Below are 144,179 nucleotides of genomic sequence, written 5' to 3' on the forward strand. Positions count from 1 at the left end.
TCTTTTTAAAGAGAAATCTAAAAAGAAAGCCTCTATCAACATTTGCGATTATTGTCAGTATTTTCGTAATGCTTCATCCTAACATTGTCCGATAGAAACTGTCTAAATTCATGTAGTAGTACGAAGAATCTGTCATTTATCATGTTCTCATTATGTTTGTTCATTCAACTTTCTTGCTTGTAATATATAAAGTGCTCCATATAATTAGTAGTTCTAAAGAATAGCGACTTTTTTACTTTTCATCAATTTGTGTACGTACGTGCAGGTTGCAACATGAAACATATTCAATTAATCTGCTAATGGGAGATTCCAAATTGAAATTAAATAACTTCACGTTCAACGTAGATCGGACAGCTAGCTAGAATGTCGGTTACGAGGTTCCAAAAAACCAAGTAACAAAAAAAAAAGCATAACCCCTATATTTGTCTTAACAATCCATTGAATGTGTATAGATTATTAATTTAGCACTCGATAACTTAAAAATATTATAATCCAGAATCCATAAACTTGAAATCCTAGCTCTGACCAGAAAGACTTAAACAAGAGAAGAATTAAATACAAGTAAAATTATTATCTCCTTTTTAGGAAACAACTCAAATGCATGTACGTGGAATAATATTTGACACATCTTACGTTTATCATTTCACTAAGTCCTTTATTAGGAAAAGGGTAATATTTTTTTCAAAAATCTTAAAAGGTCGCAGTACGACCAACAAAGGGCTAATGGTAATTAAGTACCTTTTAAATTTGAAAGTAAAAGCCTAATAGGAATTAGATGACCAGATACAGAGATTCTTGGTTTTAGTCATCATTCATTATTAAGCTTAACTGTCTTTGTTTTGAAGTTATCGCTGGTCACCATCAACATTCTGTCTAGTATAAAGTATAATTACTGTCTAATTAATAAAATAATTAGGAAATGTACGTACGTATTACTTAAGTGAAGAAATTTTACCTTAAATTGTACAGCTTGTGACAGATTGTAGATATATGTCATGATCACATAATGGAGTAATTAGCTGATAATTAAATATGTTTGCAAGGATTTTTGGGGTGTTCGGTGTCGTTAGAATTGGGGTGTTCGGTGTCGTTAGAATTGGTATATATATATATATATATATATATATATATTCAAAAGAGTATGAACAGTGTTATTTACAATCCAACTATGGAACATCGACTCCCAAGATACTCCCTGAATCAAATTAAGAAATAGAAAATATAGCTGAGTATTATGTGCAAACCCGTATTAAACATCCTAAAATATACAAGGTTGACGCATGATATAAAATATGCCATATATCTTCGCGATTCATACAGTTATGAAAGTAATTAATTTAAAGGCACGATTCTGCTTTTTTGTTTTAGTAAGAAAAAATGTCTCCATAAACAAAACAAATACTATGTGGCTATATGCTGCAACCTCGATCCAAACAGAGTTTAGTTTAAATGGATGGATGAATTACGTAATTAGCAATGACTTTTTAACTACAATGTACAACTAAAACATAATGAAAAAGATAAAATTGCAAATCCGTGGTATCATTTTCAACCATGCTTTGTGCACTCATTTTGAGATCATCAAGAGTAATGACGTCTTAAATAATTTCTTTCCACTTTTGGAATTGACCATCGATACCATGAATTCACTGATTAATGCTTATCATACTGATAATCTTTCCATTTCAAATCAATTCAAGGATGATAACTTCTCTAAGACATATTCAAACCCATTCTAGAACATTCTAAGAAATCGGAATTTTTTTGAGTTTATAAGAAACTTCGATTTTTTTTTTTTTCATTCTGTTGTCAAGTAATAGGAGAATATTTACAATATTTATAGAGTAAATCGTTTTTTAAATTGAATCTTCGAGCGTACACAAATTAATACAGATCCGAAGACTAATATATATAGTGAAAAAAGTAGGTTTTGCGTGTTAAAGAAAATTATTATGCGAAACCTAATTTGCACGTATCATTTCTTACACAATAATTTTACCTATAGAGAAATCAAATTATTTTACCTTTTTATGTTAGCAGTTCAACAATATGTGGTACTAATCGAGTGTATTAGAAGTAAAGAAAAACTAATTCTCTTCCAAAATTACATATGTTTAATGGAAACATCAACAACCATGTGAAATTGACAAATAATAGTATTCCTAATACAAAATGACACGCAGTTAATTTCTTAATCTAAGAACTGAATTTTGTCCTTTGTTAGAAACAAAATAAAAATAAAATATGGAGGGCGGAAGAAAAGTTATCCATTCACAAGAAAATTTCGAAATGTGTTTTTAATTTTTCAGATTTTCAAGAAGTTGAAAAGTATTTTTATTATAAAAGAATTTTTTTAAGATGTAAGGAAATATTCATTTTTTTCAAAAGTTGAGTTTGCATAACTAAAAAATTGAATGCAAACTTCCAAGAAAATTACTCCTAAATCCATTCTTTTACAAAAGCACATTTTTTCTGTCCCATTTTATACGACATTTTCTTTAATTTGTCTCAAAGTGTGTCATATTTTCATACGTAGAAATAATTTAACTTTAAAGCCTTCACTTTACTATTAATGAGATTACTTATGGCTATAATTTGTCTAAGGCTTATTTTCGGTCACAAATTTTAAAAATTTTCTTTTCTTTCTTTAATATCGTGCTCAGTCAAATAGTATCACATAAATTAAAACAAAGGAAGTACTAGTTCCTCAATTCTAATTTGTATAATATTGTTTGACTTAACATGATGTGTGTGTATATAAAGAATACTCAAAATATCTAGTTTATATTTTATACACATGTTATCATATTTGTGTAACAATATGATTTCTTATTAAAAATAAAATAAACAATTCAAACAAACGGTACACTAATATTTATGTCAGTCTATGTTAATTTACTAACATACCCTCCCTCTTATACGCTGAATTTAACCCAAAACTTTGACATTACGTTTGTGGTTGGTCAGGTGACGTGTCGATTTGACGCTGACTCCTAAAGGCTGATGTAATTTTTTATGATCAGGTTTACCTCAATCCATTAATTTTGATAAGACGTAAATTTGTATGTAGAAAATCAATACAATTAACAAATATTTCGCCGATCGTAAATTATCTGTCGTGATTTCTAAAAATAAATATCTCAAATTATTTGTTATTTTAAAGTTCAAGACAAAATTATTTTTTTCTCATTTTATTTTTATCGGTAATAGCTCTTGATCAACAACTATAATCACCTCAATTATGAAGAGATGACACGTAAATATTCAATAAAGAGATATGATATTTTAAGACATAAATAAGAATAAAAGGTCAAAACCCCCTCTTAATTAATGTTTTTCTTAACTGATGTGTAAAAAAAAAAAAAAAAAGACGACAAATACTTTGAGACGGAGGAATTAACAAATATGAGCCTATAACTTAAAGATACAACGTGTTCAATTCTGAAAATCTTGAGTATTCAACGAATGAAAATTAAATTTTAGATTCGCCTCTATTGACTCCCCGTCACCCTGCCACTAGACCCCACACCCCAAAACTCTTCCCCCATATGCTCCTCACTTTTTCCATTTGTCTTCCTCATTTATACCCATTCACCCCCTGTATCCCAAACACACACAGACGCACACACCCTTTTATATATATAAAGGAATTACATTATGTAAACTACTCCATATTTTTCTCAAATGAATATTGAAGATGATGATGTGCAGAATTGGCCCATTTGATCAAGCAAAGTTGAACACTGATGACCCATTTTCTACAAACTTGATGTTGAAGAAGTTGAGCTCATCAAAGGCTATTATCTTAATAATGGTGTTTTTAACCATTTCACTTCTTGTATTGCCGTTGGTTCTGCCACCACTACCGCCACCGCCGCTAATGCTTCTGTGCATCCCAGTTTTGCTTATGGTTTTGCTTGTGGTTTTAGCTTTTACTCCTTCTAAATTACCCAATGCGCCTATCACTTCTTTGTAAAACTTTCAATTTCATTATATTATTCCTAGTGTGCATGCAAATACAGAACTGAAAGTAATTTAGGTTTTGAGATGTTCTTTTTTATTTTCAAGATTCATTGTGCTTCTCTAGTTATAATATATAGTACTGAAATAGCAAATTTCTGACGGACATTCTCATCGAAATGTTGTTAGAAATTTCCATTGTAAAATAGGGATTTTTTAGTTTGTTTTGTTTGATATGCATAGTTTATATTGAATAGTACACTGTAAGGAAGTTATAATTACTAACTTCCTTTCTTTGTATGCACCACAAATCAACAATTAAATTTCTTTTTTGACATATACATAAAGTTTGAATTATTGTTTACACTGACAACGTCTATATATATATATATATATATGTGTGTGTGTGTGTGTCTTTCGTATAGTTCGTGTATGTAAGTTCTAATAAGAAAAAAAAAAATGGGGAAATTAAATTTTAGTTGAATTAGGATTTTCATGGTGCATTGAATTGAACTAATAAGAAAACTTTGTTGCATTAGGATTCTCCTGGTGCATTGAGCGGACTATTCAAGCTTCTTTTTGTAATCGTGGTATCTGTCAGTACTTTTTATCATTGTGGTATTGGGTGAAAGAAATTACTTAATGTCTATGATTTTCGAGTAACTTAAATCGACCGATAGATCAGCTTGCCTATTCTAGTTCTTAATTATCAACTTATGTTTTCCCATGGTTTAATTAGCAAAGGTAGGGACAGGCAGATCGGAATTTGCATTCACGTTTAATGTCCTTTATATTGAATTTATTATAGCACTTTTATAATTATGAGTTTATATTTAAAGTTTATTAAAATCACAAAGAATCGTTAAAATTTTAGTTTTAAAAAAATCTGTACACATTTTAATTTATGCATTAAAATCAACGGTGAGAAAAGAAAATTATCACCGGTAATTTTTGTTATCTATAAAACTTTTGAGATTAAAATCACGCAGAAAAATAAACTATGATAAGAAGTCTTTGAATGTTAGTTTCAAAAGATAAAACTTAGTTTCAAAAGATAAAACATAGCTTTAACGTTTAATTAAAGATAAAACTAATTGATCAGACTTTAAATTTGAAGTACTAATATACTCAATTAGTGGTAAGCATTTGCCGCCACTGGTATTAATGTCGTGATTGATGCATAAATATGGTCAGTCTTATTTTATTGAGATCAACTAGCTAGCTTTCCATATGGTTTAGCAAAAGCAGGGAAAATTTACCAATGTTTAACTTGAAGCAATAGAGTAGAAATTAATTTAAAAAGAATAGACAGAAGGACGTTCCAAACCAAATAAATAATCCCAAATTGTGTTATTCATTACTCGAACAAGACTTATTGTTGAGGAATAAAAAAAAAAAAAAAAGGGATCAAAAGAATGCTCTACTCGTATTACTAAAAAGTAGGGTAAAACAAAAGGAACTAGCTATGGTTGTTGAAGGCCGATAGCGATTACTCAATTCTTAATCAGAAGATCAAGATCTTAGTTCGAGCTTTAGGATTCTTTGGGGTTGTGTGGTTTAACGACAAGTTTTGCAAGAATTAGTTATGCAGGAATTATATAACTCTAGGATTATGTGAATTGTTGAATTACAAATTAATATGCGATGTATAATTTTAATTATTAATTACTTTTTAAAAGAAATAAAACACTTCTTCCTATTATGAGCGTTAGTTTGGTCATTTTAGCATTTTAAATCCATGTGTTACTTAATAACCACATTTCATTCTACACTTTATCCTGCATACAATAATATAAAAATTCTCGCATAATTTATATATGTATTATTTATGAGGAAAACAACAAAGAACAACTAAATTGTTTAGATGTTATATTAATTAATCTTGATTTCTATATGTGGATTTAATTTCTTTAAATCTTAACAAAAAATGGCATAAATTTATGCTGATTTTTATGTAAAGATTATATCCCCTATAACTCAAACAAAATGGTCCCTTAGTAGGAAGTGCTTCCATTTGAACGGACCCTACACAGGATCACGGATTTAAAGTAAATTTCAAGTACAGCCAAAACTCTCTATAACGATGTCATTTGTTTGATTTTTTTTATTGTTTTTTGGTTCTATAATGAAATGTTGTTATAATAAATATAGTATAATATAAGATAATATGAGAAATCACTTTCAAAGAAAACTCAATTGTTATATATAGTGAGTGTTATTATAGAAAACGATCATTATAAAAATGTCTGATTGTACCGATTGTTAAAAAGATCCGGAAAACCATACAAGCTAACGGACGGAGCTAGTGCACAAATACACGTACGACTAGTTTTAAATGGAGAGTGGGGGTCAAAAATTCATCAAACATATATAGAGTATGCAACAAGTGGCTATATTAACCTTTTAATACAATGTCACTTGACCCTTAACTTCAAAACTTGTGTGTTCCCAAGAAAGGAAAATAGGGGTTATTGCTGTGGGCTGCTGTGATTCATCTGTACTTAGACAAGTTTTCCTACTTTAATTTCCATAGGGCGGTTCTCATTTTAGGCTGAGACAAAGAGTAGGGGGGACTGGGGCATAATGCCTTTGAAGGCCTAGTTGTTGACATGCAAAGTGAAAACAAAAGCTATAAATCAATGTTCGGTGTCTGAAATTACGAGTAATTTGAATTTATACTGCGTAAGACCCATTAAAGAGATGACAGCTTCCTATCAATTTTTTTTTTATATTCCTATCCTAACACCTTGATATGTTAAGTCAAGTGCTAGCGCCTAAGGTTTGAACACAGAATCTCAAATTAAGGGTGGAGGAATCATATTCAGCACATCATAACCATTGGTGTTAACCAAACTTATACTGATCTAATAAGGATTTACTAAGTTATACTCCCTCCGTCCCATAATAGGTATCACATTAGCTAAAAACACACATATTAAGAAATCAATAATGCAATATGAAGTTTACTGATTTACCCTTATATACTTTTTCCTCTTGATTAGAGCATGCACATGCAAGTAGTAGTACTTTTGACATTGGAATCCAACAATACCAAGTTACTAGTGGCTTTTTCAATCATCATTGAGATGTTACTTTAATTTGTTAGTTTTTGTCTAAGGGTAGAGTTGGAAAAAACTAGCTAATTTATGTCTTGATTTTCTAAGATGATACTTATTTTGGGACTGAGGGAGTAGTATACACTATTTGTGTTAAAAAAAAAAAAAAAAGGGTTACACAAAGTAGACAATTTTTATATGTGATAACAAGTTAGTCGTTTTCTATTAGGTCATCAATTATGACAAAAGGAAAAAATTTCTATAATTATCTTGATGGTTTGTGCTAGGCTAGAGTCTATCAATTAGCTAAAGGCATGCGTTCATAAAGTTGGATTTGACTTTGGGACAGACAAATTATAGTATTGGTTACGAGTTTAGGTGAATTTTTAAGTTTTTATTTATTAAATGTATATATTTAAGTGTGAATCAAATCAATATTATATAAGTATATAAATTTGATGTTATTATAAAAATTCATAAACTTCAAGTTCTGAATATATCTTTAGAACCGATAATCATTGAATTTGTCCATAACTCACCATCACTTGCTTGAATTATACACATAGTTTAATAATATAAAGATTTAAACTAAAATAATCACTGGTGCAAGAAAAAGTAATGAATGTAGAAACTTGTGAAAATTTCCCATTTTATACAACCAAAAGAACTTATATTATACTAGGGCTTTTGTTAGTTAGCAGGTTTAAAGTGAGTGACAATTGTTGTCGATATAAGTTGAATCACATAAAACTTTAAAATAAAAATAAAAAAATAAAAAAAAACGGAGCAATAGATTTTATATCTCAAATTGCAGCCTTTGAGGAGGATGCCCCCGTCAAACAACATTCAATTGGCTATGATTAGTTAGACAGACACGTGACTAAAATAGACAGACACCAAATCTAAAAGTAGATCTTATATTCATTAAAAGTTCTGTAAAAGATTTGATAAATTTACGGTTGAACTACGTTAGCTATATCCTTTTATTTGGAATATAAATATATCAACATTCAGGGCCTAACATTCTATGTTTCTTCTTTACTGTGCAATTCGTTTCCTTCTTTGTTTACACTCCCCCATTTGCAATATTGACTATTAGGACATACAAAATAAAGAAAGTGGCCCAATAGAGATTTTATTGGTCGAGTAAGAATGTAAAATTTAAGCAGATGGTTTTAAGATATACACACATTTACATGCCTTTTAGGTTCATCACAAGAGGTTCCACACACGTACGGATATTTAGCACCACATTAGTGGCTTGATTTTAGTATGCTATTGTACATTAGGTTCCACATACGTACGTATATTTCAAGTTTGAGTTCTGAAAATGAAAAACTTTAATTTTGATGAGAACGCTTTATGTTTTAATGGGTCTTTAACTGATACTAGTCAAACTTAATCGACCTAGTGGATCTGAATAACGAAAAAATAGAAAAAAGAATTGGGTGAAAGGAAAAGGAAAAACATGAGGGAAATGAAGGCATGGTAGATTCATCGTACTTGAGGCTTAAAAGTGTGTTATTGTGTAAAGTGAATAATACATGAATGTGCAACATGTTTTCAATTTCTTGTCTGCATAATATGTTCTTTATGAAGCAGGCCACAAGGAGAGTTTACTTGTTAGTAATATAAAATAATTCTCTAATGTTTTGTCTCCCATGCATAATCAAATACTTGACTGGACTTTCGGTAAGCTCTACAAATAAATACTTTGTTCATGAATCGTTGCTCCACGCAGAAAACTTTAAACACATTTAAATGTATTAGTTGGCATTTAAGTTTCTTGAACTAGCACTATTACATCGAAAAACTATTACTCGCTTCGTTTTAAATTGTACTATTGCACAGATTGACTCGACATAAAATATATATCAACAAAGACTAACCAATATAATTTCGCATGTGATCACATTCTACTTGAGTATTATTTTGAGTTACTGCTCGATGTTTACTAAATAGAGTTATAACTTGTAATTATCTTTTAAGTGTCCCGATTGTGTAAAATTTATCAAATTGTGTGATGAACCCACTTTTACTTCAAGCTTTCAAACTGTGTGATGAACCCAAGTGGGTTCACTTATTTATTACAACTTACAAGTAAAACGCTTCATTTCTTTTTATTTAAATGTTAATTATGGTTTTTTTGGTTCAAAATTCAAATGAGCATATATATATATATATATATATATATATATATATATATATATATATATATATATATATATATATATAGTAAAGTACGTATATATACATATTAAAAAGAAATATTTACGAAACGTGACGATAGTTTTCTATTTACAAAACATAACATTACAAATCCTATACAAAACATACTTTTTAAAAAAAACATTATTTAACAAAAAAAAAAAAAAAATTATTTTTAAAAATAATTTTTTTCGCTCAAAAATTTATGTATGAAATGTGTATATCTCGCTCAAGGCTTAAAAAGTTCGCTCAAAATTTAGCGTATGAAATGTGTATATCGCGTTCAAGGCTTAAAAAATCCGCTCAAAATTGTGTGTATGAAAATGGTAGGAAATTTTTATCTCGCTCAAGGCTTAAAATTTAGCTCACATTTTCGTGTATAAAGTTCATGTTAGATTTCTGTAAAATTAATACAACTACAACAACATTGTATACAACTTTGGTACAACATTCAAGACTTAAAATAATCGCTCAAATTTTTGTGTATGAAATGTGTATATCTTGCTCAAGGCTTAAAGTTCGCTCAAATTTTGTGTATGAAATGTGTATATCTCGATCAAGGCTTAAAAATTACGATCAAAATTTTATGTATGAGAATGGTATGAAATGTGTATATCTCGCTCAAGACTTAGAATTTCATTCACATTTTTTGTATATAAAGTTCATATTAGGTTTCTGGAAAATTAATACAACTACAACAACATTGTAACAACTTTCATACAATATTCAAAGCTTAAAGTTTTCGCTCACACATACACATTTCATACACAAAAATTTGAGGTAATTTTTTAAGCCTTTGAGCAAACACAAGTTAATTTTTTTTTTATAAACAATTTTTTTAAAAAATAAAAGATATTTTTTTTAAAAAATAATTTTAATTTTAAAAAAAAATGATTTTTTGAAAAGAAAAAAAAATGAAAAATATATGAAAATCCTTCATGTTTCGTAAAATATCGTTATGTTTTGTAAATAAAGAAAATTATCTATATATTTTGTAATAAAGAATCTTAAGTAGGTATAATATGTCATTTTCGTATATATATATATATATATGCAAAATTGCAAATTGTTGCATTTTTTGCTCCAACAAACTTCTCCGGAGATAGTTTTGGACTTGGGCTTGAAAAACTCAAGCCATAATGGGCTTAGTTTTCCATTTTTTCTTTTAGAAAACTTGCATAAATAGCTACCTTTTATTAGCTCCTAACAATATATAGTTACAAGTTTGGTAATTACAAACCGTAGCTACCTTTAATGTCCCATCGGTTGCTTGAAATACAACGAAATACAAAAATCGTGAAACCAAAGTGGAGTAAAAATAGGCTCTATATTTGAAACATTCACTATATTTACAACAAAAAAAGATGAATACATTGAAATACAGAGAAATACAAAAATCGTGAAAACAAGGTGGAGTAAAAATAGGCTCTATATTTGGAACATTCATTATATTTACACCAAAAAAAGATGAATACATTGAAATACAGCGAAATGCAAAAATCGTGAAAACAAAATGGAGTAAAAATAGGCTCAATATTTGAAACATTCACTATATTTACACAAAAAAAAAAAAAAAAGATGAATACATTGAAATACAATGGAATACAAAAATCGTGAAAATAAAGTGAAGTAAAAATAGGCTCTATATTTGGAACATTCACTATAGTTACACAAAAAATAGGCTCTATATTTGGAACATTCACTATATTTGATTATTCAAATACACAATTTATTCTTCGAAATATAGAAATACAAGCGAATACAAAACATACACTCTAAGTATACTAAAAAATAGAGAATACAGTCAAATCCGGTCGGATCTCCGATGAAAATACAAAAAAATACACTCTATGTACACTAAAAAAAATGGAGAATACAGTCAACAGAGGGTGGAGAGGAGAGTCAAACATTCACCGAGAACAGAACAAATGGCCGATGCTTCCCTAACATTGGGTCCAAGCCTTTTAAGAAAAATGAAAAATAAAAGTAAGGGAAATCTCCACAATATGCTCAACTCCTAGATGAAATGGTGTCATATCATCAACTAAAAGGACCTGGATTTTCTTTAGACTTGTTACTCAAAAACCCCGTAAAAGGAATCTGTTTTTCCATGTAATTCGATGATCCTCGCCTTGTTTTTTTGCGATAAACACAACTCTATGACCATGTTTAACTTTATCTTCTTCTAAAGCAACAACATAAAGCATATGGTGTTCAGATACAAGAACTAGAACCTTAAGCTTCTCGAGTTTGGAGATGGAGATGGAGGCATATGGTGTTCAGATTTGAAAAACTAGAACCTTAAGCTTCTCGAGTTTGGAGATGGAGATGGAGATGGAGATGGTAGTAGTGGTGGTGGTGGTGGTGCTAGCGGCATTGGTGGTGAAGGTGGAGGAGGGAGGGAGGGGTAAGTGAGGGGGAGGAGAGGAGAGGCCGAAGATAAAGAAAAAGAGGGAGAGAGGCGGCAGTGAGGGGAAGGAGAGGAGAGGATAGAGAATATTTTTAGGGTTTGGAAAAGATGAAAAATCTTAAATGTATAGTGAGGGAGAATATAGAGAGGTATATTTATTTTGAAAGTTACTGGACCAGTTATGGAATGCAATTTTGAAAAAATAAAGCTATGAAAATTAAATAAAAAATAAAGTAGTTATTATTCATAAATAAGTCTTAGAGGTAGCTATGACAAGTAAATTTTCTTTTTCTTCCTGTTCGTCTCTCGTGATGCATGGCTTTCTTTAACCGGCCCGTTATTTGCTTTCATAAACATAGACATGTTTTTTTCACGGATTGTCCTTCAAAGGCTCCGGTCATTAATTTTTGTCCCTCAAATTGCTGGTCTTTAATTTTGTCCTTCGCTAAAAAAAGTGGCCGAAAATACCTCGAGGTTCTGGGTTCGAACCCTCGCTCAGTAAAAAAAAAAAAAAAAAAAAACTCTTTGCAAGGCAAGACTTCGCGAAAATTCTGTCTTATATGGCAGAATTTGCCGTAAAAGTCTGCCTTAAGGCAGAATTTAGTTATGCCTATAAGGCAGAATTTTAAGGTTAAGGCAAAAGCTTACCTTGCGAAATTTTGCAAGGCAGAATTTTTTTTATTCGGCTGGAATCCTACAAAAATTAGGCCTAATTTTTACCCGAATAGACCTAGTTTTGCTACAAAACTCCGCCTTGCAATTTTTTTTTCGGGAATATTTTAGACGAAGGAAAAAAATTAAAGACCAAAGAATTTGAGGGCAAAAATTAAAGACCACCCCCCGAATAAGGGCAGCCGTGCAAATTGTCCAAACATAATAACATCACCGTTCATGAAAAGAAACATCGCAGATCAAGAAAATAGTCTTTTCAGTTAATATGCACACATAGGGTTAATATTACAAATAATGGTTTGGTTAAAAATCGATCCGTACCAAACCGATTAAATAAATTGACATAAACACCAATCCAAATCGAACTATGAAGTGCATGCATTTGATGTGAAGAGATGATAAATAGGTAGCCCCTTAAATTTGTCAGGATATTTCATTTAGATATTGAAACTAAGTCATGTTTCAACAACTCTATTCCTAATAAAGTGTTCCAATGAAACATTTTCAAAGACAAATTCAAAAAAAAAAAAAAATCGTGTGTTTTCAATTGTCTATTAAACTAAGTCAGCTCATTTAATTATACACATTCGCCTCAATAAGCCGTAAAACCCCGGACATTTTCTACATGAGGTTGATTTGTATATATAATTAAAGGAAGTGAGATATTTTATGTGATTAACTTAACTACCTAATAAATGAATGCAAACACATGAAAAAAAAAATTAAAAAAAAAAATTGAACGGAAAATGTCTAATTAAGACACTTTATTAGAAGTTAAGGTGTTCAGAAACAGGGCTTAATTCGAGTGTCCAAATAGAATATCCTGACACAGATTAGTTTTAACATTTTCTTGAAGTTTCAAGCCAAGGAACCATAGAGAGAGATTTCATTCTTCATATAATTAAATTGGCTGTCATATTTTCTCTTCTTCTGTTTACTTGCATATATACAACGTGAACTCTTTTATGAAATGACCTTCTTTATGAGAACTTGATGATGTTTGATTTAGACTGCAGTACTTTCTTGATTAATACCTATTGTATATGTTTTACGGTCTATCCATGGAGAGATTGACTCCATTATATTTGAGAGAAGTAATAGAGTTCGATCACATGCACTTGAACTCTTTCCTGTAATTTATTTATTCGAGAGAAGAATTAATTATAAGAATAATTTTGTGAGAAGTTCCAATATCTTCAAATCTGTCACCTTAGAAACATGCACTTTAGATTGAACTCTTAATGTGCTTCTACAATCGTTAGACTATAGCTAATCGAAAGAAGATTTGACTTAGGTCAATTGATTTTTAGGAAATAGATGATTATATCGAACGAATTAAATTAACATTTACGTTCAATAACAGGTACTAATTAAGGAGAGAAATATAAAAGAATCATCTCAAAATCAGGAAGTTTTTTGCCTTTTTCCTTTGGTAAAAAAATTAAAATTACTCGACTCTTTGCTTATAATCTTGTGGGATTACACTGAGTATATGTTGTTGTTACAAATGTCACTCTTTTCTTATAACTTTTAATACGTAGATCACCATTAATTCTTATTTTTGGGCTTAAGGAAAACACGTTGTGTACACATATTTTCACTTTAGCCAAAGAGAAAATAACTGATAATAATTCTAGTCCCAGTGGGATCGACACATAAAAAACGAGAAGCCCAGTCGTGGGAGATCTTTCTATACTATTTCTATAACGGAATACGAGCTTATTTTTATTCCTATATTTTGCTCGTCACTCATCTCTTGAACATGTATCTGATGTTCACCATATATAACAACATAAATTTTAAAAAAATGTGTTCCCATAGAAGCTTCTACGTAGTAAGAGAACCAAAAATCCAAGGTTGTAATAACTTGTCTTCCTTCTCATAATACGATAAGAGCTTGTCTCTTAGTATTTGAACGTTAACTGGTAATATTCCTTGCACCTGTTCAATGTAATAAAATAAAATTAGATCAACACACACAGTATAGTATAAGTAACATAGAGATTGATTGTGAAGTTCACAATTTGATAAGCCTGTATTTCTAGACAAACTTAATTATGAGATTATCTCGTTCGATCCTTAGTACATTTGAACCTCAAAAACCTTTGATATGCCTCCTTTTTCAGGATAATTTTACAAATAGTTACTGAACTTTTACTTTATTGCACCAAAGTTACTCAACTATATTTGTCATGAAATTTGAGAAAAAGGAATATGTTAAGTCCCACATCAGCTGTGGGAAGAAGATTGGATTCCTTATATGGTCTTGGACAATCAATTCTCACTTCTTATTATTGTATCAGAGTTATGCTCTTCAAAATTCCTTATTTACCAGCCGTTGGGCCTCATTTTATATTGTTCAGTCTATAAATCTCCTTCTGGAGTCCCACATCTGTTGTGAAAAGGAAGATTGGACTTTTTATATGATCTTGGGCAGTCCTCACTTGTTACGCTAACTTTTAAAGTTGAGTTAGGCCCAAGATTCATTTTTTTATGAGCCTCTTTGCAATTTGTGCTCAACATATGATAAGGAGTCAAAAGAAGTTACAAAAGGAGCTAAACTTATATACACTAACAATATAAATAAGTTAGGAGCTTAAATATATACATCATTGGTGTAAAAGAAAATAACACTACCAAATCACTTAAAGGATATTTACAAATTACAAGTAAGTCTCCTTAAAATATGAAATTTGTAATCTTGAAACTAAGACAGATTACTTGCTACAATAAACAAATGTGACTTGATAGTGTAAGCATCTTTCACAATATATATATATATATATATATATATATAGAACTTAAATTCAATCCAAGAAGATAGATGAAGAAGAGAAAGAGAATCAATTTTATTCATATTAATTACCTGAAAATGCAAATTGTAGAAAACTCTATCTTCCAAAGTTTCAAAAGTAGATGCATTCAGTAATACAAGTCCTTCCTCCTCTAATTCTGATATAGCTTCAGCAAATGAACCTTTATTGTTCTTCAAAATAGATATTTGAATCATAACTTCTCTATCCCCCACTTTATTTGCTGAAATAACTGATAAAGAACTCTGAATTCCTCCTCTTATTGTTTGCTTATTGGGGATACATCTTAATGTGAGATCTTCTTTCTTTTGTGTTAGTCTTTCCACTTCTTTCTTTAACTCTGGTATGTATTTTAGCACTCTTGCTATTGTGGCTGGAATGCTTAATTTTTTCTGTGAAAAGATAGAAAAAAATGGGTTAGTTTGCATGAGCATATAGATACTTGTTAAGAATATGATAAACATACAAAGAATTAAGGAAATAAAGGATGCCAAGTCAAAATGTACCAACTACCAATCGAAACATTCACTATCTTTAATACATGGGATACAAAGTGGGATAAGTAAATGGAGTTTCAGCCATTTTTTGTTTTACAAATTCGGTCTGAAATGGATGATCCGAAAAGTTAGAGCCTGTTTGGATGGGCTTATGCCTATAAGCTGTTTAGCCTTATAAGCCTAAAAAAAATAAGTTGAATTAACTTATTTTTTTTTTTTGGCTTTATAAGTTTCGTTTTAAATTTATGTCGCTTTAGATAAGCTAAGTCAAATGGGCCCAATTATTTTTTTGAGCTATTTTAAGCAAAATGACTTTAAAATGCCACCAAACACTCAAAAAAGCTGAAAACAGCTTATAAGCAACTTATAAGCCAATCCAAACGGGCACTTAATAAATTTAAAAAGTTATAAACTTATTTTATTTTTAAAAAATTCCACATGAATAAAATTTACGTGGTAGTGTGTGTCTCACTTCTGTCAGTTGAGATTGGTTAGCTAAGGATCGAAAAGGCAAGTCCAGACCTCCAGGAGGTAATTAGACTGTGCATTGAATAACATGTGTCAAGTTAAAAGCAATCTCGACAAAATCTGTCAAAAAAATGGATATTCCAATTGTTTCCCTTCCCTTTTTGACTAAAGGCAAACAAGGAGCTATATATGTAATACTACTCTTCCCCTTTTTTTTTTTTTTTTTTTTAACTGGCAGGAGTATAGTGGGATATATGAGATTCTTTGATTTTTAATCTGAGGTCTAATCTCCTAGCGGCGAGCATTGTGCCCCCCTTTAATAAATACTATGAGGCATGTTTGAATTTGGATTAATCCTCTCAGCGGGTTCCGACCATATGGTTATACTTACAAAAAAAAAAAAAAAGATTATTCTTCGGAAAATAATGTCAGTCTCATGCATTTATATCACTTTCTGGAATTTGAGACGTTCACCATTAATTTATTCAAATTTGAACACAAAAAAGAATCAGATGAACGTTAAACAAGAGGGGAAAAAAAAAAGAGAGAAAAGAATTGTACCCTATGATCAGAAGGTGGAAGCAAAGAACGAAGAGAATAATACAAGGAATTAGTTTTTTTTCTCCGATCACGTTCACTTGCATTGTGATTAAGCTTCTTCACTATTGGATTATTCATCTCATCAAAATTCTTAGTTGATTCACTGTGTACCATGCTTGGATTAGATGATGAGTAACGAAGAATAGGAATATTAGTATTTTCTGGAGTTTCTTCTATTGTGTTTGGTTCTTGGTTCATTGTGGGATCTGCCAAACACAAGCCAAAGTTAGAAAACAATGGAGAAGAAATGCCAAACATTATGCTTAAATGTTGCTTATTATTTTCGAACAATTTTGATGTATGATTGTGTTGTGACAATCATATAACGTGTATTTATACTAGGAGTCTTAAGATTTAACTAATACATTTCATACTAATTGTATAGTACTTTTATCACTATCAATATTTTTAATTACTACTTACATGTACTCGTTTCATATGCGGATCCAGGATTTTAAATTTATGAGTTTTTACTGTCAATGGCGGAAGGATTTTCGTCAAGGGTGGCTCATCAACTACTTCTACTGTATATACAAAAACAAAAACAAAAAAAAAAAAAAAAAGGATTAACCTTATATATGTAGCGTGATATTCCGGCTAAAGGGATTCACATGAAACCCCTTGTAACCCTCTACTAGCTTTGCCCTTGCATACAACGGCATCAAGTAAATAGATAGTAATAACAGGATTTACAGTAAAATGTTTACGAATGTTTACTTAATTAATACATAGACTAGGTCTGAGCAAAATTACTGGATTGTAGTTCCGCCCTGACTTATAGAAATAGCATATTAGTAGTCCCTCATTTTAAGAATGGTACGTACGTGGGAGTTGTGACTATCATATAAGTGATTTAATATTTTGAAATTTATTTATATTGTCAAAGTATTGAAGTTAAAGTCTTGATATTTGTAATCAACACAAGGACTTAATTAATATCTTAGCATTATAACAAAATAATTTTTTGTGTTAATTATTTTGAATTATTGAAAATAAATTTCTTGTGAGCTGAAAAAGACTTTTCATCTAATGAAAGGAAAATAATTTATTCTTCAACAATGGAATCAATGTCGGATATACGGATATCCAGATAGAGTCAACGTCTTGTACGCGATTATAAGTTGATAGGACTAAATTTTCTTCACTAATTTATTTTGCAAAAGAATAAATTAAGTTGGTACTAAATTTTCTTCACTAATTTGCTAAAGAATAAACTATAGCAATTTGCTTTGATTAGCTAACGCGTCAAATACTATTATGGATGAGTTGGAAAAAGAATGCCACGGATCCGGAGCTCTAGGAGAATAATATTCCCACAATCACAAAAATACAAAAAGATAACTATGGATTTTGATGCTAATATGTTGCTAAATATCTTTAGCTAACATGATTTTTCGATAATTCATTATTGATTTTCATCGTTAAATAAAATTAGCGATAATCTTTTATTGTTTAGCAATAAATAAAGTCCATTGGAAATTTTTACAATACAAGGCTTGAATTATGTATGGGAGATTGGATCAATGATCACCTAAAGGAGTGCTAATTTTACCCGGTAGCTAATTTTTACTATATTATTTAAGCACTACAACAACATACCCAATGTAATCCCACAAAGTAGGGTTTGGGGAGGTAGAGTTTATGCAGACCTTACTCCTACCGTGAGATAGAGAGGATGTTTCCGATAGACCATCGGCTCAAAGAAAGGCAAAGTACGACAGTCCGAAAAAATAATAATAATAGAAGTAACGAACCCAAGGCAAAAATGCTAAATAAAGCATGACAAAGCAGTCTAGAAAAAAAAATGTAACTAGCACAAAATTCTATGACAATCGAAGTACAAGACGCCATCCTCATGCACCGATCCACTAAACTCGCAATCCAAGTACTCTGTCTCGGTCCTGCTCAACCTGAACCCTTTAGATTCAAGGATCTGTCTCAAAACCTTCAGCTTAGCATTAACTCCGCTGCGAGTCTCTTCAATCAAAACTATGTCATCTGCAAATAACATAAACCAAGGCACCTCACCTTGAATTTAATTGCCGCGTCAAAACATCCATCACCAGAGCAAATAAAAACGGGCTAAGGACTGACCCCCGGTACAACAACATCACAACTAGGAAGTGCTCTAGTGACCTCCCATTGTCCCTACTCTGATCTTGGCTCCATCATACATGTTCTTGATCGCCCTAGTGTATGCCATAGGTACACCACTAGCCTCGAAGCACCTCCATAAAATCTCCCTTGGAACTTTGTCGCATGCCTTTTCTAGATAAGATTCAATTTTTGAAAATCTTTAACTTCTTGTTAATATTTGCAAGTTTCAAGTAAAACTCCTCTACTTCTTATTCTTCTTTTCCTTCTTCATTTGTGGAGTAAAAACAAAATTAACTTGACCACTTCCTAGCAAACGTTTGCAAATTGTTTAAATACTACAAATATTGAAACGGTCGAAGTTGGGGATACGCAAAATTTACTCTTTCCTTATTTTGTAACTTAATTCTCGTATATAAACATAATTTAATATAAATATCAGGTGTGAATAAATTTTTACCGCGGAAAAAAATACTTAATTATTTTGGGCACCTTGAGGGCGAGTGGTTTGCAGCATCCGGGCACGAGCCTTTTGGGTTTTCCACGTGGAGGCACGTTCCTTTATTTGAATATTCACAATATTAATCAACTTGCTCTAATGGGACACTCAAAATGTTTAGACTATTTTATTTTAAATAATATTCCTAGTGTATCTGTGTCATTAGTTTAATTGGTTGCATAAAGTCTATTCTATTTTAAGTTTACCTACGACCACCAATTTTACAAATTATTTATGCTTACGTGATCTCATTAGTAGTTTTGATGCAGGGAAAATGTCAAATTTGATTATGTACTATTCGAGGTTGTTTAATTTTATACTTTTGTTTCATTCGTACACTTGATGTTAGTAAATTATTTCATATTTGTTTTTATTGTTAATAGAGTTCTAGCATGAATGAGTGAACTCCGCGAGTCCTAATTCTCTAAAAGCAAAAAAAATTTAATTTACCTTTCAACTTTTGGAGCTCGGTTAGGACAAGCAAAAAACTAACCTTTTATTTTACGACGAGATGATATTAGATCAAAGTTTAACGAAGGGCCGTGTCATATTTTTACGTCGAGATAATATTAGATCAAAAATTTAAGTAACGACTATATTACTTAATTTTGAAACGTACATGAGTAAATTTGACACTTTCCTTTAATATACCGTCGCTTTTATGTTGTAAATGTGTCCCTTAGATCACTTTCGACTATTACTTATTTACTTTACTATTATATACAAATATACATTTTAATTAGTTTTATTTGATAACGAATGATAAGTCCTTATTCTTTTCAGCTGACCTACGCCCACTCATATGACTAAATGTTAGAAATAGTGTATATACTAAGTGTTAAAATAATCTTGTTTAATTTGAATATAAAATTTTAATGTTCTCAAGTGATGTCAACGGGCCCCTTAGAGTTTCAAATACTTAAAAATAAGAATTCAGTTTATTAGTTGAATTGATTGATAGCGATAAGTTCCTACTCTTTTCACATCATGATTACCTATCTCCACTCAATATATTACACTATTTATAATTGAAGTTCAGGTAATGTAAATAATCGACAAAAGTTTCTTGAGTTAGCTTAGGATAATCAATTGCAGGAAGTAAGTAAGTCATTAACTAATGATTCTTAATTATTGAGACGATATATTTATATTGAGATTAAACTATACCCCTCAACAATGAGCACTTAACAAGCAAAGACTCAATCTTCATCTCCCCACCCCACATTTAGTATCTATTCAATCATCTTAATAGTCGATAGTGATGGCAATTGCGTAGAGCAAATGGAGATTGTTTTAAGAAGTTGGAAAAAGCTAAGATAGGCATGAATTTAACATGAAAATTACAATTTCCTTATTCTAATTTCTAGCTACTTGATGAAAAGAATATGTAACTTTTCGGACAAATTTAAGGGGAAAATGTGTATTTTTCCTTCCTTGTTTTTTGATGTACTTGTCCTTGTTCATAAAATTTTTATGGAGTATCCTATTTGAACACCATTATTTAAATTTAAAGTTTTGCACGTCTAACCACTTCGAGACAATTTTTAACATGCGGTGTCCGGGCAAAAGCGCCTGAATTTAGCTACATATGACTAAAGTTCAGGTGAAATTGATTGCCTTCAGCCTTATGTGCGTGAAATTCAGAAGAAGAAAAAAATTGAATTCATATGCATGACTAAAGGTTAGGCAAATATGGCTAAAGTACAGCCATATATGTCTGATGTTCAGGCAAAAAATGAATGAACTTCAATCATATTTATCTAGACTTTAGTCATATGATGTCTGAAGTTATTCCAAAGCAGATAGACTTGCAAATTTTTATTCACTGTGAATATAACTTAAATGGTGGTGTCAAAATCAGGTATCTTTGCACTTCGGCCCCCTTCTCAGGTTTTGGGCTGGATTTTCTGGACGATGATCACATATTTGAGTCTCTTGGTTGGGCAATTCGCAGAATTGCCCTTCTTTTGGGATGGTCTTTAAATTTTGCCCCTCATATTTGTGGTCTTTAAGTTTCTTGCTTGACTTGGATACACGAGGTTACGAGTTCGAACCCCTGCTCAGGCACAAAATAAAAAAATAATTCGGCAAGGCTGGGCTAGGGGGAGTGTGTGCCGAATCCGACATACAGTCTTTAAGGAAAAACTAAAGTTATGCCGGAGGGGGCATAACTTTTCCTCAAGGCATAATTTAGTTATGCCTTATGGAGCAGAACTTTTCCTCAAGGAACTATGCCTTATGGGGTGAATTTTTTTTATTTGTTTTTTAATTCCTGAGCGGAGATTGGAACCCAGAACCTCAGGTATCCAAGCGAAGGGCAAAATTTAAAGACCACAAATATGAGGGACAAAATTTAAAGCCACCCCAAAAGAAGGGCAATCCGCGCAAATAAATGCTCTGGGTTTAACTATATAATCCAGTCCATTGGACGTCCATCCTAGTTAAGCAGTCCAAGTTGACTTGTTGAGGCCCAAGCCTTCTTCCATCAGAGTCCATTTCCTAATTTTGATGTTAAAAGCACAGTTGACAAAAATATACATTATAGCCAGAACAGGTTCTTGTATGTACTGGTTATATGTCAAGCTGCTCTTCATACTTACTTTTAGATAAAAAGCTTCTTTTTTTATCTAATATCTAGTTCGGGCCTGATTATCAGAATTTGCGCCGAAAAATTCTATTTTGAAAAATAAAACTTTCCCAGGAAAGCCGATTTCATTAAATAGTAAAGGATTCTAAGCATTTAAGTTGTGGATTCTCAGCATTTACATTTAATTAATACCCTAGTATGACAAAAAAAAGGTAGTGTATCATGATAATCATGTGACTGCTTCATATAGCTCTGAGGACTTCCTATAAATTTGGTTGACCACAATGTTTTTATATAGTACAAAAACTTATCTACTGAGAAACACACATAAAGAAATGGAAAACAAAGTGCTTTTTCTTCTTCTTCTTTTTCTCATATTTTGTTTTGTGAATCAATCATATGGGGATCAAATAGATGATATTTGCAAAAATAATCTTGATCCAAATCTATGTGAAGATTCTCTTAGAAAAGATCCAAAAGGACCTTCTGATGATTTTAAGGGGCTAGCAGGTACAATTCTCAATTTATGCTTAAACAAGGCCAAAGAAAATTTGGATCAAGTCCCAAAATTGGCTCCCCAAAAATGCCAACAAATTTGTGTTCAACAATATAATTTGGCTATCAATACTTATATTCCTAATTCAATTAAAGAATTGGGGTCTGATCAATTTGCACAAGCAACTGCCTCAATTTTGCAATCTGGAGATAGAGCTCTCACTTGTGAAGATTCATGTGGTCAGTCTCAATTGACTCAGAAAAACAATGAATTTGCTCACCTAGTACAAGTGTCTGGTGACGTTATAAAAACTAAACTGTAAAGAATTATGTCAAGTAGACAGTGACATTACTAAGTGACAGAAATTATTACGAATTCAAGATTTAAATTCTATGAATCTCATTTATTTTCAAAATTATGGGTTCAGATCTACTACTTGTTGTAATTCTTAAACATAATTAGTACTCTACGTCAAATCTAATACTTTAGACGCAGCACTGAATTCATATGAATCTAATCATAGAAATAGCAAGATTTTTAACAATAAATAGTAATCAACATGTTTAAATAGAGAAAACATTAGGAGAAAGAAGAATGACTGACAGTGTGGGAGGAGCAAAGTGGAATCATAATAAATGTTTGGTTTTACCCGTAACGCGACCCAATCCGTGATACGACCAAACCGTTTCTTGACGTGTAATTTGCACAAAATAGGATTTTTCGGTGCCATCATTTAAATTTTGACAAAAATGTGGAAAAATATGAACTTTCGGTGTAAGTGAGAGCATAATTCTGGCAAGTCCAGGAGACTTTATAGTGGTCATTAGGATTTCCGGTCAAATCTTGATAATCATCGCGACGTGATGTGTAGATAATTCACCAACACAACATGTTATGATGATCTCCTGGATTTGACCAAAAATTCTAACGGATTGCCAGGATTATTTTAGCATTTATAGCTGAATTATGGCGATTCGTAAGAATATGTGAGAAAAATCTTACAGTCAAACCTCTCTAGAACAACATCGTTGAGTCCGAAATTTTTTGGATGTTACAAAGAATGGTTGTTATACACCTATAACAATATTTGACATTTAACTAATAGTTGGTTGTTATAGGCCAAAGAAAAGCATAAATTCTAATTTTATATATTTTTTATTGTTATAGAAAATTACAAAACTATTTAAATTTTAAATCTCAAAGATATGCATACTTCACTAACTATTCATTAAAGAAAGTTCATACAATTTCAAATAATTCATAGTTGAATATATAAAGTTTTAAGCTCGCACACATTTTAATTTACTTGAAAATTAATTTTTTTTCAAGATTAATGGAAGAAATTATAATTGTAACTTGTTACGTAGATTTCAATCTCTTTGTGGTGATATAACGCTTGAATTGACGAAGTTTTGCGTTCAAACTATCAGCAAACGGGTATCTAATTGCTTTCCCTCGAAGGAAATTTAAGATTTGAACCGTTGAATCTTCTAAGATTTGAACCGTTGAATCTTCTATCCCGGTCCAAATAACAATAGGTTTAGGTTCTCGTTTAGCACTTTCATTGTATCAAATTAAATATTTGGTCAAAACCTCTATACTTATTATTGGTAATCATAGATATTCTATATATTTTTATAAGATGATTGATTATTATATTACTAAGAAAAAAAGGATAGTTGTTAAATGAAGGGTAGTTTTACAAAGAGCGTATTATTGTAAAATTGATTGTTGCTGTTATAGGTAAAATGTTGTTATGGAGAAGTAAAATATAACATAAAAAATCGGTTAAAAAAAATCTTAGCTGTTATAGAGAGGTGTTGTTATAGAGAGGTCTGAATGTATCACCATAACCTGTGGTGTAGAAATTGCAACAACATGTTTTTGTTTCACAAAATTGCTCCTTATTCCAAATCAACTCTAAATGAATCTAAATTTGATATCCAGCCTTCTAATGTATGTCCTAATAATTTTCAATTGTTCTATTCAACTCAAACCTTCAAAAATCAATAGTCCACTTTGTCTTCGTCTATAAACTAGCTCAAAAAAATCATTCATGATATCCTTCAAGTTTTCTCAACTAAAATTAACCTAAAAATAATCACAAATAACCCGTAGTCTTCAAATTTCTATTGTACATGTGAAGAAAATGGAGGAGCAGTAGAAGGAAGAGGAGGAGAAAACCTAGTGAACATCTATATTTTGTACAGTTTTTCCTAACGAGGGTTAAAAGTTAAATTGTAGGTGTCCTTCGAAAGGACACCCTGCTTTAACTCCAGTTTCTAGACCCATAAAAGAAGGCATTTTGGGCTGTGGGCCTAGATAGTGGAAGCCCATTTAATATGTCAATCTAAATTCGTTTTTTTGCGCGGATTGGCCTTCAAAGGCGCTGGTCTTTAATTTTTGTCCCTCAAATTGCTGGTTTTTAAATTTTTTCCCTTCGCTTAAAAGAGTGGCCAAAAATATCCACAGATTCTGAGTTCAAATCCTCGCTCAGTAAAAAAAAAAAAAAAATCGCAAGGCAAGGCTTCGCGAAATTTCTGCCTTAAGGCTCTTGCCTTGCTAAATTCTGAATGGGAGATTTTTTTTTTTTTACACTACTGAGATTCTACAAAAGTTAGGCCTCTTATTGCTACGATATTCTGCCTTGCGATTTTTTTTTATTGAGCCGAATTCGAACCCAGAACTTCGGGGCATTTTAGGTGAATGACAAAAATTAAAGACCAACAATTTGAGGGACAAAAAATTAATCGTGCAAATTGTCCATCTAAATTCCAATGGGCAATTTCTAGAATTGCCCTTCTTTTGGGGTGGTCTTTAAATTTGCCCCTCGTATTTGAAATCTTTAAAATTTGTCCTTCGGCTAAAATCCATGGGTTCCAAGTTCGAACCCACACACAGTCAAAATTTTAAAAAAAATTCGCAAGGCAGAGTTTAAATTTCGCTATGCCCCCACCGGCATACACTTGTGAAGGAATTACCAAAGTTATGCCGGACCCGGCATACTTATGCCTTATGGGTAGACTTGGCATAAGTATGTCGGGTCGCATAAACTTTGATAATTCTTCACAAGTTTATGTCGGGTACGCATAAAAGTTTGCACATTAAAAGCGTCCCTACTGAGGCGTAAACTTGTGAAGGAATTAAAAGTTATCTGAGGACATATGCTTAAGTTCCTTATAGTATGCGGGTCACGCCCATTTGGTAATTCCTTAACAAGTATCTTGATCCGGCCCTCCAAGATACGCGACCCAAACTTGCCTTCAATTTTTTTTTAATTTACGCTCGAACGAGGTTCGAACTCGGAACCTCATGATTTACTGCGTGAACACTCAAAGTTGCAATGCGAAGGGCAAAAATCAAAGACCAAAGAATATGAAGGGCATAATTTAAAGACTACAAATATGAGGGGCAAAATTTAAAGACTACCCCAAAAGAAGGGCAATCCGCGCAAAAAAAAGAATTCCAGTCCAACCCCATCTTGTCGTACGACCTGATAGAATTTTGAATAAAGAAGCCCACCAAAAAAAATAAAAAATAAAAATTGAATAAAGAATGGTTAAAGGAATAGTCAACCATGCCCAACTGTATTAGATACGGAGTTGTAAAAACGTTGAGCATTTGAAAGATGCAACTCCAAGTAATATAACAAATATCAATTGACAAATCAATGCAGCAAAGTTCAGCTGACAATTTTACACTACAAGTTAGAACAGGCCAATGGAGTACCAAGTACAAAATATGGCCCCCTTTATTACTCACGGTTCTAGACTTTTCTGCCCTTTAATTTAAGATTATCCGTACACTGAATTCCACCACGTGACTCAAATTAGTCCATTCTACTCTTTTTATACCTGCATTTTTAATATGGTGGGTTAAGGGCTAGTTCACTTGATGAGCTTCGTACTTTTCGGTTCATATGAACAGTTTAAGTTCATAGCCTCCTTATCAAGAAATTTATATGTAATTATCTAATAAATAACTTAATAACGTTAAAATTTAACGTATTTATACCATTTCAATAAATTCATGACACATATATTCAGAAGCATGATTGTCACTTGTCACTAAACCATAGTGTATTAATATATATTATCACCTTAAATCAGTACTTAATTATGGCAAACTAGTATAGTTTGTTATAAATACATGTTGCAATAAATTTTACCATTGTTTAATACTCATTTTTTACGCTTTTGCAGATAACTTAACAGGGGTTTGGCCATAGATTTCAAATATTTTTCACTTTTTTTGAAATTTATAGGGTTGTGTTTGATTATATTTTTTACAAAGAATTTTTAAAATAATGTTCATGCGTTAATGTACTTAAATATAATTCCAGAAGTGAAAAATGAGTTGGGAAATAAGTTATAAGTTGTTTTTCAAATTTAAGGACCCGTTCAGCCATGAGAACTTTCACCTTTTCGGGAATTTTTTCCCACTTTATTTAAAAATCAGTGTTTGGCATGAAAATTCCAAATACAATTTGAAATTATATTTGGAATTTAGAAAACACCTAAAACCTTGTTTTCACTTTTTTCACTTTTTTCACTTTCAATATATTCGAACAACCAAATATTCTTTGCAAAAACTATAACCAAACACAACTTTAACTTCAAAATTCAAAAAAAATGAAAAGTATTCGATTTTCATGGCTAAACGTCTACTAAATTACAATTATTTCAGAACAAAGTGAATAACTTTTTTTTATCCCCACGTGTTGTTTGTAATTTCTGTAGGTCCCTAGGACCCCTCCTACCACTATCAGTGCCACTCTCAAAGTCTCTCTGCTAAATTTCTTCTTTTCTCCATGTGATTATTCTCAAAAAAGTCATAAACTTTCAGCTCCTCATTCTCTTCCTTGAATCTTCAAATCTTAACATTTCTCTTCAAAAAACTCGACAATCTAAATTACCATACAAAATCTCTTTCCAATCTTGTGTAAAAAAACAGCAGTTTTTTCCATCTTTCTTGTTTCATTAGTGGCTGCACAAAAAAACTCATCTTTATGGTGATGGTGAACTTATATGGATGTGCTCTCAAATCAGGTCCTTTTTATTTTCTCTGTTTCTTTCTTCTGTTATAATTTCGCCTTGGAATGTCTTTTGGTTCTTTTTTTTTATTTTTTAAAAAAAAATGTTCATGATAGTAAATATCCATTAAAATAGTTTATGGAAAATGAAAAATTGGGGAACTTTTTTTTCTTCTTAAGTTTGAAATCATTTTTGTGCTCGTCGATCTTACATAAGATTGATTTAGAAACAGAGGAACTTTTTGAATTAGCTAAAATGAAATATAGAATATGTCCTTAGAACATGAGACATGTTACTTGAATGTCGACATTGTAACCTTAGAGCTCCATTAGTAGTACTTTCTTTATAAGTTTATATGTGATGAATTCTCAATATCTATTGTGAGAAAACTATCAAATTTATTTTCTACTTATATTATTTGAGTATCTATTTTGACAAAACCATCAAACTTGACTTAAACGTTAGATTCGTATGTGCTTTTACAACATGTGTCTCACTTATGTCTGACGTCAGCTACAGTAGATTGTGAACAACTTATTCTCCGATAAAAAACCTACATGAAACTATGGTATCCCCTTGTACCTAATGAAAAGATAGAAGTCTTATGTCTGAACTTCATCAATTTGATTGTTGAAAATCTCCTTTAATTTTTTTTTTTCACCCAATATAGGGAGCTGTTGGAGTGGATGCACAAGAGGAAAATTTTGGGTAAAATTCAAGCTCGTGATAAAAGAGTATGTCTTTGTTGTTGTTTCAAGTTATATTAATTTTGGGGTATATGTTTGAAACATTTTTCTCATTTATTCAAAATCCTCTTTAGTGAATGCCAAGAAATGGTGTTAGTCTTGCACCTCCATCACATTCTTCTTCCTCACGAAAAGAATTATAAATGCATAGAATGGAAACAAGCTTAAAATTTGACGATTATTGGACACAAATTTGTAAAAAATTGTGTAGTGGACTTAGTATTTTTATTGGTGGTGTGTAATTGAAAATATTGGACAATTTATAGTAGCACGAGAATAATACCTCTCCCCAAATTTACCATGGAACTCCTTTTGGTTTGTGCATATCAGGGTGATCTTTTTAATGAGAATGACACCTAAGCTATCATTTGGTCATTGATTTTGAAAGTTGAAACTCGAAAATCGAAAATTTGAATTTTTGAAGTTGTGATTTTGGAACTTGAAGTTGTGTTTGGACATGCATTTTACTTGGAAAAATTTGAAGTTTTGTGAGTGGAAGTCCCAAAAATCCAAATACTAGTCTGGACCAGTTTTTGGAACTTGAAATTTTTTTGAAAACAGATTTTCAAAATCCAATCCAAAATCTATAGGCCAAACAGATATTTGAAGATATATTTTTAAAATCTGATCCAAAATCTATGACAAACGCTAGCTAAATTTTTTGGCTAATGTAGTATGAAATGAGATGCATTTACCATTTATAGATGATGGATGCCACCTAAACTTTTTGGCTAATATATATATATATGAAGTGATATGCATTTACCATTATAGAGAATTGGGCTATGCATATGTGAACACCATTTATAGTACTTGGAGAACTGGACTTTTAACTCTTACCAAAACTCTCCTTCACAATTTATGACGAGCGATTATGAATTGGTCATGAGTTCTGTCAGATGAGCAAAACTTTGCCTTGTTCACAAGTTATGGACAAACGAGTATAACTTTAGTATAAACTATAAAATTTTTACAAGTTTTGACAGATTGACAAAACTCGCATGTGTTATTCAAATGTTCACAAGTTTTGCCAATTGACTCACTATGGAAAGCCTATGGAGCCTGGAGATGCTTTAATTTTTTATGTATCCCCACCCCTTGTCTGTAATGAACAGCAAATTTGTAGAAACTTTAGGATTTGGGAAGCCTAGATTTTCATATCAAACCAAGTTAGCAATATTGTTAACAATAGATACAAGTCCTCCCAAATTCGGCATGTAAACTTGGATAATTTGCACTTTTGTCCCTATTTCGTGTTGGTTTTTAATTTTTACCCCTCAACTCAAACAAGTTTTTCACGGGATATAAGTTTCGCATCATAATATACCACAAGTTATACCCCGTTAGGCGTTAGGCATAAGTTCCAATCTGAAGGACAAAATTGAAGACCAGCCCATTTGAAGGGAAAACCGTGCAATTTCGTTTGGATTTGCATGAATTTCAAACTCTGCCTTAAGCCAAAAAAAAAAAATTACTTGGCTGGAATTTTGCAAACCTCTGCCTTAAGGCCTAACTTTTGCCCAATAGACTTAATTTTGGACAAAAGTTAGGCTTTAAGGCAGAGGCTTGCCAAGCCTCTGCCTTAAGGCTTAACTTTTGCCCGAATAGGCCTAATTTTGCTACAGCCTCTGCCTTGTTTTTTTTTTTTACTGAGCCTGGGTTCGAACCCAAGACCTCGGGGTATTAAGCAAAGGCCAAAAATTAAAGACCACCAATTTGAGGGCCAAAAATTAAAGACCAATGCCTTTAAAGGACAACCGTGCAAATGACCCAGACAATATAATGAAGTTCTGAGGCCCAATAGATTGCAAAAGCCCATTATTATTATGACCAATAACCCTGAGTCAATTCTTTGGTGATCTTAACTGATGAAGACAATAGAATAAAGCATTAGCTCCAAATACAACATTGCCAAATACTTAGAGTTAACGTGCCTAATTTGTGTGAATCGAGATATTTTCCCACTTCTTTTCTTGAAAAAAAGGTGCTATATAAGTGGAAGGAGGATAGTGAGAATCAAACTCACACTTATTCAACGAAACATTAATTCTAACCAGTATTACACAAATAAACAGATTCATGTCTACACATTTAACATTAGAGGAAAGTATTTGCAGCTGATTTATAGTTAATGAGCTACCATCATATCTGATTCTGCTAATATTTTGTTTTCATTTGCTTGAAGAAAAATGGTAGATATAATGATAAATAACCCTTCCCTTTCTCTTTAATTTCAGAGCATCTTTTGTATGTTGGTTTATGAGTAAATTTTGTTAGTTTATTTTTTCAAGTATCTCGTTAAAATTATTAATTAGAATATTATCTCTATTTTTGAACTTTCTTTTGTCATTTGAATTATAATCTTTAAGGGATTGTTTTATCATTTCGTATATGTCCAGGGACTTTGATCTACAAAATGGACAAAACCAGTCAACTCAATCTCTATTTTTGGGTGGATTGCATTTTCTACTCTCATATTTTAGAGTGAGAGACAGCATATCCTCTTTAACTTCTTTGCATAGAGGGAAAGCTCCCTTGGAAAACATATCGACCCCTTTTTTTTTATAAATAGCTATGGTGACCGGGCAGCTTAAACGCATGTCGACTAATTCCACGGCATACTTGCTATCTCCCATCAACACATATACCTAGTAATTTTATCCAGACTTTAAGAATTAAGGGGTTCACTGTTTTGTTGGCAGCGACGACATCGTCTTTCCTCAACGCTCAAAACCTTTTAACGACAATGTCTCTATCAATCCAAGCTCAAATTAAACACCATGTGAAACTGAAATATTGACCGATGAAACAAGAGGGGGTTACTCGAATGATAAGCACCCTCTACCTCCAATCTTAAGTTTGTGGGTTCAAGTCAAAAAGAGAAAAAAAAAAAGAGGAAACTCCTAGGGAGGGGTTATTAAAAAAAAAAAAAAAAAAAAAAAAAGATACTGACCGATTGCGCCAAGTTAAAGTTTCATATCTAGGGAACTCCACACTCCATCACCAATCTGTTTCAGATTATCATAGTGATATCAAAGCTACACATACCTCCTAATGCAAAAACAAACCTAGGTAAACAATATTTAGCTTTTAAATCATTTGGAGCAATATTATGACAGTTAAGGTGGGATGAAAGCGGATGAGGGGCAGCGGTCTTACGAAAATGGTAAATAAGAGCATGTTTGGAAAGCCACCTGGTAATTGGAATTCGTGTAATTACTACCCTAGTAATTACACAGCGTAGTAATTACACAGTATTGTAATTACAACGACTTATTTGTTTGTCATAATGTAATTACAGTGTAATTACAAGCGTGTTGTTTGGTTGCACAAGTGTAATTTCACAGTTAGTTTAATTTAAAAATAAAATTTAATTATACAAAATTTAAAATTAATATTTAAAAAATATGTGCCTTTATAAATGATATTAAATTAGTTATTTAATAATACATTGTTTCTTGAAAATATGTTAATTAATAATCATATATTTGTAACTAATATTGAAAAAAAAAATTGATATATAATTTCAAATTAATAATATTTTAATTTTAATTGATTATAAAAATTAAAAGCATACCTTTTTTGTGAGAACATCATAGGATTGGATGTTTAATATTTATAAATATAATGCCATAACACTATTCAAATGTTTGACAATAATTCTATCAACTGTAAGTGAAAAATAAACAACATGCAATGTAAAATAACAAGTCAATAGTACTAAAGCAAATATTTTTAAAATCGAAAATATAACCTAAAATCAAAATCCGAAAGAATATTTTTAACATCATACTCTTATGTCAAATTCTAACGTTACATAAGTAAGTTTCAATATAACATAAGTAAATACTCCTATAATTCAAAAGAAATGAAAAATATAAGTCAATAACCTCACAACGAAATTCTACTTTAATAACTTCACTTTTTATATGCCAAGTTTGCTAATGACTCATTCTTTCTAATATTAAGATATGTAGTTTCAAAAATTAGAATATTAATACGGTTATGCTAAATGAATAATAAAAAAAAAAACGAGCAATTACATGAAACCACAAGAAGTAAAGGTTGGGAATGAGAAGAAAGGAAATGAAATATAAATTCTATAAAAAGAAAAATATATTTTAAAAAATACAAATAAAGAAAAAAAACGTAAAAATAAAAAAGAAATTCAATAATAGAAATAAAAAAAATAAATTATAAAAGAAAATAAATTAAAATAAAATAAAAAAGAAATTAAATAATAGAAATAAAAATAAATTAAAATAAAATTAAAAAGAAATAAACTAAAAAGTAACCTTGTAATTACAGGGTGTAATTACACCCAATTCTCAGCCCCCCCTTGAGAATTTGAGAGTGTAATTACACCCTCTCAATTACACCCAATTCTCACCTAACTGTGTAATTACCTGGTCAAACAAACAAGCCAAACTATGTAATTATATCCAATTACACCCAATTCCAATTACCTGGGTGGCTTTCCAAACAGGCCCTAAAGGTGAGAGAGATCATTTGAATGAGGTGATTTTTTGTGCATTCCTTATTTGAATATTATCGGGGTAAAGCGGTGGTGGAGTAACTGTAATCTTCAAGTGGTGCTTTTGAGAGTAGAAGGATCAACTGTTACGATGATGATTGATTTAGAGTGATGATGGGTGTTAACTGGAAAAAATAGTATTTGCACAATTATATTTGAAAATGTTCCAGAAAAAATCTGGACCATTTCACATGATTTAAGGGCAAGTTTCACCATTTTTCCTGGTAAAAGAGATCCGTTCGTGAATAAAGATATATTTGGACCAATTTTCTTATGAGCCTGTATATTTAACCCCAACTATATTAGCGGAAGGCAATTTTAGAACATTTTACAAAGTTGAAGGGCAAATTTGAATGTTTCTCCCTTATATATATTTTAATCGTAGTTTGTAGCTCACCTTTGCTAACTAGTTAATTGAGTCCGGAGCCAAAATGGCGTATTTTTGCAGCCATTAGCCCAAAATAGTATGCTTTTTTTTTTTTTTAGACCAAAATGGGTATTTCGTTGGTACACTGTTCCGGTGCCGAATAAATTGTTGCATTTCGCTACACATGTAGCGAAATGCAACAATTTTTTTTTTTTTTGCATTTCGTTGTGCAATTCACGAAATAGGTTTTTTTTTTTTTTTTTTTTTTTGGGCAATTCGTGAAAGAAACTGTGTGCGCATGCAATTTTTTAGTGAATTGCATTTCGTTGTGCAATTCACGAAATATGCTCTTTTTTTTTTTTTGCAATTCATGAAACTAATGAAAAAAATTGTTTTTTTTTTTTTGCATTTCGTGAATTGGTCAACGAAATAGACTTTTTTTTTTTTTTTTTTTTGCATTTCGTGAATTGATAAACGAAATAGGCTTTTTTTTTTTTTTTGCATTTTGTGAATCAGTGAAAGAAATAGTTTTTTTTAATTTTATTTCGTTCATCTAAAAACGAAATTGGAATATATATATATATATATTTGTATTTCGTTGATATACCAACGAAATAGGAAATTATAATTTTTTTTTTTGCATTTCGTGTATTAAAAAATGAAATAGGATAAAAAAATTATTTCGTTCATATAAAAACGAAATATATATATATATATATATATATATTTGCATTTCGGTTATATTCCAACGAAATAGGAAATTATATTTTTTTTTTTTTTTGCATTTCGTTTATATTCCAATGAAATAGGATAAACATTTTATTTTATTTTTGTATTTCGTTTATATAAAAACGAAATAGGAAAATAATTGGAATATTTTTTTTTTTATATATTTCATTCATATATCAATGAAATAGGATAATTTCCTATTTCGTTGGAATATAACCGAAATATATATATATATATATATATATATATATATATATATATATATATATATATATATATATTTTGTATTTATTTATATAAATAACATACCTATTTGCATGTACAAGAAAAAATATCAACTCCTAATTACACCAATTAAAATCACAAAATTAAAAAATAATATATTTTTTTCCTTTTTTTTTTTAAATCCACTTTTTCGTGTTTTTTTTTTTTAAGTTTCCTAAAATAAAATTATGAAAATATAATTTTTTTAACTTTATAAAAAGTTATGATAATTTATAAAGTGGATTTTTTAAAACAAGCTTGTTTAAATTTTTTTTTTCTAAAATAAAGTTATGTTTTGATTAAAAAATAACACGTTTGTTTTGTTTGGAAACTTTAGATTTAAGTGTTTTATTTTTTAATCAAAACATAACTTTATTTTGAATATAAATCTAATTCAATTAGATAAAAACATAGTTAAAAAATATAGGAGAAAGAGTAGTTGTAAAATGGTGAAAGAGTAGTTGTAAATTGGTGAAACTTTAAACAGTCATAACTTTGCGCTCGGATATCCGATTTATGCAAAAAAAATAATTTGATTTTGCATATTTTTCCGAGATCTAGCAGCGCAAACCGCCGTAAGGCCAGGCCGATTTTCTAGAAAACCTCTTTTTTCCCTTCCAATTTTAATTTTCCCCCAAATTGGCGGGAAATTTTCAGTTTTCTTTACTTATAATATGATGATGCGCAATAGACTTCAACATAAAAAATTTGGAGTAACGTAGTTGTGAATGTCAATTTCACTTATGTGGTTTCAATTTTTGAAAATAAAGCTGACTAATTTTCTCGACATATAGGATAAAACTAATTTTTTTTATCCTATTTCGTTTTTTAATACACGAAATGCTATTTATTTATTTATTTATTTTATCCTATTTCATTGATCTACCAATGAAATGCAAAATATATATATATATATTTTCCAATTTCGTTTTTAGATGAACGAAATAATAATAAAAAAAAAAAAACTACTTCGAAAACACTATTTCATTCATTGATTCACAAAAAAAAAAAAACAGTTTCTTTCATTAATTTCACGAAATGCAAAAAAAAAAAAAGAGAGCCTATTTTGTTTATCAATTCACGAAATGCAAAAAAAAAAAAAAAAAAAAAATTCATTAGTTTCACGAATTGCAAAAAAAAAAAAGAAAAAAAGAGCATATTTCGTGAATTGCACAACGAAATGCAATTCACTAAAAAATGAGGTCAATTGCATGCACACACAGTTTCTTTCACGAATTGCAAAAAAAAAAATCTATTTCGTGAATTGCACAACGAAATGCAAAAAATAAAAATAAAAAAATAATTTGTTGCATTTCGCTACATGTGTAGCGAAATGCAACAATTTATTCGGCACCGGAACAGTGTGTGTGTGGGTATTTCGTTGGTTATCCAACGAAATACCCATTTTGGTCTAAAAAAAAAAAAGCATACTATTTTGGGCTAATGGCTGCAAAAATACGCCATTTTGGCTCCGAACTTCTAGTTAATTAGCCCACACGATTTGTCCATTATGTAGAGGAATCTAATAATCTATGTCCTAACAACTGGATTTAGTTGGTTAACGCCTCAAGAAAATAAAATAATGTGGCATTTTGCTTGATTTGATATTGGATAATCTCAAAAGAGATCCCCTCAAGCAAGTTGTACTAGTTTATTATCACTTGTGCTTCGTGCAATGTATCTTAACAATGAATAGTTTATCATATTTTTAACTACATTACTTGTTGCTACTTCCCATCAAGCAATAAGTTAAATATTCTGCCAAAAGAAATAATTATAATCCGTAACCTGTTTCGGCCGAACACACACTAATGTGACTTCGATTAGGTTTTGTTGCTAATATATCAAGCCTTTATTACTAGACCAAAACATAATTAACGTCGGACAAATTTCATTGCTAAACAAAAAATAGCAATGAATTAGCACAGATATGATAGCAATATATAAAAACACTTAAATTTACTAAATATTACCAATATTTCTCTTGTGAAAAAAATGCTAATATAACAAAATCTCATGAAATTCTTGTCTTCTCTCGTTTACCATAATTAACTGGAAAATCGAGAAAATAATATATATTACTTAATGTCTTAATTATATACCGTAAATTTGATAAGTATTTTAACCTTGTATATCGAATACATGCATGTTGTACACTAATTGATTTAGTGCATCAATCGTTCAAATAAGTATTTTTCCCTTCTCCTAGAATTGCATGCCCGTGATTCATGATTTTCATTGAAACCTACTTTTAGCTAGTACACACACATGCACACTGTATATACACATATATACAAATAATTCTCCAAGTATTTTAATGGTACATGATCTGCAAATAAGATCTCAAAGTACAGTTCTATCACTTTAAAATTAAAAGTAATAGTTTGTAGTGGAGGGTTCAGTGTACCAAATTAGTTTAATCATATAGTAATTAATTCCACCAGCTCATTACTACTATTAAATTCTAGCTTTTGTTTTTATTTTCTTCTGTGAAATGGAGAATTTTTATTTATTTTGTCAAGCATGGCTTCGGGTTGACAAGTTTTCTATGTATGTATTGTTTTTTCAATTGGCAGAAAATTGCATAGTTGGATTTGTCTACTCTTGAACTACTTAATTAAAGAGATAGGACATGTTAATTAATTAATCAGAAATAATTTGTTTAGTTAAGCTAGCACTTCTTGCCACTACAAAATGAGTGAGTTTATCACGTCCTTCTATATATATACTGACCAACCTTATATTACGACATGTTATTAATTAATTAAAAGAAGAAGAGATTAGGCGTATCAATAATGTCAATTAGTTGACATTGAACACCCTATATCATCCATAAGTCAAATATTATAAAATCATTATTTAATTAGCTATGCTTATATGGTAGGCGAATAAAATCTAATTTTGCTTAACGCTTTCGATTAGTTCACCAAAGAAAAATGCTTAATGGCTTGGCACCGTGGAGATTTTCAGATTAAAATAAGAGCTGACTTTATTCGAAGGGGAACTTATTATTGACTTTGATTTTTTTTTTTTTTTTTAAAACTTCTAATAGGTTTTCAATTCAAAGCCCAAATTGATGACTAGTTCGTTAAATTGATTGAAATTTGAAGCCAAGTAAATAAATCCAAACTGTAAATATCTTAAACAGTGTATATATAAAGAATACAAGTAGGACTAAATTTTGTTATAATATAGTCTGTTCATTGCTTTTTGGTACATATAATATAGTCTGTTCATGCTCACAAGTAAATGTATGTCATAGTCTTAGCGCTTTACTCTTCATTTAGCGCTTAACCTGTCTTAATTTCTTGAAAATGAATATAAAGTAGAAACTCAGCTGTTAAAGGAAAAGAAATAGCAATAATTAACAAAACGCAATTTTTTTTTATTTTTTTTTAAAATTGAAACTCCATCTATTTTACGCCAAATCAATAAAATCCGTTTGAGGGAGAGACTCACGTTAGAGCAATAGCTTACCAAGACGATGATCAGCAGTATTGGTTTGGAAGAATGACCAGCCATATTTGGACTGGGACACGATTGGGATCCTGCCGGCGGCAAAACTGAGGATCTTTCGCAATATAGGCAAAAATCTGACAAAGCAATGCCACATGGAGGTAGAGAGCCCACAAGTCGTGGATTTCTTTTCCCAAAAAAGAAGCAACAACAGTATCTGGGAAATAAGCATCGGTTAATTCTGTGTCAACAGTCGGTGTAATATATAGGATAGCGTTGTATGGAATGATTGGGTGTAAATAATATGTAGTGGCTTTTTTAAGTCCCCCATCCAATCCATGCAAGACATGTACACGTGAATACGTATGTGACTTATATGTAAACATTTTTACCACTCAATTATAATATTATGAATTACTTACTATGATTACTGTATAATTTTTTAAGATTAAATTGCTTAATCTAATTCTAGTGTAAACAATGCAAGGAAATACACTTTTCCTGAGTAATAATTAATGCTGTACAAAGTATTTACTCTGCAATAAACCAAGTTAGGGAAGTAAAAGGTAAACAACTCCTATAGTGCATGCATAGTTGGATAGTACTAATAGCGAGATATTGGTAATAATTAGCACTATAGAAAATAGAATTTCAACTCCTAATAGGCAAAGTGAAGAAGGAGGTCCACGCATTTGACTTTAGGGACCCAAGATATTCGAATTCCAAAATGGGACCAATGAAAAGAAAACTGAAAATTGAAGGAACACATTCTGTATCAATCCAGAAGGGGACCAAATTAAAAAGCCAACAAATAAATTCAGCAGTGACAAATCTATGTGATGATTAGATATGCAGCACTTAATTATATTTTTACAAGAAGATATAAACATATTAATAAAGAAAAATGAGTAACAAGATACAAAATAATTGTATTATTAACAAATATGCTGAGTCAGAGTATCGTATATATATGATATTATCGTCCTGTTGACACTTGGATTACTCACAAGATCAATATCACGCTTCAATTATAATTAAAATATTAGTTTTAAAGTGTCGACTTAACGTTAAAAATATTTCATGCAAATGTGATTACTGATTAGCAGTCCTTATATTTCATTTTACGTGGTACTTTTTCCTTATTGATTAGTTCGTTTAAGAAATGTCCCTTTTCTAACTTTAACTTATAATTTATCCTTTAAGTCTATGAGTTCTAAATTCTAGGATAGCCACTTCTAGTGTTATAATGAGTTCTAAATATAATTTTTGTACATATTTAATAATTTTTTAAATATAACTACGAGATTTGGACAAAAGTTACTGAATTCAACTAAACTCATTCGAAGGTTGGCTTTCAGCTCCGCCCCGATTGATCATATTTTTATGATCGCAAAAATATCATAACAAACTTAAGATCATAAGTTCTATTTTTTTTTCTTTTAAACTTTATTTCGAGCCAAATATTGCTACAAGAATGGAAATGAATGGAGTAATATATAGAATGGACAAAAAGACAGTAAATCGGATATTGTGGATCCATAAAAGATGAGAATATCCTTAAAACATAGGTGGGGTCAAAGTGATGATGAAAAATAAGATGAGAATACATGCATGGTTCCTCAAAAAGTAGACACAATCTGCCCGAATCGAAACTATTGTAAAACTGATTATACTCTTCCTTGTCCTGTAAAGATAGAGGATTACTGACCTAGACAGGTTCATCCCTTCTATTTTTCTTTAATCATACTGCTCCTATATGATATTCGAAAGTTATTTGTCTGATTAATTCGAATCGCATTGAGTAGATAATGTAATACGTTCTCTAACAAGGAGCTGTTTTTCATTTTTAGAATTTAAATTCGAGATATTTGATTAAGAATGAAGAGTTTCTAATCATCACATACGATACTCGTTGGAGACGATAGACAGGGTGGATCTGTAATGTAATATGTGTATATATTCATGTGAATTCAGTAACTTTTACTCAATTATATATATATATATATATATATATATATATATATATATATATATATATATATATATATATGTGTGTGTGTGTGTGTGTGAGAGAGAGAGAGAGAGAGAGAGAGAGAGAGAGCATAAATCTAATTATTATTGTATATTAAATTGAGGTCATTATAGAAATTTATAAATTTTAAATCTTGAATTCCCCTTTGATCATAGGTATCTACCCTTCCCCACTCTCGCTCCATCTACACTCCTTGATGACGACAAACAAGGATGGATCTATAATGTAATATGCGGTTTTATGTGAATCCGATAGCTTTTACACAAATCCTATATATATGTATTAAGAAATTCACTAAGTATCTATAAAAACAGTGCACCTAGTTAATTATTATTATCTATTAAGTTGAAATATCTATAAAAATTTATAAACTTCAAATTTGGAATTAAATTCGCCTTTCACATCCCTTCCCCATTCTCCATCCAGCCATGCACCAATCTAAAGGAAAGAACTTACCTATAATATTAGCAATTAATTTCATATCTTTATACTGCATGTATGTTTCTTCTTTTATGTTTTGGAAAAGGACTTGTTATTCTCCATGTACCCTAGCTGTTGTTTTGCTTGTCTATTTATGGTCTTCTTTTTCTTTTCTTTTCTTTTCTTTTTTCCCCTTTGGCTTTGTGAAAGAAGAATATTTTTTATCATAATGCAAAGTAGTTCTATGAGTCTTGGGTGTGGTCCTTAATTTGATCACAATCTTCTTGAAACTTAACTATCCTTCTTGTCTGAATCTTTGATGTTGCTGTCATGCTCATGCATATACCTTTGCGACGAAGGTAAATGAGAGCTTATTACAATTGCTCAATTGCATAATTTACTACTCTTTATGCGATGTATTAAGAATGAAAGTAAAGATTTTTTAAAGTTGTGGTCTTAAATCTGTCATAATATTTATCGAGTCATTATAAAACTTTTAAAACATGACATAACATGTGATGGTTAACTAAAAAGCTTCTCATTATAGATAAGTTAATTGTTTCAAAAAATTAAGTGTGTCATTCTTTTTGGAATGTAAGATGATGCTTGTCTAAGTCTTGCATATATAATCTTATTATTCCTTCCGTTCACTTTTATCATTAATTTTGACTTTTCATTGCCATTAAAAACAATGATTAAGATAAGTATTTTACCACAATACCCCTATTAAATGGTGTATAATTGTATTGGAGTTGGAAAAATGATTTGAAATGAGTAATAAATCCTAAGGGTAAAACAAGAATTTTTTTTGTCTTACCTTGATATGTGAAAATTGACAACTAAAAATGAAAATCTATAAAGGGAATAGTGGACAAGTAAAAGTCAATGGAGTGAGTACTCCATAATCATGATTAAATGCTAAATATTCTCACTTTAATTTATGATTCTCATAATTAAATTGTCTGGTTAGATATGTAACCTTAGGGTGCAAATAAATATTTTGCTACCAGCCCCACATGAAACAATTTTTTGGGTAATCTTAGCAGTGTGGATTTAAGTGTAACAGGTTTGTAGCAGTTTTTTTTTTTTTTTTTCATTCTGTTATAATTGTTATACTAACTCCTAATTTTTTTGATAGCGGAGCTCTTTCAATTGCTATATCAAAATGTTATTATATATAATATGGAGAACATATAATATAACATTAACACTATAGCAAGTTCTAAACGTGATTGGGATAGTGAAATATTATTTTAGAGATAAATGTTATATAAAGGTCTGACTGCAAATGTTATATAAGGTGTTTAGCTCTAATCACAAGAGAAGTACGAGGAGAAGTACCGATTAATTGTTTCATGCATGGCTCTCGTTGAAATATTTGATTTTTAGTCCTTTTTTTTATTTTTTTTTATTTACAGTTTTCTTAATAATATGGTTCTCCTTATTTAACAGAATCTTTTGTGGGGTCCTATTTATGTTTTTTGTTTCTTGTTCTTTCCTTTCTTGAAAATCCTCTTGCACGAGCATATTCTTTTCTCTGTAAAGGTCAACAAAATTGTCCTCATTTTCTCTATCCAATTACTACAAGTTGAACAAACAAAGTGAAAATGGAGCTATGGATTCACACACGTCTCCATAACCTATTGGCTTTGCTTTATTATCTCATTTTTAGAAAGTCAAATTATTTTGGATTGAAAAAGAAAACATTTTATTAAAAACATTTGAAAAAGAAAACATTTTATTAAAAACATAATAACTACTTATGTCTCAATTCTGAACAAGTCGAAATTAATTAGATTAATTTTCGTCGTGTATATCTATTAAACTAAACTCGTCTAAATTCAATATTTTTAACAGATAGTTTCTCTAGCAATGCATGTCTCTAACAAGCTAAGCCAGAAAGACTTTTAGCAAACATTTGAACTAAAGTAAACATACTAATATGACTAAAATCAATCCAAATATGAACTACTTTCTTTCGTTACATGTTATTTTCGCTGAGTATATGATTTAGTTAAAATCTAATTATGTGGTTTAGAAAAAATTAATGTTTGTTCTGTTTATATACTCCATAGTTTTAGCTTAATATTGAAATTGTAATTAACTGCACTTCACTCGATGGATATCAAGAGTAAAAATTTGCAAAATTGGGAAAAAAAATAGATATATACAGTAATCCAAGGGGTTACTTATCTCTTTTTTCCTCCATCCGGTGGCTATTATATTGTCAAACGTAAAATAAAGAAGCAAATTATATAGTAAAGATTTTTTATGTGTATGGGGAGAAACTTCCGAACGAATTCAAAGATGAAGATGGGCATGATAACGTGAAGAATAATAAAATAACGTATAGTAATTTTATTCTGTTTAAGTCAAATTGTTGGAAGATTCCATGATCATGTGCCTGCAGTCATTCCATCTCATTACAACAAATACCGACTTCTTTCATAATGGTTCTCAATGATACTATTTATGTATTTTTAATCTGTTTAAAAAAAAGAAAGAAAGAATTTTAAATATGTTTTTGAACTTTGTAAAATGGCTAAAATATGTTAACCATTAATAGTTGCGGTTGAATATACTTTTAATGTTACAAGATTTATCCACATATGCTATTAACTAATGGCGGAAGTTTTCAGACATTTTTTACAAGGAAAGATGATCATTTTTTTTTAACTATGTGAAATTATCCAAATTTGCTATTAAACTTTGTGAAATTTGAACTCGCGAATTGTGTGGGCAACCTGAATTTGAAATTTATTTTGAATTTTGACCCTGTGAATCTCAAGATAAATAATGATGCTATATCTTAATAACTTTGATTAAAGCTCTATATTCACGTTACAAAAATCACTTAATATATAAGAAACCTGAAAGAGAAAATTACAAATCCACTCAAAATAAAAGCTAGAATTTATTTTTTCTAAAATATTCATAAATTCAAAATTCTAAACACAATTTTATGGTTAAGTAGATGCATGAATAGAGATGGAGGAGCACACACATGGGAAGCAAATCTCGAAAGAAATTGCCATGTCTCAAAGATATGGTAAGTCCACATAATTAATTTCACACCAGGAAAAGGGCACCATTGCTTACATCACCTGTATCTCTTTGTGGATTTTGTTGGGAAATTCAACCCCCACTTATCTTTTTAATTTCCAATCCCCAATTTTTTTGATTTAGTTCGGTAAGTCGGACGGTATAAATTTAGCATTTTTCCAATTAATGTGCAACTTCACAATTATATCCTTTATGGAAATGGCAAACCGATTCGGGAATTTCGACACATTCAATTAGTTCGGACTTGTTTAGTATTGAATTGGAATCAAGACAAAAAAAGTTCTCTCTTCCCCCCTGTATCTCTTCCCACGAGTGAATCGAAAGTTGGATCTACATTGATTTCTATCCTCCCGTGGGCCCCCACAACCCTTGGATGATCCACATCTCGGGGGTCGAGGCGCGGACATTGAACTATCCACCCACCCCCAAAACACACGACGCAATTAACGCCCCACTTGTCTTTTTAATTTCCAATCCCCAATTTTTTTTTTTGATTTACAAAAAAAGGGGTCCTATCAAATACATGCTTCCATCTTCAAGTTTAACTACGTAGGGATATATTTGATTAATCAAACCAAAATACCCAACAAGCATTTAAGATACTACTTTGACTTATATATTACATTAGTAATAGTAAGAGGAAATATATATATATATATTTTTTTTTTTCAAATACTTCGAAAAAATTATTGCTTTTAAATCATTATTAACGATGACTTTTTTATGACATAAGTATCGTAAGTAAATTGCTCCCGGTTGTTCAATCATTGATAACGAGTCATTCTTCGATAAATGATCACTATGAGTCGGAGTTTTCTTAAGGTGAGACAAAAAATTCTCTTTCTTCAATTAATCATTAGATCTCTTTACTTGTATGTTAGATGTCTCATATTTATGTTTGGTTATAAAATCATATTGATTTGACCCCTAAAGATGTGACCCAATATTTAAGATACTACTTTGACTTATATATTACATTAGTAATAGTAAGAGGAAATATATATATTTACATTAGAATATATACATTAATATATATATCAAATCATTTCATGTTAATGTATTTGAGCGGCCGTGGAGTTTAAGTGAGACAAAAAATTAAAATTAATATTCATAAGTATGTTACTCATATTTATGTGGTTATAAAATCATGTCACTAAAGACGTGACCCAATATTAATGAAATGGATGAAAAATCATGAAGTTTTAAGTTCAAATCCTTATAAGCGAAAATACTAGTAGATTATTTGTTCCAATTCATCAAAGCTTTGATAGATAGAATTATCTGATACTGTGCTGGTAGGAAATAGCAAGTATCGGTAGATTTAGTAGAGGTGCATGAAGCTGGCCTGACCACCACGCTTATAAAATAATCATGTCGCTTAGGATAAAATTAAAAAATTAAAATCAATTTATTTCTGAATATAGAAAGATATCATTTTTTTTTTAAAACAAACTAAAAAGAAGAGTGTCATGCCAATTGGAACAAGAAATAGTCAAAGATTTAGTTTGTTAAAGAAATATCACATCAAAATTTTAAAGTAGATCTAACATATTCTTGAAAATATGAAAGTTATATTAAAAACTGAAATGGTGCCAAAATTTGGAATATCTAAAATACATAGGAGTATAGCATAAATTGAGACTATATATATCTCTCTAATTTTTCTTTTGGTCTTCTTATATACATGCAAAAACCCCGACCTCCAAGAATCATCATCATCATTATCAAGCAATATAATAAAAGCCAGCCAACCCCATGTTCTAGATTTGTAATCTTTTTGGTAATCCAAATTCCCTTTTTATATATTTCCACTTTCTATTATTTCATTGGCCTTTCCTATTGCTTGCCTTGTAACTCCAAAAACCAGCTTGGAAAATATTTGGAGAGATATTCTGGTCAGATCTTCCTTTGTTGGAATTTATTTCTTGCAAACTCAACAAGAACCCCCCCAAAAAAAAACAACAACTACATTTTCCATCTTTTTTTCCCCATTGTTCTCTCTTTTTTTGTTGTGAAAATAAGTTTGAGAAAATGGGAATGGCAGCTGCAGATCTACAGTTTCATGTTCTAGCTGTTGATGATAGTTTAATAGATAGAAAACTCATTGAAAGACTCTTTAAAATCTCTTCTTGCCAAGGTAACTTCTTGATTCAACTCATTCAATAACTTTTGTTTAAATCCTGTATTTATATTAAAAAGTTAATTAGTAATAGATATGTATAAATATTTAAGAGTGAACCCAATAACTAAGACGAGCTATGAATTCGGTGGCAAGTTCTAAACCTGTAAATTTCAAATTTTGGCTCCGCTTCTGGCTATTTATTTTATGTTGGTATTGACTTATTTTCTTTGTGGGCATTTTGCATTTGTTATAATGACAGTTACAACTGTGGATTCTGGAAGTAAAGCTTTGGAGTTTCTTGGTTTACAAGAAGAACATGATGACCAAAATAACCCAAATCAGCCTTGTGTTTCTCCTAGCAACCAACAGGTAATTTACTAAATTTTAATGATTTTTCTTGGACTTTACCACTGACTTCCAAGAAAATTTGAACACAAAAATTAATTCTTGTTTACTGGGAATTAATTGCAGGAAGTGGAAGTTAATCTTATTATTACAGATTATTGTATGCCTGGGATGACAGGCTATGATTTGCTAAAGAAAATTAAGGTGTGTTTCTTTTTTGCCGTTTTGTTTTGGTTCTACTTTTCTCTATTTTCTGTTTGCTGCCATATTCCCCTTTTACTTTCATTTCCAAATTCTGTCATTTTCCTTTCTTGGAAAATACTCTGAGAACAAAATTTTCCTCATCAAGTTGCTTGTGTCATTTTAAAAGATTTCATTTTTTTTTTATTTTTTTTTTGGCTTTTTTCTTACAGGGTTTCTCCCACTTGGGCTTGGGGTCCTTTTCTCACCTTTCAATTTTTAGATCATTTGAGAATCTAATTAATAGAAATATTGCATACCTAAATACTACACAAATAGATATTGAAAGGGACATGTGCCCTATGTTTTTTAGCTATGTTGCTCAAATTCTCCAAAAATGTTGTCACACTCCTATCTGATTTTCTCAATATGCACCATTTTTGGAGGATCTGTCACAGTCGATATTTTTATAGAGTCTGAGTTTCAGTTTTTTGGGAACCTATTGGAACTTCATTTAGTTCTTCAATTTTTGCATTCAATTTACTTACTTTTTATCTTACTTTTGAACAGGAATCTTCATCGCTAAGAAATATACCTGTAGTCATTATGTCATCTGAAAATGTTCCTTCAAGAATCAGTAGGTAAGAACAAACAGTTAATCTCTTTGTGAATTTATACAAATGAATCAATTTTATTTTCTTCCTCTATGGGATGTGAACTAATTCAATTGTGTGTATTGATTTTACAGATGCTTAGAAGAAGGGGCAGAAGAATTTTTCTTGAAGCCAGTGAGATTATCAGATGTTAATAAACTTAAACCCCATATGATGAAAACCAAATGTAAAAGTCAGTTACAAGAACCTGAGAAATTGGTCACAGAAGAAAAACAAGAATCAATAGAAATTGCACATGTTGTTCCATCACAACCACAAAAAGAATCAGACACAACACAACAACAACAACAGCAGCAATTACAAGCCAATAGTAATAATAACAAGAGAAAGGCCATGGAAGAAAATCTATCACCAGACAGAACAAGATCAAGATTCAGTAGCCTCACAACAGTCTAATCTCTGTTGCAAATATGTAAACTTTTTCTTTTTTCCCCTGATTTGGAAGTTACTTCAGATAACCCCCTTTTATTTCCCTTTTTCAACTTTTGTTTAGTTAACAGAGTTAGGATAATGTAGAGAAGAGAGAGAGAGAGAGAGAGAGAAAAATCATCCATCCTTATAAGATGATGTGATGTCCATGACGGAGGACAAGTCAATGAGTGCGGAAGGCTGACATGCTTCTAGATTTGAAAGCTTCTGAAGAAGGGGTGTACGTGATATTTTAGGTGAATCTCACAAAGGAACGAGGGAGTAAATTCTAGAAGACATAACAAAAGTTTATATGGCACGCGCGTTTTTGATCGATGATACCGTAGCTCAAGGGGCAAATATGTGAGGTTTATTGAGCCAAAGCGGATAATATGTGCCATAAACTTAGGCTGTGACAACTTCTGTGAACATTTTACATGGGATAAAACTTTCATCCAGTTTTGGTTTGCTAATCTAATAGGGGAAGAGTTTGCCAATGTAGTTAGAAATGTGCTGAAATTTACTTCATGTAAATAGACAAGCATTTAACATAGAAGTAGCCTGATGTTCTCTTTCTGCTTTCTCAATTTTTTTGAGCCTGTTGCTAATTTTTATTGGGTCTACTTAGGTTATTGGTTTGTTAGATCCTGTGTTACAAACTCAAAGGATAATGGTTTGCTCCTTTTTTTGTTTTTTTCCCACTTTATATGCATGGTTCAAATTCGTAACATGCGACAAATCCATACATCACAAGTTAGTGCTCTTATCCACCACTAAATCAAACCACTGGGTGCTAAATATTGTGGTCTTTTAGTTTCCTTTTTTTTATGCTGCATTGAGAATCTTCAAACAAATTAGAAGTGCCTATAATAGTGTACGATTATTCCTATTTGTGACTGACAACTGCTTGCAAGAGGTGACAATTGGCAGTGTTCCAAACTCTTTAATGCTATCAAATATGCCTTCTTATCCAAATACATGTATAAATATGCTTTTTGGATGCTGAAGTACGTTTTTTAGGAATTGCCATTTAAAAACTAAAAAATTACTCATCGTTATAGTTGAATATGAAAGACATCTATTGTTCGAAAGGAAAATATTTATTTTCTTACCCTTTTCCTTTTAAGTGCTTAAATTAGGATAAGACAAAAATGAAGCTACATAGTTCCTTAGTTTTCAAGAATTCATGATAATTTTGATGAAAACAAGATTGACTTTTATTATTTGACGCCTTTGTTTACTTTTGTCAAAAGTTATTTTTGCGAATCTTCTCTTGAATGGAAGATTTGGGTAAGATTTTCAACACCCAACTGGTGAGTTGAATGTCTTTGCTTTTGGATAGGGGAAAATAATGTATGTTCTCCTGTTATTTATGACTTATTGTCCAATTCACCTTGCAGTAGAAACGATCAATCTGTTTTCTTTGGATGTGAAAGAAACTTGGTATCAGATTATAATCTTTAATGATGGCCATTGATACTCAAACCCCACATTAAGGTTCCATTTAATGTAGTATGACTTCTTATTGCCTAACTTAAGCCTAAAGGATTTGTTGGGCAAAAACAGCAGGCTCTTGATATTATGTGATGTTTCTTTTAAGTCACGTTGGTACGGTTTTTGTCAAAAGGCTTCATATTATTAAGAGTATTACTACATTTTATTCACGCGACAATTAAGTTGGATCCTACACCACCACTCCGCCGCCTCTATACTCGTCTCGCCAAACTATTATCTTTGAATATGGTGGTGTGATATTGTCTACTTTAAGACAAGCCTATAAGGCCTTTCTTTATATATAGCTTCTTTTTGCTTCAACTATCGATGTGGTATTGTGCTCGCACACTCGACGTAATCTTTTAGACAGAGATGAACGGTGAGAAAGATGGAGAAACATTATCTTTTTGGGTGCACTTATGTCTTCTTTCCCCTGTTTTTCTTGATCATTTTTGACAAAATAAACGTACTTTACAGCATATGAATAAAAGTCATTACTATATGCTTGCTGATGTTATAAGCCTTTAAAGTTGAAAAAAAGCAAGATATTATCAATAGATTTTACGGCATGCAGAATCTGAGTATGTCAAGTTGTCAACTATCTAGTAGCTACAATCAAATCCTCCTAATGTTTAAGATCTTCATTCTAGTTTTCACACACATTATTTATCGGTGACAGAGAATTGAACAATCCTATTTGGAACAATTTAGATATTTACGTGTTAAATTAGGTACTTCCTATTACTCCATGTGTGACACAATTTTACTTTGGCACTAAAAGTAAGATAAAGATAATTAGTACTCCCTCTGTTTCAATTTGTTTGAACCTATTTCCTTTTTAGTCCGTGCCAAAATGAATGACCTCTTTCCTAATTTGAAAACAAATTCACTTTATGAATGATTTACAGCCACACAAATTTTCAAGGCTTATTTTGGACCACAAGTTTCAAAAGTCTTCCCTCTTTCTTAAATGTCGTGCCCAGTCAAATGGGTTCATATAAATTGAAACGGAGGGAGTATGTTGTAATTTAAAAGTAACCTATTTAAGTTTAAAAAGTAACCTATTTAAGGAAACTTACGAAAATGTATCCTTTTACCATTTAATTATCAAACATGGCCGAAGTATACACCGCCGATACACTTCGTTTGTATAGATAGTGTATAAATATGTATATTTATTACAAACTATACACTATCTATACACTGTGTACATATTTTGTAAACTAGATGCTTGAATGATATTTGACTGTAACATTATTCAACTATTTAAGCACTTAGTGGAGGGAATGTATAGTGAGCTAGATTGATACTAAAAGATCTCAATATTATTTAAGTACCGTTCGATAGCATTTGTATACCTATGTCAGATTCTAAGTTTGACATATTTTTAATGGTAAGTAAGTGAATCTTGAAAATACTAGTGAAATGACAAGTCCAACTAAAATTTAATGGTGTATATCTTTATCTACTTTTTTCATATTGTTGATTACAACTTGAATACAGGAGAATAGATAAGATAGACTGATAATGCGTACCATAAGCTGATAACACATAAAGCTAGCCCATTTCTTTGATGAATCCACCCTCTTTTTTTTTTTTTTTTTTTTTTTTTTTTTTTCTTTTACCATTATTAATCGAGTCAATCTATATGACTTTGACTAATTTAAATTGATTGAGCAAAAACTTCAAAAGACACTTAAATGGAACAGAGGGAGTGTAAAATTAATTGAAACAAAAAAACAACACAGTAAAAGCTTATTTGATTAATAAATTAATTTAGAAACTCATGAGCTTCGCATATAATTATATTATTACTGATAAAACACATAAAATATTTTGAGACATCTCAAAATCGAAAGAATTACCGCCATATTTATGAATTTAAATGGAGAGGGTATTAATTTGGTACTATAAAAGAACTAGTAGTTCATAAGCTCGATTCAAATAGATGGGTAGAATCTGATAACTGAAAACTACTACCCCTCGTTTCAATTTGTTTGCGTGGGTTTGACTTGACATGAAATTTAAGAAAATAAAGTATACTTTTAAGCTTGTGGTCTTAAATTAAAGATACGTAGAATGTACTATTTAATCTTGTGATCATAAACATGTCATGTGAAAAGTTAAAATTAAAGAGTTTCCAAAAAAAAAGAAAAAATCATTCTTTTTTTAACGGACTAAAAAAGAAAGTGAGACAAATAAATTAAAACGGAGGTTGTATTTGAAAAGAAGAAGAAGAGGGAACTGTTTATATTTTGGAATATTGAGGGTCAATTGACAATAAAAAAACTCAACAAGTTGGTACTGAAAAGAGAAAATATAAAACAAGTGGGCATTTAAAACGTATATTCTACAATAATGGGGGGTTAAAAAGACAAGAATAATAGAAGATTCTAGTCTTCCATATGATCTGTTCATTCAAACAACTTTGCAAAAAAGCGAGGGAGAGAAGAACTAAATCGGAGTTACCGGCAACCGGCGATTACAACGGTTTTTTTCCGGTCAACTGATTATATTTTAGGTAAAATTACCTAAAACTCCTTTTTATTTATTTTCCTTGAAAAAAATAGGTCTATGTATTATAATTTTCTGCTCAGTTAACATGATTTTGGTTCAGTTATATATTGTTATTATATCGCAATTAATGTTATTAGAAATTGTTTTTGTACGTAAAATTGTAAAATTGAGCTATTTTTGTTTAATATTATATCGCAGTTAGGTTTTTGTGTTTTGTTTCTTCGTAATTAACATGGTTTTGCTTCATTTATATTGATTTAGTTAAGTTAAGAGCTTAGGATTGTTCATAGAGCTATATTTTTTTTTTCCTTGAAGAAATAGGTATTTGTATTATTATTTTTCTGTGCAATTAACATGATTTTGATTCAGTTATATTGATGTATTTAAGTTAAAAGCTTAGGATTGTTCATAGAGATATTTTTATTTAATATTATATCGCAGTTAGGTTTTTGTGTTTTGTTTCTTCGTAATTAACATGGTTTTGCTTCATTTATATTGATTTAGTTAAGTTAAGAGCTTAGGATTGTTCATAGAGCTATATTTTTTTTTTCCTTGAAGAAATAGGTATTTGTATTATTATTTTTTTGTGCAGTTAACATGATTTTGATTCAGTTATATTGATGTATTTAAGTTAAAAGCTTAGGATTGTTCATAGAGATATATTTAATATTATATCGCAATTAGGTTTTTGTGTTTTTTGTTTCTGCTCAATTAACATGATTTTGGTTCAGTTATATTGATGTATTTAAGTTTAAGGCTTACCTTTATTTATTTTGCTTGAAGAAATAGGTTTTGTGTTTTGTTTCTTTGTAATTAACGTGATTTTGGTTCAGGTATATTCATGTAGTTAAGTTAAAGGCTTACCTTTATTTTATTTTGCTAGAAGAAATAGGTTTTTGTGTTTTTGTTCGGTGTAATTAACTTGATTTTGGTTCAGTTATATTGATGTAGTTAAGTTAAAGGCTTAGAATTGTTCATAGAGCTATTTTGCTTAGTATTATATCACAATTAATGTTATTAGAAGTCGTTTTTGAACGTAAAATTGACCTAAAACACCTTTTTTTGTTTTCCTTGAAGAAATAGGTTGTCGTATTTTTTTCTGCGTAACTAACTCGATTTTGATTCAGTTATATTGATATAATTAAGTGAAAGGCTTAGGATTGTTCATAGAGTTATTTTTTTTTAATATTATAAATGTTATTAGAAGTCGTTTTTGGACGTAAAATTGGCCTGAAACGCCTTTTTTGGTTTTCCATGAAAAAAATACTTTTTTTTTTTTTTGTGTTTTGTTTCTTCGTAATTAACATGATTTGATTCAATTATATTGATGTAATTAAGTGAAAGGCTTAGGATTGTTCATAGAGCTGTTTTGCTTAATATTACGTCATTAGAGTTCGTTTTCCTTGAAGAAATAGGTTTTTGTGTTTTTTTTTTTTCTGTGTAATTAACATGATTTTGGTTCAGTTTATATTGATGTAGTTAAGTGAAAGGCTTAGCATTGTTCTTAGAGCTATTTTGTTTAATATTATATTGACCTAGAACTCTGTTAATTATTTTGCTTGAAGAAATAGGTTTTTGTGTTATACTTTCGTCTCAATTAACATTATTTTGGTTCAGATATATTGATGTGGTTAAGTGAAAGGCTTAGGATTGTTTAGAGCTATTTTCCTTAATATTATATTGCAATTAATGTTTTTGTACATAAAATTGACTTAAAGCTCCTTTTTTTGGTTTCCTTGAAGAAATAGGTTTTTGTGTTTTGTTTCTTCGTAATTAACTTGATTTTGATTCAATTACACTGATGTAATTAAGTTAAAGGCTTACCTTTATTTATTTTGCTTGAAGAAATAGGTTTTTGTGTTCTGTTTCTTTGTAATTAACATGATTTTGATTCAGTTGTATTGATGTAGTTTAGTGAAAGGCTTAGGATTGTTCATAGACCTATTTTGTTTAATATTATATCGCAATTAATGTTATTAACATGATTTTGGTTCAGTGACATTGATGTAGTTAAGTTAAAGGCTTAGGATTGTTCATAGAGCTATTTTGCTTAATATTATGTCATTAAAGTTCATTTTCCTTGAACAAATAGGTTTCTATGTTTTTTTTCTGCGTAATTAACATGATTTTGGTTCAGTTACATTGATGTAGTTAAGTTAAAGCTTAGGATTGTTCATAGAGCTATTTTGCTTAATAATACGTCATTAGAGTTCATTTTCCTCGAAGTAATAGGTTTCTGTGTTTTTTTTTTCTGCGTAATTAGCATGATTTTGGTTCAGTGACATTGATGTAGTTAAGTTAAAGGCTTAGGATTGTTCATAGAGCTATTTTGCTTAATATTATGTCATTAAAGTTCATTTTCCTTGAACAAATAGGTTTCTATGTTTTTTTCTGCGTAATTAACATGATTTTGGTTCAGTTACATTGATGTAGTTAAGTTAAAGCTTAGGATTGTTCATAGAGCTATTTTGCTTAATAATACGTCATTAGAGTTCATTTTCCTCGAAGTAATAGGTTTCTGTGTTTTTTTTTTTTCTGCGTAATTAACACGATTTTGGTTCAGTTATATTGATGTATTTAAGTTAAAGGCTTAGGATTGTTCGTAGAGCTATTTTGCTTAATATTACGTCATTAGAGTTCATTTTCCTTGAAGAAATAGGTTTCTGTGTTTTTTTTTTTCCTGCGTAATTAACATGATTTTGGTTTAGTTATATTGATGTATTTAAGTTAAAGGCTTAGGATTGTTCGTAGAATTTTGCTTAATATCACGTCATTAGAGTTCATTTTCCTCGAAGAAATAGGTGTCTGTTTTTTTTTTTGTGCGTAATTAACATGATTTTGGTTCAGTTATATTGATGTAGTTAAGTTAAAGGCTTAGGATTGTTCGTTGAGCTATTTTGCTTAATATCACGTCATTAGAGTTCATTTTCCTTGAAGAAATAGGTTTCTGTGTTTTTTTTTTCTGCGTAATTAACATGATTTTGGTTCAGTTATATTGATGTATTTAAGTTAAAGGATTAGGATTGTTCGTAGAGCTATTTTGCTTAATATCACGTCACTAGAGTTCATTTTCCTGGAAGAAATAGGTTTCTGTGTTTTTTTTCTGAGTAATTAACATGATTTTGGTTCAGTTATATTGATGTAGTTAAGTTAAAGGCTTAGGATTGTTCATAGAGCTATTTTGCTTAATATCACGTCATTAGAGTTCATTTTCCTTGAAGAAATAGGTTTCTGTGTTTTTTTGTGCGTAATTAACATGATTTTGGTCCAGTTATATTGATGTATTTAAATTAAAGGCTTAGGATTGTTCGTAGAGCTATTTTGCTTAATATTACGTCATTAGAGTTCATTTTCCTTGAAGAAATAGGTTTCTGTGTTTTTTTCTGCGTAATTAACATGATTTTGGTTCAATTATATTGATGTATTTAAGTTAAAGGCTTAGGATTGTTCGTAGAGCTATTTTGCTTAATATTACGTCATTAGAGTTCATTTTCCTTGAAGAAATAGGTTTCTGTGTTTTTTCCTGCGTAATTAACATGATTTTGGTTCAGTTATATTGACATAGTTAAGTTAAAGGCTTAGGACTGTTCGTAGAGCTATTTTGCTTAATATTACGTCATTAGAGTTCATTTTCCTTGAAGAAATAGGTTTCTGTGTTTTTTTTTTTCTGCGTAATTAACATGATTTTGGTTCAGTTATATTGATGTAGTTAAGTTAAAGGCTTAGGATTGTTCGTAGAGCTATTTTGCTTAATATCACGTCATTAGAGTTCATTTTCCTCGAAGAAATAGGTGTCTGTTTTTTTTTTTTCTGCGTAATTAACATGATTTTGGTTCAGTTATATTGATGTAGTTAAGTTAAAGGCTTAGGATTGTTCGTAGAGCTATTTTGCTTAATATCACGTCATTAGAGTTCATTTTCCTTGAAGAAATAGGTTTCTGTGTTTTTTTTTTTTTTCTGCGTAATTAACATGATTTTGGTTCAGTTATATTGATGTATTTAAGTTAAAGGATTAGGATTGTTCGTCGAGCTATTTTGCTTAATATCACGTCACTAGAGTTCATTTTCCTTGAAGAAATAGGTTTCTGTGTTTTTTTTTTTCTGCGTAATTAACATGATTTTGGTTCAGTTATATTGATGTAGTTAAGTTAAAGGCTTAGGATTGTTCGTAGAGCTACTTTGCTTAATATCACGTCATTAGAGTTCATTTTCCTTGAAGAAATAGGTTTCTGTGTTTTTTTCTACGTAATTAACATGATTTTGGTCCAGTTATATTGATGTATTTAAATTAAAGGCTTAGGATTGTGCGTAGAGCTATTTTGCTTAATATTACGTCATTAGAGTTCATTTTCCTTGAAGAAATAGGTTTCTGTGTTTTTTTTTTTTCTGCGTAATTAACATGATTTTGGTTCAATTATATTGATGTATTTAAGTTAAAGGCTTAGGATTGTTCGTAGAGCTATTTTGCTTAATATTACGTCATTAGAGTTCATTTTCCTTGAAGAAATAGGTTTCTGTGTTTTTTTTGTTTGTGCGTAATTAACATGATTTTGGTTCAGTTATATTGATGTAGTTAAGTTAAAGGCTTAGGATTGTTCATAGAGCTATTTTGCTTAATATTACGTCATTAGAGTTCATTTTCCTTGAAGAAATTGGTTTCTGTGTTTTTTTGCTGCGTAATTAACGTGATTTTGGTTCAGTTATATTGATGTATTTAAGTTAAAGGCTTAGGATTGTTCGGAGAGCTATTTTGCTTAATATTACGTCATTAGAGTTCATTTTCCTTGAAGAAATAGGTTTCTGTGTTTTTTTTCTGCGTAATTAACATGATTTTGGTTCAGTTATATTGATGTATTTAAGTTAAAGGCTTAGGATTGTTCGTCGACCTATTTTGCTTAATATTACATCATTAGAGTTCATTTTTCTTGAATAAATAGGTTTCTATGTCTTTTTTCCTGAGTAATTAACATGATTTTGGTTCAGTTATATTGATGTCGTTAAGTTAAAGGATTTTGCTTAATATTACGTTAATAGAGTTCGTTTTCCTTGAAGAAATAGGTTTTTGAGTTTTTTTCTTTCTGCGTAATTAACATGATTTTGATTGCAATTTCAAAAAAAATTAACATGATTTTGATTCAATTATACTGATGTAGTTAAGTTAAAGGCTTAGGATTGTTCTTAGAGCTATTTTGCTTAATATTACATCATTAGAGTTTATTTTCGTACGGTATTGGAAAAAAAAATGAGCTGCTTGAAATTATTTGTGTTGTAAATTTTTCTGGAGCCATCTTGGTTCAATATTAGGGGAATTGTTTTTGAATTATTGAAATAGAAACAAATAAATATTAAAAAATAAGAAATTAGTTGTAGTGGATAAATTTTGTTAGTTTCTTCTGGACTCTTAAAAGCTGTATTTTACTGTTACTTGATTGATGCTATAGCGTCATGTACCTCATGGACGAGTTAGGGTAGCTGCTTTTGCTTTTGTTTGTCTTTTCTTTTAGAGATATTTGGTAATTTTAAGTGTCTAATACTGAATTTACTTTATGTTATCAGGAGGAATCAGTTGTTTTGCATATTTGTTAGCAAGAGGTGGATTACATTCCTTTGCAAGACCTTGTTAACACGAATTATTTTACTGAGTTTTTCAGTATTGAAAGATTGAAAATGTCTGAGGGGGAGGTTAAGAAGATCTCACGCCAAGATATACAACTGGTAAGCCAATAGCTTAAATCATTGTTTTTACGGAAAAGGGCCAAAATTACCCTGAACTTTGAAAAATAGTTCATCCATACCCTTCATATTTAGGGCCAATTATACCCTTACGGTACTATGGGGTCAATTATACCCTTCGTGCTATTGCCACGTGGCATCATCCTAGCCCTTCAAAATTATTTTACCCTCAAATAATTTTTTACCCACTAATACATCTGCCCAAACTAATACGAAATTATTATTTATTTTTTTGCTGGAAAAATTATCCATATTATTTTTGCTGAAATTTTTTTTTTTTGGGTCGGATTGAGTTATTTTAGTGGGTAAAAAAATTATTTGAGGGTAAAATAATTTTGAAGGGCTGGGATGATGCCACGTGGCAATAGTTACACAGAAGGGTATAATTGATCCCATAGTATAACTGTAAGGGTATAATTGGCCCTAAAGTATAACGAAGGGTATGAATGAACTATTTTTCAAAGTTCAAGGGTAATTTTGGCCCTTTTCCGTTGTTTTTATGCATTGCTTGTACAAATCATCTAATAGAGAAACATGGACAGCGAGGATCATATAGACGACCGCGACTTGTCCGGGACTGAGATAAAGTATTAATAGTAGGAATGCAATGGAAGAAGATAGAGCATGCATTTTTATCTTTAAGCTTATAAATTTTGATTGCACTTTAGTGCTTAGATAGAAACACTCTTTGCAGTTGTAATTATTTCAGTTAATTCGTATTAAGGTATTTCATTCCTCTAGAATTTTGCCTAACCATGCATATCCATGAATTTGCGTCTTTTTAATCGAAGAGACTGCCAGATTATGTAAGCAGGGCTATTATTTAGAACTTTCTTCTTTGGTTTAATGCAGATAACTAGGTTGTGTTAGTTGATCTTGTAGTCGTTGTTTATAACCCACTGACCATCACCCTTTGGGTCAGTTGTGATAAACCTACCATCTAAATCAGTTAATGGTCTCCATAATAAGCTGAATCATCTGAATGGGAGGAAGTATCTGAAGACCCATTTTCTGGTTGTTGATAAGCACCGTGGTTAATGATGTGAGGAGCACCAAGGATTTCATGTTGTATGTGCTGGGTTTTTGGTGTGAATGGGGTTTGATCCCATGACCTTTGGATTAGCTAATGAATGGGAAATGAAGGGACTTTGTTCTACATAGGAAGGACAAAAAAAAATTGTTGGGTATAAATCCAAAAGCACTTCCGCTCTAGCTTAAAGAGTTGGGAAGATGGTATGCCCTCGCTCAGCCGTTGCCTCTCGCTTGGCGACACACCTAAATTCCGAACAGACACCTATTGCTGGCTATAAATACAGCGGGTTCACCTCAGATTTGATATACTGAAAACACTAAAATCTGAAAATCTTCTTGCCCTCTTTTTCTGCATTGTTTTTGAAGACAAAAGTAAGTGTCAAGTGTGATTTGCATCGTTCTTTGAGTTAACCCGAAGTTCTGTATTTGATGTGCCACTATCACAGAATAGTTTATTACATTCTAAGCTGGGAGGAACTAATCCAATACCTTGGGCAACAGTGAGGGGATTAAATTACTTGAGATTGTAATCTCTAATAAAATAGTGAAGTTTTTATATCTTCAAACTGAGTAACAAATCGGAGTAGAAATCACAAGGATTTTAGTCTACAAAAAGGGAGTAGAAAACCACGAGGATTTTGGTCTCCCAAAAACAGAGAACAAGATGAATACAGAAAATATTAACAATCGTAAGGAATTCTGTTTACGTTGACATTTTTTATATTCATCTTACTTTATGTCTTCAGGAGACTAAACTCTTTGTGGTTTTCTACTTCCATTTTGGAGATTAAAATCCCTGTGATTCTCTACTCCCAATTAGTTACTTGGCTTGAAGATATAAACACTTCGCTGTTTTATCAAATCTTTTAAGAATACAGGAGATAACAGTACAGAGTCCCAACAATCCCGTAGAAACACATAAATGTTCTACCGATTTCGGACTTCCTATCATAAAATTTGTGATCCTGTAAATTCATGCCTTCTTGATGAATAATTCTGGATAATTGTTTGGATAGAGAAGATGCCGCTCTTTTTCTTTTCTTTTTCTCCCTTAGAACATAGATTTTAGATTAACAACACACGGTAGTCACAGTGCCCAAGTTGTTACCTGTCAATTGTTGATTCTGTGGAATATGGAAGATGTTCAAGTAACTTATCCAATTAAAAGGAAAGATTTCAAGTAATATCTCAGTCAAAGCAACAATCAGAAGAGATGATTTGTTAAAAGGGTAGAAAAAAAGAAATATGAATTTTTGCTTCCCTAGTTCCCTTTTGAAGATGTAAGCTAAATTATCATAGAGAACAGTAATCTCCTTATGGACCCACCAAGTGCTAGTTAACTTTTTTTAATTTTTTCAATTTCCAATGGAAATTTATGATAGAGAACAGTATTGCATTGTCTTGATGGACCTAGCTAATCGCTTGTAACTTTTTGTCTAATTCTTATCGGAAATGGGATTCTGGGGCCTAGCTTCGAAGTTCTATGTTTTAGGTGCTGATGCAGTTGATACTTCCAAATCTGTACAAATCTGTAATAGGCTTCCAATTCTGTATTTGCAGGTTCACTGTTCATGACTTGCAATTACGGTTGCTTTTTAGCTGTTCTTCTGCAATGGGGTTGTCTTGTTATAGTTAGAAATTTGGAACCTGGGTTGTCTTGTTATAGTTAGAAATTTGGAACCTCTTTAACTGTTGTTGGTTTAACACAAATTTTACATCATTAAGTTCATTCTTACACGTAAAGAGAGGCCTTACACAATAATCAAGTTCTTTCTGGCTGTATAATTGTTTGCGTTCCACATGCCTTTTTAACATGAGTTATCTTTGATGTCAGGTGCAAAATCTGATAGAAAGATGTCTACAGCTTTACATGAACCAGGAGGAAGTTGTCAGAACCCTCTTAGATCAAGCAAAAATTGAGCCTGGTTTCACTGAACTTGGTTCGTCCTTTCTCTTCCCAATATTTTGTTCATATTTTTTGCCGTTATGAAGCTAGCAGAGTACCATATCTACTCAGATATAATTTTGGTATTTAATGACTTGGGAGGAAGAAAAAACATACAGACTGTGACCTTTTAATTATGTAAACTAGGATTAAATGACCAGGAAAAGAAAAATCACTACGTAAATCGTCCTGTTATCAGAATTGATCCAATGAAGAGGACACAGTTGTGATCATTTGTTTTTCTTTCAATGACAAGCACTCGTTCACCTACTTATATTTCAAGGAAAGAATTAGTAACTAGAGGAACTAACTTTTAAGCTGAAGTGTGATGGAAATGAGATATCTGAAATTTTATTTTCTTGATTCACTTGGTCAATCTCCCATTTCTCAAGTTCTGTAAGCGAGGTGTTTTATCTATATGCTCCATGTGTATCTTGCGGAAGAGATAAGTCTGACATCTAGATATGTTTCCAGTGTGGCAGAAGCTTGAAGAAGAAAACCACGAGTTTTTCAGGGCATATCATTTAAGGTTGATGCTGAAGAATCAAATAGAGAGATTCAATGATTTGCTTGAGAGACAGGTTGAGAGAATGCAGATGTTTCCAACTGGATCAATCCCCATGTCTAATGGATCTCAGATACGGCAAAGTAGGCATAATATCTTAGATTGCCATGTTGATTGTTGATCTTCCTGGAGATAATTGTTCTGCTGTTTTTTTTTTTTTTTTTTTTTTTTTTTTTTCCCGTTTCAATTGTGTCTTTGAATTGTTAGAAAAATAATTGGCTTATCAGCTTGAGAATGGATTACTAGGGGAAAGGCTTAAGCCATGAAAATGGCTGAGCATGTGAATTTTGCAAATTGTTATACTCTACCTATCAAAAAAAAAAAAAACTAATGTATGTTATAATCTGGACTGCCGGTGCAACACTGAAATTGAAGTCTCATGCTTGATTATGCAATCATTGTGATCAGTGACTTGTTGAATAAGGATGAAGGTTTAATTTATGACTGTTACACTTTTACAGTCCCACCAAACTCAACATGTCAAGCAAGAGATCATGCTGGACCTAATGTGAAGCCTGAGAATGTGCACCAGACTGTTAATGCCAATTTATCTCACGTATACACTAATGGTGCGTCCTCGCTCCAACCATGTATGCAAACTGCTATTGATGTCTCTGCTCATGCAAGAAGAAATGATGCATCCTCGAACATGCTATTGGCTCAGAGCTCAAATATGGGAATGCAGCAAGGTGTGAGAGGGGGGATGATCAAGTCAGAATCTGGTTATTCAGGCAATTTACCCTTCCTGTATGGTACTGAGACAAATATCCTCGAAGCTCATCCTGGAATTACAGATCCATCTGTATCATCTTTCAGCAGTGTAGAATCAGATTCACAACCAGTAAATGAGACTGTATTGGATGCTGATACATCTTCATTTGGTTTCTTGGGGCAGATTCCTCGAAACTTTAGTTTGTCAGACTTAACAGCGGACTTTTCTAACGGTTCTGGTTTGTGCCTGCCCTCTCTTTTTGGTTGATATTTATCTCAAGTGGGCATTCTTATCTTTAAATTTCTGTCATTTGTAGATATTTTGGATAGCTATTCTGGATCAGCCTTCCTGGCAACAGATGTTAACAATTTCTTGGATCCACAAGGTAGGAGAGAACATCAAGGTTAGTCGCGTGACATGTTAATTGGTTTCTTAACCTGGTAGACAAGTAGTTATATATCGACACCTCACATTTTAGCAGACACTAAAAGGTTGGATGCTATATCTGAAGGCTTGAGCTTTGAAGATTTTGCCAGTGATTGAGTGAACAATCAGATGGTACCATCTTCTCTTGAATTCAAAATTTTCTGGTTAGGGAGTATAGTTTAGTAGTACTCCAGGCTAACATCGGTAGCTGAGAAATTTGTGATTTGTTCTGTATTTTGTTACTAACATTGATAGTTTCCAATCAATACACATTCTTTCTTATATTGGTGTTACACATTTGACATTTTTTTCGTTTTTTGCAATTGTTGCAGGTCTAATGGCCCCTGGACTAAGAAGGTTTTGTAAATAGGATTGCGAAAGGAAGTGCTTTGACCCCCTTTTGAACGGCATTAGTTGGACACTTTCAAGCTAATCATTATGGCTGACATGTCTCTGGTTCTGGGATAAACATGAAATAATATAAACAAAAGCTCTTGGAAATTGGTTCTTCTGCTTTATCCTAGAAATAAAGCATTATTTTGTTGTGAGTTCTGTTAACAGGATTGTGATGAACAAGATCTGATGTTTGTATTTTATTTTATTTTTGGTTTTTGAAAGGTCTGTGTAATATTTTTCTTAAAATGACCTGAAGTTGTGTTTCTTTTTCCCTTAAAAACTGAGGGAAAAGATGGGATGCTTCGCGACTTGCATCAATTGTAAATTATTTATACATAAATTTACTGGTCATTTGTGATATCTTTACATCTGTCCAAACTCTTTCTTTTGCTTGCAATGCTATGCCTATCAAAGTAGGCGAAGGCTTCTGTAACCTTAGACTTGTTACGCAGCCCTGATGGATAAAATTATTCGGTACCTATGTGCTGCTAGAAGGTAGCAGGTACCTGTGGCAGGTTGGCTTAGACATGAAAGGTTATATATATATATATATAAAATAAAAACAATTGACAGACAATCTAGTCGAAATCAACCAAAAGGTGTAGAAACAACAAAATGGATAGCAACATGCCGTGAATTGATCGCCTTTTCAACTCCTTAATTTTGCCCAAATACCAAACTGAGAACTCCAAAGAGAGCAAACTTGATTACATGGAATGAATTGGAGGACCTCTCAATATCAGGACATTTTGATGGAATATCAAATAAATCACTGAGATGGAATGATGCGACAAAGCTTACAATTGAAAGTGTACTTAAGCTTGGCATCCGTCCCACAAACTTTGCTTAATCTTCTAGGCAGGCCCACTCTTGAGTGCATAGTCTAAATCATCTATCAAGTCATTAGCATCTTCGATCCCAACAGAAATTCGAACCAGGTCCTCAGTAAGACCTCTAGCCTCTCGTACTTCAGCAGGTATGCTTGCATGGGACATGAAGCAAGGCAAGCTTATGAGTGACTTGACACTTCCTGCAAATTTGAGGACCAAACAACACATTTGATAACGACAAAAGGAAAATGCAAATGCAAGGACGGGAATATAATGAATGGCGTTACAAAAGGGAAAAGAGAGAAAAAGGCAAACATCATTAGGTATTGTACATTTCTATAGGAAAAGTGATCTCACTACCGGAAAAAGTAATTCAGCATAAGATGAAACTAACCAAAACTGACAGTAATGCTGAAGTATTTGGTAGCCTCAGCAACATGCTTAGAGAGTGCCAAAGAACCGGTCAGAAAACTCAGCACTGATCCTGCACCCGTGGCCTGTAAATTGATCAACATTTCAGACACATATCTATCAAGGGAAAACTCCAAAGCGTCTTAGTTCAAATTCCCAAAAAATCAAGTGTTTGAAATACCTGAGAAAAGTGCAAAGATCTCCCTGGATGGTCAGGAAGACCTGCATAGTTGACCTTCTTCACTCGTGGATGGGAAGCTAAAAATTCAGCAATTTTTTGTGCATTTTCCTGCAATATATTGAAATTATTTAATTAGAAACCACATCACTATCAAACATGCACCTCCAAATGTAAATACATATTATCAACGGAATCTTTACGCAAATGCTGACTGCCCAGCAACCACTTGCCAATAAAAGCAAAATAAGGGAAACAACACCCAAGAATCCTATTATTTCAGGTTCTCAACCAAGTAACTGCCGGCAAAAGATGAAAGAGACATTCTTAGTAACAGAAATATTCATCAGAAAATTGAGGACTTGTCCATTTTCATATCAGCCCCTTGTTATGTCTTCTTTTCAAGAATTTGACAGATTTATGCCCCAAATTCTCTTATTGGAACTTCGAAATTTTGCTTTTGATAATTTTCCCTAGGATAATGTTGAATAGTATATAATTATGTCTTAAAACACACCCCTGGTGCGGGTCAGATTCTTTTCCATTGGCCAAACACATGGAAACCCCTGGTGCGGGTCAGATTCTTTAATACCATGCAGACTGTTAATCACCTCATCTAAAGTTTAAGCCCCACTTCTTTGGGCCAAGCACGTGAAAATTCTTTTGCGGTGGATAACAACCAGACTCAAACTCAGGACCTTAGTCTACACTGATACTAGTATAACTTTTGTAAACCACCACATCCAAAGCTTAATGTATCAGGTTTGGGATACTTTTATTCATTTAATTATGTCCTAAACAAATGCCATCAATATTCCCTTACTTCTCAAGTTTTGAATTTTATGAGCTCTTCATCGTATCATCTCCTCGATGATTCGATTTGAATGTATAATTTAGAATAATAGATTAAGGAAGATGCAGGAAGGCATATGTGTTTCTAGAAAGAGTGGTGGGACAACTAATTTAACCACAAAAGAAAAGAAAAAGAAAAGCAAATACAATTAAACCTGTTGTTTTTGAACACGAAGAGCCATTGTTTTGATTCCTCTTAAACAAAGCCAACAATCGAATGGCGCTAACCCTGCCCCTTCAGAATTTTGTAGGAAGTACACCTCCTTCGCCAATCTGATTAATAGGAAAATTTGTAAGCAAATTATCAAAAGGGCACTTGAGATTCAATACTTTCTACATATCTAACTAAAAATTTTCAGATATAGACTTGCCAATGAACTGATTTATTCAATTTAACTTTATCAACAGGAAAAGAACTAATTTCTTTTGTGAAGAAAAAAAAGAAAAACTAATTTCTTAAACTTCATCCTTAACCAAAAAATACTCAAGAAAACTAAGGATAAACAACCATAAGATAACAATAAATCAAAATATGAAACATATACGAAATAGAGGAAAAACCTTTCTCCTCTGACAGCAAGTACCCCAGCCATGAGATCACTATGACCGGATATGAACTTAGTAGCTGAATGCATCACAATGTCTGCAAAAGCATGGACAAGTACACCAACATCCCATGCATGTTATTGGAGAGTGTTCCAGTTAGCACATCGGGAAAAAAAGGGTATTTGCACAAACCTGCTCCGAGCTCCAAAGGATGGGACAATACTGGGGACATAATGCTGTTATCCACCAGCACAAGAGCCCCATGTGCATGAGCCATCTCGGCTATTTTCTAGAATAAATCAGAAGAGACAAAAACAGTCATTATCTTTTGAAGTTCATTATATTACTATCTATCAGCTATGGAAAGCTGAAAACACTACGGGCATAATCTACATATGCCACTGTCAATTTACCCACACGAATATCACAGATTTGTTGACGAGGGTTGGTTGGACTCTCCAGCCAAACAAGCTTTGTCGATGGTTTAATGACAGAAGCAACCTCATCTAAGTTAGTGGTATCCACTCGCCTGTACAAATAAGGTGACAATCAAGATTCTTACAACCTAATTGAATACAAAGTTACATCGATAAACGAGGTACCAACTTGACCACAATCCCGGCTTTTGGAACAACTTGTGACAGCAGCCGGTCAGAACCGCCATATATGTCATCCCCGGCAACAATCTCCTCACCTATAAAAGCAACAAACTGAAGCTAATCTTTTGCTAGCTATCATTTGCTTGCCTAGATGTCAAGAAAGAAAATACTAGCATGACACAAACAAAGATTCAATGTCTCATCCAGCTAGAAAGCATAACCATCTTAAATGAGCACAACACACTTCCAAGAAGGTGTTGGTCAAGGTTTTTTTTTAAAAAAAAAAAAAAAATATTATTGTTTATTTTTCTGGTGTTAATCAAGTTTGTTGCATAATTTATCTGATATGCACAAGTCCTATCTTTTTTATGCAAATGAACTACGTGTATGATTTTTAGATATACCAGCTTGAACGAGACGAGTTACAGCTGCCAAGGCGGCCATTCCACTGGTAAAGCAAAATGCTCGATCTGATTTCTCAAGCTCTGCAAGAAGCCTGAAATTTTTCAAAATTCGGTAATGGTATTGATAACAATAATGTTAACAGATGAACTTTCAACTATTAGCAGTCTGCACACGGTTTAACGTACTTTTCCAATACATCCCTTGTTGGATTTCCACTCCGTGTATAATCATATTGCCCATTTTCGGTCGCTGAAGGCTGCAGAAGGATATAGAGACAATTAAGGTTAAGACATGCTGACATAATTATCAAAAATATTCTACACAATATTCTTAATAGTTCTCAATCCCAACCATTAACATAACATTCTCTATCAATGGTCACATCCTACTGGAGCTTGAGGCTATCTTGGATCAGATTTTTTTTGCCATGCTCAAAGGTTGAAGCACAGGTGCTACTTAAATGGTTCAGTTGTCCTTCTAAAGATAATCCTCGAGGACAAGAATTGTTTTAGGATGGTTGCAGCCGGTCATGTGCCAAAATTACCATTGCAGACAGAATAACTCAGTCAAAGGAGTTAGTTTATTGGAAGGTAGTATGACCATTTACTCTAGTTAATTAAGTCATCCCAAGGTCTGTTGGAGGTCCTGGAATTAGTTAACCATCCACAATTGCATTCGTTTGGTTAGCTTTAAAATGTGTGTCCATAATAAGTGACCTTCTGGGTAAGCAAATGCAAATCCCCTCTTTTTTCTTTTTGCAGCAACTCGTCCAGGAAAATTTTCTTCCTCGAGTTAGTTAGAGTTCTGTGACATGCTCTCTCAATTTGATTGAGCTCATTCCCACTAATTAGTTTTAAGGACTTCTCCCACCTCACAGAGTTTAACCACTTAACTTTGTAGAGGCCGCCTCGTCCTATCTTTTCTGATTTGGTCCTTTTTCTTCATGAAAAATGAAGACCATAACTCTTTCTTCTTAAATGCCCAAGGAAAAGTGCACTCTCTCCTTGATTTATTCACCTTTTCCTACAACACATTTCTATTTATGAGGGTCGTTTACATATACACAGTGCAATACATTTTCTTTAAAAAACATAATACTCCCTCCATTTCAATTTGTTTGTCTTACTTCCTTTTTACTTTGTATCAAAAAGAATGCTACTTTCTATATTTAGTAACTCTTTACCCCCATCATCTTACATGGCACATTTAAGACCACAAGATTCAAACAACATTCTGGTACATTACACACATCTTTAGTTTAAGACCAAAAGATTCAAAAAATTTCTTATACCGAGTCAAACTAAGACAAACAAAATGGAAACGAAGGGAGTAATAGAGTTGCATTCCACTTCCAGTCTTTTACATATTATTGTGAATCGACGATAGTGGTGATGTGGACGTTACGGGGAGAGCAGTAGAAGGCATGCTCAAGACACAATACCATCCTAAAAGTAGAGAGAGAGAGAGATGCAATAAAAAGAAAAGGAGTGAAGGGAGATTAAAACTTGTGTCCTAGTTGCTTTCTTTTGGTCTTTACTCTTTTGCATGTGATACTAACTTTCCTTTCTTATCCTTGTTGCGCATATTAATATTTGCAAATTGCTGCATGTCTTTATCCAATATATCGTACAAAACCTCCAAATATTTTGACGGTTTACATCTCATAGTAGAAACAAGTAACTAAGCAGCATTGATTGCAAAAATTGCACCCATTAAATTCTTTAAGAAAAAAATTGCTGTTCAAAAACAATGCAGCTTTGCAAGTATCTTTGAAACTTACTTGCTTAAAAGTAGATGTTTGATACAAGGGGGTACTTAAGGCACCATAAGGATCAAACTCATTAGTGAAGTTCATCAACATTGTTGAAACACTTGGCTCTTTTGCTTTCCTAACCTCAACTTGAGGAGGTAGTTCCATAGTCCCCGTATCTGCCATCAATCAATACATACATCAATCAATACATACTTATTAGCATCAGATTAACCGGAAGAATAAAACTCGCTTATCCTCGTCTACAAATGGATTTGGTACATACCATCCATGCATTCGGCATCAAACAATCAAAGCTGCTGCACTGAGATCCATCTCTTTGTCTCTCGAGCAATTCAGTTGGAATTTCTTTTCCATTAGAGTTCCCTTCCCATTCATGCACCCAACTCTCACTTGAAAGTTCCCAGATAATTTACCCTACACATTAGTACAACATTCCATCAGAAGTAGGAGTGGCAAACGGATGGGTCAAATCGGATATGGGCGGTCGAAAACTGATTAAACAAAAACGGATAAAATATCTGACACGTCCATATTTAACACAGATTAAAAAAAGGGTTAACTGACGGATATCCATATTATCCATGGTTTCAGGAATAGTCAGGTGAGAACACAAGTTAAAAGCCAAAATAAGCTTAGACTCCCAAAAAACAAGAACTCGTGAAAAAAACAAGCCGACAAATGGGTATGCTAATACGGATATCCATTTTTAGTGGATAGTATGGATAATATCCATATTTAATCCATTTTTAAATGGACAGTTACCCAACCATATTTAACGAGTCTGAATGGATGCTTACTTGTCCTTTTAACTATTTTACCAGCCCAAATCAGAAGCAACACTTTTGCCACTTGTTTGGCTTCTCACGAGTACAAGTAAAAGAAATCTATCATATTTTTTTCATCTAAGTTTAGGAAAAATGCACAAAACATCAAGAAGATATTGCCTTAGCTTAAACAAGAGCTTTAGTTTGTGTGAAATAACAATCAAAATTGCTATACATTACACATTCTTTAAGTTCCCCAGAAAAAAAAAATACAACCGCCCAAAAAGCAAAACAATTGTGTGAAGCTCATAGAACCACAAAGATGATGACTTTTCATTTTTTTTTTCCAGCTTAAATTGCTTTACTTTATACATTATTCTGTTCCACAAAATAAAATTAGAGAGACCCAATATGCAAAACAATTGTGTGACCCTCGAGAAGCATAAGAACAATTAAAAATCCTATCTTTTTTCAAATTCTCAGGCCTAAATTGAATAAAGATTACAACCCAGTTCTACATTTCTCTAAATTATCTTTCTGTTAATAATTATTACACAAAAAATAATAATAATAACACATTCTTTATATTTCCCAGAACAAAAAAAGAATCAGAAAGGCCCAAAAAAAAAAAAAGCAAAACAATTGCTTTACTTTATACATTCTTATGTTTGAAAAAAAAAAATTAGAGACACCCAATAAGCACAACAACTATGTGAAGCATAATAACAATTAAAAATCCAATCTTTTTTCAATTTCTGGTACTAAAATTGAATAAAGATTACAACCCAGTTCTAGATTTCCCTAATATTTCTTTCTGCGAATAATTACTACACAAAAAAAAAAAAAAAAAAAAAACACACACACACACACACACACATTGAAAAACAAGAATTGGAAAGGCCCAAAAAAGCAAGAAAACTGTGTGAAGCACAAAGATGATAACTTTTCAAGCTAAAATTGCTTTACTTTATACATTCTTATGTTCCATTAGAAAATTAAAGCGCCCCAATAAGCAAAACAACTATGTGAAGCATTAAAAATCCAATCTTTTTTCAATTTATCTGGCCTAAATTGAATAAAGATTACAACCCAGTTTTAGATTTCTCTAAGCCAATGAATTTTTAGACAAAAATAGTCACCTGGGTGTTTGGGTAGGTAGGCAGAGAGGTGAATGGCTGCTTGAGAGACATAGAAGAACATGCCATTTTCAATAAAATTGTCCTCTTGTTCATAAAGGTGCTTGTTATACATACGTATACTCTAGTTAATTAAGTTTTTTTGAGATTTATATTTAATAATCAAAATGTTTTTTAAAAAAAAATGCCTTAGGTCCAACAATGTTCATGTTTTTACTTAATTAGATCAAAAATGTCATTTTTTTAATGAATATATTGTTTCTTTTCATTTTAAATATAATTATTTTCTTAATAAAAATATTATTTTTTAAGAATACTTTTCTTGTAAAAGCTCTTTAAATAGTAAAAAAATCTTAATGTCGTTTTATCATTAAAATAGAATAACATCATTTACTTTTTAACCTGATATTCTAGACTTAGTAATCCCGCCATTAAACTATATTTAGATAACAATAAAATTCTTTTTCCTAATAAAATAGGAAATACTTTTATTTCTTAATCTTTTCTGAATTGAAATAGAATAAGCATTTACAAGTATAATCTTTGATTTTAAAGTTAAAATGAAAAAAAAGGGTCAACAATAACTTCGTCAACGATATTTTGTGATTTGAGGCAATGTCATAAATTTTGTGTTTTATAGCATTATGATTGTTGAGTCTTAACTTTAATGAGATGTCAAGCTAATACACACGCTCATCACTTTTTTTTTTTAATAATGATGGTGTCCAGACCAATTTGCACACACTTGAACTATTTTATCAAATACCTACTACCTCTCACCAATACATGTACTAGGTAACTGGTAACTCAGCTCGGCAAAACTTAGGCATAGAATGCACCCCATCTTCGCCAATGGGAGGTGAGAAAAGGCCTTGTAATCAGCTTGAGCACATAAACTAGGCTTCCAGTACAATATTCATCTTAAAATGAACTTGAATAACACCTGGGCTTGGCATAAAGCGCACACAACACTTGGTTAAGCACTTGAGCCCACTTCAGTTCAGCACCTCTATTGAAAATCAATTGAACAACATGTAGCCCATTGCTAGGCTTGCAATTTCTTTTAAAGTGACTAGGATAGAGAGGCCAAAGAAAACTACTACTACGCCTCAATACCAAACAAGTTGGATTCGGCTTTACTAAGCAAAGCTAATTATAACTTTGTAGAAACACCAACAATAAGTTCTCAACACATGGAGAATTGAGTCCCTATATATATGATCCAAAGAATTGCATCAGTATCCAAGAACCCAAGCCACAAACCAAATATTGCCTTTTTATCAGGAAAATGATCCAAACTGTTCTTAGGCTAGGAGAGAAGGGCAAAGAGGAATATTGACCATCAACAAGTTAGCATACAAACAGTTGTCAGTCAAGTTAACTGCCCTGACTAAATTGAAAATGCAAGGAAATGTTTAATACTAAGCGGGTGTTTAGGACTTTCGCCTGGACCTCGTTATTCTTCTAGTTGAATTGGAAGTATCAACACTTTGAGTACTTCTACTGCTGTTCTTAGCTCTGGATCTAGTGGCACCTGCAAATGTAAAAGCATTAGTGCTTGTTCACCCCGTTAGAGAAACAAGTTGCGAAGGACATAGGGCATTGCAAGGAACCTCTGGTGCGACTTATAGGGGATTGAACTTCAGTTTCATCAATTGCTGAATCGGTCACTTCACTGGAAGCATGAGAATTTCCTTCCGACTCAGCACATCCTGCTTCTGAAGGTGAACATTCTGTTTGCGCTTCCATTGATGGATCAGTGACTTCAGAATCTGTTACATGATTAAGAAAATGAAGTTACAGAAAACTCAAGAGAACCAAACACGACTAAAAAAGCAGGAATTAGTGACGGACATTCTATAGCTAAATAACACAATCCGTCACTAATCCTATTTAGCGACGGATAATCATAAATTTTTGTTAGCTACGAGCAATTTAACAATGAATTAGCGACGAAGTTCGTAGCTAATTCGTTTTGTGGTGAAATAAGGCAGTGTTGCCCTTTCCAATCAGAGATCATCAGAAATATAACAGACACAATAATCCTCCACCATGTTGGCTTCATTCATTTTGCCTATACAGTTTGCACACTGACTTTGTAAGTTTTGTCAATCCATTTCGTCGCTACCCTCTACATATCTCCAGCTCTCTCGCCAAAAGACTTTAGAGCTTTTTTAGCAGCATCTACATCATCAATGCACCAAATTCTGAAAATCCCCATTGTATAAATTTATATGGATTTTAAAAAAAGCTATTAGGGAAGGATCTACTATTTGTATAAAGTACTACCACGTAATGTATTGTTAACAGCTTCTATCTCCTTTACATTGCTTTTAAATGCTTTCAAGGAATAAAAACAAAGATGACACATATAATTAAAGAGACAAGCATGCAGTTCTGGTGTCCTCAGCCAGAAAACATTTCAATTGAAAATGAGAACCTTGTAAATAAAGCATGAAATAGTAATAACTGAATGAACAGGCAATAGGCTTGAAGAAAACTACCGTCAGCAATTTCAGATTCATCAATTTCCTCTTCTTCTTTTTTAGTCACTGTGATGCTCTCCAAGCTGTCCACTTTCTGTTGATGGCTTTGAGCATTTTTGGCAGTAAGTTCTTGTTCCTTCCTGTCTATGTGGAACTTATTCAATTTTTCCTCAAACTCCTCAATGCATGATTTGAGTTCAGGTTTAGCAAACTTCTTCCCCTAATTGAAGACATTCAGACAGGCAGATAAAGCTTTAACACAGTGAAATGAATTCCCAATAACTGCCGAAAACTAGTCTAAGCCCCTTGTGAAAGCTACAGCAAATCTTACCTTGTTGATAATAGTTCGGAAGTTATCCATCACAGAGTCTTCAGATAAGGCATGTTCATACGTCTTAAACAACTCTATCAGCTTTCTCATGCTCTTATCAGTGTAAGATAGCTGAGAAAGGCAATAGGAGATGTATTCGCATAGCCTGACATCTGCATAAAAAAGGATGTTAACATGCAGAAGTTTCTCCGGTGATAATTCAAATAGCAATCAGAAGCTAATCTATCCACTAAAATCTCTTCATACAAAGGTCTCCTAATTATAAGTTTCTTTTAAATTTTTGCAAAGGTACTCCTAAAAGTATGGTAAACACGCCTGCCATAACAGCACAGAAAGCTGAGTACTACACGCCTGCCATAACAGCACAGAAAGCTGAGTACAAAAGCAAATATCAGACGAAGCATGCACAACACCTCTTTGAAGCATGCACAACACCTCTTACGGACTTTGTACCAAATACAGAAAGACCGGCAACTCCTCAATCAATCTTAAATAAGTATATCAGCCTCTTTGAAGCTCGCAGAAACACAACTCAACGTAGACAACTGCCGTATCTTTGTAACGTAGAGCAAACATGGATTATCGAGAATAAAGACTGTAAAATCAAACACTAAACGGGACTTGCCGAGCGATAGCAAGTGGAGCAAACTGGCATCATGATTTATCCACAAAAGTGTGAAACCTCAGAGAAAGTTATGAAAAAACACAATGCCAAGTTTAGGCTGAAAAAAATAAAAAATAAAAATAAAAAGAAGAAGAAGGAGACGTCCATGTTTTCACATATAGCTCAAGCAAGTATATGCAAACAGACCAAAACCAGGGCAGAAATAGACTAATTCAGACTAACTTCTTAAGTTTAGCACAGTGCAAACTTAGAGAACAGATATCCTTGCAAACTACATACTTTTCTCTCTTCTTCTAAATCATTGATCTATAGTCTACAATTTAAAGTTAGATCCGAGTTCACAAATTCTTCAAGAGGAGACAAATCAAAACAATTTTCAAACTCCATACCAGTAACTCCACAAAATCTGTTGCAAAGCTTCTCGACAAGAGCTTCCATTTGCTTGTCCTAAAATACAAATAAGCATTTCAATCAATCCTCTAGAAACGAGCCCAAAGAATCAAGTCAAATTCATGGTACCTTCTTAATTGAAGCAATTAAAAATTGCATGATGTTGCAGAATGATTCTTCCTTCAAGTTCTGGCTAGACAACTTGCCAAGGATATCTGGAAGTAGGTTATAAATTGGATTGCTCCCTGTAAACATTAAGTTTAGAGGGAAAAAAAGAGCATTATTTGATGTGTGTACACACAGAAACACGCAACAGCAGACGAAAGAAGCTGAACAGTAGAAAGACTTGAAATAGATTAGATAGATTAACTTCTTTAGTAGCAACTAATGAAAGAAAAGTTGGGTAGATATACTACCTTTCTTTGACAACTCATGAAAGAAAAGTTTGGCTAGATTTGAAATTCTTTCATCTTCATCTTCCAAACAGATGGCCATTTCATTTATATAACCTTTCACCTAGAAATGATACACACAAATCAAGATGCTAAAGATCTACCACAGGAAAACTAAATATAAATGTATGATAATCCAGCCAAACCTTCATCATGTCATTAAGTATCAGATGAGAAAGAACCAATACAGCATTCTTCCGCACAGAAACTGATGGATCTCTTAATCGTGCATACATGTGCTCTGTCCATGGCTCTAACAGATTAGGAAAACGAACTGCCAGATCACCAAGAGCAACAGTACAATTTGATCGAACAGTTTCAGAAGGTGCATTCTCCACAACAGTGAAAAGAAGCTGGAGATTTGCATCACTAAAAAGTTACATAGACACATGTTTAGAAACTTTTCCACAAATATAAGTATAAAACAAGAAAAGAGGAATTGAGGAAAAGGCTAACCAGAAGTCAGCATCAATTATCATAAATCGGCATAATGCAAGCATTGCAGATGCTTGCAGTTCAGGGTACTGGAAGAGATACAAAAGATATGTCAGTATCCGTTAAATGATGTTAGATTGAGACTACTGATCGAGATTGAGACTACTGATCGAACAATGAAGTAAATTGCCCTTGGGTAAACTACTAGAGTTTGGAAGGTTCTATTTTCTTCGCTGATAAAAGTCTGAAGCCACAACACCAAGTAACAGATCAATAGAACACGAAACAAACATTTCACATTTGCACTCTAACGTGATTAAATATTATTAACTTAATCTGAACAAAAGGCACAGACTTCACATTCAGTCGAACTACCTTACAAATTCATACTGGTGCATCTGATTATGGAGATTCATGTGAGTTAAACAAGGAGCAAAAATCAAAAAGGGGTTGGTTTAGTTCCAGTGTTTGAAAGTACAAAAAATAGACAGTGTAGGCGTAACAATCACCTTCTGCATCAAAGTGTAATTCCTACAGAGTTTAGAAAGAAAAGGTGCGCAATGGCCAATCAAGTTTCTTTCACAGGAACTGCCAGATACAATTTCTTTCTCTGCTCTTTCGGATAACGTATCGAGGAATGCATCTTCAGAGGCTGCTAAACCTAGCTCCGCGTTGATACCATTATCCTGCAAACAAGCAGCACCAATTTTATAAAGAATTTAAAGTATAAAATGGCTGCAGACTTCATCAAAAAGATCAATGTGCCTTAATATCCTTTTCACCTTCTGTGCACCGGTATTATCTGTGCAATCACTCTTATCCTCAGTAACCATTTTCTCTTTTTTTGCTTTATCTTTCCGAATTTTGCGGACCCAAGACTCAATGTAAACCAATTGGTTCAAAGCTACATGGCTTACAACAAAAAGAATCCTACTGAGTTTTGTCACTTGAACTGTGGTTAGCAAATTTTGTAGCTCATCCCCTCCGCTGCCATCAAATACAGAACTAAGAGATTTCTTCACCAGATCAGCAGCCATTTTGTCAGGATAAGGATGGATAGTATATATAGTAGCTATTGCTCTATCTGCAGCAGCATACCATATATGTTCAGGAAGCCAAAATCCGGTAACTAAGCTTTCTAAGATACTAAATACCCGACTTCCATTAGTGGATAATAATTTTTTCTTGTCCTCTTCAGACAGCCTCTGAAGAGCAACACATGCTGTCCTAGCAAGTAAGGGTTCGACTTTTGCCCAACGCCCAAAGCCTATGTCAATGATGTCTTGTAAGTGAGAGCTGAGAATAGAATTTGATGTTTTTGCTGCCATGCATAAAATAGATAAAGCACCACGACTTTGCTCTGCAGTTGTTCCAGGGATATTGAAACAGAAGAAATCCCATAATGCTGACAACTGCAATATTGAATGAATCACTATTAAAGTTTTTCCTTAAAGCTTTAGGCAAAAAGATAGATGAGTAAAGCTTATCAAATTTCTATGAGGATGGGTAATTCATATTAAGTCAAAGTGGGTTGAGCAAAGGCAATATAGCTTATTGAAGTCAAAAGAGTTGACACTTTCAATTCATGACAGAGATATTAATCTTTTAGCACCATGTTGATAAATGAAGGAGCTTCAAAGACATTAACAACTCCTCTTATGAATGGAAAAGGATGACTCACTTGCCATTTTTGTCAGGTTGCAAATTTCTCTGACACAATAGTTTATACAGCCTTTAATCCTCATCAAGTCTTTGATAAATTTTTAGGTAACCCGAGCTCTTTATTAATATTAAGTTAATTATATGAAAGATGATTTGTTCTTCTCAAATCCTGAATTTGTTAGAGAAAAATGATCCCACATTACAACCAAAGACATAACCATTACAGCAATTCAGGAATGATGTTGGTTTAAATGGTTAAATTAACCACTTATAGGTCCAATAACAGAGCATTGTTTAGGTGATTAAATCTGGATTGAAGGATAAATTACACTTTTTATCTAATATAATTATTAATCCACATTGTAACACTTAACCCCTGTCTCTCTAGCTTATGCTTAACAACAATCTCTAAGGCTACTGAATCCGCACACATCACCCAGTACCAAAATAAACATCTGGCATTCATTTCCAAAATATAATTAAGTTATTAAATTATGGCATGTTCTCTCCACGTGAGATCCTCAATGAAATAAATGCAACCATTCTACCATGCTTCAAAAACAAAATTTAAAACTTCTCGAGTCACGCCTCACTAGATTTCTTATTTAGCAATACAGAAGCAAAAAAAGATTGGAATGATTTTACAGATTACATACTGTGCTACTCGTTAAGTCGCCCTTGGACATTAAGGCTCCAATTAGGAACTCCAATGAAGCAAGATCTCCAATATTTGAATCTATAGCAAGATTCAAGAGATTCTTAGCAGTTTCCTCTGGGTTCTTCCTTACATATATTGTAATGAAAGCATTCTCAACAGCTTCATAAATTGCTTTGTCTTGTGAAAATACCTGCAGGTGCGCTTTATTAGGTCAAAATGTTTAATAAAGCCTCAGTAATAAATCATACAAGATAAAAAACCTGAAAAAGCAACATCTTAAGATGCACAATAAAGCATATCGAAATCGGCTCACTATTACCAGTGGCAACATTTTTCGGAGGCAGGCTTCTGAGCCATCTATTTGGAACTGTCTGCATCTCATCAGTAGAAGGATTGTGTTCTCCACATCTGTGGCAGAAGATGAGGCCATTAATTGGACAAGGGTCGGCATTGTGGCAGACACACAATTGGAAAATCTCAAGCCTGCCTCTAATGATGCAACCAAGGTCCTTGTTTGCTCCAAATTCCCGAAATCTGGCACAGAATCATCCGTCTGACCTGTCAGATCTTCCTCGTGAGGCAAGAAGCTGTCTGTCAAACTGTCATCCTGTTCCTTGTTTATCTCTTCACCCGCATTGTGGACTTCGCCATCTCCATCACTAATTTCATCACAGGAAGGCAATCCATCCAAAACACTTGTTGGCTGAGTCTTTGGTCCTAGGTCATCTAACTTTTTCTTGTATTGTTCCAAGGTTGCTTCAAAAGATGCTGCTCGAAGCTGGGGTCCAAAGGGATTGTGCTGCAACATCATAATAAGTAAATTGAGTGCAGATTTTCTGACAATTGCACTCTTATCCTCTAACCTCCCAGCCGCTACTTCTGCAACCTCAATCCACATGCCAATTGAAACTGAATGCTCTTCACATAATTCAGCCCAGACCTGAAGCACTCGACTCCTTGTATAGGCTGACACATCCCTACAACGTTCCAACAAGATTTCCAACATAGCTTGCTTGGTTCGGAGACGAATGGATTTAGAACTCACTTCAACTTCGGTGTCATCGAAAGCCTTCATGACCAACTTACCCAACACCCCAACAAGAGCATTTCTCATCTTATAAGATTCACCTCCAAAATGTGGGATTAATAAGCCAATATTAGTTGAGACCAACTTAGGCATTCTATCAGCAAGCTCTACAAGAAAGCGCCCAACATTTTCAGCCCCTACTGTATCCTTCACATAATCTTTCGGGGCTGTCCTTCCTATCTCTCTGATAAGAGAAGAAGCCATGCTACCATCAGCATACTTCTTCTCAGCCCAAGCAACTGTATCAGCCAAATGGGAAACTGCAAAATCATATTTGTGAACCAGGTGCAAAATTGAAGCACATGATGGGGCAGCATAGTGATACTTGGTAGCACATGTCCCGATTATGCGACTCAAGGCATCTTTTGTTTCTGAATCTTTTAAGACTGCCGCATTCTCAAACATAGAAAAAGCGTTTCTACAGGAAACCACATCATCAGATTGGGTTAGTATTTGATCCACTAAAAGATAATCAGCTCAACAAAACAAAAAACTTACTTCACAATGAAGGACAAGTAATTTTCATCAGGGTTTGATGATCCAAAGAGCAACGAGAGGTTAATCTCTAATGAATTTGCAACTGAATTCAGTATCCTTGCCCTTTGTGGCTCCCAATTCCATGCGCTAACAAGTTGCTTCTTTCGACTACTAGCGACCACCTAAAGCCAACCAACCATAGTCTCAGTTGCCCTCCAAATTTCAGGATGATACAAATAGGAACATATACTTTTAAAGAAGAGCTATAAAGGAAATAAATACACACAGGTCATCACAAAATCAACTAAACTCACTTCTCCAGAATCTCTTGAAACCCCACCTAAGTTACAACCATCAATGTACTCCCTTTGTTTCAATTTGGTCGTCTTATTTTCCTTTTTAGTTTGTTTCAAAACAAATGCATCTTTCCTAATTTGGCAACTCTTTAATTTCAGCACCCCACATGGCATGTTTAAGACCACAAGATTAAAAAGCATTTTGGTACGTTATGCATATTTTTAAACCACACAAGATTCAAAAGTCGTCTTTATTTTCTTAAACTCCGAGCCACGTCAAACTAAGACATACATATTGAAACGAAGGGAGTGTCAACTATGCATGCAGGATTCTAATATTCCATTACCAGTAAGAAGACACATTCGTGCATGCAGTTGCCTTAACTAAAAACAGTAAGTTCATCACAAGCAATTCATAAAATCGTACACATTGGGAACATACTACATGCATCACACACATACACACACACACACTATATCAGATGAAGAAAGGAGCTTACTTTTGTATTGTTGTTAGAGCTAGAATTGGACTCCTCAATGAGCACAATGTGAATGAGGAAGAAAGTGTAAATCTTGAAAGCATTTCGATATGATGCAACTCGATCAGCAAGCGAACACTCATCCTCCTCGCTGTCATTCTTCTCGTCGTCAGCATTTCCATTATCCTTATGCTGAGATACCCTCAAGAGGGAATCGACAGTGGGGAGTAAAACACTTAGATTAGACCTAAGAGACTCAACCAAATTGAGCTTACAGCTAGGAGTAAGGCAAGCAAACTCCTTCACTAGTGAATATACACGATCAAACACATCCTGCTCCTCCACACAGAATAGCTCTTTGTCCGATAAGTCGAAGGAGACACCTATTTAAATTGAAAAAATTGAAAATTTAGGACCCGTTTGTCCATAAAAAAAGAAAAGGGAAAATTACGCTCTATGTCTACTGGGAGAAAATATTTACACCACACAGCCCATATTTTAAGTTTGTTAGCTGGTTTAGCCCGTATTTGTGTATAAAAATCTTTTATACACGTTTATACAACGTTGATACATTATGTATAATGCTTCCCCAGGTATAATGTTGTATAATATTGAATAAACTGAAAATATGGCTCCATGGCGTAATATTCTATGTTGGGCTGCAATTTCTGAAAATTTACCTAAAAAATTTCACTTTTTTCCGCAATAATTTTTTCACTTTATTTGAAAATCAGAGTTTGGCCATGAAAATTCCAAATCTAACTTGAAGTCGTATAAATTTGGAAAGCAGCTTATAACCTGTTATCGGACTAACTTTTCACTTATGAAGTTATATTTAAGTACATTCAAGCATGAATATTCTTTTGCAAAAATATAACCAAACACAACTCTGTCATTCACTCCAACTCCATAAATTCCTAATAAAGTGGGAAAATAAAAACATTTGGAATCTATTGCCAAACACCTACTTAAAGTACCAAATAGAAAACCCAGTTGCCTAAATCGAAAAAACTGAGAACCCCTTGAAAAAAAATAGAAACAAGAATGAGAACCCAGTTGGAAAAATAGTGAAAATGGGTCTTTAATTGAAAATTTAGAGAACAAAGTAGGAAAATAACGAGAACCCAGTTGGCTCAAAAAAAAAATTAAAAAAATGAGAACCCATTTGACTCAAAAAAGAAAAAAAGAACCCAGAAGCATAAATTGAAAAAGATTGGAAAAATTAAGATAAAAAAATAATGGAAATAGGGTTTTTTATGTGGGAAAAAACTAACCTTTGGCAAATTCTTCTAATTGAGAAGGACGTAGATTGTTGAGTGAAGTGTGATTTTGGACTATGAATTTATCTGAGTCTTGTTCTTCCAGTTGTAGAGAGTGTAAATTTTGAGGAAAGATGAAGGGTGGAGCCATTTTTGTAGATCAGAAAGAAGAGGTTCTCTGGTTATGACAATTTGAAATACTGTGTGAGAGCGGGAATATGATATGAAATCCTTCATTCACCCTTAGGGCTCGTTTGGTAGCTGGTTACATAAGTTATTCATGTGTTAAAATTCTGCATAACTAATACTCCGTGTTGTGTTTGGTAGTTAGTTATGAGTTGAGTGAGAAAAGGCCATCAATAGTCTCTTATCTACGGTAGTAGGTCTAAAATGATCCCTTAAATATACACTTACCAACTTTAGTCCTTTAACTATTCAAAAACTTATCAAATTTGATCTCCGTCTATTTTTTATACAAACAGCGTACAAACCCATAAACCTCCGTGAGATTAATGTTAAACCATTCCTCAAACCTGTCTCTCTCTCTCTCTCTCTCTCTCCCCGCTTCTTTTCCATCAAGTTCTTCTTTAACCTCAACTTTTTTCCTCAAGTTCTCTCTCGCTTTTCGTAACCGACGGACTGCATCGGTTAAAACCAACGGAGTCCATCGGTTTTGTAAAAAAAAAAAAAAAAAAAAAAAAAAGACGGACGGACTGCTTTTTTTTTTTTTTTTTTGAAAATTAAAGAATGAAATGTAGGAACTTGGAATAGAACCCGGGTATGTTCCTTGGCATTAAAGGGCTTTACCACTAGACCACGATATTCTTTGTTCATATACTTACATTGATTTAATTTATACTATTTTCTCGCTCTAAAAACTGCGGAGCCGGTCGGTTTTTTTATAAAAAAAAAAAAATTAAAAAAAACCCAACGGACTCCATCGGTTTATTTTAGAAAATAAGATAAAAAATAATTATATTTTTTTGAGCATTTTTAACCGACGCAGTCAGTCGGTTTTTGCCGGTTTTTTAGTAGTGTTTGAGAAGAATGGTTACAGAAATTGTGTGCCTGAGTTTGTCTTTTCTAATTTTAGAGACTTGAGAGCGACACCGGTGCTTAATCTTTCTTTTTTTTTCTTTTCTTTTTTTTTTAACAAGAGGAACTCGAGGAAAAAGAAGCGGGGAGAGAGAGAGAGAGAGACAGGTTTGAAGAATGGTTTAACATTAATCTCACGGAGGTTTATGGGTTTGTACGCTGTTTGTATAAAAAATAAACGGAGATCAAATTTGATAAGTTTTTGAATAGTTAAAGGACTAAAACCGGTAAGTGTATAGTTAAGGGACCATTTTAGATCTACTCCCATAGATAAGGGACTATTTATGGCCTTTTCTCGAGTTGAGTTATTCATGTATAGAATTAGTACAGTGTTTGGTTTTGAAATTTAGAAACCTGCATAATTAATACATGTATAAGTTATGAGGGAATCTATGTATTGTTTTATGGACGACAAAGGTGGAATTGCTAAGACATGAATAATTAATACACTCATAACTAATATTTGTATAAAATAATACATAAATTCCTTCATAATTAATCTATGTATTATTAATACCTGTATAATCCTAACCAGATACCAAACGACCCCTTAATATTTCACTGGACATTGAGATTTGCCCCTCAATTATGAGAAATAACAATTTTGCCCTTAGTTTGACTTGAGTCCCAAATAGTATTCCCTCTCTCCCAATTTATGTGGCATCATTTTCCTTTAGTCTGTATATAAAAAAATGTCATCTTTTTATAATTAAAAATAATTTAATTTTAAAATGCTCATTTTACCCTTAATAAAATGATTTATAGCCACACAATTGTCTAAGGTTTGGTTTAAACCACACATTTCAAAAATCAATCTTTCTTTTTTAAATTTTGTGTCAAGTCAAATGATGTCACATAAATTGGGACGGAGGGCGTATGTATTTATTGTTGAAAAACTTGTTCAAATTTGCCTCTTAAAATTAACGGATCTTACTATTTTATTTTACATAGTTGAAAGACAAATTTGAATAAGTCCACTAATTATAAGGGCTTTTTTAGGACCAAATTCAAACGGAAGGCAAGGTTGTTCTATTTCCTAGAATTCAGGTGCATTTTTGGCCCTTTTTTTCTTGAAACAAACTAATGCTCCGTCTATGAACGAGTGATGTACAGGAATAGTTTCTGATGTGAATGATCTTGAACTTTTAACCCTTTTTAATCCATAGGCAAAACTTTAAGTCTAACAAGCTTTGACTTTTGTCCTTGAGGATGAGCTAGCGGCCAAAAGTTCAAAACCATCTATTTTCTTGAAGGTTATTAGGTGTAATTTCCTTTTTCTGTGAATAAGAGCATATGTGACTTCGTTTGCTAAGGTAAGGGCTCTTTTTACCATAACTATTAGCAAAGAGTTAAATTAAACGGTTTTACATAAATGATTTTTTTCTACAAAAAAGAAACTTCTGTACGCGAAGTAATTTTCCGTCCCAATCAAACAACTTTTCTCTTGATTGTGATTTTTCAAACTCTTTTTCAATATATCTACTTATTAAGGCCCCGTTTGGACATGGTTTGAAACTGGTTTGAAACCATGTTTGGACATGTAATTTGGATATTTTAAGGAGTATTTTCTCTTATAGACATAAAACCCCCACAAGTTGTGAAAACTATCAAAACATTCTCAATTCTTATATAATCTTACCAAGTGAGCAAGTCATAGTTCATAATAAAATTAATACACTAATTCATAACAACTGGCTCAAAATTAATACTAGAAGACCTTTCTAAAAATACAACATCAATTAATCAAATTTTTAGTTCAATAAATAAAATTAAACTATGGGTCTTTTTTTACAAAATTAAAAGGTTGGTAGACATAAATAAAATTTGGTGGAAGTTAATGAGATTGGTAAATGATTGATGGGGGCAATTGTAAAAAATATTTGCCAACTTATGAGTCTTTTTTTACAAAATATAAAGTTATGGATTAAATTTTATATTTAAGAAAATTGAAACCATGGTTTCAAACCATGCGTAAAAACGCATGTCCAAACGCTGGTTTGAAACCATAGTTTCCAAACGCCTAGTAACTATGCTTACATATATTAATGCTCTTCATGTAGGTGTAAAATTTACTTTATAATTATTTGTAGGCTGAAGTCATCGACAGACCCTCGAACTTGTCTAGAAATTCCACTTAGACCCTCCAACTGAGACTCGTACCATCGGAACCCTTCAAAATCTATAAATGTGCACCAATTTAACACAAAATAATAACCCATTCAAAAAATAAAGAGAGTGTAACTCACACGCGGATGATAATGCATGAGGATGAATGGAACAATGACATGTGTCATGTGGGCCCGAAATAATTAATAAATTTTGAATTAAGAAAAAAAACTAATATGAAACTTATTTAACTAATAAAATAATTATTTTAGAAAAAAAAAATCTATTTTCTTACACCCCCACCATTTCTTCTTCCCCATCCCACTGCCAACCCCACCCTTTCTTCTTCCTCATCCTACTGTCAACACCGCCCTTCTCTCCCTCTTTTCTCCACCCCTACGACGCCGTCCCTGCCGCCACCTCTCTCCCCCTTCTTCGTCTCAGCAAGCTCCGGCGAGGAGCTTGTAACTCCTATGAACCGGAGCTTCACACCATTTTTCCTTTCTCCTCCGACGAAGCCCGACGCACCACCACGTCATTCGCCTCCCCCACCCTCTGTTTTCTTGTTGCTTTTTTTTTTTGGTTCCAGATCTGGCTAACCTTTTGTTACCCAAATAAAACGGAAAGAAAAAAGCGGCGACCGGCGCCGGAGTGGAATTCGATCAGATCGGGGAGGGTGGGGTGGGTTTTTTTTTTTTTTTTTTTTTGGTTTGAATTGTTTTTTTTTAATTAGTTAAATAGTTTTAAAATAGGTTTTTTCTTAAAATTATTTTTTTATTGATTAAAAATTTTAAAAAAGGAAAAATTTGGCATTTCTCGCCCTTTAGAAGAGTGTAATTCACGCACTGTGCATTGTGTCCAAGTGGCACAGTAAAAGTGATTTTGAAGGGTTCAGATGGTACAAGCTCACTTGGAGGGTCTAAGTGGAATTTTTGAACAAGTTCGAGGGTCTATCGATGACTTCAACCTAATTTTTAAATATATCTACTTATTCATTATGCTAACTTAAATTTACTTTATAAAGGAAAAAACGCATAAGTTATCCTTTAAATTTATTCAGAAGAATCAATTACAAAATCTAACTTGGGAAAAGGACACAAATGGCCGGTGGGGTGAAACTAATCTCACCCTCTAACCCAATTTTTCCCAAACCCAAATTGTACCTACTAAACTAATCCCATCCATTAGCCAAAATTTAAATAAGACAATTTTCAAATAAAAACCCAAACACAAAAATGTTTGAGATGATTTTTATATATAATATGTGTCATTTGTGTATAAAATATGTATCAGTACCTATCTGTGATGTATAGAAACTGTAAAAAATATGAATCACTAAGTTATGTATCATTTTTGTATATAATATGTATCATTTGTATATATAATGTGTATCAGCACAATGCAACTGCCCTGTATAGAATAGAAAATTGTATCATTTTTGTATATAATATGTATCATTTTTTGTATATAAAGTGTATATATAATTCCAGCATGTGTATATAAACTGTATCAGTCTTGTATAGAAAGTGTACCATACGTATAAAAAATGTATAATAGAAACCGTATCATTATGGTATATAATATGTATCACTATTGTATATGTAAAAAAAAAATATATATATATCATATCATTATTGTATAATATGTGTATAATAAATGTATAATTAACATATAACTTATGTAAAATAAATGTATGATTAATTCCAGCATATGTATATATTTTGTATAATTCACCGTATATAAAGTGTATATATAATTCCAACATATGTATATATCTTTAGTGTGACCCTTTAGTGGTGACTTTTTGTGTGTGGCATCTTTGTTGAATAGTCGCCACGAAAAGTCTTTTTTTTTTTTTAACTTTGCACGGGGTTTTAGGCCGTCAAAAAAAAGCATTATTTTGGGCCGACCGACCATTTTTTGGCATTATTTTGAGCCAAACGGACACCTAGTGAAATTAAGCCCAAATAATGATTAAATGTGAGATTAATTTAGCTGAGTGGACACACAGTATCCTTTTTCCATCTAACTTTATAGCTATTTGTTGCCCTATATTCTCGTCTAAAGTGGAATTACTGCCATCTTGAGTGAAGATGTGGCAGAAGAAATGTATTTACTTTCTTTCAAGCCCATCCACATATCACCTTTTTATTAGGCATATACGCTAATTACATTTAATGCAAAATAATTCCTCTGTACTTCTTTTTTCACTTTCTTTTCTAATGAACAGATCCACGTGAGTAATTTTGCTTTTTTGCCTTTTTCTTTTGTTTTCCTCTTTTTCTTTATAATTTTCTTTAACTTTTCTTTTTTCTGTGCTCTCTCTTTTCCTTTCTAGTTTCAAGCCACATCTCTCTACATTATTTGTTGGCTTAAGTGGCTAAAACGCCCCCAAACTTGACACGAATTGCAATTTTAATCCCCAAACTATTGCTGCACTTCAAGACACTCCTAAACTTGGCAAAATGGGTTTTAATTCATCCCCGAGCTACCACATGGCACAGCAAGTGTAGTCACACGCCAACAGGCGCGTGAGAGGTGCCACGTCAGTTTTTTTTTTTTTTTTAAAAGAAAAATCAATTTTCGAAAATTCATTAAAAAGTGAGTATATTTTTTTAAAATCAGAAAAAACTAATTTCTTTTTTAAAAATGTGGAAAACCCATTTTTTAAAAATAAATAAGGACTAGATTTTTTATTCTGGAACTTTTTAAATCTTGAAAAGGCGAGAAACCTTTTTTTAAAAAAAAAATCTGGAAAAATAATTTTTTTTAATTAAAAAACCTGGACTTTTTAAAAATCTGGAATATAAATAAACCCATTTTTCTAAAAAAGAATATGAAAAATTGAATTTTTGATTAAAAACCTGGAATTTTTTAAAATCTGGGATACTGATTTTTTTAAGAATAAAGTGGAAAACTGATAATTTTTTTCTAGATTTAAAAACTAATCTAATTTTCCGGGATTTTTTTTTTTAAATGGGTTTTCTACATTTAAAAAAAAAAAATCAGTTTTTCCAATTTTTTTTAAAGAAGTGTCTTAAAAGAATCATGAAAATCTGAATTTTTTAGGACACTTTTGAAAAAATATCAAGTTTTCATTTTTTTTTTTTAGGCTAAAGTCATAAATTGACCCTTAAACTATACCCGAAAAGTCATTTTCACACTTGAACTTCAGTGGTGACCTATTACACACCTAACATATAAAAAAGTGATATTATTTACCCCCTACGCACATTTAACCAGTCTCATGTGTGTAGGTGTTCCACACGCGCACGACACTTCAGCGACACGTTATTTGTTCTTTCATAATTTTTCTTTTTTATTTATTCTTTCACAATTTTGCTTTTTTCCCTTTCTTATTTATTTGTGGGCCCCACTTTTTAAAAAACTTTTTCCCTTTTCATTGTGTCTTCTTCAACAGCAGTTGCCTGCTGTGCCTTCCCCATGTTTCTTCACTTCATCTCCCATGGATGCATCTCTAGACCTCTCCCTTGAAACTTTGAGAGAGGAATTTTATGGAAGAAAATTGAAATGAGTGGAAAAGATGACGCCTTTCATAGAAAAGTTCACCCCAAAACCCTTCTTCTCCATTAGCACATTTGCCCACGCCCTTCTTCTTCATCTTCATTTCCTCCCACCCCATTCCACCACCACCACACCCTCTTCTCCTCCAACGCCACCCCCAAAATCCTTCGTCTTCTTTTTCTTCATTTCACCGAATTGAACAAACCGAAGTATTTTTGTCTATTCTCTTCCTTTCTTGAGAAAAAAAAATCAAAATACTACAAGAAAAGGTTCAGATTTTGGAGCCATTAAAACTTGAAATTTTGTAGCCATGAAACCTAGGTTACTACTAAATCTCTGCAAATTCCATTAGATTGTGGTTTTTTTGTTTTTTTTGTTTTGTTTTGTTTTTGATAATGAAACTAGAAAGTAACAATTAATTGCCCTTATGATAGACTAATAGCAGTAATAAAACTGTTATACCCCGTACTTTGTACGTTGGAATATTCTAAGTCGGTTGCGACAAGTTAAGGACAAGGTTGTAAATTTTTCCGATTTTGTTAAAAGTACATAAGTTGCATATTCATCTTTTTATTGGTATGGAATGTTAGGGGTAAAATTGGAATAAGGAAAATGTGGGGTCAAAAGTGAATTATGGAAAGTTAAGCATTTCATGAGAATTTGGGGCTAGAAGTGAAATTTTGGAAAAAGAATATTTCATGAAAATGGCCACATGTGGCCATGTGTGAGATGTGGGCCATAGGGCCACTTGTGCAAATTATATATGATGAAAAAGATGACAAGGTAAGACAAATTATTCATCTTTTATTACTTAAGAAAAGTCTAGAAAATTGGAGAAAAAAAGAAGGGGCAACCGGCCACACCCCTATATATATATATATATGGACATGTGATGGAAAAAGCAAGACAATTTATCATTTTCCACTCAAGAAAGTTCAAGAAACACGGAGGAAAAAAATGAAAGGCCATTCGGCCATGGAGGAGAAAAAGAGAAGACCAAAAATCTTCTCCAAAAAAAAATATTTCTTCTAGGTTTCCTACTAATTGGAAGGTCCTAATCAACATGGAGTGGTTGTTGGAGCAAACAAATCCTTGGTTCTTGCAAATCTCAACCCTAACCAAGTTGAAGAACAAAATGGAAAAAGGTGAGGTTTAATCTTCTTTACATGACTTGTGGATGATTTGTGTATGTTGTGAAGTGTGGAAATGAATGAAAATCATGAAAATAGGGATGTTGAAGTGTGTGTGTGTGTGTGTGTGTGTTTGGCCGTGTGTATGTAGAGTGGTGATGGAGTGATGGATTAATTGTATTCAACATGTTTGTGTGTTGTTGTAATGTGTAGAAAATGGATGAAATTCATGGAAATATGGAAGTTGGTATGTGGCCGTGCATATGTGTTGTTTGTAGAATATGATGAACTAATTTTATTTACCATGATTTGGTTGTTGTTGCATGGATTCCATAATGAGAATGATGGTTTAAAGATTTAAATGAAAGTTGGAATCGTTTGTAGGTTGTTGGAGAAGATAATGTAATTTTAATATAGTTCTTGTATTATTGTGGTTAATGATGTTAATGTATGGAATGTTGGTACAGTTTGTGAATTTGGCGGAAAGAAATGTATTGTTGTTGTTCTTATGGAAATTTGAGGTTTCGAGTTTCATTATATAGTGGATGGGCTGATTTGAATGTATTGTGAATTGTCCGAAGCGTTCTTGAATTGTGTTAAGTGATCTTGGGTTAGTTTTGAATATGCGATCGTTGATATTAGTTTGAATATATGAGGTTAAATTGAATATGCATCGATGTTGTCGAATTATGTAGAAAGGAGCTATTAATGTTAGAATGTGTTTGGAATTGCTATGGATATTGTTGATGTGGTTGTTGGTATTGTTGTTGGATATTTGGCCTAGTTGAATTCTCGGGGTGTTGCATTTATAGGGGAAATGCTGCCGAAATTTTTATGGACAGAGTGTTAATTTGGATTCTTAAGTGTTATGGCTAATGGTTGATACCTAATGACATTATTGTAGATCGTGAGAAGTCGAGACGTAAGTTCGGATGAGCTTAGGAAGCGGCTAAGGTATGTAAAGCTTACCTTTCCTTCTTTTGGCATGTCTTGGAGATGGCTAAGCTATGATACGTTATGAGCCTTGGGGGTAATTCTATTCGTAAAATCCGAACATGTTTATGATTCATATTTGCTTTGTGATGTTGGCATCCTTAATATGGTCAAGCTATGATCCGTTTGTCCTTGTTATGATTGGATTTGAAACACTATGTATATGGTTTGTTCTGAAGGGATCTTATGTCTTTGTATGACTAAATTTCAAAAGTTGCATAAAAGTTTTGCTTTCAAAAAAAAAAAAAAAAAAAAAAAAATTCGTTACGTGCTTATGTTATGTTCTGCGGGCCCAGTATGAGTGTGAGTATTACGAAAGTCTGCGGGTTCGCTCGGCCCTAGGTAAGGGTCGGGTGCCCATCACACCCTATCGGATTAAGGGTGTGACAAAAACGGTGCACAGCAGATATGGCATATGAGAGATGTTCCTTCGGTTCAGCCATGGGAAGTAATTTTCCAAGTTGGGTTTATCAAGAACTAGTTGAAAAGTTACAGTGAAGAAATTAAACAATGTGATGAAAAAATGGAGGAAAGGGGCAGGGGGCGTGAAGATAGGGGAGGAGGAGGAGAAGGGGCGGGGGGAATTGCCGGAGACGAGAAGCAGTGGCGGAAAATTGAAGAAGAAATGGGATCTGTGTGGGGGCGGGGGTGGGCATGGGATGGAGGGTGGGATTAAAAAATATGAATTTGGTATTAAAAAAAAAAGGAAAAATGAATTAATTTTAATAAAACGTGCCCATTTTAAAATTATTTTATATTTTATGCCACATCAGCTCTCAGGGGCTAAATAAATTCACTTTTTAAATGTTTAGGTGTGTAATAGGTCACCACTGAAGTTTAAGTGTGAAAATGACTTTTCGGGTATAGTTTAAGGGTCAATTTATGACTTTAGCTTTTTTTTTTTTTAATAAATCCATTTTTCACAGATATTTTAATTAAAACTGTAGTTTTTCAGTTTTTTTTTTAAATCAAATTTTCCAGATTTAAAATAAATATTTCATTGTTCCAGATTTTATATATATATATATATATATATATATATATATATATATATATATATATATATATATATATAAAAACATTTTTTTTTTTCAAAACAATTTATCTATGTGGAGGACACATAGGATGAAAATGCCATTTGACATTAATATTTTACATGTGGAGGGCCACATAAGCCTTAATTTATAGCTGGACCCGCGAGTGACTACACTCACTCTGGGTCATGAGCTCAGGGGTGTAATAAAACCCATTTAGCCGAGTTTAGGGGTGTCTTGAAGTCCATCAATAATTTGGGGACTGAAGTTGCAAAACGCGCCAAGTTCAGGAGTGTTTTAGTCACTTAAGCCTTGTTTGTTTCCAAAAGTCTGTTAAAAAAATCCCTCTTCATCGCTCATTACTGCCATTCAAGCCAATTAAAATTGTTTGAAAATCTTTTGAGTTTCAATTTCATGGAACAATTTACAGGTCATTATCAATGTAATACCGAAAGAAAACAAGTTAAAACAAATAAAAGAGATTGAAGCTTGACCAAAAAAATGAAAGCTTGTCGGAATAACAATTTGAAGGATAAACCTACAAGAAAAGTAGAGTACGGTGTAGAGCTATCATAAAAAGGTAAGATAATGGATAAAATATGATTATCAGATAATAAATAAAGACAAATTTAGAAAAAATAAATAAGGTAATGACGCGATAACACTAAATTGGTCATTACATGAAATGGAACTTTTCTTCATTACGTAAGGATGCATTTAATAATATGATAAAATAAAATTTAAGTAACAATCAAAACAAACATTGTAGTTAAACTAACAACATAATACAATACAATAGATAACAAGCATCCAAACAAGCTGTAAGATGGAGCGAGCGTAATCCACAACCCACCTTATGACTGGTTAGTAAAGGTGAACGCTTGGTTTTTTGATGGTATATATCAAATACTGAACCGTAGTTTGTTAGATTCGGTTCGACACGGTTCTTCGGTATGCACTAATATGCTTGCTCTGCTTAAAAAGGTCTATTTTTGGAATTACAAAATAGTATTATTGCTCCCAAACGCACACACAAGTATACATAGTCGTACAAGTAATAAAGTGATAAAATTATCAAGTGTCGAATCCACAAGGACTTGTGATTAACTATTTACCAAATAAATGATCCTAATTATCTAAATAAGGACTAAATCTGAAAGTCATGTTTCTAATGTTATATCCCGTGTTTTTGCATATTCGGAAAATTTGGACATAATTGTGATTTGTAAGAATAAGGCCATGCTTTGATTTTATGTGGTGTGTATGTTGTTACTTATGGAAAATATTGACACGAGAACATTGGAGAAGGCCTATGGGCAAAGTTGGAATTTTAAAAATTTATTTCGGGAATTTGCGAAAGATGATCCATAAGTAATTGGGCTAAAAAAAAATAAGAGAATTTAGGCCCAAAGGTTTGAGGGTGGCCGGCCAACATGGCCTTGGCCCAACCCAATTTAAATGGTCATGTGCTAAGCATGTGGCTTGTGAGTATAAGTGGATGATTCCATGCATACTCATCCATTAGAAAGTTCAAGAAAAAAAAAACAAAGAGAGGGTGAGAGTGCAAAGGCCATTCGGCTGAACTTCCTTGGAAAAAAAAAAATTCTAGTTCTTCAACTTTGATCCTAAAATCTTGTTCTTCTTGAATTCCTAATAAGTTCAAGACGCTCTTCGACGTGGCATAATTAGTTGAGCGAAAGGACGACGTTTGTGGCAAGAGGAAATTGAGAAAAAGGTAAGAATCTTATTCTTTTATGTTATGGGAGATGTGTGTATGTTATAATGATTAGAATTGGATGGGAAGTATGGAATTGTGATGTGTGTGTGCATAGCCGTGTGTGTGTGTGAAGTAGTGCATGGCCGTGAGCCATGGTGTGGTGAAGGGAAGCGAATTAAATTTCATTTAGTTGTTAGTTGTGTTGTTGCGATGTTTGTGATGTAAAGAAAGGTTTAATGAATCAAGTTGGTGTTGAGAATGGTTGTGAGTTATTATGGGGAATTACATGATTTTTATATAGTTTTTATATAATTATGAAAGTAAGGTTTTAGAATGTGAATTAGTGTTATGGTTAATGAACTTGGAAGGAGGCAATACAATTTTGTAGTTTTGTTGCATTTGTAGAAGTTTGGGATGAATTATGGTTTGATGGAAGTTTTGTATATTTTGTAGAATAATGAGAAACGTGTCCGAATTGTATTTGAATGGCCGTGAATTAGTAGACAAATATGAAAACGTCGATATTGGATTGAAAGTGTGAAGTTAGAATGGAAGTTATTGCATTATGAAGAAAGTAATACTATTCATGCTAGAATGCGTTTTAATTCGATTGTTGATATGGTTGATGTTGTTGTTGGGTTGGTTGTTGTTATTTTGGCCGAGTTTAATTCTCGGGATGTTGGATTTATAGGGGAGATGCTGCCCAAATTTTTGTAGATAAATAAGGGCTAAGAATGAACTTTCAAAGGCATATGACTTATGTTTGGTAACTTTGACCAATTGTAGATTCTGAAGCAAACGGGATTTGAGTTTAAGCGAGTATAAGGTGTGTGCAAGGTATGTAAAGCCTATCTTTTCTTCTTTTGGCATGTCTTAGTCTTACTAGGTCCAGATCGGAACCTCGGGGATAATTCTGCTCTTGGAAATCCGAGTTTGATTTGGCATACTATTCATTCAGCGCAATTGAACTACAATCCTTATATTTGGTTAAAAGAATGCTTAAACCTTTGTAACTTTCGCAAATGTATTTGAGTCGCTCCGAAACTCTTATGGATGACCTTAGGGAGCCTAATGTTTGTAATTTATATCCGCCGCCTCGACGTGACCCGAGGTGGGCCCGCAAGTCCCGAGACTTCCCTTATTTGATTTGTTTGGCTCAGTTTCGTATAATATGAAAAGGAAACGTTTGCCTATGACTCTAAAGTCCGTTTGAAATGCCCTATAGTATTATTTGACCGTTCTTCACTATGAATGATACTAAATTTTTCGAGAATGACCTACGACGTATTTTTCGAAAAAATTGATAACTTAACGATGCCACTTCTGTATATTAATTCCGATTGACCCGATACTCATTTTGAGCCCTCTGATACTAATGTGTAAGTATATAAAATTATGTGTCGAGTCCTGGAATTTACTTTTAATATGCATATGGTTTCTGCACTATTCTGCTCGTGCCAATGATTATGATTTCGTTCGCCGGTACCCGGGCCGGTTTTGTGGTCGTGCGCATTATGACATATTCGGCAGTATGATGTGTTACGATTTCCGAGACCTCGCCATAGGTCCGGTTACCGTTTTGGTGTTATGATGTGATATGGCATCTGATATGTTCTGATGATTTGATGTGTGTGACGTTGTGATGTGTTCGGAGTTTGTACGGAGATCTGAAATCTTCTGGAGTATGATGTGTTGTGGCACCAGCGTCAGGGGGTGACCACGTTCCTGAGCCTTATGCATGACTTTTATTTGCATTACGTACATTTGCATTCCGCACGGGTTTGATCGTTATTACATGTATTTGTTTCTGTATCTTCGACTCCGGTCATGATTTGGATTCTTGTACCTTCGCTTTACATGCTCGATCTTCTTTCGTACCGACCCCTTTCTTCGGAAGCGTTTCGTGCGCCCAGTACGGACGCTCGATTGGGTGATCCTCCGGTTTAGGCTACCCATTCTGCTACTTTGGAGTGCTCCCCTCGGTCCGGAGCCCACATTTGGTATATATGTTTTGCTATGCATATTACGTACATTTGTGATCGTTCGGGTACGGCGGGGCCACGTCCCGTCATATGTTCGTATGTTGTTTTGTTGTAGAGGCCGTAGTCATATTTGTGGGTCGTGGGTCCTGGTACGTTCGTATATGATTCGATTTGCGTCCTTAAGCGGCCCCGTTGTTGCTATGGCCGATATGGCCCACATGTTTGTATGTATGTGTATGTGTATGTACGGGCGATGTGCATTCCGCCGCTTTTGATTTTGATATGATGATTCTGCGCGGCGACCGCTTAGGGTAGCATTCGTTTCGGTATTTGTGTGATGTCGCCTATCGATTCTGGTACGAATAATATATACGTTAAGTACGGATAAGCCCTAATATGACAATGTGGTTCGTAAGTCTGTTTGGGTGCCTAAGTAGGGCACCAGTCACGGCCCACGGGGCTGGGTCGTGACATCTAATTTGACGGAAAAAAAAAACTTTAACCAAAAGAAGAGCAGATTTTTAGGTTATCAATGAGATGAATGTTTTAGGGTTCTGGTCAATCCTTTTGAGTTCTCAAACTACTTATCTTTAAAATCGAATTATCTGTGACTGCTAATTAACCGGATTATTATTACTAGTAGTATTCTCCCGACTTACTACTCGCCTATTCAGAATAGATTGTCGCCTATATTCATACGAAATTAATTGATTAAGATTAGTTTACGGTATTTAATTGGACATAACAACTACGTATGTCCCTATCCTAGCCGCAAACCCCTGTCCTAGTTCTAGGGTATTAGATCACGCCCTCTTTAATTCTTCTCCAGTCTTTATTATTATTATTATTATTATTAATAATAATAATAATAATAATAATAATAATAATAATAATAATAATAATAATATTAGTAGTAGTAGTAGTAGTAGTAGTAGTAGTAATAATAATAATAATAATAATAATAACGATAGTAACTAGTAAAAATGGTAAAAGCTAAGGTATTTGATTTATTATTAATTTAGAAGCTCGAAGAAATAAATCGGAAGAAAGGCAGGTCAAAATTGGGTGTCAACATAGGCTATAGCAAAGAGGATAATAAGTTTACTCAATTAAATAATTCAGTTTTGAAGCTATTAAGATGCTGACAGTGATGTACATAAAATCATAAAAAGACATTTTACGATAAGTAACAATAGTTATGTCTCTTGCATAATATTACCTATCCTTAATCTACTCTTTGAACAAGTACAAATTTAAATAATTAGTTCTGGTAATCCATTTTTGAAAGGAAATGAAAAGACTGCTATTATAATAGGCAAGTGAAAATTATAATATTTATGTATTATATTATTCTAATCTAAGTGGAAAGCTTCAAATCTAAATATATTGGAAGATTAAAATAACCCTATAAAATTGAGAGACTATAGTAACTCTTAAGTAAATAAATTAATTAATCTTCTTAAATCACTACATTAACCAACCTCTTGGTTGCTGTAACATAATGGTAGAGTTCAAAAGGTTGTAATAAGTAATTAATGTAAATTAATTCAATTGATAAATACTTGAATAAAAGGTTCAAGGAATGCCCCAAGAAACAACTATTTAAAGGCAAGAAAGAGTTTATTTCCCTCTCCATCTTCAAGCTTACCAGAATTTCATTAATTTTTCCTTTTTGTTTTTGCAGGGGGGGAAATTGGTAGAAGGAGAAGTACATAGCTGTTGGAGATTGAAATGGAGGTAGCCGTGAGAATCAACCTCTGACGCCATTATTCTTGCAAGAGCGTAAGAAAATCAACACAATATTTATATTTTATATATAGAGATGAAATTTTAAATGTGTTTTAGTTTTATCATTCAAATGTTTATCCTCTACTTTTGGCAAGTTGTTCCTACTTTTTATATAGAGAAAGTTCATATATTTTTAATTTTCTTTATAATCAGAAGGTATTCGTAATTTTTTGTAAGTTTATTTTTGAAATTGAAATTATCAGTACTTTCTATCACAGTAAAGACAATTTTTTTAGCAAAATGAAAAAAAGGTGGGATTCTATCAGCACAATTTAGATATAAGAAGAAAAATAATCTTCACAACTGAATTAGAAAATAAAAGTAAAAGACAAGTTAAAGCAGTGATATTCCCTCTACATAGTTAAATCTAAAAAATACAAGATTAGAACTGATAATCTAATTAATAGTGCAATTTACACTTCTCTAAGATCTACGTTTCATTAGAAATGACAAGTTAAAGGAAAAAAAATTCAAAATATATCAATAAAAACTTTTTCGACAAGTTTATTTGATAATTTTAGAGTTGCATCTCTATTAAACACTTAGAAAGTTAAAAAAATAAAAAATAAAAAACTATATACTATATATTATGAGATTCATATGTTATTTAAATTCACTTGAGTCGTGTGAATCTGAAGTTCTAACATACATGCCTGATGTTTGGCTTGCCAAAGTTTCGCTTCAAATAATTTTGAAACAAGCAATTTAAGACGTTTTGCATGACACAATTAACATGGGATAACACGTCCAACGCACGTGTCCAAGAACTAGTATTACCAAAAGTGGGAAGCTTCAAATGTCAAAGTTGGAAAATGCCCATCAAGTATTCAATGATCATTTTAGCCTTCATCCAAGAGTATAAAATGACTATTTTGCCCTCGCTTAAACACTACTCTAATAATTTTTTTTGTACTAAACAGTAAAAGCATCTCATAATAAAATCCTTCATAATAAATTCTCCTAATAATCACAAAAATAATAATTTTGATGAAACTCTTACACTTCTTGCCATTAGTATCTCCGTAAGAAAATCTGAATAGCCACACATAATATACTACTGAATAATTAAAGTTTTAACCAAAAAAATATATTATCTAAAGCACTTAAATGGTAGAGACATTCACTTTGGTGCAAAAAACCAAAAACTTAAACTTTTCAAAAAAAAATTTTAAAATCAAAATTAATTTTTTTTTTTGGAGGGTGGAGGTGGTGTGGCGTTGAGTCACAGGGGGTGAGGGGTGGGGTTGGCAAAAAAAATAAAATTGGTGGGGGCGGAGGGGTGCAGGGAGAGGGGGTGAGGGGTGGGAGGAGGAAGGGGGTCTTTGGCGAAAAAACAAAAAAAAAAAAAAATGGGGGTGGGAGAGGGTTTTGGGGTGAGGGGTGGGGTGAGGAGGTGGGGTTGGTGAAAAAACAAAAAAATATATCAAAACTTAAAAAAAAAAAAAATGTGGGGGGGGGGGGGGATGGGTGGAGGGAGAGGTGGGAGGAGGAGGAAGGGGGGTGGTGGATTTTTTGGGATGTTTTTGTATTTTGCAAAAGTTTAACAAGTTTTAACAATTACATTTCGGACTCTCATTAACCTAATCAGATTTTTAATTAGGCTTTGACTTGGACTGGTCAAATGTGTCACCTATAGTAATTACAAGATTTGTTAGTCAACTATAGTTAAATTTTCGTAATAACTAAACTATTCACATGGCAAGAAACAATTACCCGTATGTCCCCTTCTAAGATTTTGCAGATTGATGCCTTTCGTTGATGCTCTCGTACTAGAGCCCGTTTGGATTGGTTTATAAGTTGGTCAAACCAGCTTATAAGCCATTTTTAACTTATTTAAGTGTTTGGCAAAATAGAAAACAGCTTAAATTAAGTTGTAAAGTGCTTAAAATAAGCCAAAACTAAGAAGTTGCTCAACCCCAACTTTTTTTTTTTTTTTTGGCTTAAAAGCCATTTTGGTTTGACCAACAACTTTACCCTTTTATCCCTTATATTTTCTGTTAATTCAAATACTAGCCTTACTTCTAAAAACCCTTTAAGTACTTTTATCTAAACATATAACTGCTTATTCATAAAATAACTTTCAGCACTTAAAAGTACTTTAAGCACTTATGCTTAAAAGCCACTTTTTTTCAATTAATCCAAATGAGCTCTAGTACTTGTCTTTTGTCTCTTGTCTTTATTTTATTGTTTCTCTTTCTTTTTTTCTAATCTTTTTATTTTTCTTTTTAAAAATTATTAAAAAAAAAAGGCACAAGGACCAATATTTTAGCTAACCGTTTTTAGATTAATGCGAATATAAGAAAATTAAATAATTATACTACAACAAGAAATAATTTAAATAATACTAAAGTCACTGCTAATAAAATATAAATTACTAGGAAACATATCCTTTTTTTCATTTGCAAATAAAACAAAACTTATTTCGAAAATATGAATCTATATTTTTATAATTTGTTTCACAAAAATTAACTTGCTAAAAATGATTTAAAATCAAAATATTAAAATTAAGCTTAAATTCTTTTTCTTGAATTTTTTTTTAGAATTTGTTTCTGGAGTAAACTTGTCATTTATTATACCTTGTTAGTATATAATATATACCATGATTTAAAATCAAAATATTTTTTTTGAAAATTAAGCTTAAATTCTTATTTAATATGCAATTTTTTTTTTAGGAATGAACCGGTCTCTATGATACCTTGTCAGTATAGTATATATACTATGCTGGTATCATATATGATTGAACTCTTTTTGAAGGAATGAATCAACACTCTATGATATCTTGTCAGCATATGATATATGATTCATGACACCTTGTTAGTATATGATATATATCATGTGGGTGTGTCATAGAGGATTGAGTTGTTCTTGATAAGAATGAGCCAGCCTTAAGTTGTGTTTTTTTAAAAGGAATAAATCAACCCTTTATAATACCTTGTCAATAAATGATAGCATGTGGGCATTGTAGAGGACTGAGTAAGAAATGAATGTGTCATCTATGGTACCCATGTCAGTAGATATATATATATATACAAAAGACCGTTTTAGGAACAAATGAACTGTAAGTCCTCTATGATACCTATCAGTATATGTTATATATATATACCCAAACCAAACCAATTGCGTCGGGTTTTAAATTTATACATCAAACCAAACCAATAAAATTTGAGTTTTCCAACCTCGGGTTTTCTCGAGTTATTCGGTTTTCTCGGATTTTTCGGATTTTTTTCCGAAATAGTCCTGATACGAAACATATAACTTTTACTTCAAATATGTCTTTAATCCTAGTAAGACACAACTATATAATTCATGAAAATAACACAAAATGTGAGAAGAGTGATGACATTGTATTAAAATATTCAACAAAAGTTAATAAAATCGGTTATATATATTGCTAATTAATAAGCCATAAAGAAAATGGCCATAATCTAAAAATACTAAATCATGCTAAAATAAGTACGGCTAATAAGTATTAATTACATGACAAGAAAAAAAACTTAAGTTATGTATTTTTACTCTCTAAACCAATTATGTAAAATAAAGAATAGATATCCAACATTATTGTCATTCCTAGTGGTAAATTGAATTTCTTTTGTTAGTATTGGTGTTGAGTTGGTTTTGGTTTGGACTTTATATGAGTTACTAATATATCCATAGGATATAAAAATGACATGTTCTAAGTTCAATCTTAAATAATACGATAATAGATAAAAAAAAAACTACGATATATATATATATACAAATAAATATTTTTATGTATAAAATATTTTAAAAATTGAATACATGTAATGTCTTGGTTTGGTTCTTTGACTTTTTTTTACAAAACCAAACAAAACTAATTATGGTCGGGTTTTTTTTTTTCGACATCAAATCAAGTCAAACCAAACTACTAGCCGGGTTTTTTTTCCGGTTTGACTCGATTTAACGGTTTGGTGCGGTTTATCGGTTTACTTTGTACACGCCTACATGTGGGTATCATAGAGGGATGAGGAGTGTTTCTTGAAAGAATAAATCTGTCACCTATGATACCCTGTCATTATAGATATACCATGTGGGTATCATAATATACTGCAACAATATACTTCAACTATTACTGATTTGGTATAGCATATGCTAGAATAAATTGTTTTTGAGATATAGAAAAAATAAAATAAAAATAAAAATATATACTGTAGTAGTTATCTCTTTACACTCTATGTCAATTAGGGCAAAATAATTACCAGCCCTTGTTTGTTTTTTACTCGAGCTAGCACCCCCTCCACCCCCCCCATCACACCTGTTTTTTTTTATCCTAGCTCTCATTTCGTGTTTCACGACGCCGGTGGGGTGTCGAGGGAGGTAAGGGCGGTGTTGGGGCCTTGGATATGTGCTAGTAGGGTCTCGCTTCAGGAACTAAAACTATATAGAAGTTTGCCTAATATTATATCTTAGTGTAAAAGTGTGCGTAAACACCTCTTATACATTATTATACACTTCTATACAAGGTTGATACATTAGCTACGGTAGGTGTATATTGTTGTATAATGTTGTATACCCTGAAAAATGGCTATGGGGGTATAAATTAAAAATATGGCTTATGCTGGATTGAACATTATTGAAATTTCTCCTTTAGATTATAGAAGAAGAAGAAGAAAAAAAAAAAAGGAAATAAAGAAAAAAAATTGAATAAAAATAAAATAGATAAAACAATGCACCAATATTCTCACTTTCTGCCTTTGCTCTCAGTTTTCAAACTGTAGCTTTCATTGGTGAGTCTCCTGCCCTCCAGTGAATCGCTCATCACAAGTATCTTTCTCTACAATTGAGCCCCCTAGGTTTCTAATCTTCTTCACTTCTCTTCCTTCATTTTATTAATTAATTAATTCATCTTCTTTTCTTTTTATCATCATCATCATCATCATCATCATCATTATTATTATTATTATTAATGCTGTCTTGAAGAAATTGGTTGAGAAAAATCACGTTGGGCACTGTAAGAGGGGTAAGTTGCACCGGAAAAAAAATGGGTTTAGTGATTTTGAGTTATAATAATTTTAAATTAATTAGTTTAATTACTCCCTTAAATTTAATAATCCTGCTCAGAGTGGCCCTTTGAGTTAATGTTGGTAGTGTTAGAGACGGAACGGAAACATTCAGGATCTTAATTTCTGCATATGGGTTTTGGGTCGGGTCGGGTCAGTTCTTTTAATTGGGTTTGTATTTATTAGATTAAAAATAAAAAAATATTACTCACGGAAGTTGGATTTTCCGGTAGGTGTGAGTTTTGTGTTTGTGTTAGAAAATATAGTTAAGTGATTTTGGTGAAAAAACGTGATAGTTATGTGACCATCTATGAAATTTACACCTCGTTTGTGTCATTTACATATCAAAGTTATTCCGGTAGATGTGGTTTTTGTGTTAATAAAGTCAAAGTTTTGTGAATTTTGTATTAGAAAATATAGTTTAAGTGATTTTGGTGGGGAAAAAAGTAACAGTTATGTGGCCATCTATGAAATTTACCCCTTGTTTGTGTCATTTACATATCAAAGTTATTCAACACTAATAAGTAATATTTATGTCGAATTGAATGTGCTGAGTTTTCCCGAATCCATTAGCTTTGGTCCGAATCTTGTATTTGTCTTAAAAAATTCATTCAATGTACACTAATCATTAATTTAGAACCCATTAAGTTAAAAGGGCTAGAATTCAGAACCCATAAAATTCACATCCTGGATCCGACTTTGCTTGTTAGAGATCTTGATATTTAATTTTACGAAATGAAGCGATTTCGTCTTGCTTGCTGGGAGAGATGAAGCTTCCGGACCATCTTTTCCTGCCAGATAGTGAGCGATCACTCAGTAATGAACTAATTCAACAACGTAGAATAACTGAAAGTGGTGGGCAAGTAGTGTAGATATCACTTACGGGAATAATATCTCTATTTTTCTTATAAAGCAGTTAATGGAGTAACTCTTAAAGTCTCACTCGCTCGCTTGCTGTAAAGACTGGGACTAGATTGATAGATCACAAGGCATCTGCTCGTTAGCAGTCTGGTTCAGAAGGATCTTTTTTGGTATTAAAGTCTGAAATCTGTGAGAAAGTAGCCCATTCTTCAGCTACGCAAAGATGAATTACTGCTTATTCGACCGGTCCTACCCCGGCAAAAGCCTGAATATCATTAAGAATATCTTAACATTGTGGATTTTTTTTTTTTTTTGTGTGTGTGTGTGTTTTAATAATGAAAGGTAATATATGAATAAGAAATAACCTAGAGTTATTGCATCTACAAAGATTTAATTATTAGAAGGTTGGTTATGGATTCCACTCTATTTTTCTTTTCAGTGATCTTTCGCCTTCCTTGTGTAATTTGTTTGTCTACTGATTTTGGCTGAAGCGTCTGAAAATTCAAAAGGAAGGTACGAGAAAAGGGAAAAAAGAGATGAGTGATATAGTGGGGGGACCCGATTCTTCTGCAACTACTTCAGTAACAGCAGAATCATCAAAAACTACTGGTTTTGATGCAAATCAAATTGCTGAAGTGAAAGCTTGGCTCACTTTACAATTTGACGCTGTGGGTAAAGATGTCCCTGATTTTGAGTATACTCCTCGAAGCATTGGTGAATTACACAAACTTGCCACTCTATCGCAAGCCAAAACCCAAGCTGCTGTAATTGTTGCCAATGATCACCGTCAAAAAGCAGCCGAGTACAGGTCCCAAGGTTATAATTTTCTGTGTAAATTACTCGAGCTGACATTTGGTTAATTCAGGTTCTTGTCTCGGTGAGCTGATTGTGTGTTTGTGATTGCAGCTGCCCGGATAAGAGAGATACTGGAGAGTGTGGGATTGGCCCAAGAGAGTTTACCATCTAATGTAGTTTCATCTGCACATGTTCTTGCAAAGGTTTCAAATTTGTTGGATATTAGAGATACTGAATTAAGTAGGTAGGTCACCTTTTTCCACTAATTTTTTTTTTTGTTCTCTCTCTTTTTAATTTGTTTATTCTTAATAGGAAAAATCGTTGTAGTTTTCTTGTTGCAGTGGCAGATCTTTCTCTACGGAAAACAGCAGTAGAAGAGAAGAGAGCTAAAGTGCAGCAAGAATCAAAAGTTCTTCTTGAGTACATTCGAAAGGCAATAGCAAGATTGACTTATTTGAAAAGGTACATTTTCTTTTACATTTGATCTCACTCACTCATGAAATAACTCCTTTGGAATGGGGTAGTAGATAGCACAACTTGGAGTCAATGTTCTTATATCGTTGAGTTTGACTTCCTGGCACTCTCTTTCTGTAGTATGTTGGTTCAAGAAATGAGCACTTCTCTTACCAAAGAGAAATTCTGAGCCTTGCAGTTAATCAATACCATCTTTCTTCTCTCAACTATTTTCTGTGTTCTGGCAGAACACTTTCACAGCTTGAAGATGATGTTGCTCCATGTGAAGCACAAATGGAGAACTGGAAAACAAACTTAGCAATTATGGAGTCAAAAGAGCGGCAGTATTTGAAAGAGTACGGTTATTATAAGGTAAGTTTACTTTTGTCTTGAATAATTTACTGCGAATTTATGGATATCATCTTCTTCTGCCAGTTAAAAGACAAGATGCTGTTGCAATATTTTAGTATCATATGAATGGTTATGAGGACATCTTTTGATGTAGTATACCCTGCAATTTTGTGGTTCTAGAGCTTCAACTTTATTAGTTTTCGCGATACGTCCTCTTAAACTTTTTGCTAGTTTCCATGGAATATGTATATATATACGTGCCCGTCTGCATATGTGTATGAGTGTATATGTGTATGAATTTCATATCTTTCGGTAGCATTTACTCTTGTGAAGGAGAAAGCTTGATGGAAAAGTCTTTCTAGTATTGAGAAGATTCAATATCCTCAAGATGATAGTCTGCAGCTTTGTGAGTGAGGCTGTTTATTTTATTTTTCTCTTCCTCTGTGCCAATAGAGATGGGAAATTTGTGGTACCATTTTTTTTAATGATGAAAAAGTCGTCCGACAGTGTCTCTCTTCACGTTTAATGCTAAATCGACGATCTTGGCAAAGTAAAGCCATGAGTTGGCTGGATGTGAGGATCGGTGAAGGCCTCTGGAGGGCTCTGCTATCTGTAAAATTTTAATCCTCCCTTTCTCCCTACTGGTGGACAAATGTAAGTGAAATAGTGGTTTAGTCATTGTGACTTGTTGCGAACCTTGATTCAGAAGGCAGCACTTCTAGGACCAGTTGTGCGATGGCTGGCAAGGGCTTATGTCAGTAAGGTCGCCACTGGAGGACTGGTTAAAGAATGCTCATGCGTGATGACTGGATGAGTCAGAAGGCAGCACTTCTAGGACCAGATAAATTGCTTAATGGGCCCACATTATCGTTCTATGGAGCAGCAACTCATCTTTCATCATTTGTCATAAAAGCTACTTCTGCTGTGAAACATAGTTTATTTGATGAGCTGCCCTTCAGCAGGCAATTTCTTCTGTTAAAAAAACCTATTTTAATCTGAAAATCGGATCCTTTTTGCCTCAACATGCTAGAAACTTTGAGATCTGAATGTATACCTGGCACCTGATCATAATTTTGGATACCCGAAACTGTGAAGTGGATGTTAAAAGGTCTTTGGATGCAGGCTATGCTTAACCGTGTTGGTTACACCCCAGAGGTTAGTCACGGGGTATTGGTCGAGATGGCAGAGCATAAGAAGGACTTGGAGAAGAAAACAAAGCCAATTCTTGATACTCTGAGAAGCTACCAAGACTTGCCTCCTGTAAGTATTTCTAAACGTTACACAAGTTCGATTATTCTCCTCCTTAAATTATGCTGTTGACTTTTGAGACTTCCATCTGCAGGATAAAGCCTTGGCGGCATTGGCAATTGAGGACAAGAAAAGGCAGTATGCTGCTGCTGAGAAGTATCTTGAAGATGTGTTGCAGTCAGCTCTTGCCTCCTCAGAGTGACGTAGAATTGCTTTTCTTTGGACATTCATTTTGCCTTCACTTCAGCTTGTAATGCCTCACCTATCAAACATTTGGGGAATTGAGATTGTGATTGATTTTCCTCTGACGCATGTGCTATCTTATCTTTCACTTTTTGTATGTGCCATGATGTTGTATTCTCAACACTGTAAAAAACTCTTAAAATTGACTCATAATGATTTGTGTATTTTGAGTAGATAAGTGGTGGTAAAGAAATCCGTTTGTTCTTATTTTCTATTTCATTTTCATTTGTTCTTTGAGCTGAGGATCTATCAGATACCTCTCTGCCTCCATGGCAGGGGTAAGGTCTGCGTACGCTCTACCCTCCCCAGACTCCAGTTCGTGGGATTACACTGGTTTGTTGTTGTTGTTGTTGTATTTTCATTTGTGTTCTTTTTTTCATTGGGCATATTCACCAAAGAAAGGGTTTCTTTTGTCATACTACTTTCATTTCTAGAAGCATTTGAAGCGTGCGAAAAAGGAATAGCCAACAAAATATAAGCTCCGCAGGAAACAGTTCAGAACTGATTTAGGTAATAATGTCCTATTATCAGTAGAACACTAGTTATTGGCCTAAGCATTTCTTCTTTTATATTTGGGGCCATTTACTAGTACTAAATTTTTGGCTGAAGCCTTCAAATATGTGTCAGATAGGTGTTAAATGCCTTGTTTCATGTAATATCTATAACTTTCAACTCATTGAATAGACAATCACAACAAACCAATGAAAAGTTAGACAAACATCTATTTGTGGGAGACAGGCCAAAATGTAAATTAAGTCTAAAATTAGTTAAAAAGTAATAGCTTTTTATTCATACTGAAAAAGATAAATTGAAATGACGTTCAAAATTTTACATTTGGCCTGGTTTCCCATATCTTCAAATAGTTATAAATTTCCTTCACTGGAAACACAAAAAAGTTCAGCAACACGAATTAAAAAGTTCCATTGACAAAGTCATCCACTACTTTGAATTTGCCCCAAGAGCCAATTATAGTATAAGGCCAAAGGTTCAACTAGAATAAAATACTCAATTTTCTAAAGGTTCAAATTAGTAGGACTTTTTTAAGACTCCAGTACAGAGAATAAGGTCCATTCCTCGTTAGCCACTGTCACTATAAAGCTGAAGTTTTTCGAAGAACATTACCATGCCTATTGTCTAATGGCTGAGCAATTACAAATTCAAGAATTTGTAGTAGAAGAAGAAGAAAAAGAATGTACAACAATTATGGATGTACAAATAGAATCGCCGGTAAATCTCTATAATCTGGATTATTGCTATTTAAACCTCCCTCCTATCAGCCCATTAGCTGATATTGTGCTATCCCCCTTGTGGAATTCTTCTGATTGCAATGATACTGGCTGTTCTGATGGAAGCAGCATCAGTGCTATTAGGAGGATTAGCAGTGATAAACACTTTTCCAGTAAGTTTATTCTAAAGATTCAAAAGGCTGACTTTTGTTTAGTTTATATTGTATTATGTGAATCAAATTGATCACTGGATGTTGCCTCAGTACTTTCTGCATAATTGAAGCAATAGCCTGAATAGTCTTTAATTTTGTGAAAACATAAGGGAAGGCGATTATTAAGGTGAGAATCGAACTATCACCAACAAGGTGAAAATTCATGTATCCAACCTCTCTTTCCTTTTTTCGTCCCCATGCCTACCTTAATCCCCCTAGGGGATAAACTTAGATATTGAATTTTCGAGATACAACAACAACAACATACCCAGTGAAACTTAGATATTGAATTTTCGAGATGTTTTCTACATATATGGGTAAAGACCATTTATTTAAGGAAAAGTGCAATGGAAATTATGTGAAGAGATTACAGCAGCAAAGTGAACTTTTTACATCTTTATTTTCTAAGTTTCGAAGGAAAATTCAGGCTTAACCCTGCATCTGTCCTGCCTGTGCCCTCTTTAAATCTGCCGTTCACATCCTCGAGTCCAAACTAGCTGAATCAGTTCATGCTCAGGAGAGGGTGCTATAACATGACCTCAGTCAGGATAACGTCACGCATGAAAAAAGAAATTTTGCATTAAGATGGGAAAAAATGAACCTAATATCTGTGAAGAATGGTACTTGATGTATAAATAAGGTCAGGCAATATACTATGGATTGTGGTTTTTTCCCCATACTAATGAGAAGGCTATGGAACTTGACCCCAAACATAGCATTTTGGCCTGTTTGTAGTTAAATTGATAGCTCTCATCAACTTCTTTTTGTCTTAGTTCCTGTAGCTTTTTCTTTGCCTATAAAATGATATCTACATAATTGGTCTATTTTATTATCATTCTAGTTTTCAGCTAGAAGACATCTTATGGATGTGAACTAATGCAAAGGATTAATTACCATAGCAAATACGCTAATGCATCTTATGGATTAATGTATTTACAGGCCATTCTGCATCCTATCCTGATGGTTCACCTGGAGATGTTGATAGAAGCCTCAGAAAGAGCCCTGCATATGAGAAAGCCAGTAGTCTAGATTTTTGTAATATTGAGAAAAGGATGTCTCAGGCAGTTGGATACATTTTATCAATGGGAGAGGACATCCTAGTTCAATTTTGGGCACCTGTGAAGAACAGTAGTCAGTGTATGCTTGCAACTTGTGGGCAACCGTTTGCTATTGATTCCACAAATTCGAGACTTCATCATTATAGGATGATTTCTCTGATGTATCATTGCTCTGTTGATGGTACGAATGATGGATGCCTTGGGCTTCCTGGACGTGTCTTTAAGATGAAATTCCCAGAGTGGACTCCAAATGTCAAATATTACTCGAGCAAAGAATTTCCACAGTTAGATTGATATTTGGCACAAATATCATGTTTTGTGTCATTTTACATCCTATTCTTATGACTTTTATCCCTTAATTCATAATGCAATCGTCGTATTTGAACTTATGTCGTTATATTTCATGTGTATAGGTACGATGAAGACAAACGATGGAAAAATGTGCTTAAAGTGAGTGATTTTGGAGCATATGATGACTACACGAGGTGACAAGTCGAAGACCACAAGTGATGAACTAAAAGGAAAAAAACTGAACTGAAGGTCTCGCTTTTCATCTGCATCGCGTGAAGAAAGCGGACAAGACCAGCCCAGGCATTACCATCCTTCCGCATCGCGAAAGGAAAGCGGGAAGCCTCAGAACATCCTGTTTGACACAGTAGTTCAGGCATGTCTGGAAGAGTATCCTGTTTGACACAGTAGTTCAGGCATAATGGCAGTCTTTTGGTCATATTTTGCTTTATGCGCCTTTGAACCTTTTATTCTGTGTGTCAATTTTCATGTTTCCTGTACTGCCTTAAATTTGTCCAACTACGAATTTGAACTAAACGAAAGAGCGTGTTTCCTCCATGTGGTCTTGATTTCCCTGTTTCTATTTTGTTTATTTCGGATGTAACTCAGGTACATGCTCTAATCACTCTCTCTCCTACTGTCATGGTGACTTAAAGTTATGAACAACTATAATGGTACTTAAATTCTTGATTCCTTTAGTATCTAATGCAGTCCTCCAAATGATATTAGTCAGAGTGAATGAGAAGGTATACACGAGTTCACAGCCGTATGTACATATACATCCACGGATCTCTCTGGACAAGCTTATTATCATAAATTAGCCCCTAGAACTTTTATCAAGCTATAAAAAAGGCAGCCTCTGAAAAGTCACTCTACTGCTATTTCACAAATCAATTTATGAATGTTTACTTGTTATTGGATTAATAGGAACTGATAATGCCTTTCATCTTCTGGGATTACACGTAATTTTTCATGGCTGGATGATAGATATGTTCGGGAACTCTACAAGTACAGTTCTTTCGGAATTACAGGTTATGTGAAGAAAATGAAGCTACGCAAGGAAGTTGATATGATTTAATAATCTTTGTAGCAAGATTTTCATATTGACTTCGTTTGAATCTTGCACCGCCAAAGTTCTTTTTTTTTTTTTTGCTTTATTTAGCATGTATAAATGGAAAAAGAAAGGCGTTTGTTCTCAGAGAATTGCTGAGTTTTTCATCCAAGAATATCTTGACAAGACCTCTCTCTCATTTTTGTAGAGCTACACAAATTCTAAGAACACACAACTCTACTGCTCAGCTCGATTGACCTCTTCTGGAAGTCCCTCATGTGACGGGTGGCCAGTCTTCTTAGTTACCGCATGTATCTCTATGTTGATTTTTATTTAGTAGATATTGTTTCAAGGAAAATTGCAATAGACATTTTTTAAAGAGATTAATATTAAGTTGAAGGAAATGGTATAGTAACGGCTTTCGTTGTTATGCATCAAATATGCTTGATGCAAGTTCCATTCTTTTGTTTTGAAGATCAACTTACGAAAGTTATTGGATTTAACTATCTTCAAGTTGTTATATGTGAAAATGAGAAAGAAAAGTGTTCTTGCAGTGAGGATGATGCAGCCTCTACTAGTTCAAGAGAGGAGTGTTATCTTGATCAACTTTTCAGAGAGGATTCTGATGTATTCTTGCTTTCAGATTGCTATTCGTTTTCTTAAATTACTTTAGTTTTGTTAATGGACCTCCATTTCATGTTCATTTGCAGCCAACTTGTTAACAGAACTCTTCTGAGTTGTGCCTGTAAGCTTTGGTTGTTAAACTTAGAATTTGAAAAGGGAAACTCTGTTGTTTTGTTGAAATGAGACAAGTAGATCCATACTGGCTTCAATATGCCTAACTTGATCTAGGCAGATCAAATCAAGACTACTGAGTTGAAGAACAACATTTAAATCTCTCTAGAACGGTTTCATTTGTACGGATATTTTTTGGTTGCTATAGTGAAATGCTATTATAGAGAACATGCTTCATAACATAACATTGACATGAAAAATAGGTTCCAAAGAAAACTTGGCCATTATTGTCAAATATTGTTATAGAGAGGTTTGGCATAAGATAACCATATTCTTCATTGAACAACAAAAAATATTATATCATCATACAAAGTCTCAGATGTTAAGAACATATTTGGTTACATGATAAAGTGAAGGATCACATAGGAGTACATATTGCATCACTAGTTGAATAGACAAACACCAGTTTATGCCTTTCGATGAGTCATATCCCAAATATTTAGTCAAAGCAAGCTTCACATAGCCAGCAGCAGCATAGTGCAAAGAGGCTGCATAAAACAAAGACAAGTATACTCAGAATTCATGATAGAATTTATTAGAAAAGCCTTTAATATACTTGATTTATTTAGCAGAGAACTATATCTCTATCTGTTAGACCTATGTTGCTCGAACACTTCAAAAATGTCACCGCTCTCGAGTCTGATCCTCTAAAATATATATTACTTTTGAAGGATATGACGCACACCCAGGCATTTTTGGATGTCCGAGCAACATAGGCTGAGACCATATTTGCAAAAACTTTTGATGACTTAACAAACTTACCATCCTTCAAGGAAACCCCTTTCTCCTCTTGGCTTACTCCTTGGCCAGCCCTTCATCTTCTTCTTGGCCTCATTTGGAGTAACTTCAGTAGGATAGCCTTTAATCATCAAAAAACCAAAAAAAGTTGAGAAAATAAACAAAAAAAGGAAGTGAGTTTAGCGCCACGAGTATAGGCGAATTCGGGATCTAAAATCATTTCAGAATGAGTGTGATATTATTGTGTATACATTTGTAGGGGGAAAAAGCACATACCTAGAGGAGGTTGGTTATCTTGCTTTTGCATCTTGAAAGATGAAAAACAAAGGCCAATATAAGATAAAGGATATATGTCCAAGTTACAAACAATTGATTGGATGTAATGTGCAAGGACTTGATTTCTACTTTGCAAATGCTACCCCCTATTTATACAATTTCAGTTGGATGGACAAGAGGCAAATGGAAAGCAGGATGCAGCATCCAATTTTTTAATTGGATGTGCACCTCCTCAAGACTTGTCTAGAAATTCTGACTTCTTGAAAATCTATAGTGTAAATAGAAAGTTACTTTTCTCACATACTTTACTTGTGTTAGAGATGAAAGTTTAACAAAAATATAAGAAGGGGAGAAAGAGGTGAATTTTTCGCCGGTTGTGATCTCTAGGATAGCTATAATTGGCAAATGATCATTTTTTTTAATTTTTCTTGCACCAAATGGACCTTTTAGGCTACGATTTAGAATTCCTTTTGAACTAATTGAAAATCTATGTAAACACGTTAGCTCCCCGCCTAAATTTTTTTAAGTTATTGCAAACGATAGACGACAATCTAAATATATGAGCAAATATTAAAATCTAAGCTAATGTTGTTCGGAAGGTAATTTAATAAGGGTTACTTTCGCCAAGAAGGGATATTTGCGTAAATCAGCCGAAAAAAGAGAAAGCTATAGAAAGTGAAGTTGATGAGGAAAGTGATTCTTGCGAATAGCATAAGTTGCTTAATCGTGTCGGATTGGTGTCATTTTTTGGAGAATATTACTCGAAAAGAAGCCCAAAATGTCTAAAAGGAAAAAAAAAAAAAAAAAAAAAAAAAAAAAGGAACAAAGAAGATGCAAATAAACTACCAAAAAAAAAAAAAGGGGGAAAAAAAGGTATGAAGTCGGTGTTGTGTAGTGATATGCTGATTCATTGAAACTTGCATTTACTCCTTTCCTCTTAAGTATAAACTGAAAAAAGTTTTGAAGAAAGAATATATTCTCTACTTTATATCTTTGTTTATTGTTGAAATGGCCAAAAATTTGAAATCTACTAGTAATAAGAAAGACATCTCTAATTCTCTATGTTCTGTTCAGACTATAAGTGATAAATATTTGTCACTAAGTTTTATAGCTAAAGACCACCGTACCAAAGAATGTGGTACAACGGATGGGGTTGTTTCTTACTTAACCAAAGGTTTCGGATTCGACCCCTAGGTATGAAAACATCCTTGGTAGCCCCAAATGGACCCTACATGGCTCGAACCCGAGTTATCAAACTCCAATGTGGATACCGAACACCAGATATAAAAAAAAAAAATTATAGCTTAAAGTGGTTTTAAAGGACTAAGTAGTAGTGAAGGATGTACTAGACTACACATAAGTAAACTCGCATGGCTTCTTAATGTTCTTGAACTGGATTAGGTGTGACAAATGGGCTATTTGAGCTGAAGTTGTGCGGGTCAAGATGGGCCGAACAAACAGATGGGCTAACTTAGGCAGACTGCATGGGTTAAATGAGTTTGTGCTAATTTTGCTATCCTTGAACAGAATATAAGGAATTAGTTGTTGAGAGAATGAACATTGCATACGAGATTCTCTTGCTTCGTTGATATACCCTTAATATTTTGTTTGTGAAAGCAAACTTCATATATAAGTCTCAAAGTTCAGACATTTAATTTGCAATCTCAAATTTCAAACTAGTATATCTGAAGTTTGACAATTTATTTTGTTTCAGTCCTAGTGGTACCTCAACTCAATTTATTCTATTTCACCCTTAAATAGATTTATTCGTTTCATTTTATTCATGGTACCTCATCCATTGATTTATTCATCCATTTCATTTTAATCATGGTACCTCATCCATTGATTTATTCATCCAATATAATAATGAAACGCTGAGAGTGAAAAGAGAATTACATATGTTGGTACCTCCCATAGCAATGGGTGTCATTAAATCTCTGTTAACCAATATCGAGTAAAGCTTTTGAAGGGGGAGGAGCAAGCTTTTGTCTAAAATTTGTCAAATCGACTACAAGTAAACTAATTTAAAAAATTTAAATATGACTTAAGAATAAAAAGTGGCTACCGAATGCAATTGCTACGATCCTATTTGTGTTTACTTAGAACTGATGAACAAATAACTCGAGTTGGTTTCTTTAGAATGGTTGAGCCTAAATGTGTTATAACTACTAAGAATAGTTAAAAGCAAATTATACTAAAAAAACATATCAGGGGAATCATGTTTACGTCAAACGTAAGAAGAGGATTGTCTTCTTCACTTATTTAGGGCCTGTTTGGAAAGCCACCCAGATAACTGGAATTAGGTATAATTGAGTGTAATTAGACAGTTTGACTTATTTGTTTGATCAATAAAAAATCATAGAAAATTTAAGTATAATATAATACTCCAAATTATGATATGTATTCTTGGATTTGGTTGAAAAGTGTCTTTTCGTGAACTCTTGCAGCCATCTAAATAGTAAGGTTTACATTATTAATTAGTGGTCCTTTATTAGTCATGTGCATTCGATCTTTTGATTAATTAACCTTATGCACTCTCTGTTCCTTCTCTGTCACACACCCTCCAACAAAAGGGTGACAAATGGACGTGCTGGATTAAATTTAAATGAGTTAAATTAAACTGAAACAATAAATGAGTTGAGAGCCCGTTTGGATTGGCTTATAAGTTGCTTATAAGCTGTTTTCAGTTTTTTTGAGTGTTTGGCTGGCTAGCTTAAAGTCATTTTGTGCTTAAAATAAGTTCAAAAAAATAATTGGGTCAATTTGATTTAGCTTATCTAAAACAACTTATAAGCTGAAAACAGCTTATAAGCCACAAAAATTAGTTGGGCTACCCCAACTTATTTTTTTTTAACTTAATTATAAGCTGTTTGTAGCTTATAAGCTGCTTAAAATAAGCTCATCCAAACAAGCTCTCATTGTTCAACTCTGTCCAAAGTTTATATGAACAAAGGATGATTGCGTTAAGATGAATACACAATAGGGTCAATGCCCAACGCTTGCCCAACTTGATCCATCATTTTTAATATTTCAAACTTACATTTCATGACTCCAGGTAATATGAAAGATACTTATAACATGAATAAATAAAATAGTGATTCGCAATGCATTATTTGTTAGACATCAAGATCGAATGAGCATTAATAGGAAAACACATTTTCATGGTTTACGATTCAGCATTTTCATTAATCTAAGATTGGGTATCACCATAGGTCTACTTGGGCTGCTAATATTATATGGGTTAACTTGGGCATACCCTAAATCAGTCCATCATCAAAATCATGATAGCCTAAATCATTGAAACTTGAGTGGATTAGGTGAGTTACTTGAGTTTGGGTCAATTTTTCCAAGAATAGATAGGGGCAGAGCTAGAGTCTAGGAAGTGGGTTCGATATAAGCCAATAATTGATTCAAACTCTATATTTCTCAAAAAAATTATTTATCTTGTTTAAATTATTAAATTATAGCCCAGTAATTCAAACGGACTAAATCTCTTATGCAGATCTGGTGTTATTTGCTTTCGGTCAAGCACTCATGATTTTTCCAAAAAGTCTTACATTATTAAAAGTACCTTAAACGTAATTTTCTTTTCTTTTAATTAGCTATTAATGTGAAAGTTTGTTCGTACCTCCAACAATAGCTCTTCATTAGTTAGATAATAACGTTTGAGTTCGTAATTCCTTGTTGAGACTTATATATACTAAGATTTTTCAAAGAGAAACTCTGATATAATTAATCTTAATTAATGACTCACAATCTCACATAGCAGTGAACCAAATCTTGTGCACCGTTTTGCAGTTTGCAACAAGTCCTTTTGTTATTTATAAAGATTTTGATTAATTATAGTTTATATTAGCATTAAGAATCCATGAAAACTTACATGCAAAGTAATTCACCAATGCTTCTTTTCCACGTTTTCTTTTTGTCGGTTGGACAGTAACTTTGAAAAGGCCAAGAAGAGACAAAGAAGAAGATACATTTGCATAAATGAATCCATAATCAATTATATCAAATTATCAATAATAACCATTATTCGTGCAGTCACACTCAATGTTGCATTCATGCAAGACAGCCAATCAATTTTTTCATAGCCAAATCATGTAGTGATTAAAAATATCTTCTTTAGAAAAGGGGGAGGAGCCAGATCACCCCTTTCATTATAATAAAAAGGACTATATAATCCCTACCATCACAAGAAACCAAAAAGGGAAACTTACGTAGGAATATTCTTTGTCCAACTAGTTTACCAAACCTGATCGACAGTATAGACTATTTATACGCTTTGGCAGTATATGTTGTGTATAGATATGTATGTATATTATATGTATAGTATATATATGTTTAGTATAAACTATACACAACCTACATTGTGCGTATATATTTTATAAATTAGATGACCGAATGCTATTTGGCTCTAATTTTCCCAGCCAATAAACATCCATTCTTGAAAATGTTTTTGTACCATATTATGTAGTGTGTGTATTCATTTGTTCGTTTTTATTGAGTAGAGAGAGCCTCTTTTCTCATAGATCAGTTAATTTGCTGGAATTTCCACCTATCACAATCTTCTATAACTGATTGATCGATCGATAAAAATTATTGTTGGATCTTGAAAGATGAAAGATGATGATAAGGATTTGATGATATCATGGAGGACTGCTTCAGTCCTTCTCTTAGTCTTCCATGATACCATCATGATATATAAATATACTGCGATGATATCATGGAGGAAGGGGTTTCGGTGAGGGGGCACGTCTTGTAATTAGTTTGGGCTGGGCTAGGCAGAAGCAAAAATAGTTTGGAATGGGACATGAGCGGGTAATTAGTTTGGGTTGGACGGGCAATTAGTGATATTTTCTTTTAAAAAATAGTCCATTCCTTAAGCCCAAAACGAAATATATTTCGTTACTGAATTGTTGTAATTCGACATTTTAATAGATTTCATTGAAGATCCCAACTCGATGTTGAGGAGAAAGTTCCATAAATTGAGGGGGTAAAAGTTTATTCGCTTCCGTTGTTTACACTAAATCAATAATAACACAACATGTTTTTTCTGCATATACTCTTTTGGCACCTAACTATGCCTAATTAATGTACATTTTCACCTAAATTTTAACTTAACGATGATAAAAATATTAATTTGATGTAATCATCGAGTACATATAGGTTTTTATAATTCGAAGGTGATGCTACTCTCCTAATCTTCTTCCAACAGTCATCAGTTCGGGATTGCTTTCAAGGTGTTATAAAACTCCGGTCTTCGACGGATCCATATTGGTTAATTAGTTAGTATTTCCCATTTATTTTATTTTTAAAACTTTTTAAATTATTTTTAAAAGATATAAGCCGCGCGCACACACAAATAAAGACATGTTGTATTTTTCTTTCAACATTTTGCACCTATTAAATGCTATGAATTTAAGTAGGCGTTTGGCCATGAAAACCAAATATTTTTTATTTTATTTGGTATTTTGGAGTTGAAGTTGGAATTGAAGATGGAGTTGTGTTTGGTTATAGTTTTTTGCAAAGAATATTTGGTTGTTTGAATGTATAGAAAGTGAAAAGAGTGAGGGAAAAAAAAGTGAAAAAATTGAAAAACAAGTTTTGGTTGAAATTGTATTTGAAATTTTTATGGCCAAAACAAGTGAATAATTCTCGTGGACAAACGGGACCTAATACTAATATTTACTTTGCGACAAGAACTGTAAGAAGGAAATCAGGCGGTGGGATGAGGAGACGAGAATATTATTGGTTGCAGAATACAGTCCATGAAATACATAGTTAAATATTTGCATTAATATGAAAATAAAATAATAAAATAAAACTAAACGAGTTGACAGGCCAGTGCTGAAATATAGGGTGTCCCTTGATCTTCATCAAACGCAAAGCAAAAAACTTAGATTCTCTTTGTCTCTTAATTAAAATAATAATACTAATAAATTTCAATTCCACCGCAAAATGCCTATTGTATTAGCATCTCAATGCCCAAAAAACAAAACAAAAAGAACAACCAAAATCCAGCAGGTACAGAGATTGGGAAAGACAAAGAAGAAGAAGCTTGAAAAGAATAATACTATTCTCGTTTTATTTTATTTGTCTTAATTTAACTGAACACAAAATATAAAAAAATAAGAATTTTGAATTTTGAATTGAAGAAGTGCGTAATGTAAAAAATGTCAATTGAATTTTGTGTTCTAAACATGTCATTTGAGCATCGGAGAACCAAAATTTTCTCTAAGAGAGCATTCAAAATATAACTAGGCAAGCACAAAAGAAGTGGGGAAAATTCAACATATATGATATATACAACAACAACAACAACCTAGTCAAATCCCACGCCTGTAGAGAGGGAGAGTGTATACGCATCTTACTACTACCAAAATAGAGACGGCTGCTTTCCGAAAGACCCCCTACCAATAAAGATATACGATATATACATAAACTATAATCTTAACCTTATATATAAAGAAAATTTTTCGGTTAAGGGGATCCGGATTAACCCCTTGCGCCACCTTAGCTCCACCATGCATTTGCTATGTTGGAATAAAAGAGTTAGTATTAAATAGTACAAAAAATGACATTTTTCTTTGAACATACTAAATAGCGAAGACACGTAAATTCACATAGAAAGAGTACTATGCAAGAAGAAGAAGAAGAAGAAGAGGAGAAATGGAATAGTGGCAAAAGATCACGTATTTAATGGTGGAGAGAAAATTACGGAAATACTCATGAGAATGGACGGTACATTGATGATGGGTCAAAACCACTGTGCCTATTCTGTTTATTGTGGCTGCTATCATGATCCCCCTCGTTCATTTTGTTGCTCCCTATTTGTTGAGCTGCACCGAGATTTAAATACACCATTCTCGAGTCTAAGTTGAGGTTACTTCCTAAATTGCTCGTGCTGGAAGAATGATCTTCGTTGTTTGGTTGGAATATCGCGGTGGATGTTGGAATATTGTTATTTGCGTTTTCTTCCTCGCGAGAAATTACCAGGGCTGCTGATTGAACGAGCTCGAGGCAAAGTCTTAACTTATTGGGTTCAATGTGGTTGAGTCCAGGGACAGCACCCTTGAATAGAAAATCCGAAGTTAGGGTTCGGAGAATATCGAGTGGAGTGATCCCATCCACCATTCTGACATTTGGATCGGCATGGTGGTCTAATAGGACTGCCACCATGTCGGGTGACACCATTTCGGCTGCAATGTGAAGTGGGGTTTTGCCCGCTGGACCGGCCCGGTAGTTCACATTGGCTGCACCGAGCTCGAGTAAGGCTTTCACGACTTCCCTGCTACAATTCTCCACAGCGTAATGCAAGGCGATTGATTCGTCGAGATTTAGGCCTTCTCCCATTACCATAAGCTTGACTAGCTCAACATCAGACGAGTCGAGTGCTCGTCTCATTCGTCGGATTTTTTGGTCCTCGAGCTCTGAAGCAGCGCTAAGGTCGTGCTGATGGTGGTGGTGGTGAGGGATTAGGGATCGTCGTGCTATGGAGGATTTGAGGCGGAGCTCTTCGATTTTCGTTACAACATCAATTGGGAGGTGTTTGGCTAAGATTTCTGGTGGGAGACCTGATTTTGCAACCAAATGGGAACATGTACTCCAAAGTTGGGGCATGTCTTGTTTTCTTGAAGCTATTAAAACTTTCATCACATCCTCAATTGAAGCCTTTTCTACAATGCTTGTCAATTGCTTCTGTTTAAAAATAAAATAAGTACATCTCAATCTCACTATCAAACAAGTTGAACAGAATCAAACAAATGAATAAAGAAAACAATAGACACAAATGGAAATGTGACTTAACTTTCATACATTAACAGATTTAGAAAGTATCTTTCTTATTAAAACCATCAAACAATAGATATGTTTGTGCAAAATTGTGATTATATGTAGGGTTGCATCAATAATTCCATTTTTTGCTGTTGGGTCTTGAAACCAAATTAGGAAAGTAGATTTGATTGGGGGGTATGATTCACTGTTGAAAGACATGACTACTCCAAACTGCAAAACTCAAGAACCAAAATTGGAAACTTGTTAAGTGTGGAAACATATTAGAAACTAAAAGAATACCATTTCAAGAAACTCAAATCTTTTACATGAAATCAACATACAACTAGTGAAATGACACATCTAGCATCAAGATTCCACCATATTCAACCAAAAAAAAGTAGAAATAGGAAAAATGGTTGTATGTAGTATATTTAATTAGTTTAGATGTATGTCTCAGCTGGAAATATATGTAACCAAATCTTTTTAAGAAATACTTGGATCATATGATTCTGTACAAGAAATCTAGTGACAGACATGAGAAAAAGAAAAAAAGAAAAAAAACAAAAAACTTCCGCTAAAGAAGCAAAAACAAAAACTAACAGCCAAACCAAACAGACAATACTAAAATCTAGTTTCCCATTAAAAGAAATTGTGATCCTACTGTCCAAAAATCAAATCCGGGAAATTTTAGGAAAGACAAATTTAAATTACCTGAGTGAGCAAAGCGAGCTGTTCAACACCAAAAGATCTAGCGGCTGCAAGTGTATCTAGTGCAAGATCAACGGCTGAGGTGCAATGTGTATGCCAACAGCTTCTCTCTCCACAATTAGGCCTAGGTTCATGTTTCTGTGGCACAACTGAAACTTGTCCACTGTACAAAAACTGCAACATCAACAAGAAAACCTCGTACCCTACCGAGTTTACAGGTATAACCTGTGAACCACCAGTACCCCGCGGGCTGCCAAAGCCCGAGGGGTGAAACGGGTCCTGGCCGCCACTAGGCGACTCGGGTCCGCAGAAAAATTTCCTGAAGACAAGACTCCTAGCAGCTAAGATACACCTATGAGCATGTACTAAACGACCTTCAACACTGAAAGTAACATCACTAAAAGCTTGACCGTTGATGAGGAGATTGAGATAATCTAAAGAGAGAGATTTTAAAGGATCTTCAAGAGTCATATTCTATATACTATAGCTGAAAAATAGTAAAGAGAAAAGGAGAGGAAAATTTTGTGGCTTTAATTCACATAGTGGATGATTTTCTCTTTGTTGTATGTTAATGTTTCTACTATCGGATGATGAAAGAAGTAGACTATTAATATTTCTTGTGAGATTCTCTATTAGTGATGGAGTTTCTGTTTTGCTAGGTGGATAGATTTTTTTGAGAGAGGGGGGCAAATATGGCGTGGGTGGGTGGCTATTATGGACGGCTGAGGTATTTAAAAAGGAATACGGATAAAAAGAAATATATATACTTTAATAAAGAGTAAGGGAGTAAATTAATAGGATGGGAATACATTAATCTTCATTCTTACACCCTCAACGTGTGTGTTGATGTATAGTATTTTAATGTAAATATTAGTTTAGCAAATTTATGGATTTTTCTTTGCAAAAGCAACTTTTTTAATCACGACTTAAATTATTGATCGGTAGGAATTATTAAGAAGCAGAATAGTCTCTTCATTTTTACAGCCTAGATATAAACTCTATAAGATGTAGAGAATTCTTGATATAGTTAACCCTAGTCCTTGTTTGTTTCACATGAGAAATGTTAGGAAAACCTTATTTTCCTATATACCTATAAGGGTGATTTTGTTTTTTATTATTATTATTATTATTGACAATTAGTAAGGTTTGAACGGAAAGTTAGCTAATGAGCTAACAATAAGTGTGATAAATGAATTTCTTCACTCTAATAAAAAGTATCGGAAATTACCCTTGAGAATGAAAAAGTTTATGATAGAGACTGTCTTTCATTGAATGAATTGTACTTCCTCCGTCTCATAATAAGTGTCATTTTAGTTAAAAACACGCATATTAAGAAATTAATAATGCAACGTGAAGTTTACCAAATTACCCCTATATAATAAAAATAAATTACTTTTACCTTTTGATTAGAGCATGGACAAGTAAATCTTTTGACATTGGGAATCAGTGGCGGATCCAGAATTTTCACTCAGGGTGTTCGAAAAAATAACTAGACCTAAATATACACTGTAATATATGTTCAGGGAGTTTAAAAATTAATATATGTACATGAACACAGAAAATTTACCCTAAATATACACTATAATATTTTGTCCAGGATGTTCGGGTGAACACCCTGGCCTCTTACTGCATCCGCTCCTGTTGGGAATCCAACAATATCAAGTTATTATGTAGCTTTTCCAATCATCATTTAGATGTTACTTTATTATCCAAGGGTAGAATTGAAAAAAAACTAGTCAATTTATGTTTTAGTTTCCTAGGTGACACTTATTATGGGACAAAAAAAATTAACTAAATTGACACTTATTATAGGACAGAGGAAGTATGTAATACGAATTTAAATTAATCGGATCCATAAATTTGCGAATATATTAGATGGTTTAACAGTGGAAATCTTAATTTTCTTGCTTTTGTTATTTTGTTTTTTATTTATGGTTTTCGTAGGGGCCGGGGTAGCTAGGGAGATGTTCTACGTATCGTTGGCTTATTAAACATGCAGATCTTTCTTGGGGAAGGTGTTTAGGAAAAGATTAGACAAACAGAAAAGATCAGCTCTTACATGTAGTTAGGCATAGAGATATTTAGTGATCTTGTGAGTTAAAGGTCCTTGGAAAATGTAGTCCAATTAATTAAATTTACTCAATGCTATGCTAGCTAGCTACTAGGTTGTTCATGCATCAGCAGGTGCTCTGCTATATTGTGTGTAGAAGGTGATCTATATGTAGTATATTTTTATGTCTGCCATATTGTGGGCAGATTCATGATTTTCACTAAAGATGTCTGAGAAGTAAAAATATAATGATTGAGAATTGAATTATCTCAAGGTGAATTTCGGAACACACCCCCCCTGCCCCCAAATCACTAAATCAATCTTTTTTTTTTTTATTTAGGATATTCAAAATTTATATATGTACATAAAAAAAAAAACCTTATACTTATGGTATAATTTTTACCGGAAGTGTTCGTGTGAACACCTTCGCCGGGCCCTAGATCCACTCCTGTTCATACATTTGATCCATCTTAAGTTGTTCTTTTATTAGTTCCATGTACAATGAAAATATTGGTTTAGCCGAGTCATGCCCTTTTCTTTCGTATAGCAGATTGGACAAAATTACTAAAGAAAAAAAAATCTATTCAATTAGCAAAAAAGGAGAGAGAGGGATATTAACTAATTCAGAGTTGCTTGTAAATTTAAATTGTTTTTGCGTTTATTCTATTTTATTTTATGTGAGACTAGTATAGTTTCTCTTTGGTCCATTAAAAAATGACATTTTTAATATGGAAATAATTTAACTTTTTAAACATCTTATTTTATAACGATGATATAATTATATAGCCGCTGAAATATCATGATATGTTTAAGATTATTAATTTTAAAAATATTTATTTTTTCTTAGTTTGGTGTCAAATCAAACATCACCGTGTATATAAATAAATGAAGAAGAGGAAATAATTATTTTTGCATGTATTCTTATCAAATTAATAGAAAGTTACTGTAAAATTTTCAGCTAGCATTGCTCTGCAGTAACGATTTTAACTACTTTTATAAGGGCAGTTTGGTGTATAAAATATCCAGCTTTAACAGAATTGGGAGAAGGACCACGTCCGAAGAAGTGTGACGTAAATTGTTTATCCTAATGCAAGATATATAATAATTGATTTAAATAATAGGATAGATGGAAAAGTTACGTTGAATTTTAAGAAAAAGGAATAAATAAAAGGAATAGGCAAAGGCTAAAATCGTGTCGGCCGAGTCTTTGGGGGCCTTCCTAGGAGTAGTACACATTGAGATGGAAGAACATTTTTGTTGGAATAGTATATTTTGATTTACCACCTGTTTTTGTATCACTTAGTCTAATTCAAAATGAACTTGCTTCCTGTATTTTGCAAGTTTTTAGTTTTTTTTTTTTTTTTTTTAATTTTATCCTTAGTAACACTCCCATATATAGCCAATAGGATAACATAATTACATATTTAAAACCGCAAAATTTAATAATTTTGATACGTTAAACATACCAAATATTCAAAAGTTCTATTTATGTTCTTAAACTCTACGTTCGAAAACTAATACTTAAGACACATGTAATGAAATGAAATGGATTATAATATTCATGTGTTTGTTTGATTGGTCGCAATGTTTTAGATAGAAAGAATTTTTTTTTTAACAACTTGTAGTCTAATACAAATCAGAAATATTTGTTTATGTATAAATCATCTTCTTTATTTTTTTTACAAAAACTATGAATATGATATAAATTATCTTATTAAGCGTCAAATTCAATTATTTTTAAATATAAAAAAGAGTGTTCCTTTTAAGACCGACTAAAAAGAAAAAATATGTCACAATGAATTGGGACAGAACTAGTAAGATGATATGGACTATTCACCCCAGAAAGGTAAAGCTAAGCAATGTTGCTTGCTTTTAAAGATCTACTATTAAGTACTTATATTTTATCTTTGTTCACCCAAAAAAAAGGAATAGTAATTTTAAAATGATGAAAATTATTTGAAACCGATCATATTACGTTAGTGCTAAATATTGTTTACTGCTACACATATACTCATTTTATTGGATAGCCCTAGTAGTTTAAGAGAAGAAGTTGGCATTTCCTCCAAACTCCACCTCCATAAAAGACCAGCCATGCTGAACTTATTTGTTCGAGCAATGAAGGGCAGGTCTCTCTCAAAGAAAATAAGAGAAATATATATATATATATTCATCCGTCTCAATTAACGTGACACATTTGACTTGCCATAAATTTAAAAAAAAAAATTAAAATCTATGATTTAAAATAAATTTTAGACATTGATGTGATTATAAATTACCTCATACAGAAATTAAGTTAAGTTATTTTTAATTAGTGAAATCAAATTATTTTTTTAAACAGATTAAAAAGTAACTAATGTCAGGGAAATTGGGACGGATGGAGTACTAAAAACAAAAGGGAAGAAATAGGCAGTGATTGACAACATATCACACACTGTCTAATGATTTGACATCCTGATTTGACGTCTGAATTGTCATTTCATCACCCATCCCCCACATCCTCGAGTACTTTTTGTAGATGTATTCAATTTCTGTATAGAAAAAAAATCATTAAAAATAGCATAAGTTAGCTACAGAAATTCATCGTTTAATCAATTACTCTATTAAATAGACTATACAGTTAACAAGATTTCTTAATAAGTTATTATTAATTTATCGTTAAATTAAGATTAACGATGATTTTTTTTTTTTGTCTAGTAGTGAAGCTTAAGCTTCATTCTTAACAAAAATCTCTCGGCTCGAGTCTCTTAATATAAATCATCTTTAATGGGAAGTCTTTTTGGCCTAAAATGAGACACCCAAAAGCGAATTTAAATAAATCAAATCTCTATATCAATACCAATCATCAAGTGAGAAATATAAATATAAGAACATATAGGCATGAAGTCTCTTTCGTCATGTCTATTTCTCTGCCCATTCTTTTCCCCGAACACGGGCTTTTTTTCTTCTTTTTTCGTTTTCATGATCTGCTTTACAGATAATCTCTTTGTCTCAATTTATGTGATACTTTTTATTTTTTGAGATTCAAACTGTACGAACTTTGATCAACATTTTAAGATGTATTCTTTTACCAAATTGATATGAGAAAAGTTATAAATTATAGGAGTAGTACTTTATATAGTTTTCAAATATATAAATTTTAATCGTGAGGGTAAATATCGCATTATATTTCTTTTAAAAATACATAACTGAATTGTACATTTTCACTTGTCATTGGTCTTTTGTCCATGTATTAAAATTATCATATTTTATTATTTCGCTATTTGAAAGTAATTTTATTTTTATTCATGAAGGAGTTATGTTTTAATTATAATAGAGATAAATGAATAGTATGATAGCAATATTGTTTTAAGAAATTGAGAATTTTTTATTATTTGAAAGTTAAGATGTTATAGTTGATTTGCATTTCATAATAGCTTTTATTTCATTGTATTGTTTATACTTGTAAAATTATATTATATATAATTACAAGTAGTAAGTAACTTATAATGGATTGCTTTGATTAGTTTTTTCTGAGGATCAAGCATATATATATATATATATATATATATATATATATATATATATATATATATATATATATATATAATTTCATTTATTTATAGTTTTCTTTTATTTTTTATGTAATTTTACCTATTTTAAAGTATTTACTGTAGTTATATTATTTTATGAAATATTAAAAATTAAATACTCATGGGGCTTACGCCCCATGCCTCGGGGCTTACGCCTCACCGAGGCATATGTAAAACGCCCTGCCTTACGCCCCCGCCTTTTAAAACACCAGTCTTTTTTCAAGTTATTATTATCTTCAACTATACAGAAAAATTTCATATCATTTTGGATATATTCATCTTTGACTCGATTAGAAGTTCCTTATAGGGAAAGAACTGGTAAAAAATATTACTGTTATTTTCCTGATCTTTTACAACGTGACATTAGAAGAATGTAATGATTACGACTCCAAAATAATGATTCCAAAGCTTCCTAAAATTAATTTTAATTCGAGAGAGTTATATTTCCAAATAGGGAAAGGCAGGAGTTAACTAGCGAGTAAATTTGTTTTACTAGATTCGTACAATTTATTTTGGCTTTATGAGTAATTAATGATTAAACATACTCCGTACTACTTTAGAATGAGAACGGAGTCTTGAAAGGAGGGACAAACTGCAAGTTTTACAAAGACGAGAGTACAAAAAGTAGTGAATAACGGGGGCAATAGTGACATTTAAAGTGATTCACTGGTTAAGGCATATATTTGACAAATTTAATTTCTTGATTATTGTAAATAGGATTTAATTAAGGGGTAAGATCTTTATATTATCAGAGCTTAACTTGTCATCATAGTAATTAGTTGGTCTTAAATAGGGTCTTATATTATTAGTTCAAAAGATTCGGAAGCAAGTATAGGAATCCACTAAATAAAGCGAGGTCTTTTGAAAAAAAAAAAATTAATGTGGTTTAACCATAAGCGATAATATCATATCATGTTAAGAATCTTTTAACTTAATCCAAACTAATATCAAAATTAATGGTTCGACGAGATGAGTATAAAAATGTCAAAGTAATGGTATGGGATTCGATTTACTACCTTTACTATGCCAAAGATAGCTTGAAGATCGACGCACTAAAGAAGAAGCTATCTCTAGGCTTATGCGGTCATAAATGCTTGGTCATTTGGGTAGAACACGCAGTGAATCTCGAAAATTAATCGTGTGGATAACGCTGATAAGTTCGTGGAACTTAGCTTGAGGGGAAGACCCATGGAGCATGGTGATTATTAAAGCGTGCTAATAAAATTCATATTGATAACTAAAAAGATTTGAAAGCTATATATACAGGGTTGAGATCGATACACTTAATGAAGAGAGGCTTTTCGAAAAAGCTTGTACGGACAATATGATACTATATTACGTGTAATTTTGAACCATCTTAACCTAACAACTACTCCATTTTTGCTAGATTATTAACTAATGTCTATCATAACATTATTTTATTTGCATATATTTTCACAAATAACCTCATTGTATAAGTTGACGAAGCCGTGAACTTGAACTCCCTTTAGATATAGAATAGCTAGTAAAATCAAGTGGATATTGATGATTACAAAGGGTTTAGTGTATACATCAAGTGCATGCTTTAGTGCCGTTGTTGATCATACTTACTTTTGGGGGAACATAACCAGAGCCATAGGAGTATATATGTTAAAGCAAAGGCCACCCAATTGCAAAATCCACTTTCTTAACCCTTTGACTTCTTCCTTTTTTAGACAACCCTTTAATCATAACCAGTCCACAATACCTCTACTTCAATTTCTTTTAAGTGGCATTAAGATATATGGCCTCCAAATTCCTCTCTAGATCTCTCTCTTGGAGTGGAACTGAGATGATGATCCAAACTCAAAAATAAATGTAAAAGAGCTTGGCAAATGAAAAGGATAAAATAATTTTGAAACAGCAAATTAGGTCATTGTTTTTTTTTTTCTTCTTTCAAATGGAATTAAGGAGAAGAAACAACATGATGCTTGAAGATTAGGGACGAACGTAGCTTATAAGTTAAGGGTTTAAATGAAATTCATAGTTTTTGCTCAAATTCTCTATTTGAGAGTGAACCAAATTATTATTATATACTATATATTATTTGAGGTTGTTATAGACATATTATAAAGTTCAATCCGAATTCCGTTACGTTACCGAAGAAGATGTAGCATGAGACAATGCAAAGGGCAATTAGGTCCTAGCAAGAGCCCACCTACAAGATAAGCATGCAACTCACTGCTAGCTAGTTCCATTTGTTTAACAAATAGACTCCTTAAAGGGAAACTAATATCAAAACCACTGCACACAATACATGCATGTAGTGTTTGTTAATGATGACAGGAAAAAGTATGAGTAACTGTACGCTTAATCGGATAGCATGAACAAGCAATTTTTTTCCTTAAGGCATCGAGAAATATTGGCCGACTAATATTAATTTTGATTCACATTGGATAGGCTTAATTAGACGAATTTATCTAGGATTTCAAATTTATGAGTCGAGCTTGAGACTTTACCGCCGTCCATTTGAATTATTGTATTCAAAATTTATTATTTATACATATTATGTAAAAATATATAACACATACGTATGATCTGAGCTAAAGCTACGGAACGTTACTGAAGATGTTAGGAACATGGTGCGTCTATATGATGTGGTTTGTGACAAACATCACATGGAACCAAATGATGAAACGTATCATAGTATTTACATTTTTGCTTAGACAAGAATATTTGGACTTCAAAAATGGAGAATAGTTGAGCGACAAATAGGAAAAGTCTCCTACTACTTTTATGACTGGTCTGTTTTGTCTTTCTGCACACTCACTTGAAGTATCAGCAAAAAATGCATTAAGAAGGGGACCAGAAAATAATATCTTGGTGTAAACTATTATGGTCATTACTCATTACCCAATAAAATAAGGCATTTGTGCTGTTGAAGACACAAGTCATCAAGTGGTGTTTACAGTGAAAACCCATAAATAGACTAGTTGTCTACGCGAATATTTTGTATTACTAGACAAGTGATTGTTTTTCTTCAATTCATTTAGGATTAACGGTGTTCTTCTTTACTTGGTCAATAGTAATAGTGTTTTACCATTAGAACAAACGTCAAATTCTTGTATGACAACCGACAAAGCAGGGATAAGTTTCAGCTAAAGCATACAACTCACATGCACTCCATCGATGGTGTAGTCACATACGTTAACTGTGAAGGGTAGTTAGATAAACACCTTTAATCAATAATTTATATTATATTTATGTTGAGTCCCATATCGGGTAGGATAAGGAAATTTTCTGAAAATCTTTACCTCTTAAACTAGTTTTTGAGATTGAGTTAAGAAACTAGTTCATTTCTTTAATTATTTATAAAAAATTATACTAAGTATGCAAAAAAAGTTTTCTTTATATACATGTATAGGGATATTGGCACTTTTAGTCCCTTAAATATCGACAAATTCTTATTTTGATCCTTGTGATTTCTAGTTAAAAATGTTTAACCTTTAATTAATTGATATATATGTGTGCACTTTTCATCCTTGAAACTGGTGAAACTTCACTAACTTGATGAATTATTAAGTGATAAACTATTCAATTATCAATTTATTGTGTTAAATTTGTATTGTTACTTTATACGAATGCGAAATACTGACCAAAAACACGTGTTTAGTTAATAAAAAATTAAATGTGCGCTTAATGAAATATTACAATGACCAAACCGGAATTTATCAATAACTAATTATATATTGGTATCACACAACTGGTACCAATTGATCAGTGAGTCTTCTTTTTTGTCTTATAAAAACGGGGACCCAAATCTTATTTTTTCACGTTCACTTATTAGTGAGATCATAAAAAGAGTCCTGTGAATCACAAAATAAAAGTTTTAAACATTAACGGATGTGGTGGTCATGATACCAACTTTGATGAGACAAGACAATGCAGGTGGAGGTAGATATGACAATTGCTAATGACATAATTTTGAGTGACCTTTCTCTCTTCTTCTTTGACAACGGCTATCAGATACGTACAATGAACGCTCCATCTTTCCATCAGTCTCCTCTTTTCCCTTCTATTGTACGTCCCTAACTGAGTTTTCAGATCACTGCATGCAGTTTTTTTCTTTTTCTTTATTTATCTCTCTTTTTTATTTTTTATTTTTTATTTAGATGGAACACTAATTTATTTGGAAGATTTACCTGCAGCTATGGCTTAACGTAAAGGGTGCAATGTGGCACTGACTTCGATGTTCCACTTACAAACACTTCACCTTACTTCAATGCCTACCTTTGTTTCCGGTCTTTGAAATATGATGATCCGACTAATTAAAATTCAAATTAATACGTGCTTATTATGCAGTGGCGGGTTACGGAAATTCAATAACTTCTGCACAGATCATGTATATTAAGAAACTTTTTAAATATTTAATTGTGAACTATTGTATATTAAGGAAATCGTTTTAGGAATTCATTAAATTTAAAATTTGAATCCGCTTCTATTATTACAGAATATTTTAGTTTTAGCACCCTAATAATAGAGACAGTGATTCTGACGAGGAGATATTTTAAAAAGTTACAATATCTCGCCTAAGATTTGAATTTTTTCTATCTTTTTATGTCATATGTCTTATATATGCATAATTTTTTTCCCCCGGTAACTTTTTGATGTCGAATTCCTTTTATTGCAAATGGCTCTAAACTGTCGCTTTCTACCAAAGAGGACTCTACTCCAATTCCCATAATCCAAGGCTCTCACAAAAGACGTCTGGTTAAGGATGGATATATGAAACCATTTCACTACACTCTTTGATGAAAGATGTTGGTTCAAAGACAAGAGGATTAATTTGTAGGAGAGTTTTCACGAGGGATACAACACAAGAACTTTTGGATGGGGTCACCATTTTAGTACGAGCTAGTCTCGTTTCAACACGCTTAATTTCAGATTAATGATGAAACCCGATGCACTATTGCTGGTATGACTCATAGTTCTTTTCCTTTGCTTTTTATGCTGTTTAGTTATACTGAATTGTCTTTTTCTTCTTTTATTTTCACTTATGGGCACACATGCACAACGACCTTTTAGGCTTTTGATCAGACTTTTTTGGCTTATGATTTCTCGTTCTCTTTGCCTCTCCTTTTTTCTTACTATAGTCTTACTTTAATTCCCTTCTGTAGTCTGTAAGGAACTGCACTTGCAAATTCAGTACAATTTACTTTCCTTTCTCTTTTCTTCTTTGACCACGGTCCATTTACTAGGATGTATATATGCTGTGTGCTAGTTAATTAAGTGAACAAGTATTTTCGAGGAAAGAAAATTAACATGGAACAATGGAATAGTTCCGGAATTATTCCATGATATGATTGATATCATAATTTTTTTGTCGGACCAACCAAAACGACTCCTAAGTCCATGCACATCAGTTCTTAACATTAGATAAATTAATCAAAGTGTAGTACCACTATTTTACGTGTCGCCCATGCATGGAGACGAGCACATTTTCCCTCATAACCTGAATAACCAACTCAACAAGCTATCAGACAATTAATTACTCACTCCGTCTCAAAAAAATTATCTTCCTTTCCTTTTTAATCTGTTTTAAAAAAAAATTAACATCTTTTTATATTTAGAAATAATTTAACTTTATGAGATGATTTTATAGCCATATAAATATCTACGGCTTATTTTGAATCACATATTTTAAAATTCTTTCTCTGTTTCTTAAATTTTATGCCAAATCAAATTAAAATAATTTTTTGATACAGAGGGAGTAATTAATTAAGATCTTAAAGGAAAACCAACAACAACAACAACATAATACCTAGTAAAATTCCACAATATAGGTCTGAGAAGAATAAAATGTACGGAGATCTTATTCCTATATTAATGGAAAATCAGAAAGAAAAAAAGACATGATCTGTGAACCAATTAGGTAAGCGAGAGAGTCAAAAAGGGCGTAGCTGCAGTACTGGCAAAGACATAATGGCAGGTAGGAAGAGGACTTATTATCAATAAATGAACAAGCATGGAGTTGAATAGTCATGTCAATAAATTAAACTTCATTTACTCTTCTCTTTTTCGCTTGAGCCCCTGTTGTTAATAAAATTGGTGAATTAAGCGAAAGTATCAAAATAGAGGGATTCTCACTTTTACTTATCACGTTTCGTTTCTTTCAATTTAATTAATTTTTAGAGCTAAATTTAATTAAATTAATTTAATATTTTAAAATTAAAACTTAGACATTCAAAAATTATACGGAAAAAACTATTAGTTGCAATTCTTCTCATATTAATATGATGAAAAAATACATATTAAAAAATTAATCAAAATTTGTATAGTTTGACTCTCGAAAAGTAAAAACGTGACAAGTAAAGGTGCACGGAGGGAGCAGATATTGTCATGATGCTGGTTGCTACCGTTACTATTCCCTCAGTGGTCGTTTGGTTCAAGGTATAAGGTGGGTTATCCCAGCGCTAATTTTTATACCACGTTTGGTATATGGTATAAAATAATCCCGGAATAAATTTATACCTTGTACCAAACGTGGTATAAAAATTAATACTTTAATAAATTTCACCTTATACCTTCTTAACCCACTTATACCGGATTATTTTATACCATCTTTTAGATGGTATAAAATAATCCCACTATATGCGATAAATTAGTCCCGGGATTATAATCCCGGGACTATTTCGACTAGCAACCAAACGACCCCTCACTGTCCAAATAAAATATACTGACTATGTATTATGCCTTCAATTTACATCACACAATGGACATGATTTTTTTAAAAATAACCGAAAAAGACTTTTAGAAATTATAATGTCAACAACAACATACCCAGTATAATCTCATCAGGTGGATTAGAAATTATATTGTATTAAAGATAAAATAAAAGATTTAAAATTAATTCACTACTAAATACATTAATGTGTCTTTCTTTTTTTATTTGACTAATGCAAAAATAGTGACACATAAATGAAATGAAAAAAAAAAGTACTTATGTCAATCTTCCTGTTTTATGAGGAGTGTTTGACTAGCTATAGAGTTTCAGAAAAAGAAAAAAGAAAAAAAAGACTTTTCAACATGTTTGTATTGTTATAGATCATCTCCTTAGAGATAAATAAGAAATATAAAATTAAATTAACTTTGGCAAATGTTTGAGTGGATTTAAGTTCCATAACATTTTAAGGTTGTTGAATAATTACATGAATAATACATTCTTTTACCTTTTGAATGGATATAATTGGGGGTTAACCTTCTGCCTTTTGAAAATTCTGACTATGACTACTTTATATGCAAAGAATATCGTTTCACTTTGGAGTACAGTAATTATTCTTTTTTTTCTTTTTCTTTTTCTTTTTTTATTACCTTTAGTAGTAGTATGTTTACTCCTAAAAAAAAAATCTATTTTCCCACTAAAAAATGTTCAGTGATTATTTCTAACTGAATGTCGGTTGAAAAAAATTAAAAACAGTGTTTTCACATGAAAAAATTAAAAAGTTTACAGCGTTTCAATGGGAACCAATTGTTTCCCACCATGAATTTTCCCAATGAGCTGGTTCGATGGAAATGAGGTGGGGAAATCGTGCTTTATAGTGCAAATTTTCCACTGAATGTCGGTGGAAAAACCTCTGTTTCTAGTAGTGGTTGCTACATCTGTTTTGTCTCTTGCTATTTTACAATCTATTTTCTTTTGAGCCGAGGTTCTATCGAAAATAACCTCTCTACCCCACAAAGGTAGGAGTAAAGTATGCATATATTTTACCTTCTCCAGACCCCACATTGTAGGACTACACTGAGAATGTTGTGGTGGTTGTTGTTGTTTTTATTGTTAATTTAACAATCAAACGGTTACTTGGAACTAATTTCCTTGAAATGGATTTGATTTTCCAAAGTTGAAAACGAGTTGTTCTTGCACACAATAACGAGATAGAACTCTCATTCTGATGAAGAAAAAAGCCCACTAGTTGAATGTGTGTGTTTTATTTGGGCCTTTAAATAACTGGACTACTTCAAAAAGATAATTTAAGGCCTTCCACTGATGGGCTTCAGCTTTTGTTCATAATGAGGTTCTCCGTAGTCCCTTCACTGGAAAATACATTATATATTAGTCTCAATTTTTCTTTTATTCTTAAATATATACAGTCAAACCTCTCTATAACATCATTGTTGGATCCAAAATATTTTGGTTATTATAGAGAATGGTTACTATGGGTATTATAGAGAATGGTTATTATACCTATAATAGCATTGACATTAAATAATATTTCGCTGTTATAGACAAAAAAAATGCATAAAATCTAAAAAAAATTATTTTTAATTGTCAAATTTTAAGCTTAATAACACTTTGTATAGCAAACAAAATTTTTTTAATGATAAAAATATACATTTTCATGTAATATGCTTTGTTATAAATAGTGTATTAAAGGATCAAATATTTGATCAAAATCTCTATACTTATTGTTGGTAATCATATATATTCTATTTTTATAAAGATGGTTAATTATTATATCACCCAAAAAAGAAGATAGTTGTTATATTTGGGGGGGGGGGGGGGGGTTGTTTTACAAAGAGCGTACTATTATAAAGTTGGTTGTGTAACACCTCGTAGCTTAAGGTGAAGGTTTGACTCATAAGATGATAACATAATGAAACCAATATGAGGGTTATAGGAAGTGTTTTGAAAACTAATCAAGTCATAAGAAATGTCTTTGGGCAAAGCAAAGTTGGAAGCCACTCTACGGGGCATGTTTGCAAGTGAGTTTATAGAAGGTCTTACTTCCAATGACCATAACCCCTTTATTTATTAGGAATTTGGGAAAACTTCCTGAATAAAAGTTGTAGCCCTTTGAAATACCTTTCCAACGGTATATTATGGGGGTCAAACGGACATCTTTGCAAAGAGTTATGGCCATTTTACTGAAGAGACGCAGTGCAGTCCGTTCACCGATCATGTTATACGAACTGGTTATACGGCCCATATAATTTTATACGGACCGTATAACTCGTCCGTACTTCGCACACTCCAAACCGACGTTCTGTTCCACCATGATAAAATATGGTCATATTATACGGACCGTATAACTTTATACGGACCGTATAATATGTCCATATAACCTCCGCCTCATTTTTGTATAAATCCAAGTCTTGAGTTCTTCTATTTCATTATTCACAATTCCAAGCCCTAGCAACAATCCAAAACATCAAGGTAAGTCAATCAAAACCCTTCCAACTCAATTCTAACATATATATATCTAATAATCTAAGCAAGAAATCATTGTTCATAAACTAGGGTTTTCAAGAAAACCCATCTCAAGGTTGAAATCAAGATTTAGGAAATCTTCTCCAAAATTCAAGTCTTTAATTCAAGATTTTGGAGCATTACGGGTATGTAGAGTTACTATCTACGTGTGGGAACATTATTGTTTTTCCCCACGCCTCATAATCCATAAACTATGATTCTTTACGAAAACTAGGGTTTCTATACCATGTTCATGATAACCCTAGGTCCATGTCCATGATTATATTATGTATGAATTGTTATAATTCCATCATTGAGTTCTTAATATTTCTTTATGATTATTAAGAATCATCCGTAATCCATGAAAATTCATATATCTCATTCCATGGGTTCATGCGTACTAGTTTATGATATATTATGCTATTTTCAAGAAAATACTATACATGTTTTACAAGTTCATGCAAGCAAGCTATAATTCATGATATCCATGTACAAAGCAAGTTATATTCATGAAAACCATGGGCGACGAAGTGCCACTTATTTTACATGTTCATGATTTTGGGAGTTGCTTTAATTACCGAGGAAGGCTTCAAATAGCCCGAAACTACGTAGCCACCGTAGGATGAGGATCGCTCCACCCATGTCCCGACGATCTCTCATAATGACCGGATCCTTTCATATTTTATTAAATCTCATGTTCCACGGCAAGATCGAGTGTTCTGTTGGCGGGACGCAAGCACCGGACCACGGATCGGTTATAAGTTATTGCTCTCCCTCCTTATGATATTTTTACTCATGCTTTATAATATATATGTATTCGTATTCATGCTCATAACGGGTTTCGGTTTCACGTTCGGTTCTTATCTTTATTACTTTATGTCCCATGTTATTTCATTCGGTTGCTTTACATACCAAGTACATTCATGTGCGCGTCCCCTTCCTATCCGGGGGCCTGCGTTTCACGATGCGAGTAATCGGTTACGGGACGACACGTCCGCTTCCGTAGGACGGCATTCGTATCGGCTTATTGGTGAGCCCCATCTCATTCGGGGTTTGGTCAACTTTTTGTTTTATGGTTAGGTTATGCATCTAAGGTATGATGGGGGCACTTGTCCATTAAGTATGTTTTCCGGTCGGACTCGTGATAGAGGTTTCATAGACTAGACAAGTCAGTTATGTTATGTCAGACATTCAGAGTCGTATAGCCATTTTCGGCTCATTCATGTTATTTTCGCACTCATGTTTAAACAAGTATTTTTATTAAGCATTATGACTTACTACGTTTTATAAAGGCACATCATGCATTCACGCTATATTCCGCTCATGTTATGCCTCATGCGATGATTCGGCTAAGCCGTGGTTCGCTCGGTCACACGTACGATGAGCACCGAGTGCCGTGTTTCGCCCAGGCCATGGTTCGGGGCGTGACAGGTTGTTGCTGTTATAGGTAAAATGTTGTTATAGAGAGCTCAAATGTAACATAAAAATCAGTTTCGAAATACTTGGCTATTATAGAGAGGTGTTGTTATATGCGATTGATGTTACAGAGAGGTGTAACTATATATAGTAAATGTTGGACATCCCGAGCGAAAATTTATGGTACTTTCCAATTTAAAAGTGAACCACCCTAACACATCTTTCTAAGTGCATCAAGGAGCAATATCTGCTATTATATCTGATTCCCATCTTCTTCTGATATTATATTTTACTTAAAGTTTTTGATAAATTCCTGCCTGTGATATATTTTCTACAATGAGCTTTTCTACCCTAAAACCTGATCATTTTTTTGTGTGTATTACCCTTCAAAGGCACTGGTCTTTAATTTTTGTCGTTCTCCTAATACCATGAGGCAGAGTTTCATAGTTAGGCCTATTGGGGCAAAAGTTAGACCTTAAGTCAGAGTTTTGCAAAATTTCAACTGAGTAAAAAGAAAAAAAAAACTGCCTTAATGCACCTTGCACAAGTAAAACTCTGCCTTAAGGTAGATTTTGCCTTATGTCTGAAGGCAAATTTTTCCTTAAGTAGAGTTTGCAGTCAAACTCTGTCTGATCAGAGAGAGAATGTAGAGTTTTACAGGCAAAACTGTGTCTTGCGAATTCAAACTCTACCTTGCGAATTTATTTTAAATTTTTGACTGATCGGGATTTCGAACCCAAAATCAAAGGGTTTTATCGAAGGACAAAAATTAAAGAACACCAATTTATGGGACAAAAATTAAAGACCACCACCGAATAAGGACAATCGTGCAAATTGCCCAAAGCTGATTCATGTTTCATAATGGAATGAATGTTTTGGGCCCAAGTTGATTAATGGGCCTCCGTGAGAATGCTTATTGATCAAAGGTGTCTTTTTTTGCGTAATTTGGACAGATAGGCTATGCTCGCACCGATTTTATAGGACAATTTGCACGATTGCTCTTATTCGGGGGTGGTCTTTAATTTTTGCCTCTCAAATCTTGTCTTTAATTTTTGTCCTTCGCGTAAAATATTCTGAGGTTCTAGATTCGAACTCAGGCTCAGTAAACAAAAATTCACAAGGCTGAGTTTCGTAGCAAAATAAGGCCTATTCGGGCAAAAGTTAAGCCTATAGAATTCCAGTAGAGTAAAAAAAAAAAAAAAGGGCAATTTGCAGGATTGCAACTTCGCTGGGGGTGGTCTTTAATTTTTGGCCTTCGTTAAAAGCCCCTTGATTACTGGTTTGAAACCCCGCTCAGTCAAAAATTTTAAAAAAGATCACAAGGCATAAGTTGGGATTTGCAGGGCATAAGTTAGGTTTCAAACTCTGCCTTAAGGTAAAAAAAAAAAAAAATTAAAAAAAAAAATATTTTACCTGAATATTGCAAACCTTTGCCTTAAGGCCTAATTTTTGGTAAAAGTTTGCCTTAAGGCCTAATTTTGCCTTCATGCCTTGTGAATCCCAACTTATGCCTTGCGTTTTTTTTTTTTTTTTTTTTTTTTTTTTACTGAGCCTGGGTTCGAACCCAAGACCTCTGGGTGTTAAGGGAGGGCAAATATTAAAGACCACCAATTCGAGGGGCAAAAATTAAAGACCAGCCCAAAAGAAGGACAATCAACGAAAATAAATAATAATAAAAAAAAACTGTCTTGTAATTCGCAAGGCAAACTTTTCGCGAAGTCTTGCCTTGAGATTTTTTTTTTTTTTTTACTTAGCAGAGTTCGAATCCAGAACCTCGGGATATTTTTCAGCCACTTTTTTAAGCGAAGGGAAAAAAAATTAAAAACCAACAATTTGAGGGCCAAAAATTAAAGGCCAGTGTCTTTGAAGGGAAATCCGTGCAAAAAAAATGATATTTAAAGATAATTCCCGATTTTGAGAACTGTTCAGAAATTTCCTTATTAAATTTAATAAAAGAAATTGATTAAAACACCCTTGAGTTGAGTGATAGAGATGGTAAGGTAAAGTGACAATAGTGGCATGTAAATCCAAAGGCGGATCTAAGATTTAAACTCTAGGGGTTCAATTTTTAAATTTTTTTTAGCATTAAACCATATTTTTAAAGTTATGGGTTCATATCTACTATTTATTGTAATTTTAGTAAATTTTTACACATAAATTTATGCTCCGCATCGAAAGTTTGGGGTTCAATTGAACCCCAATTTATTGTGCTCCATCCACCTCTGTGTAAGTCATGACAAATCTATAAGATTGTATGCCATATTCAACCTAGCTATCTTGTTGGATAACTTACAAATCCTACCGAGTTGTCAATATATCTAGCTTTCACTCATAGTACTTATGTAAACTTATTTCATTTACTCTACCAGTTTGTCATGATATTAATTTTTGCCCATATGATACGTACCTCATGAGAGTTGATGCTACTTAATTAATTCTACTTAACGCTATTTAATCTTACTTAATACTATTTAACGCTACTTAATACTCCCTCCGTACATTTTTTACTTGTCTTGTGTTGACTAGACACACGTCTTAAGGAGCCATATATAAATATAATGACAATTTTACTGTATATATCACCCTTATTTGTTACTAAGTCACTTAGTGTCAAAGTACTTTAAAAGTTATGTAGCCATAATTTATTGAAGTTGTCAACCCAATAATTATTATAGTAAGGATAAAATAGGCATGGAATAGTAAATCTTTTCTTGATTTTTCAAACTGATCAAGTAAAAATAGATATCAATTTTTAGTATAGAGGAGGAAGGAGTATTACTTATGCAGCTCGGTCATGCTTGTCTTAAACAATTGTAATTTTAAGTTGTTTTAGAATTGTCTGTTGGTGCACGTTAATTACTTATGTATAAATGCATTTGTGACAATATTTAATATTTACTTATAAAACATCGGGAAATAAATAAGAAAATTGCTTATTTTCTACAAAAATATTTTTCGTGGAATTTTTTTTTGCTTCGTAACAAACACGCCCTCGAATAATTATTTTTTAACATGAGACATAGCAGTCTTTCAGCTACTTCAGAATTTCTGTCATCATGTTAACCTAGTTGCCAAATTGAAGCATCTAGCTAGTCCACACAAAGTGGTAGGGACCTTGGATTTTAGTTCACATCTTTTACAATTTGTGTTGTCAACTTGTCAATTTTGGCCAAAACTACTTTTGTTTTCTTCAATTTTGTCCCATCTATTGCTTGCGATATTTTCTAGTGCGTGCATGAACGAGCACAAACAACATTTTATATTTATGTACAGTTTGACCCAGATACACTTTAGATGCAAAAGTTGTACGTGCATGTATATTGTATACCAACAAACAAGAGTCTTCTCTTGGTTTTTAGCTGAGAATTAGAAATTAGAATATCTCTAAGTACCCTAGAATGAAAAATCGCTTTAGAGGGAAACATCTCAATATTAATCGGAAGACAATGTACTTCCAAATATAGTAGGGTTAGAGGAATTTATTTAATTATGACCGCAAGAAACAAATTAATTGTTTTTTCCTTTCTATTTAACATGACTTTTGTGACGCCCATGATGGAGGGAGGTGGATGAGGGGGGGGGGGGGGGTAGAGGGAGAGAGAAGGCGGGGGCCTGAGCATCGTCGGCTTACAAAAAGGGGTACGCGTATTCCGGCAGAGCGAATTCAACATGGGAATGAGGAGATGAAAGTGACGAGTTTTACAAGACATACCACAAGTTCACTTTGTACATGCACTTTTATTCTCACTGATAGCAATTGCCGAAGAAACAATTCCGTGCGGTCAGTTGGGTTAAATCGGACAATACGTGCCATGGACTTTAAAAAAATGCGGTGATCAACTTCTCTCAATTATTGAATTAATTACAATCAAATAATTTATACTAAGTTTTTCAATGTGGATAAACTTATAAGCCTGTGCTAAGCCTAGGCCCAAACTCAAAATGTACTTTACGTAACTTTTAGGGATAATTTCATAGACCTCCCTCTACGTTTACCTCTATAACACTCACCTCCCTTCTGGTTGACATATTACACTTACCTCCGTTGTTTTAAACCTTTTGTAACCAAACAAATTTTAATGACTACATTTGTGTAACCTTCCCAAATTACCCTTTTGTGACCTTAATCATCAAAATGAAAGTTCCCTTAAAAACTCTTTATACTTTATAATTTGTTTGAAAGCAGCTAACAATTCTTTAACTAAGAAGAAACATATAGAACGTATGATATCTTTCTCATATTTGATTTCAAAATAAAACTACTGACATTGATATTGGTTACAATAATGAAAAAATATTTTGGCGACACTTGAGGTTTTTATAAGTATTATCGTTTGCGATGTGCTTCTTTTGATATTCGTATTTTTAACCATATTAACTATTTAGCTTTATGCAAATTTAAGTTTATCTCATTTATGGTAACACATTTGATTAATTTGAAATCTTAACTTCTAGGGAAGAGAGATAAATTCGAAGATTATCCCATAAATAATTGTCCAAAGCTGATTGTTGTTTTGCCTAGCCTTGGTTATTAGTTACATCATACTAGATGCAAAAGCACCAAACATTTTTATTCACTAAACAAATTATAAAACTTTAGACTGATGTAGAACTTAAAAAAACACATAATATTTTTTCTAGAAGCTAAAGAGTAAATATAAATTAAAGGTACAGTAACTCCATCAGAAAGGATATTTATCAGCAAATTTCTTTGCAACTCTTGGTTAACAGGGCCAAGATGATATAAATTAAAAAACTGTGTTTATTATAAGGTTATCAACCATTGCAAAACATAATAGCACTTGATTGAATTCTTCTATAGAATTTGGGAAATTTTTGAGAGTAAGTTTATATCTAAAATCTAAAATTTAATAAAAGGTGCCACATAAGGGTAGTTTTGGGATATTAGAGAAAATATATCACTTAAATTAGTTTGGTTACAAAAAATTTAAAATAAGGAAGGTAAGTGTAATATGTCAAACCGTAAAGGGAAGAGAGTGTTATAGAGGTAAACGTTGAGGGAGGTCTCTGAAATTATCCCTAACTTTTATTAAATAAGTATAATTTGTGTCACATTTTTTCTACAACATAATCAATTTGATGTAACTGCAGATTAATCATATCTTGTTGATAAGTTTTCATAATTATTAAAGTTTCTTCATCGTATAATTGGATAATTTTTAAAGAAAAATTTATTACGAGGCAGTAAGTTTAGTAGGAAAATTACCAAATACCAAAAGGACTCAAGTGATTCAATATTCTATAAACTAACATGATAAAGTATGATAATTACAACTCGACGAACATCATAATTTGAAAAACATTTTTGTATTTTTATGAATTATTGAGCATGTGATTTTTATTTATAGATAGAAATAGATTATTTATAGATAGAAATAGATTATTTATAGATAGAAATAGATTTCTTTTGATATTTATTATTTTTTCACTCATCATTATATATGTCGTGGCTTTATGATAGTTAGATGTGATTTTTAACCTTGGTTTTAAATGAAATTCAAGAAATAACCTAAACTCATTAAAATAAACTTCGAATCAATTTAGTTCTTCGTTAAAGACAACATATTAATTCTTAGTTAATCAAACAAGAGATTTTAAAGATAATCCGATCTTGATTGATAATGCTACCTTCATTTTCAGCATTCAACACTACACGACACCATTCAATAAATTTTACCTTCTATATTTGCAAGCACGTATGAGCTTATTAAAGAAGCAAAATCTTGGAGGTTCAAACAAATAGAGAGAATAATATTGAGAGGAACATATGACATGTTGAAATGTAAAGTAAGGCCTAATAAATGATTCAGTTTAAAAAGAAAATTTTACAAAGTTACCTAAATTAATATATAAGGACAAAAAACGTAAAAGGTACCCTCCGGTCCCTATTATAGGTATTTCTTTTATCTTGGGCGCACTCCTTAATCAATTATTCACCCCTAAAAAGTAAGAAGTTTCTTCACTAAATTATTCTTAATTAAATAATACTAAATTAATAGGTTATGTAAAAATTTACTTATCTAAAATAAGGATAAATTTTAAAAAAATTACTACCATTTTAGTTATATATAAAAAATATTTATTTTAGATTAAATATAAAAATTTAAAACACTACATAATCCCAAGTAAACTTATACTCTTTTGTCCCAATTTATGTGGTACCCTTTCTTTTTTAGTCTATCACAAAGAATTTCTATCTTTCTATAATTAGAAACAATTTACCTTTAAAATTTCCTTTTTACCCTGAATGAAATTATTTATAGTCACATAAATATCTAAGATTTGTTTTAGACCCCACATTTTAAAAGCCTTCATTTTCTTTTTAAATTTTATGCCAAATCAAATGAATCCGCATAAATTGTGACGGAAAGAGTAGAATAAAACTGCAACAAATTTGTGAAGGATTAGATTTGTTTTTAAGTTTAAGACTTATAAGGCACGTAAAGATATTCTTATATACAAAAATGCGTAAGACAATTGAAATAATAAAATGGAAAGCAAGGTAATAAATAGCAAGTAGACTTGGACGTGGGCCCACTGTAGGGCCCAAATTGACGTTAAAATTTTAATTTGTAGATATCTTTTAATTTTTTTCTGCTCTTGATACTTCAAAAAATTTCTAAAATATTAAAGTATAAAAATGTACCTAAAAATTAAAGGAAAATATTTTTATTAGTTTATATATTAGATTTATAAAAAAAAAAAAAAAAAATCAAACATTTGGAAGCTCTTCTAATTTCCATTTTGCTTAAATTTTTTTAGATTAAAGTCTTTGATGATCCAAATTGAGTTTTCATACGTTAAATTAATTTCAATTGTTTCTTTGAATTGAATCCATATTGGCTAACTTATTTTATCAAAGATATTACAGTATTCGATTTATGTCAAAAATATTTGATGTGCAAATATTGTTGCATGATGAAATCAATAAAGTTAATTTACAAATAAATATAAATAATTAAAAGCATTGATATTAGAAGATTTTTTTTTTTGGCAGAATTTATTAATTAACTACTGTACTTTAAAATTCATGTTTTGAAAATCAAATTGTATTTTTTTAACTACATTATTTTTTCAAACATTTTCATAATATATGAAAATAATAGTTTATAGTTATTCTTTTAATATAGTGAATAGATTTTATTTCAATAGTGTGCGCACGTAAAATTTATTAATTAACTACTGTACTTCGGAATTCATATTTTCAATTGAGATGGAGGGACCGTAATTTACATTTTTGATAAATTTTTTAAGTATTCAACAATGATATAAGTTATTTATATTTATTTTTTTGATTTAAAACTTAATCCAAACTTAAGTAAAATCTTTATAAATTACTTATGTTTGCTAGCGTGTACGGCATAAGATTGTAGGAGAAAATTAAAAAGAAATTACTAAATGGACGAATTCCGTATAACCATATAAAAATGTAAAAATGAAAATTGTAAAAATGAAAAAGTTATTATAGCCCTATAATAACTTCTAAAGGAAAATCATAATTTGAAACAAGTTTAATAATATTTCATAAAAGATTCAAATATCTATGAGTATGCTTTGTGGAGCCTCTATAACCTTTTTCATAACATCATCATTTTTAGTGGCATGAAAAAGTCCTTAAAATTCTCAAAATTTATCAAAATCTAGAAGATTCACAAAGCCATTAGTTTTTTAATTAGTGGTAAAAAATTTTTTTAAAAAATCACATGAAGTAGACAATAAAAATAAAAAGTAAATTTGACCTTAAAAAATAAATTTGGGACCTGAAAATAATTAATTAAAAAATTTGATATTAAATTAAAAAAAATTGTGAGAATTACAAATAACCTTTGATTGTCCTTATATACAGTAGTAATGTTGGATTTTGAGAATATTATTATGCTAAAAAAAAGTATAAACGTCCTTTTGACTTTTCAAATTTGAGATTATTGATCTGTCATGTCATGAGACAAGAAAGTAATTTCTGCAATTAAATTTCTGAATGCGACTCATACTTTATCTGAGATGAAGATTTTTTTTATTTTTTTTCATATTCCAATTACAATTTTTTTTTGCAAGATTTTCATTCAACTTTTTCAAGATAAGCATAATCCAATTCACATCTATCACTTTTGGTGAATCCACAGTTATTTACTTAAGTAATTATTTTAAAATTCTTAGTGCTTAATTAGTCATAATATTTAACAGTTTAATACTGGACTTCCCTCTCCTAACATTGATAACTTTGCCAGCTACTGTAGCTTCACAAAGATAGACATACTACGACGGTATTGAATTAATATATCAGAGAAAATACATGTCGTACATGTATGTTTGTGTACATGAGAGACAAATTTCCACGTAAATTAATAATTCTCCCTAATTTAAAGTCCAGAAAACACACTACAATCTGAACCCCACCAGCCAAAAATTCCAGAAGCCATAGGCCACAGTTTGTGACTTTTTGCCTAACAAATATGTGATGAGGCGGCAGATTAAGATTAAGATGTAATACTTTTTTTTTTTTTTTTTTTTTTTTGTTGCTTAACCAAACGGTGCCGAGACTCGCATTGGGACTCCGACTGATCCGACGTACGGTTCACTTAAGGGGAAAACGTTCCCTTACAAGATTTTTTTTCATACCCTGAATTAAAATGCGATATCTTTAATTAAGAGTGAATGGGATCCTATCCATCCCACCATATTCCTTGTTGGTGATGTTCTACATTTTGAGTTCGAAAGTGTATATATAGTAGTGCTTATATACATTGTATGTTGTAATTATTTTTTAAAACAATCGTCTTTATTGGGTATAACAATAAATCATTTATTTTTTGAAGATTACATGTTTCATATTTATATAATTAAAGTTAAAACTTATATACATGTCGTTAAAGAAAACTCGATTCTGTCAAACAATGAAGAGGTCGTTGGATCTGTCAGAAAATTAAGTAGTACTAGTACTTATGATCCAAGGAAGTTTCACGGAAGGTGAAGAATACAACAATTGAAATCATAAACAAATCAAACAGCAAAGTGACAGCACACCTTGGGATAAGTATCCTTTTCCTGGAGAAAAAAATCTTGGAGTTTGTTTGTCCAAACAAGAATTAATAATAGTACTCTCTTTAATTATTTATTTATTTCTGAAAATTTTGAGATATTTTTATATTTTTACTATACTAGAAGCATGAGTTGGGGTGGTTTCGTCGTCCACCTCAAACTCATGTATCAAAAAAAAAAAAAAAAAAAGGTGCACCCCATACTAAAAAAAAAAAACAATATAAAAAATAAAAAAATAAAAAACAAAGTGGAGCCCATCACCTCCAAACTCATGTAAAAAAAAAAAATGTGTACCCCATATTAAAAAAATTAAACAATATTCATGTAATTCAAAGTATCCCTATTAAGTCAATAATAATTTTATCGTTGTCACGCGTATCAACCCATTAACCGTGAGCAAAATAAAATTATTGTGACAAAGAAAAAAACGTAGACCCTATATTATTGCTTTTCTTCAAAAGGTTAAGTATCAAACCGTACAATTTTCTTTCTTTTATATATTAACTCGATCTAATCTAAATATTTAACTCGTCGTATTTGCTATTCCGCCATGTCATTTATTTATTATGTTTACTAAAATAAATATACTTAAAATATTTATATTTTAAAATAAGATAGAATTTAATTAATTTTTTATTTTTATTCTTACACTAATAAATGTGAAAAGAGATTAATGTCGTAAAAGAAAAAATAATATTAAATGGAGATTAAATAATAAATAAGGTAAATTAGT

At 32.4% G+C, this 144,179-nt stretch overlaps 9 protein-coding genes and 2 long non-coding RNA genes across 17 annotated transcripts; 6 read left to right on the top strand and 5 right to left on the bottom strand.

Moving 5' to 3' along the window:
- Window positions 1-13,999: 13,999 nt before the first annotated feature.
- On the bottom strand, window positions 14,000-16,951 carry LOC132050791 (transcription factor bHLH100-like). The gene is made up of 3 exons (XM_059442150.1): window positions 16,646-16,951; window positions 15,173-15,511; window positions 14,000-14,247 (listed from the first exon to the last, which is right to left on the bottom strand). The coding sequence occupies exons 1-3, from the start codon at window positions 16,940-16,942 to the stop codon at window positions 14,134-14,136; spliced, it is 750 nt and encodes a 249-aa protein (XP_059298133.1). The 5' UTR covers window positions 16,943-16,951; the 3' UTR covers window positions 14,000-14,133.
- Window positions 16,952-22,199: 5,248 nt separating this feature from the next.
- Window positions 22,200-22,682, top strand: LOC132050712 (cell wall / vacuolar inhibitor of fructosidase 2-like). The gene has a single exon (XM_059442084.1). It carries the CDS (start codon window positions 22,200-22,202, stop codon window positions 22,680-22,682), a length of 483 nt encoding a protein of 160 aa, XP_059298067.1.
- Window positions 22,683-27,059: 4,377 nt separating this feature from the next.
- Window positions 27,060-28,217, top strand: LOC132050793 (uncharacterized). Its single transcript, XR_009413501.1, has 2 exons — window positions 27,060-27,408; window positions 28,064-28,217. It is a non-coding gene; the product is annotated as an uncharacterized LOC132050793 (long non-coding RNA).
- A 16,789-nt stretch (window positions 28,218-45,006) lies between these two features.
- Window positions 45,007-47,320, top strand: LOC132049077 (two-component response regulator ARR8-like). The gene is made up of 5 exons (XM_059439734.1): window positions 45,007-45,141; window positions 45,386-45,495; window positions 45,598-45,675; window positions 46,222-46,292; window positions 46,400-47,320. The coding sequence occupies exons 1-5, from the start codon at window positions 45,036-45,038 to the stop codon at window positions 46,719-46,721; spliced, it is 687 nt and encodes a 228-aa protein (XP_059295717.1). The 5' UTR covers window positions 45,007-45,035; the 3' UTR covers window positions 46,722-47,320.
- Window positions 47,321-56,321: 9,001 nt separating this feature from the next.
- On the top strand, window positions 56,322-61,919 carry LOC132049079 (uncharacterized). Of its 7 annotated transcripts, none has more exons than XM_059439736.1 (7): window positions 56,322-56,459; window positions 59,344-59,449; window positions 59,929-60,102; window positions 60,481-60,969; window positions 61,048-61,134; window positions 61,213-61,289; window positions 61,490-61,919. In XM_059439736.1, exons 1-6 carry the CDS (start codon window positions 56,412-56,414, stop codon window positions 61,272-61,274), a joined length of 966 nt encoding a protein of 321 aa, XP_059295719.1. In that variant the 5' UTR covers window positions 56,322-56,411; the 3' UTR covers window positions 61,275-61,289; window positions 61,490-61,919. The 7 variants fall into 7 exon arrangements, with proteins under 7 accessions (XP_059295719.1, XP_059295722.1, XP_059295720.1 ...); XM_059439739.1 differs by having other exon boundaries at window positions 61,243-61,289; XM_059439737.1 differs by having other exon boundaries at window positions 61,048-61,116.
- Window positions 61,920-62,169: 250 nt separating this feature from the next.
- LOC132049078 (cystathionine beta-lyase, chloroplastic-like) lies at window positions 62,170-69,201 on the bottom strand. The gene is given in 14 exon segments (XM_059439735.1): window positions 62,170-62,583; window positions 62,778-62,880; window positions 62,976-63,083; window positions 63,980-64,097; window positions 64,386-64,467; window positions 64,563-64,659; window positions 64,788-64,899; window positions 64,977-65,064; window positions 65,374-65,465; window positions 65,560-65,630; window positions 67,155-67,303; window positions 67,411-67,433; window positions 67,435-67,562; window positions 69,052-69,201. Coding segments are annotated over 14 exon segments (1,440 nt in total). The 5' UTR covers window positions 69,145-69,201; the 3' UTR covers window positions 62,170-62,407.
- Window positions 69,202-70,227: 1,026 nt separating this feature from the next.
- LOC132049081 (condensin-1 complex subunit CAP-D2) lies at window positions 70,228-79,836 on the bottom strand. Its single transcript, XM_059439744.1, has 16 exons — window positions 79,701-79,836; window positions 78,448-78,809; window positions 77,673-77,833; window positions 76,407-77,592; window positions 76,086-76,277; window positions 74,550-75,179; window positions 74,277-74,453; window positions 73,789-73,856; window positions 73,479-73,701; window positions 73,297-73,396; window positions 73,010-73,125; window positions 72,880-72,937; window positions 71,866-72,017; window positions 71,553-71,754; window positions 70,662-70,820; window positions 70,228-70,582 (listed from the first exon to the last, which is right to left on the bottom strand). The coding sequence occupies exons 1-16, from the start codon at window positions 79,834-79,836 to the stop codon at window positions 70,482-70,484; spliced, it is 4,023 nt and encodes a 1,340-aa protein (XP_059295727.1). The 3' UTR covers window positions 70,228-70,481.
- Window positions 79,837-99,779: 19,943 nt separating this feature from the next.
- LOC132049082 (AUGMIN subunit 1) lies at window positions 99,780-104,231 on the top strand. The gene is made up of 7 exons (XM_059439745.1): window positions 99,780-99,866; window positions 101,426-101,750; window positions 101,841-101,973; window positions 102,057-102,191; window positions 102,431-102,554; window positions 103,656-103,793; window positions 103,876-104,231. Exons 2-7 carry the CDS (start codon window positions 101,471-101,473, stop codon window positions 103,981-103,983), a joined length of 918 nt encoding a protein of 305 aa, XP_059295728.1. The 5' UTR covers window positions 99,780-99,866; window positions 101,426-101,470; the 3' UTR covers window positions 103,984-104,231.
- Window positions 104,232-104,846: 615 nt separating this feature from the next.
- Window positions 104,847-106,814, top strand: LOC132050713 (protein NLP7-like). Its single transcript, XM_059442085.1, has 2 exons — window positions 104,847-105,423; window positions 106,402-106,814. The coding sequence occupies exons 1-2, from the start codon at window positions 105,162-105,164 to the stop codon at window positions 106,812-106,814; spliced, it is 675 nt and encodes a 224-aa protein (XP_059298068.1). The 5' UTR covers window positions 104,847-105,161.
- A 2,098-nt stretch (window positions 106,815-108,912) lies between these two features.
- LOC132049083 (uncharacterized) lies at window positions 108,913-110,089 on the bottom strand. Its single transcript, XR_009413047.1, has 3 exons — window positions 109,669-110,089; window positions 109,417-109,513; window positions 108,913-109,142 (listed from the first exon to the last, which is right to left on the bottom strand). It is a non-coding gene; the product is annotated as an uncharacterized LOC132049083 (long non-coding RNA).
- A 6,159-nt stretch (window positions 110,090-116,248) lies between these two features.
- On the bottom strand, window positions 116,249-118,865 carry LOC132049084 (regulatory protein NPR5-like). Its single transcript, XM_059439746.1, has 2 exons — window positions 118,153-118,865; window positions 116,249-117,366 (listed from the first exon to the last, which is right to left on the bottom strand). The coding sequence occupies exons 1-2, from the start codon at window positions 118,618-118,620 to the stop codon at window positions 116,395-116,397; spliced, it is 1,440 nt and encodes a 479-aa protein (XP_059295729.1). The 5' UTR covers window positions 118,621-118,865; the 3' UTR covers window positions 116,249-116,394.
- Window positions 118,866-144,179: the final 25,314 nt, after the last annotated feature.

Source organism: Lycium ferocissimum, chromosome 3 (assembly GCF_029784015.1).
Source record: "Lycium ferocissimum isolate CSIRO_LF1 chromosome 3, AGI_CSIRO_Lferr_CH_V1, whole genome shotgun sequence".
Classification (NCBI taxonomy): domain Eukaryota; kingdom Viridiplantae; phylum Streptophyta; class Magnoliopsida; order Solanales; family Solanaceae; genus Lycium; species Lycium ferocissimum.

Excerpts from the sequence above, each read along its gene's own strand:
- LOC132050791 (XM_059442150.1), bottom strand. The coding sequence starts at position 16,942 with ATGTTTGGCATTTCTTCTCCATTGTTTTCTAACTTTGGCTTGTGTTTG. Across the intron at positions 15,512-16,645 it reads TTCCACCTTCTGATCATAGG|AAAAAATTAAGCATTCCAGC; the intron begins GTACAATTCTTT and ends ATCTTTTCACAG. Across the intron at positions 14,248-15,172 it reads TCTACAATTTGCATTTTCAG|GTGCAAGGAATATTACCAGT; the intron begins GTAATTAATATG and ends TACATTGAACAG.
- LOC132050712 (XM_059442084.1), top strand. The coding sequence starts at position 22,200 with ATGGAAAACAAAGTGCTTTTTCTTCTTCTTCTTTTTCTCATATTTTGT.
- LOC132049077 (XM_059439734.1), top strand. The coding sequence starts at position 45,036 with ATGGGAATGGCAGCTGCAGATCTACAGTTTCATGTTCTAGCTGTTGAT. Across the intron at positions 45,142-45,385 it reads TAAAATCTCTTCTTGCCAAG|TTACAACTGTGGATTCTGGA; the intron begins GTAACTTCTTGA and ends TTATAATGACAG. Across the intron at positions 46,293-46,399 it reads GTTCCTTCAAGAATCAGTAG|ATGCTTAGAAGAAGGGGCAG; the intron begins GTAAGAACAAAC and ends TTGATTTTACAG.
- LOC132049079 (XM_059439736.1), top strand. The coding sequence starts at position 56,412 with ATGTCTGAGGGGGAGGTTAAGAAGATCTCACGCCAAGATATACAACTG. Across the intron at positions 56,460-59,343 it reads CACGCCAAGATATACAACTG|GTGCAAAATCTGATAGAAAG; the intron begins GTAAGCCAATAG and ends CTTTGATGTCAG. Across the intron at positions 61,135-61,212 it reads AGGTAGGAGAGAACATCAAG|ACACTAAAAGGTTGGATGCT; the intron begins GTTAGTCGCGTG and ends ACATTTTAGCAG.
- LOC132049081 (XM_059439744.1), bottom strand. The coding sequence starts at position 79,836 with ATGGCTCCACCCTTCATCTTTCCTCAAAATTTACACTCTCTACAACTG. Across the intron at positions 76,278-76,406 it reads TCCGAAAAATGTTGCCACTG|GTATTTTCACAAGACAAAGC; the intron begins GTAATAGTGAGC and ends GCGCACCTGCAG. Across the intron at positions 72,938-73,009 it reads TAATTGCTTCAATTAAGAAG|GACAAGCAAATGGAAGCTCT; the intron begins GTACCATGAATT and ends TTTGTATTTTAG.
- LOC132049082 (XM_059439745.1), top strand. The coding sequence starts at position 101,471 with ATGAGTGATATAGTGGGGGGACCCGATTCTTCTGCAACTACTTCAGTA. Across the intron at positions 101,751-101,840 it reads AGCCGAGTACAGGTCCCAAG|CTGCCCGGATAAGAGAGATA; the intron begins GTTATAATTTTC and ends TTGTGATTGCAG. Across the intron at positions 101,974-102,056 it reads AGAGATACTGAATTAAGTAG|TTTTCTTGTTGCAGTGGCAG; the intron begins GTAGGTCACCTT and ends AAATCGTTGTAG.
- LOC132050713 (XM_059442085.1), top strand. The coding sequence starts at position 105,162 with ATGGCTGAGCAATTACAAATTCAAGAATTTGTAGTAGAAGAAGAAGAA. Across the intron at positions 105,424-106,401 it reads CAGTGATAAACACTTTTCCA|GCCATTCTGCATCCTATCCT; the intron begins GTAAGTTTATTC and ends ATGTATTTACAG.
- LOC132049084 (XM_059439746.1), bottom strand. The coding sequence starts at position 118,620 with ATGACTCTTGAAGATCCTTTAAAATCTCTCTCTTTAGATTATCTCAAT. Across the intron at positions 117,367-118,152 it reads AGCTCGCTTTGCTCACTCAG|AAGCAATTGACAAGCATTGT; the intron begins GTAATTTAAATT and ends ATTTTTAAACAG.